Source organism: Manis javanica, chromosome 9, assembly GCF_040802235.1.
Source record: "Manis javanica isolate MJ-LG chromosome 9, MJ_LKY, whole genome shotgun sequence".
Taxonomy (NCBI): domain Eukaryota; kingdom Metazoa; phylum Chordata; class Mammalia; order Pholidota; family Manidae; genus Manis; species Manis javanica.
The window spans coordinates 1236603-1380095 of NC_133164.1; the positions used below are offsets into that span (position 1 = coordinate 1236603).

A 143493-nucleotide genomic window follows, 5' to 3' on the forward strand; every position below is an offset into this window, starting at 1 on the left:
CACACCAAACGGGAAAACACCGAGCGGGGGACACAGTGGCATTTTCTCTCCAGCGTTGCCTCTGACGCGTGCTGGTGATTTGGGCAAGTGTCTTAGCTTCTTTGTGTCTCGATTTCCTCACCTATAAAACGGGTATTTTATATTTAAAAACCCTATCTTGTAGCATTTTCAAGAGAATTAAATGAGCTCATGTATGTAAAGTGCTCTGAGTAGGATCTTGTAACAATGGTGCGATATTGCCATTGTACCTTACCATGTGACCCGTATAAGCCACAAGGGCCAAGGACCCTGACCGCTGGGAGCCGACCCTTGTCAGGGCGGACAGGACGCGTAAGCTCACCAGTTCGTCGGCGCACTGGTTTCCAGATCTGAAGCGGACTTTCAAGGAGGCCAGGTGGAGAATCCCGGCCCAGCGATCACGAGAGTCACCAGCAGGCTTCCTATTTCCCGACACTGCCTCTCCCCACCCGACTTGAAGTTTGCACACAGTGGGCCTCCAGCCCGGCGCCCGATGCCAGGGAGCAGGAGCCCAGGACCACGTGCGTGCCGCGCCCCAAGTCCCGGTCCCCACCCGCGGATCGATACTCCACCTTCGGTCGCCGTCCTGCTTAGGTTTCTCATTTCCCTGTCTTGCTTTTTACAAAAACTCTCCATCTTGTGGTGAAGGCAGGAAGAGTGTAAGCGGATCAAAAGCAGGAAATGAGACGGAACATGGGAACGGCCCCTGTATGAACACGTGTTCAGACACCTCTCCCCTCTGCAGGCCAGGCCCGCGGCCCCGTCTACTGGGCTGTGCACATCTGGAAGGGAAACCGGTGTGTCCGAGCAGAAGGTCCCGGCCAGGGGGTCGCCAGGTGCATGGTCCAGCTTTCTCTCTCAGAGCTGTTTTCCTTTGGCTTTTGGCCCAGGAAGTTATTTTTAATCCAATAAAAATCAGGACTTATGGGAAGTGGATTGGCTTACAGAGTGGATTAGCTCTGGCATTCAATTCATTGCTAATGTTAATTCCTGTTCATTCTAAAAATTCTCGGTATACCCTTTCTCTCTCCAGAGAATTTAGCAAGTAAACAGCTGAGATGAAGACCTTATTTTTATTCAGCCCTGGAAGCTCAGGTCCAGCACAGTGTCTGGGACACGGCAGGTGCCAGCAAACACTTATTTGGTGCTAATGACATAAAAGATATGAAGGAAGCTAGATGGGTGCCCCTGTCATGGTCCCACAGGGTCATGTTCTTTGACATAAACAGAAGGCTCTGGACTCACAGGGTTTGAACAGGAGAAAAACTCTACTGATTATTGGAATTTCTCGAGAGGACCGACTGTCCTGGATCCACGAGGGCCGCCTATGCCAGATATTCTACCCTCTCAGTTCATCCTACTCCTTTCATCAAAAGGGACTTTGAATGACCCATGAAACACACAAAAGCGAGACTAGGAAGTGTATACATGTGCACATGAAGTCAGCATGTGCCTCCAAGAGGCCAGTGCACACTGTCCCCAAGATAAAACCTGAGCCGTCGCTTCTGCAGAGCTGCCTGCCTTGTACACACCATGGCACCTGGGAAGGGTGGCTCCTTGTGCACACGGCACGCTGAGGTTAGTGGGTGAGGTCCTTCGGAGGGTCTGCAGCCGTCCCCAGCCTCCCAGCCCCAGAGCTGAGGGGGTCCGTAGGCTCTGAACACGAGTGACCCATGCCCAGCAGCCTGAAGCTGGCTGGAGCAGATGGGTCTCTCTGGGCCACCAGCATCTACCGAATCCTGTGCCCTGAGGGTTGTGGAGGACCCTGTCCTCCCACATCTCCATGATGCACAAAAGTGGGCTTGCGCGCTCCATTTCCCAGAGCATCCCTTGGTGCAGACCACGTCACCTTCTCAGGCCGCGGGGACAGCCAGGAGGTGCCTCCCCAGATGGGGGCAGCGTCTGGGGCAAGCCTTCCCACCTCTGCCAGCTCCTCCTGGGCCCCTGGCCACAGCTCCCAGGCCTCTGCCCGGCCTGCCCGTGACGGGTCCCTTCTGCATCCCCACCCCTCGCAAGGACAGCTGTACTGCGTCGGGGCCCACCCAGCACCTCACCCTCCCCTGCTCGCGCCTGCTGGGCTCCCTCCCAAGGACATCACAGTCACAAGTCCTGGGGGAGGGGCTTGCATGTACCTTTTTAGGGGCACACAGTTCCACCCGGACACAATGAAAATCGAGTCTGTGGAGGCTCAAGGCCGCGTCACCCAGGTTCAGAGGCCCCCAGTGCCTGGCTTGTCCTCATGCAACAGCAGCAGCCGAGAGCCCCACTCCGAGGGCCGCCGGTCTCCCCCGTGAGTGCCGAATGTCAGTGGTCGGCTCCGGGGCTGCCCCGGCTCGCGGGCGATCGGGCACCTGGGCCCCTCCATCCTCCGAGCTGCCGCCAAGCCGAGCCCAGAACTGCTGGGAATCCCAGCTCTGCTTCCGAGCTGCAGCTCAGGGACCACTCGGGGCTCCGGCAGGGGCAGTGGCACGGTTCGGCCTGGAACCCTAAGAGGAGCCTCTCGGGCCGCCAGTGGCCTCGCCTCCTCCCTGTGCGCCGCCCCGGGAGTCTGGGACCCGGGTCGCGGGGCGCCTGGCACAGCCGCCATGCCACACCCCACACGCCTCCGCTACTCGGCAGCAGTCCCTCCTTGGGATCTCGGGTCCTGGGTGGCAGGGTGTTCACGGAGGCACAGGTGGGATCGGTGAGGGGCCAAAGGAGGGCAATCGAGGCAAGGTCAGGGACGGCTGGATCTGAACCCGGGCGGCACGGAGACCTGGGCAGGCGGCTACCCCATGGGCGCAGATGTCCATGTGTCAGGGATTCCCTGAAGTTTCTTCTGCTCTAGAGATTCAGTTAATATTCTCTGCCATGCTTCTCGCTTTTCCCAGGGCAGAAGCAGGGTTTTTAGGTGTTTGTCAGTGGTCACACCTCCATGGGATTCATACAAAATTTGCCACATCACTCAGCTAACCTCTCAGGTCTACAAGCAAATGGCAGAGTGTGTCCTGCAGCAGTGGGGAGACACACCCACCGACTGCTTGTCCAGAACCTTCCCCTCACCTGCTCACATTTCTTTGCCTCCACTGTTACCATCTCCTCCCATTCAGCTGTTGAGGGTGCTTATTCGGGCACCAGTTTGCCATCCGACTAGCCTGGATGATCCTTAAGAGCAGGGTAGTCACATATTTGCAGAGGCTATGTTGCAGTGGTGCCCAAAGGCCAGGGGTTGTGGGGGTGCCTGGGGGAGAAAACCCAAAAGCAAACCAGAGCAGAACAGAGAAGAATGGTTCTTCTGCCCATATACCACCCTGGCCCCAGCAGCTACATGGCAAGGCCACCTGCCCTCCATGCACAGGAGCCTGGGGGTGACACTGAGCACCACAGACACCCACTCTCCGTGCACAGGAGAAGCCTGGCGACAGCGCTGAGCCCCACGGATGCCCGCCCTTCATGCACAGAAGCCTGGGAATGGCGCTGAGCCCCACAGATGCCTGCCCTCCATGCACAGGAGCATGGGGATGACACTGAGCCCCACGGATGCCCGCCCTCCGTGCACAGAAGCCTGGGGTTGGCGCTGAGCCCCATGGATGCCCACTCTGTGCACAGGAGCCTGGGGGCAACACTCTCCTGCTTTGCCCCAGGCCTGCAGCACCAGGCTCCTTGCACCTCATCTTTAGGAAGGAAACTCAACACTCTTGTAAAATCCCAACCTATTAGATGTACCTCCCCCAGAGCCTGAAATATATTTCCATCTTAAAGAAAATGTATTCCTCGAAGCACCCGACTGCTGCGGCGGGAGGGTGGGATCCAGCTGCTCCCTCCCTTCTCAGCCCCTCTTTCCCTCCGAGGTGGCGGATGCATTTTGTGTAATTACCCTGCTTGTTCTCTGCGTTTTCACGATTTTCCCGGTAGCTCCTTGGATATTTTTTCTTGGCTAATTGCTCGCTTTGCATCTCGCTTCACCATGATTTCAGGGGGTGGTGCGCTCCGGAAAGGCGCTGCTGGAGCCACCCCGCACTGGAAGTCCAGTCCGATGGGACAGGGACCCCGCGGGGGCGGTGGGGGGCTCGCGGGCGAGGCGTTGGCTGGTCGCTGCCTCCCTCCGGACCTTGGCCAGTTGAGCTCTGGACTGCCGTCTTCCCCAGCACCCAACCTCGTGGTTGGCCTTGCACATCTACACAGGGGCACATCTCCACCACCCACTCAGGCTAAAATATCTCAGCAGCCAGTGACCTTGAGGACCCCCACGGAGAGGCAACGAAAATAAAGCGGGAAGATGTCAGGCAGCTGCCTGCGCTCTTATGTAACCGAGTCGCCTCTATCTGGAGCTTCCCGTGAGTCCAAATTACAGTCTGCAGGGTGCTTCTTGGGCTCTGTGCCACCCTTCGCCCCATTCCCCCAGCCCTGCGCTGCGTTGCTGGGTGAACAGGGTCCCTGGCAGTCAGGCAAGGAGGCTGAGTGTGGGCTTTCTGTGTGGTCCCCCCATTGTCCATCAGTCCGGGAAGCCATCCAGCCTGCAACTTTAACCCCAGATGCCCAGCAAAGTCTAAAACACTGGCTGATTCAGGCTGGCCGAGGAAGTAAACATTTTTTCAGAGGGCCTTTCAGTGGGTCCGAGCAGGGGAGCTGCATGCTTGATGGCCTTCCCTGGTTTCTGGAGCTGGGTTTGCAAAGTATATCCACTCTGAGGTCATGGTTAAGGGGAGCTAGAAACCTGTCTTACTTTTAAATGATACAAACTTTTAGTCCCTAGGAAACAGTGGTATGGGTTGAACTGTTTTCCTCCTAAAGATATGTTGAAGCCCTAACTCCAGGGCACCCTTCGTGACCTTATTTGGAAATGAGATCATTGCAGAGATAATTGGCTTCCATTAGGCTGTTCTGGAACAGGGTGGATCCCCGGCCCAGTGTCACTGTGTCCTTGCACAAAGGGGAAGCTACCCACTGAAATGCACACGGAGAATGCCAGTGGTGGTGAAGCAGCGATCAGGCCGCGGACGCCCCCCCAGCGCAAGTCTGCGGGCAGCACCGGCACAGGGAGGGCCCGGGACTGCGGGGACCCGCCTGTCACCCCCCACTCGGCCTCCAGCCTCCAGACAGAGGCACAGTGAGTTTCTGTTGTTTAAGCCGCCCCATTAGAGCTTAGTTACAGCAGCCCTAGGAAACTAATTCAAGCACCATCTGTAAGCAAATAGTGTGACTGTAGATGTTTTCATTGTATTCTGGGGTAAAACAGAATTATTATTCGTTCATTTTTTTCTACAAAAATATCCTCCCTCCATTGGCCCTGATTTCTTCACTGAATCCTCTCCCAGCACCCCAGTGGGAAGCCTGCTTCCCCATCCCCATCTTCCTCCCTGGCCCAGGCCCCACCAGGTCTGCACACTGGGTCCTGTGCCTCTTCCGGGGCCTCCCTGCCTCCTCTCTGCAGTTGAGGCTTCACAGCCTCAAAGCTGCTGCTGGAAGCGCCAGCCAGACGGCCTCCCATGCCGCCTGGCCAAGGAACTGCCATGGCCCCTGTCTGCCCACTGCACGGGAGCCTCTTTGGGGATGACGCTGGAGCCTCACAGAGCCCTCAGCCTCGTCCTGCACCCTGGCACCCACCTGCCCCGCCTGTCAGCTCCTCTGAAGGCTGCACACTGCTCACCGGCCCCTCAGCTGGCAGGGACGCTGTCCCTGCCCTCTGCCTGTCCGTCCCTGGCATCCACCAGGCTCAGCTCAGATGCTGCTTCTCCAAAAGAGTTCTTGGACTCCTGGGCCTTTGTGAGTCTGCTTTGGATCCGAGCTTCCCCAGAGGAAAGAAGCACGTTGGACAGAGCTCTGCCCTCCGGAGGGGACAGCGCCTCCCCCCGGGGGGCTCTGAGATCCGCCCCCGGAGCGGGCAGCTGCTCGGGAAAGCAGGAAGAGCAGGGCGTCTATTAACACCGAGAAAGCCCAAGACGTGGGACACTCAGTGGACGTTCTCCCGGTCAGTGGGGCTTCTTAGAGGACTGACTTCAAATGATCACACAAACAGTGCCTGCTTCGCCTGGAACTGAAAGAGATTTCTCTCCTCAGTGAACTTTAAATGAACTTGCCGCATATTAATTACAGAACAGGATGCACATTTTCTAAACTCACAGGGTTTCAAAGAGGACACTTGGCTTAAGGTGGATTTTTAAAATATCTTCCTTCGTGCGTGATTCTAAAGAACAGTCGCAAATGGAATGGTTAAAGGCAGCTTTTTGCTGTCTGGCTGGACATGAGGTCTCCTCCCTGAGAATCGGGGACCAGCAGTGCCAGGCTCAGGGCAGGTGGGCAGAGGGGGCACGCAGCAGGCCCACGTGAGGTCGACCACCACAATTCATTACCACCAGTAGGGCTGACCACCAAAGCGGGGGCTTTACAGAAAGAAAATCCGTGCCTATGAAGGAAAACTGAGTTAGACTGCAGCCAAGAAAGACCAGAAACGAGAGAAGAGGGCTGCAGGCGGGGGCCCCACCTGGACAGGCCAGAGGCTCTGCTCGGACACCCCAGCCCTCAAGGGTGACTGCGGTTCAGCAGACAGTCCGCCCGTGTTCACAGCTCTGCTCACAATCTTGCAGGACCCTTTCCCTAGCGGACACGGGACACGGAAATCTAATTAAAGGGCGATGTGTACACTTGCAGCTTTTCACATTGTATGCCAGAAGTGTTCAGTCCACAGGCCGGATGGCTGGCCACCGTTTGCATTAAGTGTTCCCATTCTGGTGGAATGTGACTAATTATCACAATGTCTTCTGCTAATGTGCATGCCTGGCCCTCTCTGTCATGTAAATGTGTTACCAAGCTGGCTGGAAGGAGTAACGGGAAATTACTGACAAGAGGAAAGACAGCCAGTCTTGGGCAGGTTTTATCTGGAGCATAAAAGACCCTCAGCCTCTGACTCCATTCCGGCTTCGCCCTGAAATCCGCTCTGTGGGCGCCTCCCCAGGGAAGGCGAGGCGCCGGCGCTTCAGGGGAGGGAGAACGCAGCGGCCGTGGGCAGACCTTTCTCCTCCGGAAAGCCATTCTAAGAAAATATATGTTCATTTTCATTTTCTCTATAGGGAGTCTTTTTCTTGTCTTGAGATATTTTAGTGTTTTTTTCCTATATGGACATTTTTCATGTAATAATTAACATTCATTATACTGTTAAGTGCTAGATGGGCTTTATCCAAGATATTCCCTATCTGGGACAAGAACACCATGGTTATCCCCATTTTACTGATAACAAAACTGGGGCTTAGTAAAAAAAGAAAAGCCTGGAAAAGGGAGGTTGAGGTTTTAATGCCAATTCCATTGGCCGTCATCACCACTTCTTACTTTTTTTCTCGTGACCCTTCCCAGAGTCCGGAGGAGATGGGGTCTACAGAGACCCTGGGGCCTCCTGCTTGGTATCCGAAGGCCGCGGGGGGCCAGGCCCTGCACACAGGGACAAGAGACCCCCCCAGAGGCGGGGGCGTCACACTGGAGTGGGAGGGGCACCCCTACGTACTGATGCGAGGCCGCCCAGCTCCGCGCCTCCTGCCAGCTTTAGGGGACCTTCCACAACGTGGGGCGAGAGCTCTTGCTGTACTTCAGTTGAAGCGGTGTCCGGTCTGGAGCTGGCCTGCCACGCTGCGCTTACCAATGGGCTCTGACAGGCCAGCCCGGAACAAATTTAGAAAGGCAAGAATTTGTAAAATGATGTTGCCTGAAAAGATAAATGCATCTTCCCAGGCTGCAGTTATTCTTCCAGGTGTGTATTCAGCGTCCACAACCACTCACCAGTCAGGTATAATTTTTGAAGTAAATCCTTAATAAAATATTTGGCATCTCATTTTCCTTGGTGAGTCAAAAGCACACACTTTTCATCTATTCTGAAATCTCCAAATGGCAGGCGGCTTCCTTCCCGGTAGCCTGTGAGCCCGTCAAGCCTGCGCGATCCTGGGTGGGTAGGAGGGCCCCCCGCTCAGGGATTTCCCTGTGGTCCGAGGACCCGCTGAGAGTTCATCTGATAAAACCTCCTTCACTCTGCTAACTGGGGGACCCTGTTAATGTGCAAAGGAAAAGTCCCAGTGGCCCTGTGACTGAAGTGCTTGCATCTGGATTTGGTTTGAAACCTCTGAACCCTGGCTCTGTCCTGCCTCCCGGACCAACCAGAACTTTGGGTCACCCACTCTATCTGCTGGGGGTGACCTGTACCACTCCGCTGCCTCTGTGCCCTGGGAAGGTCAGACCTCAGCAGCCAAACCTATGGGAGCCCACCGCCATTCAGCAGGTGACCCAGGGGACCCTTGCCATCGAGGGTGGCATAGCCAGGAGCCCCTTGTGCCCGAGATGGAGAGACTGACTGGGCTAATCTTTGTCACCTGTGTCCTTTTTCATTCTTGTATTAACAAGACTCTGCAATTCAAGGGCCATGTGGTTCACATTTGTCTTAATCGTGTGACAGTCAGAAGCAGTGAGGGGCAGGGGTTCAGGAGTAGGCGCCTAAGATCCTGCTGTGTCCCGTGGCTGGGCGGGTTTCTGGCTGTGCCGCTGCAGCCGGGCCCCAGGGCTCCCTCAGGACCCATCACGGCAGCCTCTGCAGGTCCCTTGCCCTGCTTTGCAGCGAGATCCTTTCTCACGGGCATTATCCTGCTGAAGTGCTCAGGAGGGAAGGGCGTGTGCCAGGAGATGTTGCCACGACAGTGGGGCCGTGGCAGGGCTCAGTGGTGGCCGTGTGGGAAGGGTCCCTGGTCCAGCTCAGCCTTGAATCAGCTGCACAGCAGTAGGGGGAGGGGAGGAGAGAACCTCTCAGGGCTTTAGGGAAAGGAGGCAGGAATTGGGCTTCTTTTACCTCCAGACCTGGGGAGTCACCTGAGACTCTGTTTCTTTACCTGTGAGAGACAGAGGGTTTGGCCTAGGTGCGCCTGGTGTTCTTAGCTCTAAAATTCCAGAATTAGGACTTCTAAATAGTACCAATGGGTTAAAAAAAAATGTCAATGTAATTCTAAAGTGCTTCCCTCTATAATGTCAGAAAAATATTTTTCTCATACCCGATGAAAATTTTTGTGAACTCATATTGCCCCACACGACTTTTTTCCTTTCTTAAACGGTTTGGAGTTAATAAAAGGTCTGGGTGCTGTAGACACAACCCGAATTTTCTGAAATAAATCCTGCTCTAGTTAACTGCAGAGTTTTAATAACTTTGTGAACTTAGAGAAAACAATCTTGTCTAAAATTTGATGGTGGAAATGAAATCATTGATTCAAAGCGACTCACCAGCCGGCCAGGGACCAGCTGTCTGCTGGCGAGGGTGACTGTCATCGTCTCCATTTTTGAGGAGAGAATAAAAAGTTCACCCATCAGCCCGGAGCAGAAGGAAGGGGAGACCGACTTCCAGTCGCGCCAGGTCCCAGGGCGCACCTGCGTCAGCACGGCCCACCTCCTGGGTCGGCGCCCGGTGCAGACGCCCGGTTCCCAGGGCCAAGGAGACCCAGCACGCTGACTTCCAAACACCCGGACGGACAAGCCCCATTCACCCCGGAAAATCTTGAAAATCAGTTAAATCAGGTTTCTGTTGCCCTGGAGGGCAAATTCGGGAGCAAGGACCCTGGGGGCTCACCCCCAGGCCTGCCTTGGGATTCAGAAGCAACGGGCCCCATGACCTGCAGAATGTGGTGTTTCCTCGTCTGCCTCCCTTCACTGAGCTTTTGTTGAGAATAATTCAACATCTCATTTGCTCTGATTTTCTTTCTTTATATCTTTGTATCTGAGCTTTTCCCCCCATTCATGTTCTTGCTAATTGGATGGTCTTGTAAAGAAAGTTCTCTTTGGCATTTGGTTTCTCAGTTATTTTTGTCCCTCCCCACCACCACACTTTATTTAAAAAAAAAAAGTTTTAAATTCAAATAAGAGTTAAATTAAACTTTCTCAAAGGGAACAAAGAAGCCCAAATGTATTGATGTTGAAAGCTGAATTTTTAAAAATAATATTTTTGTTATGCAAAGAATGGTTTTCCAAACAAGAAACACGGCTATTAGTATTAAGCGGAAGCACCGTATAGTATAAGTGCAAAACTCTTCCAAATCCTTTTTGCGGAAAAAAATCATGAAAGTCTTAAATTAGCAAATGAAAACATTGCGTCCAGTGATATTGTTTCCTAAATATGCCTGAAATCTGTCATAATCTGTTTTCCTGGAACAATAAAGAAGTGGTTCCAGGCCCCACATCACTATCATTTTGCAGACAAAGGTTATCTGTGCATTATATTCAATATGGAATTTTCAAATTTTGAAACATTTTATTATTACAGTAATGGCTATTGCTGTTTCTAACAGACACCCTGTCAGAAGGTTTAAAAAATGTATGCCTCGGTTCATGCAAAAAAAAAAAACAAAGGTCAAAACTTTTAAAATGTCACTTCTTCTGCAGTTTTGCATAGAAAATACATTGGATCCGTGGGAGGGCTCCTTGCCCATGGAAACAGGCCTTAAGGAAAGAATGTCACCCCGCTGCTGAGCTTCCACTTTCGCTGCAGCTGCGGGCTGAGCAGAAAGGCGCTGTGGGAGCCTATTGTTACCCCAGCTGGGTAATAGTTTTCTTATTTTACAGTCAGCAACCAGGGGGGCTGGGGTGTCTCCGTAAAGTGCTTGGAAAAAATGTATGACTCCTGCAAATAGATCGCTTTCTCCCTCCTCAGAGAAGAACAGGGCTCCGTAAATCGTGTCCTTCATCCGGCTCCACTGGCGTGATTAAGTCGCCCAAACAAAAACAACCTGCAGAAGGGTGGGAGTTTCACATTCACCGTGTTTCCCTGACCCACCTGGGCTCTAGGGACATGCGGGGTTTTCAGGATGCAGGTCGGGGCCGCACCCGTTTCCTCCATCTGCCATCAGCCAATTATTCTTGCCTTCTTACTTCACGTGAAAGTCACCTGCCATATTGTGGATGGACGAAGGCGTGGAATTGAAAATTTGGTGTCACGTGTTTGCAGCAAGGTGGCATTGAAGGCCGGGGTCCGCCGAGCGACCTGACAGCTCCTGTTCGGTGCACAGAGGGCTAAGCTTGCAGAAAAGCTAGCGCAGCTGTGGAGCAAAACCTTGGTGGCCAAAGTTTGAGCAGAGCCTGGACTTCAGGTTTGTTTTCAACTGTGAATTGTCCATCATGTTTTTGTTACCATGGAAACTTGTTTTTTAAAGGTGAAAAGTCACTGACCTCCTAGCACTGGGGCCGCAGGAATGAATATTCTAGCAGCCTGGCAGGAAGGAGGTGCCCTGCATACCGGTGGGGCAGGTCTATGCTGGCCCCACAGTGAATCACTGAACGTCCAGCCTCGAAGTCCAGGGGGCCGCACTCGCACGTCCCAGGAAGCCAAACCACCCTCAGATGAGATGTTTCAGGAATAATGAGACTGTTTTGCGCAAAGACTGAAAAGGAGTTATGATGCAGAGAAACCACTTTGATTTTTCAGAGCAACAGAAAGTCAGTGTTCTCACCTCTTAGGAAGTCGTTATCACCTGGCCTTGACATGTTCACTTTGATCACCTGGGTCTCTGTGAATCCAGGAAATGAAGTTTTTAAACAGGACCTATTGGTGAACAGTCCTAGGGTGTTCTGGAGGCCTGTAACCAGCCTGGTGACTGCCTGGAGATTTGGGAAGCTGGAAAGACACTGGGTGGGTTCTTCTTTCCGAAGTACTAAGTCACTGAGATCTGATGTTTATTCTTCCGACTGGTCTGAGGGAAATCCACGTTCCACACACCACACGGCTCTTCCTGAGGAAGGACAAGCCACTGCTCGGTGTCTCTGAGCGCAGCCCCAGCTCCCAGTCGAGGAAGGGCCCACACATTTTGCTGGGACGCCTTGGCGGTTGCTTGGGGAAGTTCCAGGGCTGCTCAGCTTGGCAAGAACGACAGGGAGCCAGCAACTGTGTGTAGGTGAGGATGCCCCTCGTGCCCAAGAGTGGGTGCAGCCAGTCTAAGGAAAGGATTCTCCACTGGGCAGGAGCCGCTGCAGGCAAACAGCAGTGGGCCTCGTCCCTGGACTTTGCTGCATGTGTGGTTCAGCACGCTGGGGTCCTGGGCGGGCTCTGGGTGCCCAAAGGACGGGGCACGATGAAGCCGACCGATTCCTTTAGTGAGTGCACCTGGGGTGAGCCGCCTTCCCCAGGCCCGACGTAAGGAGGCGTCTGCGTGAATGGCACGACATTGCCCCTCATTCCCTGGAGGCCGGCCTGCATCAGCCCACATTCCTCTGCTCCACTGATCTCTGGCCTACGTCTGCATACTCTGTTCAAGACGTTTATTTAAGGGTGGCATGCAGACAAGCCTGGACAAAGATAGAGGTGCGAGGGCTGTTTTCAGGTGTGCACTGGCGTGCATGGTGTCAGGGAGGCCTGGTCATCCGGGAGGGCTGGAGGGACCTGGGCCCGCCGCAGATGACCGGTCTGCAAGCAGTGCCTTGGGAAACGACACACACTGTGGCTTTCCATGATGTTTGCTTTCCTCTTTGTCCCCTATCACGTGTGACCGTCTCTGGGGTGGGGATGAGCTCATGCATCCCTGAATTCCAGCTCCGAGCCCAGTTCAGAGAAGTCTATGGAGCGGATGCAATCACAGCACATGGCTGCCTTCTGGGGACAATGGGAGACCCAGGAAAAGGACCCAGAGACCTCTTTGCTGTCCTGCCACACCCGCCCCTTCTCCCCTCTTCTCTCTTCCCACCCGGCCTCGTCCCCCATCCTTGCCCAGTACTTCTCACCCATCCCTCCTCCCTCACCACCCCTCCTGACCTCCCCTCCTCACCACCTTCCCACCCACCACACCCCCTCCCCAGCCCTCTCCACTCTCCAGCAGTTACCACTGCAAAGATACAAAGTCCAGATAAAATGGGCATAAATGATTTTGAAGAAAATTAATATTTTATTTTGTCTCTTATTTACATAAGTTTCACTAAAATGAACTTCATTTCAATTTTCCTCTTGGGGCAGTGGCCTCTTTGATTTAACACTGCTTGTGTTGAGATCCTAGCAGTTGTCTTTTCTGGGTGAACACCCTCAGAGATCATCTTTGGCAAACAGAGAAATTCCCTTTGGTACTTTAGGCAGACAAAGCGTGTGAAGGGTGGGTGGGGGCAAATGGCATCTAGACGTGCTGCGCTTCAATTTCCTCATCAGTAAAGTGGGGATAATAATATCTACCAGCCCTAATGCACGAGGCATTGAGGATAATAAATGGATAATGTGAGCAAGTGCTTCGGGAAGATTCAAGTGAAGAGCAGAGCGGATTCTCAAAACGAATTGGAGTGTCAGCCTTCCTGTCACCGACTTCAAGGGGAAGGTCACTAAGAGAAGCAGCACTGAATTCACAGCCTGTGGAGCCAATTCCGAATTAATAACGATCTAAGATCTGTGATGAAGAGGGGATGATCGTTTTAGAGAAAACGGGTATGTTCAAGGGAAGACCTGACAACACCGTCGCACCGAAAAAGCTAGACTGACAGTGAAAACAAGTCACAGGGAGGGACCGGATGAGGAGGCGACAACTGTTGTTTTATTTGCCTTGCATGAAAGGAAGAAGGAGGGAATGGGGCATTTTGGTTTCTGGTTTTCATCAAACAGATGGAAAATGCGTATGAATTATGACAGTGAGGAATATGTGGGAAGTCACTAGCTGAATTAACAAGTGAAGAAATGCCTAATTCACAGAAGGAAAAATTGGAATGAATGTCAACTAGATCAAACCACCCAAAGAGAGGAAAAGGAAAAAAAAGACAATGAAATACAACGAGTAGTGATCATGAAGATAGAGGAAGAAACGAGCATACCCATTATTACACTAAATATGAATGAGATAAATTGCTCTATTAAGTCAGAGGTTGTCAGACTAGGTTTAAAAAAAAAAACATCTATTGTTTTGAAAAAGTCCTAAACAAAATGGTAAGGAAAGGTTGAAAATACAAAAGCAAGCAAATATTAACCCCTGCAAACAGAAAGAAAGAAGTGGGATATTAATTCAGACATTGAAGAGTACAGGATGGATGGCTCTGAATTATACAAAAGCAGCTATGTAATAGTAAAAATCACAGTTGTTAAGATAAGCCATTAACCTGAATGTGCCAAACAATATAGTAACTAAATAGAAACAACAATAAAAATAAATAAATTAGTAAGGTAACTTGATAGCAGTTTCCATTATAACAGAGCCAACACATCCCCAGACGGATAGACACCGGCCTACGTGATTTGTAAATGTTAGTGAGAGCCTTCATATGCATTCAATGGCCAATATGTAACTAAAACTCTGAAATTCAAATTCCATCTGCATTCCTGATTTGGACCATAACAGTTCACACAAGAACCAATCTCAAGAACTCTCTTGGGCTTCTCAGTCACCCCAGACAGTTGCTAATGTTAAAAAGCAGCCTGCGGTGGAAGTGCTCGGTTTCTTGGCTGGATCTGCTCAAGGTCGGGACCTGACCGGCCTGTGCGGGAAGCCCTCCAGCCCACTTGCCTTGGGGACACCCAGCACTTGAAGGGTGATTTTGCTTCCTTGGGGGAATGAGGACCGCCAGCACCCACATCCCTGAACAAGTGCAGCTTTTCTTCCACAGATGTCTTGCTTCCTGCACAGACATGCTTGTGAGAAGTCTGTGTAAATCAAACTCCATTTTCCAATTGACTAGCTACCATTTCAAATTTGTTTTATTTCTTGATTGATTCTCAATTAACAGTGGCTCGTACATTTCAGCTCTAAGGTTCTCTTCTCCCAGCTTTGCCACTGAAGCATTAATGATCACTAAACAAGCCATCAGCTGCATCTGGGACAACGCTTTAAGGAAGCCTTGGGTGAATCCTTCTGTAAAGCATCCTTTGTTAAGTGAAGGTTCCTCTGTGGTGTTCGTGGTAAGCCCACAATTTATCTGTTTTGAGGGTGCAGTGGGAAGCTCCTTTTCTTCTGAGCTTTTGCAGCCCTCCTCTGATAACTGTACCTTTGGTGGTGAAAGCTCTGCACTGTCACCCATCCTCAGACCCTGTGGCCCCAGTGTGGACCCCATTCCCAGCACCGGGGATGGAGGATACAGCCCAGGACCGACCAGAGCAGTGCATTGTCCACCCCAGGGCTCCTTCCACGATGGGCACCGTGCTCAGTCACAGCCCCGGAGATGCCATGAGAGTTCTGACTGTGACTTTGGGGAGAAAGAATCTTCTTTTCTGTTGGAGCGCAAACCCACCAGGATGTGGAGATGGAATCACTGACTCCACCTGGTTAGCACATGACTATGAAGACTGAAGCCACGTTAGCAGAAGTCGGAGCGAAAATGACCCAGCAACTCGTGATGCCATTTGGCTCCTGAAGTGTTCATGCCCCGAGCCAGCCCTGCCCCTGAGCCCTTCAGGTGGGGAGCCAGTTAGCGTGGCTTTGTAGGCAGGTGGGCTTGAAACGCGGTTTCTCCCTTGCAACTTCTAGCTTGCTTTTAGACATTGGAAGTTTGAATTTTTGTGGACTTAATTTCTTTATAAAGAAGCACCCACTTATCCCCCAAAAGTAACTACTGACATTTCTATAGTTGACATAGTTCTAATATTTGTGTACAGAATAGCAGCTCCTAAGAGCAAGGTTTTAGGGTTTTTTCACAGTCTTTCCCAGAACCCGTGATCCACAAAAGTCATATGTCTATGCTGGCTGTCTCTCTGCCAAAGAAGAGTTTTCTAATGGCACAGTTGAGATTTCTAAGAAGTCAGCACCCAAGCTTTCATAAGTACCAAATCATGTATCGAAGGCATTGGAAGCATTTGCAGAAACCCACGTCTCCATGGAAATTTAACAGCCAGGGAGTTCTGTGAATGTCTGGACACCAAGAGCCCTCATTTAGGTGGGGGGGGGGCGCACCTCAGTCAGTGACTTCATTTTATTTTCCATGGCAGTAGCAGATGCTGGTCTCAAGCCGTGGTCTCAAACAGACTATGGCTATAGACCAGAATCAAAGAAATGGGTTGACAGTGTTTGTCCAGGGTTCAAACTCTTCTCAAGTTTCCTGACTCTCAGACCAACAGTGTTTCTGAATCCTGCTGGTTAAATCATGAATGGCTTAAGACCAGAAAGGAAAATGCCTCAGGTATTGAATTCTGTCAAGCCAGCAATGCATTTACCATTGGCTGGTTCTCCCTTACCTGGTTCTTAATGAAAAATAAAGACCTGGGTCCTATAGGAGGCCCTAGGTCCTTTTATGACAGTGGCCCTTGGTGGTGTGCACGCAATCTGAAAGGTGTCCAGAAGATTCCTTCATCTCCAAGCACTGCCAGGTGGGTGAGCCGGAGGCCCGGGCCCCTGCTGAGGGCGCTCTTCCTGGCTCAGAGCTCCTTGCTGTGTTGGCACTGGGCCTGGCCTCGGAGCCTGAGTGTGTGGGCGGGGCTTTGGTGGGGGAGCTCTCTGGTGTCTTCCTCTTTCTTCAGGGTTCTGAGACCCTCGTGGGCCCCACCCTCAAGATCTTATCTAAACCTGACAGCTTTCCACAGGCCAGGCCCCCTAGTACCATCCTCCTGGGGGCTGGGGCTCCTCCTCTGCATCTGGGGAGCACGTTGAGGTCACGACAGCCCGCTGGGCCTTCGGCTCTGTCTCCACGCTTCTGCTTGGTGTCCCTCTTTTCTGCCTCACCTCTAGGATTCAGGCGGGCAGGAGCTCTGTCTGTCTCGGTGGCACACAGAATCTGCACATGCTAACTCCTCAATAAACGTTTTTAAGATCAGTACAAGTTTCACTGGATTTAGCTCAGGAGAGCAGCCTGTACATTGTCAAATGTCTACAGTTTCCCTAGAAGAGATTGGAAGGAGGGGCCCTGGGGCAGAAAGGGCACATGGGGCGGTTTGCCTACTGGAGGCCGTCTAGACCATGGCTTCGGAAGGAGTTCTGGAGCCTGGGCACTGGGGCCTCCCGGCGCCTGTGTGCCCGAGGAGCTGGGGGCCGAGCCAAGGTGGCAGGGCCTGCGCAGAGTTAGAGGGGTGTCCGGGAAAAGGCTGATGGCCTGTGCTCTCCCTTCTCGGTCCTGACCTAGCTCATCAGAGACAGAAACGCGGGGTGAGTGCCTGGCCCACGACTGTGCGTGCAGCTGACACACCCCCAGGATCCTCCTCCAGAAATGTCAGCACTGTGGTCAGGGCACAACGGCGGGAGGAGCTTTAACATCGCAGAGCCCAAGACCTCCTGGTCCTTCAGATCCCATTGTTCCCCTTTCCTGGTTTTATCACTGAACATGCAACTGCAAATAAATTAGCATTTACCTGGGCATTTCATTCATGTAATGCCCAGCTCTTAGGTGGGGTTATCTTTGGGAGAAGAAATTGGGAAACTTCTAAATTCTGCCATTCTGTAATTGGGAGATGCTCAGATATTTTTGGTAAGTGTGGGTATGTGGGAAACTAGGTATGCATAATCAGAAAATAATCAACAAGATACTTAAAGTTCAGAAGTGTTGGGAGGAGGCAGCAGGTGTTGGGAAGCACCGCGTGACCCACCCCGCAGCGGGGCCAGCTCATGGATGCCGATTTCCCATCGAGCTGGGGCCCTGCTCCTTCTGGCTCGGCCGTGCTATGCGTCAGACTTTGGGGGTGTTGGGCCATGGAGGGTCAGAGAGAGCCTCCCGGGTTCAGGCGTCTGCCCGCCCTGGCTCCGGTTCTGGGGGAGGAATTGGCCTGTGCTGGGTGCTGGCCAAGCTGTCAAGCTCAGAGCGCAGCCCCGGAGCCCGTGGCCCCGGCAGCCGCAGGACGGAAGGGACTGCGGGGGGTGGACAGAAGGCCACCTGGGCTTCCACTCTTGCCTCTGAGACTTCACGCCGTACTCTCTGCAATGAGACCAGGTCAGCTGGCAGAACTGCCTGCTTGTGAACATCAGGCCTCTCATTTGTACGAGGGCAAACTGGACATTAATTTCAGGAGTTAATGATCCGAACAACTGATGCTAGCTTCCTCAGGCTGCTGTAACAGAGGTCCCAGCTGGGTGGCTTGAAACACAGAGACCCAGGTGTGGGCGTGGCTCTGCCCTGAAAGCTCCAGAAGAGACGGCTGCCTGCCCCTCCCAGCTGTGGGTGCCAGCGTCCACAAGGTCCCCTGGCTCGCGCTTTCTCCCTGTGCACGTCTCTCTCTTTTTCTTAGAAAGACACCAGTACATTGGATTTAGGGCCACCCTACTCCAATACGGCATCATCTTAATCAGTGATGTCTGCCACGAACCTGTGTCCAGTGAGGCTGCCTGCTGACCTACTGCTGTTCAGGACTTCAACTTTTGGAAGACACAGTGGAACTCAAGAAGGTTGAGATGTTGCTGTCAGTGACATGACTAGACTTACCGGCTCTCACCTTGACTGAAAAGATAATTATGAGCGTGAAATATCAGGCAGATTGTCCCAACGGCCCCACACCGGGCAGGCATTCTCTGCAGATGGAGCTGCAAGTGAGCTGAGAGGTCACGATGCCTGGCACCAAGGGCTCTCCGCCCCTGCCCTCTCCTCCCCGTTGCTAGGAGGATGGGTGTGACCATGGCCCATGGGGAGAAAAACAACACTTGGAAACTTTTCCACGGACTTTCAGAACCAGCAGCACCTGCTGCTCCCAGGAGATGCGGGGCCAGGGCAGCACCGCGGGAGGGACACCTGAGTTTTATTTCTAGCTCTTCCATTACCTTGGTGGGTGACCTTGCAAAACGAGCTTTAAAAAAAAATGTCTTTGCAGCTGATTTCTCCTGCATCCTGAAGCGCAGGTGGTCGTCATGAACATTTGTGTCCTGCAGTTGGGTTTGTGAGTCTGTCCTCGGGTGAAAGGGGCCACGTGGCCGGGAGGTCCTGCTCTTCCTAGAGACTTGCGTCAGCACGACCTCCCCCACTTCTCGTGCCCCACATCCCCATCCCACTGCAGAGAAGACGCCCCAGCAGCAACTTGTGTGATCTTCTGTCCTCTCGTGATCTACATACAAAATAGTTAAGTCGTCCTAAAACAGAAAACCTTTTTCTCTTTCCGTGTCTATGTCTAAACGTGGCTACATCTTCTGTACAAAAACGTGATGCGTCCCCTCTTGGCCCAGCTATCGGTTGCCAGTTGTCCTACTCAGCTTGGACTGCACACAGAGCCCCATGGACTGGGCAGCTGGGGCCACCGGAACCCATTCCTTACAACTGCAGAGGCTGGGAAGACCAGGATCAAGGTGCTGTGGGTCTGGGGTCTGGTGAGAGCCTGCCTCATGTGCAGATGGCTGTGTCCTCACATGGTGGAGGGGTGGGGTGAAGGGGAGGGAGGGGAGCACAGAGCCGCCTGGTGTCCCTTGTGAGGACGCTGACCCCATCAGGACACCCCCCCTCATGAGCTCACCTAACTCTATGACTGCCCAATGGGCCCTCTTCAAACACAGTCCCATTGCGAGTCAGGACCTCAACATAAGGATTTGGGGGCATGATTCCGTCCAGAGCAGCAGAGATGGACTGTCCTGCCCAGATCATTCTGTGTCCACCTGCCCAGGAACGCTTATCACTGGTGTTGGGGGTCATTGACGCTGATCTGGAGATGCCAAGAGACTTGCTCACCACGCTGTTGTGCCTATTCTCCCACCGCCCCACCCCCACCTGGGGGGCCATGGGCAGAGCTGCCCCCAGGACACCCTGCATGGGCAGCACGGAGCTCCTGGATCCTCCGAGAGGCCCAGAGTGAGCACCTGGCCCTGCGTGAGGTGAGAATCAGAAGGCCTCGGCCTCGTCTAGCTGCGTGAGTGGCAGGGTTCCGAACTCACTGGGTGGGACCCGCATCCTCACCAGGTGTGAGGGGCTCCCCTGAGTCAGGGGGCATCTCACACCTCTTGGCTGCTAAGACCCCACGTGGTGTGAGCGTTTGGGAGACCAGGGGGCAGTACAGTCGTGCATGCGCCCCCCAGCGCCGTCTCGCTCTCATGACCCCACACAGCCACCTTTCCACTGTGGGGCAAATTGACAGTGGTCTGAAATCAAGCCCAAGATCACTCCCAGGTCCGTGAGCGTGGCAGAGCCCCCTGCGCTGTCAGGGGCACAGAGACCTGGTGCCCACGCGCTTCCTTTCAGCGGCCACGGTGCACCTGCTGGAGGCATCTTGAGGGCTCTGCAGGGACACCGTCCTCGCTTCAGACATGGTGAATGAAGGCCAACGTTGCCCAGACGCTTGTTGTTGCCAGTGAGACTTTTCAAGCCACACACTGCCCACCTGTTCAGTAAGTTTACGGCACCGAGAGACCCAGGGCCCCACCCCGACCCACACGCTGTGATTCCTCTGCAATACAGAGCATCAAGGTCCCTAGATGTTCCCTGTTTGTGGGTGCCCCGTTTTCTAGGCCTGCACTCACGCCGTGTCCCCAGGGGTTTGCCCACACCCCCGACCCGGGAGAGGGGGTGACCGCTCCGCAAACCCTTGCTTCTCCCTCTGCCAGGCCTCGCAGCCCTCGGCTTTCAGGTGGGCCTTTCTGGGCAAGATGCAGGGTGACGGAGCCAGCGGACCAGGAAGCCGTGTGTCTCAGGAAGCCTTTCCCCGGATGACTCACAGTCCCAACAGGTGCGTTTTTCCATAAAGTGCAATTAATAATTCATCCAGCCTTTGTCAAACTTCACTATGTTGCCTTTGAACAGAATGTTTCAGACCACAAGGGTTTGATGCCTCGGCTTCCAGACGATGAAACGACCCCAACACGAACTCTCCTAAGAAGCTGGCTCTCAAGGCTGGCCTGTGTCTTAGCACACAGAACAATCCTAAAAGGGCTGGACACTGAGGGAGGAGCCAGGGAGCCTGCTGACAAGCTCCTCCTCTATCCCCAGGGGGATGGTGATTGAAAAGTCAATTGCTTTTTAACAAGTGTGGTATTCTCAGGGGGACCGGCTAAAGGGTTAATTTAATGCTTGACCCATTACAACCGCTGACTGCAGCGAGAAGCTGGTGGGCCGATCCGGAGATTGTTTCTGCAGGAGAAGCGGGTGAACGCCGGGCCTGGCTCGCTGGGCCCCGTAATCGGGGGAAATCGGCATCAAGGATGCGCAGCCACTGAGAGCAGATGGCTACCTGAGATGCGATCACTTACGGTCTTTCAAGCATAGTCATGAGATCATAGTAACCCTAAACTGGCTGAAAACAGAAATCTGGCTGTCTGTCAAGGTCCCTCCCTGTGTTGAGGTTTGTAACAATCCAGATCTGGTTCCCCTGAACCTGCAACAAACGATTACACGGGAGGAAGGCCTCAAGCAGTCCTGGTCACCCTCAGGCGTTTGGGTTTTGGCTTCTGATCAACCCACCATTGTTCAGTGCGTGAAACACTTGCTAATGTTTTTTTTTTCAGCGTATGATAGAAAAACTAATAATAATACAATAATGCCATGGGCCTTTCCTTCCCCACGTCAGTCATGGGTTCCCTGTGGGTGCTGGACCCCTGCATCCCCAGCTCCAGTTCAGCCCGCCCCACCACGTGCCCTGGAACGACCCTGGGTCCACGCTAACCCCACCTTCACGGACAGGAAGCGAGGGGACATCAGTGCCCGAGGGAAAGAGGCAGGGACGGGGAAGTTGTCTGAGTCTCACTCAGCCAGGTTCCCCCCGGGATGCGGGTCGTGCGTGGCTGCAGTGCTGCGTGCCTCCCCTCCATCCCGTCACGCTGACAGACATTCCCCGAGCCCCCAGTCACTGCATCGCCCAGGTCTCCCCGGCTTCCACAGTGGCTGGTGTGCGATAGACTGAGCGTGTCTTCTCTGTGATTTCCCCGGGCTCCCACAGCCTGCAGAGGCCCTGGGGTCTGATGCCCAGCCTCTGCTCCCGGCGCCAGGGGTCCCCGCCCCCTCGCAGTACTCTAGCTGCATCTCCAAGGCTGGTTCTTAAGGGACTGATTGTGAAATGCGTGATTTTTAAGCAACAGGATAATGTAGAACAGTGAGTGGGAATGACTCACATGTGTGGCCAGAGCTGCAGCCACCCTGCGGGACACGAGCAATGCCCTGGGACTCCTGTCTCTGTTTCTGGGGGCAGCTGCCGTAGCGACGTACTCAGTAACTGCAATTTTATCCTTCCAGAGGCGATCATTAATTAATGTTCGTGACGAACGTCAGCTGGCTCTAAACGGATGAGAGGAAAGGCAATTCTCCTCCATAAACAGGACTGCAGCCTGAATCCCCAGGAGGAAGATGTGTGCCCAGCTAGTGGTCTCCTAGGTGGGGAGGAGGGCCAGCACCTGAGGTGCTGGGAGCGGTGGGCTGGGCGGCCTTGGACCCCATGTCACGTCCACATGGCCGCAGACCCCCCTGGGGTCTCATGTGCCCCCAGTTGGTGGAAGGGCCTCTGGAAGCCCGGGTCTGCCCTCAGGCCTGGTGACTCCTGGGCTTCTGGGCCCAGCAGGCCACACAGGATGGGCAGACCACAGGAAGCGGCTCCTGCCATGGCTGCTAGAGCACCGGGGAGGCCTCAGTCGGCGGCGAGCGTCTTCAAGGAGCCTGCACTTCACCTGAAGGATGGTGGGTGGCCAGGTCAGCGGTCAGTGGGGGGCAGACACGTGGGGTGGCCAGACGGGGCTCTAGCAGCCCTGCTCTGTTCTAACCCAGACTTCCCCACTGAGTCTGGGTTCACTCAGCCCCTCCAGCCCCTCCGGGTGGGGCTCCAGGAGGCACCTCAGGACACCCCCAGGGTCCCCATGGGCAGGCTGCCCCCCTCCAGGTGACCTCGGCTGCCCTGAGTACTTCTGGTCCTGCTGCACCGGCCGGGCCTCCTGTCTGGCGTGTGGGCACAGATGCAGGAGGCCAGCCTCCATGCCAGCCCAGAGGCGTGTCATCGTGTGGAGTGCTGTTGCAGCAGCGTCCCCTCTGTGCCGTTAGGAGGGGAGAGTGAGGTAGCTCCCTGGGGCAGGCCTGCGCCTTCCCCTCACTGAGTCCAGGGCTGGTCCAAGGCAGCTGGCCTGGCCTCTCTCCTCCCACTTGGCCCACCTGTACCTGCCCAAGGCGGGTGCCTCTGTGAGCCGGCCACACTTCTGACCTCCCAGGGCTGTCTCCCTGAGGACTATCCCCCGCAGTGCTGTCACCCCCTGGTCTGTACCCCCACTGCTGTCCCCCCAGGGCTGTCCCCCCACCACTGTGCCCCCAGCACTGTCCCCCCACTGCTGTCCCCCTCAGGGCTATGCCCCCTAGGGCTGTCCCTCCCTAGCACTGATTCACTCCCAGTGCTGTCCCCCTAGCACTGTCCCCCCAGGGCTGTCCTCCCAGCACTGTCCCCCCAGGGCTGTCCCCACCCCCAGGGCTCCCTCCAGAGCCTCAACCAGAGGAACTTGGGCAGCCCTGCCTGCATCCGCCCAGGGCCACGCCCTTTGGTGGATAAATCCATGTCCCTGAACTGGGTTACAAGCCAGCAGCATAAACGAGATGCCAGCTGATAACCACTAAGGCAAGGATGTAACCCAAGAAGCGGGCCCTGGGCCAGGGAGGCAAAGTCAACCTTCGGAGTCAGGCAGAGCCATTGCAGGTGAACAGAAGGTGAGCTGGGCGGGGTGGGCAGGGAGCACCTCCTGGTGTGGGCGGGCAGCCCGGCTCAGGTATGGAGGGCCGGCCGGCCAGGACCCTGCAGGGCAAGGAGGGAGAGCTCGGCCGCGGGAGCGCGGAGAGCCTGGGGCACCGGGGGCACCGACGTGGGGCTAGCAGGCCCCGCGCTTGCCGCCTGCAGAGAGCGCTCTGGTCGGCCTGGGCCCAAGCGGCAGCTGGCGGCTCTGCAGCCCCAGGGGCCCATCGGCCTCTCTCCTCGCCCAGTGCAGCCCAGTGCATGCCGCTGACCACACCTTGCAGTCGCCGTCCAGGAAGTAGCCAAGGCCGAAGCCCGAAGCCCGCCAGGCGGGGGTGGAAGGAGCCAGTGCCCCTCCTTCTGGTGGAGGGCATGGCTGTCCCCCTGGCTTTTCTCTGGGGGGACTCTGCTCAGGCTGGTGTGGAAACCTTTGTCCCCATTGGGTGTTAGAGGTGTCAAGGTCCCGTGTGCCTTGTAAGAAAGGAGAGCGGGGCTCCTGACATCCTCCATGACGAATCTTTGGGGAGGCCGTGGGACCTCAAGTCCTGGCTCAGCCCCTGCACGAGGCATCTTGATTATGGCCCTGTTAGCATGAGCGCCATGAAACCTCGGATTAGAGTTTCAACGACTTAATAACACAATCCAACTGGTCACAGTCTCAGGGATTGTGAGGAAGCTGACTATTCAGACACTGAAGCCTTAGTGACAATATTGAGTACAGCTTTGCGACTGTCTTTCTTTAATGATTTACATGATGAACATCGCAAGGCGTGCAGACACAGCAAGGTGGCTGTGTTCAGTCCCGTGCATGTATGCACATAAATCCAAGTGCCAGCGCTGCAGTGTTGAAATTGTGCTTCTCACTACAGAGAACCCAGCCTCCCAGGAGAAGCGGCCAATCTGTGCCTGGAAGTACAAGACGAGTCAGGACCTCCTGTCACATCCCACAGTGATGGAGTCGATTAAAAAATGGGACAGAAAAGGGGACAATTTAAGCACAACATATAATAACTGCAATAGATTGAAACAAACATACATAGAAGTCCATGAGTTTAATGACACTAAAAAAATTAACTGGTACCATCGGAGGATACTAATGAACAATTCATTAACTTGAAATCTAGGAAGCAAAGAAAGGGAACTAAATATCTATCCCCCCTTCACAGCTGAGCATCCTGACATGACAAAGAGAGTTTTCCTTTATAGAGGTGCTCCCGCTTAGGGAGTGGAGAAGAGGTGGCAGGGTCGGGATGGCACCATGTTCCAGCCCTGGATGTGTGAATGTCTCTCCACACTAAGCAGTGACAGCCTCTAGCCTTACAAAGGGGGCCCAGCCAGGCATTAGCTCCTCTCGGTGCACAGAAGCACCCGGCCAGCGGTCTGCTTGCCCTCCGAGACGAGAATCTGGTCAACCCCAGGTGCAGTGACAGTGCATAGGACATACCGGGGGGAGTCGTGGGACTAACCCACTTCAGTGCAACTGGGAGCAGCCCCAGACTGGAAACCCCGAAGACCGACAGCTGTGTCTTTCAGCAGGTGGACTGTGAGGAGGAGGAGAAAGCAGCAGCTGCTGCCGCTGAGACCCCCACAAAGAGCAAGAAGCAGGCCAGCCTGTGGCCACGTAGGAGGCTTCCTTCGGTTCTGGCTCAAGCACATTTTTTTTTTAACTGAAAATATTTATTTATTTATCACACATGCAAGTCACATATACGACATTATATGATATATTATATTATATTAGGATATTAAGGTCTCATTGCAAATTTTTAAGGTGTGACTGTGTATGTAATCATGATTAAAAAATAATAATTCCTTAATTTTTGAAGATCCACACCTAAATATCTATACGTGAAAGTATGTGACATTCAGGATTTGCTGGGAAGGTAAAGTTGGGGGAGGGGGTGGATAGAAAAAGATTACCGTGAATTGCAAATTGCTGAGATTGGGTGACCCGGCCTCTCCGCCTTTACATGTTTGCACAATTTAAAAATAAAATATGTATATGTATGTGTATAGTCTCAGATTCTTAGAACATGCAAGAATCACTGCTATTGCTGAAAAAACTAGAGATTTTCTGTTCCTCCTTTCAGTGTTGTGTGTGTACCTGAAGTGTATCTATTCACAGATAACTCTGTATAGATTCTAATTGCTTTCCCTGGTGAACAAGATAATGTGTTCTGGAGCCATTGATTAAAAACATGAACTGTAAAATTATGCTTCAAAGTTTAGAAAACTTTCAGAGGTTACATTTTGACATACTGGGATCTTGCCTTTAACAATGACAGAAAGCCCCACAAAAATACTGTGTTTCATCTGGTGTGGGCCTTTATCTTATCTTGACAGATTATTGCTGGTTAAATTGTAGTGCTGACTTAAAGGCAGGACTCTTCAAGGGAGTCAGAAATTAAGGCTTCACCAAATGGTAATAAAGCTATTAAAAATGCAAACAGCAAACAGCTACACTGTACAGGTTAGACAGCTGATCCAAACTAGCAGTTTAAAAAGCAGAGCAATTACACTTTTATTTAAATGCAAGGAATATGAGCAAGAATAGAATGAGGAGCCTTGTTTAAATGCATTCTTTTGAATATTTATTAGAAATAATACATGTAGTTAAGCCACTTATCTGATTTCAGTGAATAAGTAAAATGCAAAAGATCAATTTTCATAATTATACCAAAGAAGTCTGTCTTTCATAAAAATCTCATTAATAACACCATTATTACTGAAAAAATATCTCGGTATTATTATTGTTATTCTAATTATCAGCAAAATGCTACTGATAATGTTGTCATAAAATTCCCTTTTAGTATCCTATTAAGAGAGATAGACTAAGTAGTGGTTTAAGTTAAATCTAGACCCTAAGTGGCGTTGTAAAAATCTTCTTTGTGTATTTGGTTAAAATACATTATGTGTATAATTACATAAATTGCTACGAGTTTGGCAAACAGGGCTTCATGTGCACGTACGTGTGTCTGTTGTACACTGGGGCTAAGCGCTCCCGGACGTGCACATCTGCACACAGGTCACCAGACTGAGCGAGAGCAGCATGTCATCAATCATTCTAAGTGAAATACTCTTGCTTGTTAACCAAGACTGGGTATTGCTTTTAAGAGTTCGTACACATTTATTTCCATGTTCGCTGCCTAATAGTAATTCACCCGTGCTAAGGAGCAGCCACCTTCAGAACAAGTCACGGCTTTCCCGGGTTTGATGATCCGTCCCGACTTCTGCCTGCAGGTCAGGAAAATGACTTCTTTCTCTGGGTCTCAGTTTCTTTCCCATAAAAACTACCCAGATAAGAAAGGCCTCAATGACCGTCTGATTCCTGGTTGCTTAGCTCAGAGTAGGACAAGGGGTTACCCGAATCTCACAAATGCTGCCGCACCAGAACAGAAGGCATTTTGAGACTTTGCTCTGTGTAATGAGCTCTATTAAGAAGAAAAGGATTTGAAGCAAAATTAACTATGCAATTGTTATTGGGACTTTGTTCCTAGCCCTATTTTTTTTAAAAAGGCTGGGCCAACTCAAGTGTGTTTGAGCAGCACTTTGCTCCTGGCCACCGAACCCAACACTAACATGCAGGCCCCCGGCCGGCCAGCAGGCCCCCAGGCCTGCCTGCTGGGGAGCCAGCAGCTCTGCACAGGAGACCCACAGAGACGTGAGCGGGGACTGGACCTGCCCCTGGAGCGATGCAGGGGACTGGAGAAACAAACACAACAGACCCTCTCTCTCTCATAGCTGCTCGTGCATATACCTGGACTCACTGTGCTGGGTGAATAAAGACCTACGAACACCTAAGCAATGAGATGGCGAGTCTTGTTTGGTGAATTAATGATAAAATAGCTCTTGGAATAGGAATAAATAATGATTCTTTGACAATTTCATCGAGTGGAGAAAGCCACAGTAAAGGGCTTAATTTTACGTTCAGCTCAAAGCTGAACAGAGGACATTTTGGAGTGTGAAGGCACGAGGCAGGTCCAGGCTTCCCCCCTGCCTTAACATCTCGGGCAGCAAGCTGGGCGAGTGGGTCCTAGTGCGGAGACACCCCCAGGAAGGGGCTGCGCTCTGCTCTGCAGCTGCCCAAGCCCCTCGCTGGGGAGTAAGTCCAGCTCCCCTGAGCATCCCAGGGCCGGCCTCGGGGCGCAGGGAGTTGTGGATCTGGGCCAGGGACCCTTCTTCCCACGGGACACGAGGGTTTCCGACGGAGCTCCAGACCGATGTGCTCAGCCCTCCGCCTGACAGCGCCTGCCTGCGGCCCCTGCAAGTGGGCTCACTGCCCCCACCCGCGATGGGCCCCTGGGGCAGAGAGCCCACCCCACCACGGGGACTGCATCCCGCTCGTGCCTGGGGGTCCTGGCTAGGCCCATCTGAGCCATAGACAGTCAACATTTGTTCCTATGTGGGGGACCTCGAAACCTCTGAAGATGGTGACATGATGCTCCAAGTGACCTGCTTCCCACCCAAGCTCATCTCCCATTGTAGGTATGACATGGGTCGATGTCCCCCCCATACTCACCATCCCGCTCTGGACAAGTTAGGGTCCTTTTACTTGATTGCATTTAACTGAGCATTTGCTGTATGCTCAGTTATGTGCGGACTGAGACGGGGTGGGGGACAGAGAGACAGAGGGAGACAGACAGAGAGACAGAGGGAGGGAGAGAGAGGAGGGGAGAGCGAAAGGCCAGGAGGGAGGGAAACTGCAGCCCCTGTGAGGTGCGCCCCCAGGACAAGCTCTATGACAAGGGACGCTCAGGGTGCAGAAGGCTGTCACCCAGGCTAGGGGCCAGGGGTCAAGAAAACGCACCAGAGGAAAACTCCAAGCCAGGACCTGGTGCCTTGTGACCCGACAGGCAAGCCTGCTGAGGTGGCCGGGCCGGGGACGGGCCCTCTGCTCTGGCCCATGTTGGGGGCCAGGCCAGGCTCAGTGTGTGGCTCCTGGGGCCTGAGGCTGGGGGCTGTGGAGCTGCGTGGGGCCTCTGTGACCTCCATGAGAAGGTTCTGCGGGCAGAGAGCGGGCAGGGGTGGAGGCAGGGGGCTGGGGAGATGCTCAGGAGATGCTTGGAGTGTTTTTCTTAAAACTGCTTCCTAGACTTTAGCTACATTAAGGATTAAATGGGCTTTGATAGGCTTCTCTGGGAACCTGACTTTATTTTTAACACTTCCCTGGAAAAGTATTCTAAGGGCCTAACAGCTTGTGGGTAAACTGAGCGGTGCCTGTCCGCCAATGCGATGCGGCCGCGCTCGGATCTGGGGGCCCAGTCCTGGCAGCTCTGGCACCAGCTGGGTCTCTCCCAGACCTGCTCAAGGGCGGATTTGTCCTCACCTGGCCGGGAGCAGTGGGTCAGAGCTCAGTGAGGCTGCACAGGGACCGTCTGTGGGAGGCCGAGCTGGGCCCAGCGCTCCCTGACTTCACAAACAAAAGGTCAGAAAAGCTGGCACCTGGGGACAGTACCTAAAGTTAGAAAAGCCGTAAGACAACCCCCGAGGGGGCGGTCATGGCTCAACTCTGTCTTCAGGAGCCTGTGGACACATCTGTGGGCAGCCCCCAAGCCCTGCCGAGGGGCTAGTACTTCCCTATTTCCCAAGCTCATGGAAGGACATGTTTATAAACTAGTGAAGCAAATTACTAAAAGAGTGACATTAAAACAACTGACACAATACAAGCTGGTGTTTTTATTGTGAGTCAACAGACACGGCGTCATGTTGTGACATCGTTAGGGTGTCCGGCCTCCTCGCTGCAGGGCCACCTGGATGGGCGCACCCAGGCTGGCCACCACGTGCATCCTGGTGGCCAGTCACCGGTCCCAGCCTGAGGTCCGCCCTGTGCCGTCCGCTAGCAAGGCTCATGCTGCTTCCCCTTGGGCTCAGCACCCCAGAAACAATGTGGGCTGGGGTCACTTAGACCCCAAACCAAGGCTCTGGTGTCCCTTTGAGGGAGTGTTGTTATTCTTGCAAGACAGAAAGGTCCTGGGACGTTGAGGGGAAGGGAGAAGATGATGGCTTCCAGAAGAGGAGCCGCCTAGAGGTGACAAGGTCCGAGAGAGACAGTCCCTGCGGGAGGGCTCCGGTCGCCCCCCTCTCGGCCCCGTCAGCACGAAGCCCTGGAGGTCATACCATGATTTCCATAATCACGGAGACGTCATGATTGTTTTCAATCACGGAAGTACATTTCAGTCATACTTTTTAAGGTTTTGATGAAAGAGGCGGTGGGGGGGTCTTCCATCCCAGCTTCACCGGGCTTTGTCCAGAGACCCCACCAAGCCTCCCACACACTGGATGGAGAACAGACTGGCTGGCGAAATCATTAGCAAACAGCAGGTTTCTGGAACCAAGAGGTACTCTGGGCTTCCTCGTGACGTGGCCTTGTGGACAGCAGGGCAGAGCCACCCCCTCCGCGTGGGAGCTTGGCTGGTGTCACGTCCATATCGTCAGTCCTGACGTATGGCCACCCCCACATCTCTGCTCTGTTTTCATCTGGGAAGGCATGAGCACAGGCCATTGGATTTTATTTTCAAAAAGAATCCACCACCGCCCTCCTGACTGTGGTCAAGTGGGCAGTGCTGGCTCAGCCCCTGGGCTGGGAAAGCCCCCAGCTGTAAACAGTCTATGTGTCCATGGTAACGGGCAGTTCAACAGTTAACTTTCCAGAGCATAAAGGAGGTGATGCCTTTCCTCTTTACATTTGTATAGTTTATAACAGCAATAAGCTGCTCCCGCCCCCAGGTCGACACCCCCAGTGATTAATGACCAACAGGAATTCCATTTACTTTTTTTCTTAAGGGCCTTTGATCCCTCCAGGTCTTTAGATGCCCTTGGTCACTTGCTGCTAGAAAATGTCCTTCTGGTGGGTCACGACTGCCACCCCAGCCTGGCTTTAGGACAAAGGCCTGCCGCGCTGTGTGGCCCCGGCCAGTCTGTCACTGGCACTTCCTCCTCCAGCTCTGCATGCGCTGATGTGACCGGCGTGTGGGGGTTTGTGGTGCAGCAGGACACATGTCAGGCCACGGGTGTGCTTGAAAGGACCTATTCTGCTTAATGCCACACAACTAAGGCATTACAACGAGGGGACTTGTCTGGGCTTTACAGATGGAAAGTTATACCTCCCTGAGGCTTCTCCTTCCAGCCACATGTACACACAGGAATTCGAGCTTTATTTTTGACACAAGAAGCATCTACCAGCCACCACCAGGTGTGTGCGTGCCAGCAGAGGCGGGATTACGGAGAAGCATTTTGTCCTCAATCAGAGATGTGCTGTGCCTTCGCTGCGTGCAGACATCTTCGTTAGACTAGGGCTGTGCCATGATGGGCTTGTGATCTGTTGGAAAAGATGGGTGTGGATGGTTAAGTCAGACGACGCAGCACACAGACTAAGCACCAAGGCGCAGCCCTGCTGAGGGTACGAGGTTCGATGGTGTCATTGTCATCTGCACGGACACATCCCGGAAGCTCTTCAGACGTTTGAATGGCCAGGGCAGTCCGCCACTCCCAGGGCAAACCTCTCGGCCGTTAAACAGACCACCTTGGCACATAAAGCAGGAAGGCCCTGCAGCTCCCCATGGCACAGGCGCTGGGTCTGTGGTGCAGAGAAATGTCCCATGCTGGAAGGACATCCGTGGCTTCTGCGACACTCGGCAGTGCAGGCTGGGGGCCCCACCAGCGGCCACGTACAAGGAGAAGGCTCGGCCCCAGGGTGCGGGCATGGGCATGTTCCAGCTCGTGAAGAACAGGCTGCCCTGTACTTGCCAATGAAAGTGACTTAATTTTGGATTGTTAAGAGGGCTCCTTATGATTTTGCTGTGCTCAAGCTCATTTTGAACACCAGCCGTCACTCCAACAGGTACCAGCAATGTTAAAACTCAGTTTGTTAGAGTGACGCCTTAACTGCTGATACAGACTTGGAAATTGCACGTTTATGAAACGATCAGATCGGCAGCTGATATGACTTGAGCAGAGAGTGTCACCCCCAGCCCTGCCGAGCCCTCCATCTCTGCACTGGGGACCCATGTGCCTCTGAGAGGACCAGCCTTCACACACCAGTGCCCGGGGCCACATTCAAAGGTGTCCTTGTAAATTCCAAGGGGCTGAGTTCCAGGAACTGGACGAACGTGGGTCCCTCTGATGGAGAGTGAAACGTGTGACAGGAGTGGCCTTCAAGGAGCTTTTATGTGTCCCCCAGGTGCAGCTTAGCTTCTTAATTAATTAATTGCACGATTTACCCCAAGCAAATTATTCTGGTTAACACCATCCTGGCATTTCTGGGGCGTTGTCCTGGGTTACCAGAACCAGGCTGGTGTTTTGTATTCGGTTTCTAAGCGTCACTCTCCCTTCTGAATCGTATTCCGTGTCACCCACCACAGGTTCTCAGCATGACGTCCTGCCACCAGCACTTGCCTGCGTGCAAGTTTCTGTTGACTAATAGCTGCCACTGACACAGCCCTGCTCCAAGAGCTCACCTGGAGCCACCCCCACAGCCTCCCCTGGGAAAAGAGGGTTGCGGGAACCGGATTATCTAGTTCCGGCATTATTTGTTACCATTCCAAAGTACGTCTTTAGGGCTTGCATAGCATGCTCTCTCATGTAAAAGAAAAAGTCAGAGAGTAAGTGTGTTGGGCAGCTGTGTAGCAAAGCCATGGGGAGAGGCGCAGGTTGGGAGAAGAGGACGGGAGGCGGGGAGAGCAGCTTGGGGGCGGGTGGGCGGCGAGGGCCCCAGCCCTGCACCCCGGAACGGATCCAGGAACCGACGGGATGGCCCACTTCGGGGGGGAGTAGCCAGTGCCTTACAGACTTGCCCCCAGCAGTGGGGAGAAAGGTGAGAAAGGACGGCCAGGCTCCAGCTGCCCCAGAGCCTGGTGCCTGCGCTGACCCCGGGGCAGCCTGTGGCCTCGGAGGTCTCCCCATCCAGGACCCGCCCGGGGTCAGACGGGGTTCAGCTCAGGCACAAGGAGCCCCTCATCCCATTGGCCCTCTGGCAGCACACATCACCCATGCTCAGAGCACCAACCTCTCTGTGCGCGAGGACGGCGTCCCACCCCAGGTGCTGTATGGGGCCTTCCCAGGGGTGCAAAGGTGAATGTGGTACAAGACTTGGTTCATGTCTTCAGGGAAAAATGAGTGAGGGAATTAATAAGACACAGACAGAGGGGTCAGTGGCTGCCCTGGGTTTTTGGAGAGGAGAGAAAAGAGGCCGGAAGCCCTTGCTGGGAGAAGGCGCTGCCGGTTGTTGGGTTTCATGCCCGGCGCACCAGGATGGCACTTCTGCGAGGCTGGGCCTGCTCTGGCCTGGCACGAGAACCTGCTGAGGCTGCCGGGTCTGTGGGCACCTGCTCCCCGGAGCAGCAGCGGGGCCTCTCAGCACCTCCTGTGCCACATCCCGAATGACCCCCATCCTCCCAGAGCTAGCATGAGTCATTTTAGCGCATGCTACTAATGGGAAAAGCAAAGGGCAAGAGGGTGTACATGCTATGTGACCTTTTCTATGTGAAAGAAATGGAAACAAGAACATACCTCTTCCCCCTCATATGCACACACATGAGAAACCTGGGATGGGTAAACCAAAAACAAGCAAAAGTATCTATGTCTGGGGTGGGTGGGAATTGGGTGGCAGGGGTGAGAATAGAATGAGATTTCTCTGAGTAGCTCAGTGTGTATTTTTTATTTTTAAACCATGGAAAACAAAAGAAACAGAAAGAAATCCCAAGCTCTGCTTAGTGGGCTTGTACTGATGTTCTGACTTTGAATCTAGTTTGTGTATATTGGATATTAAAACAAATATTTTGAAATTCTTGGGAACCGGGGGTACGAGTGTAGGACAAGGAGAGACAGGTGCGGAGCTGGGCAGGAGGGAAGGGCCCTGCAATGGGGCTTACAATGGGGGCATCAGGGTGAACCCACAACTTTAACCCCTTGTTCCGTCCCCAGGAGCCCCCAGCGTCGCCTGCTGCTGGCAGTGAGCACTGGACACCTGACACCTGCAATGACAGGTCCTCCCATCAAAGGAAGCAAGACTCCCTGGAGAAAAGCTGAATATAGGCCTTGAGACATGAACCTGGAATATCTTGTTGTTTCAGAAAACAAGAAAAATAGAAAAGTGACTGGGGCTTCTGGGGCTGGCCAAGGGGCTGTGGGCACCACCAGCTGGGGCACCCACTGATTGAGCTAAAAACTGGACAAAAATACCAACTGCAACTGCCTGAGCCACGGGCAGCACACAGAGAAGGCAGGTTGGGAAAACGCCCACACTTGAAGAAGATCTCAAGGTGGCGAGATCCTCTCTGTATCTACCAGCTTTGACCCAAGAATGCTCATCTGGGACCAACTGGCCCGCCAGGCACGCATGCCAACACTCCAGGAGGAACCCCAGTATTTCCAGAGGACTGCAGGATTCACCCTTACAAGCCAGAGCATCCGGGGGGAATCCCCCTCTTCTAGTCTCTCTCTTTTTCTCCTCTGGCCCTGAGGCAGCTCTGCCCGTGGCCTGTGGACAGGCACCGGGTGGGGGCTGGGGGGTCATGCTGCCACCTAAGGCCCTGGGGGAAAGCCTATCCCTGGGTGGAGGAACCGGGGAAAGGAGCCTGCTCTGAAGAAGGGAGAGCCTTATTTTTCCCTCTCTTTCCCTCTCATTCTTTGGCTCTGAAACGGCACGTAAGTGTTGGTAGAAATTCTGAGAGTCCTGTTTATCTGGCTGGGGACACACTCTCAATACAGCGTGTGGGAGAAACTGCAGAAGGGACAAAGGGATTTCCCAAATCTGATGTGCTCAAGCGAGCAGGGTGCTGGAGTGTAGTACAAGCTGTGGAGATGGCTCTGTGCAAAAACCACCACTGTGGTGCACGTGAGGCCCACGCCAAACACACAACAAAGGCTTTGGAAACGACTTGCATGGAATCCATAGAAGTCAAGAGGCATTTGCATTCTGAACGCAACCAGATCATTGGCCTGCCAAAACAGCAAACCATCTCACCAGAATCTACATCCTCAGGAAGCTTTAAACAAGACCCAAAGTCTTACAATGTATCATTCCAAGTGTCCCGGATACAATCCAAAGGTACTTGATATGCAAAGAACAACATCTGGCTAATTTTAGAAGAGAAAAGCAATCGAAGGATGCCAACCCTTAGATGACCCAGTAATGGATAGACCAAGTAGACAGGAAATCACCAACAGCAGAGACGGCTGGACGTCATGACCAGCGTGGCCTGGTGGGTGTTTGTGGAGCTCCCCACACAGTGACAGTCCTCGGGTCACTCACGGAGACGGAGCATATGCGCGCCATGAAACAAACCATACAAAATTTGAAAGAGCTGAAGTCATATAAATTATATTATTTAAACACAGTGGAATTAAAAAGGAACTCAGTAACAAAAAGATACCCAGAAAATCCCCAATTATTTGGATATTAAGCGACACACTTCTAAATAACCCAGGGGCTAAAGAAGAATGTATCAAGGAAACTTAGAAAATATTTTTATATGAGTAAAAATTAAAAAACAACACATCAAACTTAACACGGTTGCAGCTAGAGCAGTGTTTAGATACAAAAAATATATAGATTTAAAGGTTTGCATTTGAAAATAAATGTCTCAAGTCAAGCATCTAGCCTTCTTCCTTAAGAAGCTAGAAAAATAAGCTAGAAAAAATAATAAACCAAAGCAATAGGAGTGAAGAAAATAATAAAGAAGATATCCACAGAACTGGAAACAGAAAACCATGGGGAAAACTAATGAAACCAGAGCTGGTTCTTTCAACAGATCTCTAAAGCTGGTAAACCTCTAGCTGGACCGACCAAGTTAAAAAAGAGACAAGTTACAGGGGATCAAGTTCAGGAGGGGGAGAGGCTCTGCCACCGGTGCAGAGACATTAAAACGCAGTAGAGAAATGCTGTGAATGACTCTTTAACCATATCAAGAGCTTAGATAAAATGACCAATTTCTTCAATGACAACCAAAACTCACTCAAAAAGAAGCTGATAATCGGAATTGCCTGCAGTGCTTAGAGAAATTGAAGTCACACTTTAAAACTTTAAAAAAAAAACCTAAGTCCAGATAGTGTCAATGGAAAATTCTATCAAACATCTAAGCAAGATACGATATTAATTGACACAATCTCTTCCAGAAAATAGGAGAGAACACTTCCAACACGTTTTATGAGGTCAACATGACCCTGATACAAAACACAGACAAAGACAATATAAGAAAGTTGCAGACCAATATTCACAGGATGCTCGGCTAAAAAAAAAAAAGAAGAAGAAGAAGAAAAAGAAGCAAATAGAATTTGGCAATTTATAAGGACGATATATCACAACCAAGTGGGGTTTATCCCAGGGATGCAAGGCAGATTCAACATTTGAAAATCAATAGATATGTCACTGTATTAACAAACAAGAAAACTACACGATCATCATTAGGTGCAGACAGAGCACCTAACACAGTGTAGCATCTGTGCCTGACATAAACTCTCAGCAACCTAGGAATAGAAGGGAGCTTATTTAAACTGATATAAATAATTTACCAAAAAAACTAGCTAAAATTGTCCTTAATGGTAGAGACTGAATGCTTCCCCCATAAACAGTGGAGAAAAGATAACGTTTTCAACAAATGACAATAAGACCACCCAATCTTACCAGTTCTGCTTTCTATTTCACATCATACTGGAAGTTCTTGTCAATGAAACTAAGCAAGGGAAAGAAAACATACAGGTTGTAAAGGAAGAAATTAAACTTTCCCTCATCACAGATGACACGGTTGTCCACATAGCAAATCCTGTGGGATCTACGCAAAAGGTCCTTGAACTAAGAATGGGTATAGCAAGGTCACAGGATCCACAGCAAATAGAAAAAAAAAATCAATTGTATACCTATGTCTAGAAATAAACAGCTAGAAATAAAAATTTTTTAAACTACTATTTTAATTGTAGCATAAAAAATGACATATTTAGGTATTTGTATTACTAAACATGTGCAAGATCTGTGTACTGAAAATTACAAAACCCTGGTGAGAGAAGTCCAAGACCCAAGTAAACGCAGGGCTGTACTCTGTGTGGACTGAAGACGCATGGTCAGCACGGCGGGCTCTTTCACAGCTGCTCTGCAGACCTGTGGCAGTCCCCCCGGCAGGGCTCTTTCAGGACACACAAGCTGACTCTAGAATTTACATGGGAAGGCAAAGTTGCTACAATTGCCAAAACAATTCTGAAAGAGAACCAAATTAAAACTACCTGATTTCACTATTGACTTGAGAGCTACCAGGACCAGGACAGCACCGAGAGAACAGACACGTGGATCGGTAGAAGAGAACGGAGTCCAGACACAGAGGTGCACAAATATGGTCGATATATTTTTGACAAGCGTACAAAGAGTTCAGCAGAGAAAAGATAACGTTTTCAACAAATGGCACTGGAACCATTGGACTCGATATGAAAAAAGAAAAAGGACCTTTATCTACCTATTCACTCAAAATTGATCATAACTCTAATGTAAAACATAAAACTATAAAAATTTAGAAGAAAATACAGGAGAGAGTCATTGTGGCCTTGGGGTCCAGCAAAAGGTTCTCAGATACAACATGGAAACTGATACACAGGAAAGGTAATACATTGGTCTGCAGGAAAATTAAAGACTTTCATTCCGCCCAAGTCACTCTTAAGAAAATAAAAATATAAGATGTAGATTAGGAAACATATTTGTAAATCATGTGCCTGGCAAAGGACTCATATAAAGAGTATATAAAGAACTCCCAAAACTCAGCAGTAAGAAACCAAAAAACCCAATAATAAAACTGGCAAAATATTTTGCAAAAGAAGATACATGAATGGCAAATACGCACATGAAAAAATGTTCAGTAACAGTAGTCATCAGGGAAATGAAAATTAAAACCACAATAAGATAACACTATTCAATATAGTTAGTGTACCTATTAAATGGCTGTAAAAACTTAACTACAATACTAAGTGTCATTGAGAATATGGAGCAAAACTGGAATTCTCATATGATGTCAAATGAAACAGTCTTACTGGAAGACCAGTTGCAAGTTTCTTATGATTTATTATAAGAACTAGCAAATATTCCTATGTTTTTGTATTTACTTAAATGAGATGAAAAACAGTATTCATAAAAAATCACCTTCACAAATGCTTTTAGTAGGTTCTTTTTTTGTCATCATCAAAACCTAGAGAGAGCCAAATGTCCCTCAAACTTGGGAAAAAAAATTGTGTTTCTGGCACCCACACCTAGTGGGCAGCCACAAGCAGAAGCTGCTCACACACCGCCTGGTGGGTTGCAAAGCGGGTGGGCTCAGGGTGCTGACGGGGCCTGCTTACAAAGGCTACTACGTTCTGTGTGATTCCACGTGTAAGACGTTCTGGAAAAGGCAAAGCTGGAGGGTTAGAGAACACATCGGTGGTGGGCTGGGCTCAATTCTGGGGGAGGGTTTGACCACAGAGGGGTAACATGAGAGAATTAGGTGGGATGATGAAGTGTTTGCCTTTTAATTATGGTAGTGCCTACACACTTCTCTGCACTTGTCCAACTCAAGAACTGTGTGTTACAAGTGAATTTTAATGCATGTGCATCTTTGAAATGTTTCAGTAGAAACAATGTACATTAAAAATTGACTCATTCTTTCTATAAAAAAAATGAAACTTACCATAAAATCTGTGGGATGCAGCAAAGGCTGTGCTAAGATGAAGTATATTGTAATACAGGCCTACCTCAGGAAGAACAATCCCATATGAACAGTCTAAACTCACAACTAATGAAACTAGAAAAAGAAGAACAAATGAGGCCCAAAGTCAGTAGAAGGAGGGACGTAATAAAGATTAGAGCAGAAATGAATAAAATTGAGAAGAATAAAACAACAGAAAGAATCAATGAAAGCAGGAGCTGTTTCTTCGAGAAAATAAACAAAATAGATAAACCCCTAGCCAGATTTATTAAGAAAAAAAAGAGAGTCTACACACATAAACAGAATCAGAAATGAGAAAGGAAAAATCACTATGGACACCACAGAGATACAAAGAATTATGAGAGAATACTATGAAAAATTATATGCTAACAAACTGGATAACAGAAGAAATGGACAACTTTCTAGAAAAATACAACCTTCCAAGGCTGAGCCAGGAAGAAACAGAAAATCAAAACAGACCAATTACCAGCAAGGAAATTGAACTGGTAATCAAAAAATTACCTAAGAACAAAACCCCTGGACCAGACGGCTTCACTGCTGAATTTCATCAAACATTTAGTGAAGACCTAAAACCCGTCCTCCTGAAAGTTTTCCAAAAGATGGAAGAGGAGGGAAAACTCCCAAACTCATTCTATGAGGCCAGCATCACTGTAATACCCAAACCAGGCAAAGACACCACAAAAAAAGAAAATTACAGACCAATATCCCTGATGAACATAGATGCAAAAATGCTCAACAAAATATTAGCAAACCAAATTCAAAAATACATCATAAAGATCAACCATCATGATCAAGTGGGATTCATCCCAGGGATGCAAGGATGGTACAACATTCAAAAATCCATCAACATCATCCACCACATCAACAAAAAGAAGGACAAAAACCACATGATCGTTTCCATAGATGCTGAAAAAGCATTTGACAAAATTCAACATCCATTCATGATAAAAACTCTCAACAAAATGGGTATAGAGGGCAAATATCTCAGCATAATAAAGGCCATATTTGACAAACCCACAGCCAACATCATACTTAACAGCGAGAAGCTGAAAGCCTTTCTTTAAGATCAGGAACAAGACAGGGATGCCCACTCTCCCCACTGTTATTCAACATAGTCCTGGAGGTCCTCGCCACGGCAATCAGACAACACAAAGAAATAAAAGGCATCCAGATCGGCAAGGAAGAAGTTAAACCGTCCCTGTCTGCAGATGACGTGATATTGCACATAAAAAACCCTAAAGACTCCACTCCAAAACTACTAGATTTACTATCTGAATTCAGCAAAGTTGTGGATACAAAATTAATACACAGAAATCTGTGACATTCCTATACACTAACAATGAACTAGCAGAGAGAGAAATCAGGAAAACAATTCCATTCACAATTGCATCAAAAAGAATAAAATACCTAGGAATAAACCTAACCAAGGAAGTGAAAGACCTATACTCTGAAAACTACAAGACAGTTATTAGAGAAATTAAAGAAGATACCAATAAACTAGAATGAATAGTTCTAAAATTCATATGGAACCACAAAAGACCCCCGAATCAGCCTCTCTCAGCAGCCTGAAGCCAAGGATCCACCACAGCTTGAACTGCTTTTTCCACAGCAGAGCATCGCGTGTCCTTCCCTCCTCAATACAGCCACACAAATCAGCATGAAAATCAGTCTTTCGGAAGGCCTGGAGCGCCAGGACTGCCATTTCAGAATATTTCCAAGGATTTCTGGTTCTAATGCCTCTGTGAACATCTGTGGCAACCAAACTTTATATCACACAGCTTCCCGTGGGGTAGTGTCTACACGGGTGGCAGGAGTTTGGAACCGAGCACTAACTATCGCCCTCCTACAGCGCGACTTGCCCCTTTGCCAACAGAGCCCAGGGAGCCTTCGGTCAGTGACAGCCCCATGGGCACTGTGGGGATGACCCCACAAGGCTCCTGAGCAGAGCCCCAAACCTCTCCCGCATTCGGGCTCACAGACTGTGAGGTGATGCGTGCTCACTGTGAAGCTGTGGGTAAGTTTTTACACTGCGGTAGATAACTAATAACAAAACAGAAAGATGCCCAGGGACTGCAGTGAGCCCCCCGCTGGTTATACGGGCCGCAACACTCTGGGGCGATGGTAGGCACGCAAGTAGTAAGCCTAGCGGGGAAGATTCGTCTGACATGCTCAGCACCGAAATATATGGGAAAACTAAGATAGTTAAAAGAAAATTGGACCTGGGGAAAAAAGCCAAAGAAATCGATTATTTGTCCTTGAAAATACGACAGGTGGTAACTAAACTGGGTAACCCCCCTCATTCCTGTGAGAACGGACATCTTCGGTCTCAATGCGAAGCCTTAGGGAACAGATGACCTGCTCACTTATAAAAGTCAAATGCTCTTATTCTAAGGAACTTCTAAGAATTATTGGTAAAGCTTCTGTGGTTTCAAAAGCCATGTTCACAATTATTTATTAGGATAAATAATCAGCGAATACTAACATAAGGGTGGTAAAAGGTGATTTTTCAAGTCCCTAACCAGATTGAAAGAAATAAATTATTTACATTATGAACCTGAGTATGAAATTCTTAAATAACAGCGTTCTGAATTAAATGATTAAATAAAGATAGTAAATTGACAGTCCTAGGTTGTGGGGGCACATTACCCCATAGGGCGGGGAGGAAAGGTGTCCGCGGCCAGTACTGAGAAGGCAACGTCCAAGGGAAAGGACCTCTAGCCTCTGCACGCTGTCTTCAACAAAGTTCTATTTCCTTTCTTCAAGCGCAGTACACGTGGATAGGGCATTTCTGGGCCATCCAGGCTGTCCCGTGGGCAGAGCCCCACTCCTGTCCCCAGAGACCTTGTTTGTAGGTGCCTAAAGGTGCTGCTCAAGGAACATATGGTCTCAGTCCTTCTCTGCTGTAAGGCCTCCTGAGATAACCCATTTTACAAAGAGAAAAAGGCTCTTGATTTCACCCCCCCCCCCACGCTCACACCTCTATAGTAGAGCTTGTATTTTGAAATCTGCACACAAAAAAAGTCATTCACCGCATTAGTCATTTCTTCCTGCTATTTCTCAAAATAGCTGCCAAAGGAGTTTTGTATTTCTTAATTCAAAAAACAAAAATATTCAGTAATTATACTGTATTTCCATGTACCTTGATAAATTGAGCATGATCACAAAGCAGTTTTATGGCCATTTCTCTTAAACTGTTTTCATGAAATCTAAAAATGGCTATAATTAATCTTTGTATTTGAGGATTTCTGGAGCATCCCATGGTGACTGTCTCCAACACCACTTCTCCGAGAACAGAATGACAGCTTAGTGTCTAAGCACGAACAGATGTTGGAGAAGAAGCTAATGCTGCTTGACTCTCAGAAAAGCAACGAGTTAAACGGAAGTTCCCCCAAGATCACCGGCCTGTTCACAAGCTGGTACTCACCTCCCTAATGCACCCCTCACTCCCACCTCGAAGACTCGAGTTAGAACCACCCACAGCTGTGTCTTTTATCTGCAGTAAAACATCACATTCCCCTGCTTAGAAACGCTCTCTGCACCCAAGGTCCCAGCTGAAGCTCCAGGCATTCAACTGGAGACGTTACAGCACTTGGCACCAGACTGTTCCACTAGAGACTAGATGCTGACAAGTTTATACAGAGAAAAAGGCTAAGATCTGTGTTTTGTGTTAAGGCCAAAGGAAATGATTTTACCTTTCTAAAGGCATTGACAAGTCCTAGAACAATTTGCACCTTTTCCAGGTTTCCCTAGAAGTGCTTCTCAGCTGGTCTCATGCAACCCATGTCTGTCTGTGTCCTAGAGCAATTTTTATGTTTCAAATACCACTGGAGCCTCCTAATGGGCCCGGCCATCCTGTAGGACCCAGAGAACTACTGTTTATAGTCACTCATTCATTGACCCTCTTCAATCAATCCTGAGAATGAAATTAAGGGGTGGTAAAAAATTAAAAAAAAGAAAGAAAACTTTTCCTGAGTCATGCCAGCCAGTCCCTGGGGCAGCCTTGATCATGACGGGGAAAGCTGGCCCTGTCGGAGCCCAGGCCAACAGCCGTGAGTGGCGAGGGAGGTGGACCCGTGGGCGTCCCCCACCCCAGGGCTCCCCGCACAGCCCCTTACTGCTCTGTCCCAGAAACAGCCGGCGCTCTCGCCCTGCCTGCGAACCGGGGGCCAGGACGAGCCACACTCCTGCGGATGTTGGCTTGTACTCCCTCCTTCCCTCCCTCCGTCCGTCCGTCCTCCCCTCTTCCCTCCTTCTCTCCTGTCCTCCATCCGCCCTTCATCCCTTCATCCCTCTTTCCCTCCCACAGCCCCTTGCAGCACAGGCCAGGCCCTGACCTCAGGCAGAGGCAGGTTCCTGTCCCGAAGAAGTGAGAAAACAGAAAAATGATCCCATGATTTCCATGTATGGTTACAAGTTCCAGCTGAGAAGAAACCCCAGGGTGCGTTAAGGGAGCACCTTGGGGCTAGACGCCCAGGGCAAGGGCGGGCGGGAGCTCTGTCTGCAGAGGGCAAGGTGCCCCCTGACTGTGCACCGCGGGGGAGCACAAGCTGGCTGCAGGATCAGGGGCCGGGGGTGCCAAGCGGCCTGTTCCCAGTGGGCTGAGCATGCTGGCACTGCTCCCCAAAGCCCTGGGGTGACTTTTAATATCCAAATCGTGCGTTTTGAAATGTGTCTACATGAATCTATTTAAAGTTCTGTCTCCCGCTCAGTGCTGCATTTCATTTTTCATTTATTATTCTCCATATTCAAATTTCATCCCAAGAATTCTGAGGACTGCAGTGAAAAGGGGGGTCTTCACCGCCTGCAGCTGGCGTGGCCGGCCTCCCTTCCGAGCCCGCTCCGGCGCCAGACCGCGGGGTCCAGCCGCGGCGGTCCCGCGGCTGGCGACTGCACACTGGGGCGAGCATCCCGCCGTCAGCTGCGGGCCTGCGCGCCCCGGGGTCTGCGGGGAGGCCGCCGGCTCCGAGCTCGCGGAGGGCCCCGGTCGTCCTGGCCTCGCGAGCCACCCGGGAAAGGGGCGTCCGTCTGATCGGCCCCTGCGGCCCCCTGACTGGGGCTTGCTGGCGCAGCGGGGCTCCGCGGCCTGGGTGGAAACACGCCCGAGTCCGTGTGCAGCCCCAGGGGGCGTGCAGGCTCCAGGACCCGAGTGGCAGGCGCCAGGGCCGCCTCCACTGAGAATAATCCCAAGGTGGGGCCCGCCGCGTGAGTGCAGCTTGGAATCTCATCTCCTCCTGGGCTGATTGGCAATGACGCTGCCACGTGGGCGCAATCAGAGGGGAAATCATCCCCACCCGGACTGCCGCGGGCACCCAGGCCTCCCTCCGCCCGGCCGAGGCTGCACGCGCCGCGCCGGAGGAGCCACACACTCGGTCCCTCGTTGCAGAAGGCCGCTGGGCGGGCGCAGAAAGACGCCAGGACGCCAGCAAATGGAAAATGAAAAGTAACTGAAAAAAGCCAAGTTGAAAGGTCAAATAAAACGGAAGTTGGGCACTTCGGGTGCCAATCACCCCCCCGCGCACGCGGGCGTGGTGGCTGTGCGGCGCTCCTCCCGGGCCGGCTCCCGCCGCGCCGCCTGCCGATGGGGCGCCTCCTTCCTGGAGGCGGGGCTCCCCGGGGCCGGATGCCTCCGCGCGGCCTGCCTCCCACCCGGCCGACCGAACGCGCGCCTTGCCTGGGAGACCTGTCCCCGCCCGGCCGCCAGTGGGCGGGAGCGCAGGGCAGGTGGAGGGGCCTCTGCCCCCAGCCTCCTTCCCCCGCCCCTGCTCAGCCCCTTGGGCCTAGGGATGCTCCCGGGGGCACCCGCCCCTGCCCCTGCGCAGGGCCCCTCCCCCAGCCTGCCCCAGGTGCCTGTCCCAGGTGGGCCGCCCAGAGTCCGCAGGCCCAGACTGTCAGCAGCGCTGCGGGCGGGCTCCCTTGGCTCAGGCTCAGCACACACTGATGTCACCCTGGGGGCAAGCGCCTGGCCACGCTCCGGTCCTGCACGGGGGTGGGGGGGGCAGGTGTGGAGGGACCGTGCCCCCTGGCATGGCTTGTAGGGTCCCAAAGCCGCACGCACAGACGCTTCAACAGACTCGTTTTCTCACGGCTCTGCAGGCCGCGAGCCTGGACGCAGGGTGGGCAGGGCCGAGCCCTCTGAAATCCGGGAGGCGACTTCTTCCTGGCCTCTGGCCAGGTTCTGGTTTTCACTGGCCATCTTTGGCATCCCTGGCCTACAGGCGCGTGGCTCCAGTCTCCGCCTGGACTCTGTATGGCCTTCCTCCCCTCGGTCTCTGCTTACAAGGACCCATGTTAAACAGGGCCACCCTGCTCCAGGCTGACCTCATCTCAACTAATTCTACCTGAAACGACCCGATTTCCAAATAAGGTCACGTTCTGAGGTTGGGCACTAGGAGCTTGGCATGTCCTTTGTGGCAACACCGTTTGTCCACAGCAGGCCTGGCCTCCCCAGCACCCATGCTGTTCCTCTCCCTCTGCCCACGTCAGGCCTTGGCCACCCAATACCTGCCCTGTTGTGGCCAGAGCCCAGGGACCCAGTTCCCACGGATGGTCACAACCACCGTCATCCCGCCTTCAGTTTCTTTCCCTCCGATCAGGTTCTTTCCCTCAGATTGGGCTGTTGTGAAGGGTGCACACAGAGACCCTGCCTGCTTGGGCACTGCCTGTGCTCAGGGGGTCTCCTTGTTCACCCTCGATGCCCACATCGTGGCCGGCATGTGTGTGGGCACTGGGCACGTGGCCGGCGTTTTTCCCACCAGCCTGCCCTGCTTTGCATTCTGTCCTCCCACCAATTAAATCTGCAGGGAAGAAAATATCATCTTGAATAGAGACGCCATTTCTGTTTGCACACATTAAAGATGGAACATAATTTTCCTCAAGTGCGTATTAACAGTCAAGTCATGGCTATTTCAAATGTGACTTTACCAAAGCCTGGAAACATTTTTCCAGACCAGAATAAGTATGGCATTGAGGGATCTCTTTGAAGTTCTGTCATTTCACTAAGTTTTCATTTCTTTAATTCTTTGAAAAGTCAACAACAGCGACATCTGTACATAGATAAGTATGTGGCATGTGTACCTTATTACCAGCTTTTAACAAAAGGCCCATCATTGTGGGAGAAGCATATATTTTACAAAGTATGGTAATCCAATGCTTTCTTATCAAAGAAACCTGGACCACGGTCCTTCTCCATGAAGCTGAGAGGCCCCTGCAGTGCGCCGTTGAGCCTTGGTCTGTCGGCAGCCTTCCCGCCCATGGCCGAAACCTCCTCACACACCTTCCGTGGGCACCTGGCCGGAGTGCCTGCCAGCCAGCACACTGCATGCCCCTCCCTCAGCACTTGACTACCTCCCACCTCCCTCCCCGGAACGGCTCGAGGAACACGTCCGACTAGCCTCCTTGTGTCACCTTGAGACCTTGACACCTGCCGGCAGCTATGTGACACAGCCCCAGCGCTCGCACCTAGGCCACCCCTGCATCTGCCCCGGGGCAGCACGCACGTCTCCTTCCCCAGCACACCTTCGCCACCTTCTCACTCTCTGGCACCTGCACCTGCTGTTTCCTCTTTCGTTTAACAAACACATACTGAGCTCCTCCTGCATACCTGGCGATGTTGTAGGCTCGGAGGACATTGCACCAACCATGTGAGCAGACTCACTCCCAGGTGAAGCTTATGGTCCAGATGGGGAGGCAGTAACCCCAACAAGCCAGGAACACATTAGGTGTGTCCCGTGGTTGGAAGCACCTTGGGGGTGACAGGGAATCAGGGTGGGGAGAGGGTGTCCAGGGAAGGCTGTGCCAACCACATGGCCTTTGAGCAAAGGCCTGCTTCCCACCTGAGGGAGAGGAAAGAGCTGTGCTAAGGCTGGAGGCCAGGCAGGGGGGCCACTGTGGCCGACCGGCCAGAGGGGAGTGATCACAGATGTGGCCAGGGTGTGGGCCTTCACACACCGGGAAAGGGGCAGCCTGTGTGCTGCAGGAGTCCCGGGATCGGCCACTCACTGCCTGCTATCACCATCACTTCTTCCTGTCTCTCTCGCTCCCTGTCTGTCTCTCTCTCTGGGGTCGGCTGCTCTCAAATTCTTGTCAAGGACAACCCCATTGACTGAGGAGCAAGCAAGCCATTTACAACAGCATTAGCAATAAGATGTTCTGCGCACACTGCACACCCAGATGTAGCAAGCCTAGCATGTCTCCTCTGGCTCAAAGTCACTCGCCAGGTCTTTGTGCCCAAAGAATCGGTCACATTCATTAGGGCCCCTCTGCCTGTCCGGATCCCTTCCCCAGCATCATCACGTGCTCTTCACATGCCGACTCACCTTCTCCGAGCTCAAGGCCCAGCCCAAGGACACTGCAAGTGCCCCCCTCGTCTGGTTCCCCTGCCCAGAGAGGCTACTTTCCACTCAAGCTCTCCAGGTGTTCTGTTTTCAGGCCTTCCATCCCTGCTCGCACAAAGGCACGTTCTTGGTGCAGCTGGAGAGAGGGTGGATTTATTTCTCTTTTGGAGCAAAAAAGGGCTTTTCTGGCAGAGCTGACTGGCATGGAGGGAAGCTCAGAGCATCGCTTCTGCTTCCAGACCCAGAACCTTGGTGCCGGTGCACATGGAGCCCAGATGGAAAACAGCTGGAAGCTCAGCAAGGGCAGCCCAAACCAAGTGCCAAAGGGACAGCCAGCCCTTCAGCTAGGGGTGCACCTGTGGTGTGACCGTCAGGCGTATTGGGAGCCAACCCTCAGAACTTTGAGGTCCAGTCATTGTGGTGGGATGGAAGTTTCTGGAACACACGCAAGGAGGAGTGAGAGGTTAAGGACCTTGTCCTGTCCTTGCTGACGTCCACCTTCCCGCAGATGCGAGTGGTCCCAGCACACCTGCCCTTAGCAGACGGGCGCCGCAGGCTGGTGACCGCACAAGCACTGGGTTTGCAGGAAGACGGAAGAGGACAGCAGTATGGGGGGGGGGGGCGGAGGGCGACAGTCTGCCCCACCCACGGCGGACCCTTAAGCAGAGCTGGGCAGTTTTCAGCTCTCATTTTCATGTGAAATTTAGTATTTTTGAATTTAAAAACCTCTTTTTTTGCAGACCTCAAGTGCTGATCTGTTTCGCTTTTCTATTTTTGTTTCGGCGGCTATGTTTCCTGAGCCCTGACCGCACACAGCTGTTGCTCACCGCAACACCTGAACTACTGCGACCGTCTTCTGCCAACAGCTCGCTTTCCCGTTAGAATACAAGGGGAATTCTCAGTTTCAGGCTGTGGGAGCTTCTCTTCATTTTATTTCGTCACAGTTTATTGCATGCCCACGCCAGTGTGCTTACATTAGAGATGCAGTTCAAACCCAGAGATAAAGGCTTTCGTAGTCATTGCCACGCAGGAATGTCTCTGAATATAGTCACTTTTAAATGAGATGGCATCCTCTAGTTGTTAGATTAGTCTGTGTCTATTTCTGAAATATATTTACTAACGGCTATTTTGTTAAGTATGTCAAATTAGCGACTTATTAACTATGTTTTGTGATAATTAATAGATTGTAATGGTAACAGGAAGAAGGATTCTGTGAACTCTGACTGATGAGAGGACGGCGAGCGCAAGGCTCAGGCAGAGCACGCGCTCACCCCTCCGTGGCTGCAGAGGCCACCGGCCAGGGCCCAGCCGAGTTGTGCCGCGGACTCCAGAGGTGTAGAGTCTGGAGGGAAGCCTCACAAGCCTTCTTCTGCAGGCTCTTGTTTGATGTTTGGTCCTGTTACAAGAAATTCCATCAGTGTTAAGGGCAGCTTTCAGAAAGACAGAAGCAGTGCATGAAGTTAGACATAAACAGATAAGCAGGAAGGAGCCTCACGCAGTGACCTTGGTCTCCGACCGTCCTAGAATGAGTCTAACAGTCCAGACAACGGGCCCTGCACCAGCCAAGGGCGGGCAGGCACACGGTGGTGGCTGGTGCGGGGTCACAGAAACTTCAGAAATGTCTACTTGCCCATACAAGTTGTCAACCTTGCAGAAACATTTACAATTTGCTTACTGCCATATTAAAATCTAGATAAGGGCCCTCATTTACAAGAGGGCTTCCGTTGCTTTCTTATCTGCTTTTCAGACATCTTGTAATAAGACTTTTTTTTTAGTCTGTAGTGCTTTTTCAATCAATGTAGCTGACACCATATAATTTCAACACAAGGAACGTATCACACAGGCTCTGTATGAGCATTGACCTAATTTACTCAGTCTTAGATTATTTAGCCAGAGTATCTTATCTGTGAATATTTGAAAGTGTATAACCAGGACAGTCCTTAGGGGATAAAAGAAAAACGAGAAAGCCAATGAGAGCTTCTCTAATTTTATAGCACCATTCAGCAAGTGAGGCCATGCAGTATATATAGGAAGTCAGCATAAGAACAAGTTCACCAGGAACTTGGCCAGCAGGTAGACTTTCTATACTGCCAGTGTGCAGGTCACATGCCCAAGCGTCTCCTCTCTATGCTTCTTTATCACTTTTGGTTCTTTTATACCAAGACGGTTACCAAAAAGTAGAAGAGCAGTGGTGACAGGAAATGGCTAAATTCTTGCAGTTTGCTGTCTATGGTTATTGAGAGCGATTGTGAGTCACGGAGGAATAAAGCATCTGTCCGGCCAATGCGCCATCCCACTTCCCCAAAGGCCGAGGACTCCCGTTCCTAACGGGCGGGCGGCGCTGGTGGCCCTTCCCTGAGATACATGCTACACTTAAAACTCTTAAAAAATAGGCAGCCTCATATGCTTCTATCATTTTCTCATTAATTGAACACATGCCTTAAGTAACAAGAGTGAAATTTTCCAAGGAGTTAACTATTTCAATTACTTCACTTACAAAACCTTGCTCATTTTGATACTCTACATTTTCTTTTTCCCTTAGTTAAATTTAACCAAAAATAGAAAAATAAATGGCCATACTAATAATGAACAACAGGAGAACTCCTTTTATGGCAAAAAGTTTTTGAAATTTTACCCACAATTATGTATGAGATATCTCCAATTTATTAGCAAAGAAGACTCACCTCACATTTTTGCTGAATTATTTTTTATTAATTATAGAACTTTCAAGGTAAGTACATTAAAAACACAATGTGTGTATACCAAGTGTACATGCATGCAGAATTTTTGTGTTGCCGTTACACTGAGTTTATTAAAAACAACATTCTTGGAGCAATCCTCTTGCTATCATCAAATGATGAAATATAATTTCTGAGTTTTAAAATTTTATTTCTAGAAATCTTGTCTCTAAAGTGTTAATGGAGACATTTTAAAATACCTTATTTAAAATAAAAAACTTGTAAATACGTTTTATTATAATCTCCTTGATGGAGGTGTGACTCCACAGACTTTTTAAGCTATGATCAGTCATAGAAATAAGAAATCTGGAATTTCAGTCTTGCTTAGTAGAAAGCATTTCCACTGGGTGTGAATTCATTTGTTTTGCCTCAGCTTGCCCTGGTGGTGGCACCTTGCCTGGGGAACAATAAAGCAGGAAAGCACCAAAATGCTGACCTCAGATTTGAAAATAACAGGAAAGGGGTTGCTTTAGCGGAGTGTAGACATCATGCAATGACCTATGCAATCTGCATCTCAGCACTATCCCACATTTGTAGCAAGATTCTTCAAAAGTTACTTGAGGTTCATTGAAGATTGCTGAGATCACAGTACAGTAATTAGACAGAATTAAAGTTAAAATGAAAAGAAAATGAATCAAGCAGTAAAATACATACAATGTAATGCCCCTCTGCCCCCACCAGCATTCTCACAGAAGAAAAGAGGCTTTGATAATACATTATGTGAGAAAAGCAACTGTAACACAGGGCGGGCCTGCCAGCCTCCCCCCGAACCAGGTGCTCAGCATCTTCGTCTGCTTTTCCTTCTTCTGTCTCCTGAAGGATCAGAGCAGAGACCTGAGGTCACCCTACAGAAATGTAATGCGAGCCACAAATACGAGCCGTGTGGGTCATTTTAAATTTCCTAATCGCTACATTTTTAAAAAGTAAGAAGCAAGTGAAATTAATATCAATAATGTATTTTATTTACCCAATATATCATTTTACCCAATATACCCAATGAACCCAATAAATAGAATCATTTCAACATGACATCAGTATTTTAGAAATGATAGCGAGGTATTTTACGCACCTTCTTTCAGAACACATCTGTAAAAACCCGGTGCATGTAGTCACGCACAGCACACCTCCACCCCGACTGGCAGCACGTGGCTGGCAGCTACCATACTGGATAGCACACGACTGCGGGTCAGCCAAAGGCAACACTGAGAGAAAGCATAAACCCAGAGGCACTGGGAACAAAGTGGTGATCCCACCCCCTGCAGCAAGCTCTGAGAGGAACCTGGCTCTGACAGCTTGGCAGAAAAGGGGTCAGAAATGCCCTACCCTTGTCCCTCACTGGCATCAATCACTCCTTTCTAGGAGGATCAGCTCACTCACCCTGGGGTGTGCACCTAATGGTGTTTTTCCCAGGATATAATGGCACCTCCCGTGAGAGGTCGGGTGCTCGGCCACACACCACCCCAGTATTCAGCCAAATACTGCAAAATCCTGGGGAACAGAGCATGCATATGAGCACGTGTGTGTGTGTGGGGGGGGGGAGAGATTCTGGTTATTTGAGTGTGTGGGTGCATGAGTGTGTAAGAATGTGTGCAGCTCGTGTGAGAAGGGGAGGGAGGCAAGGGCAGGACCATGCTCACCAACTCCCAGGGCACGAGCCGACCCAGGGGCCGCCTGGAGCCCGACGCTGAAGCTCTCCCTGTGGCAAGGGCCTCTCAAGTACTTTGGCGAACACATTTGGACGCCCACAGTGAGCCAGACACCGTCTATACCCTGGGGAGACACTGGAGCTCTGATCCAGCAGAAACCCCACCTCCGTGCCATAGCCAGGTCTCTGGACGGCTCACCCTGGGCTTCAGCCCCAGCCCCAGCCCCAGCCTGGCTGGCCTTGCTGGCACAGGGCGCCGGGCCCAGCCGGGGCACCGGGAAGGTGCTGGAGAGCCTCAGGCATGCAGACTTGGAAGCAACTGCAGGGTCCAGGCCCATATCATACACTTCCAGGAAGATACAGGTGTGTTCGGATTCAAGTCCCCTAAAGGTGTCCCTATTTGCAAAGAACCTATCTATGGCTCTTCCCTGAGCTGCCCCTGGGGCCTCCACTTCACACCCACTACCAGCCAACAAGTCACACCCATGGGGCCTCTTCTCCATTTATTTCCTTGTCCTCCTTGTCCTCCTTACAAGGCACCTCAGGGGCTGCGGGGAGCACCAGAGGTCTGAGGGTGCACCAGAGAGGCCTGGGGTGGACGGTGGAGCCTCAGCGCCCTGAGCAGATCTTCTCGGCTCCAGGCTAGTCACTGGTCTGGTGACTTTCTCCGAGTCGACTGCCTTTTTCTGGGAAAAATTCCAGCCCGTGAGTAAAGTAGGGAGAGGACAGTACACAGAGCCCTGTGAAGAAACAGAAGGTCACATGAACACAGACTGCAGGCTGGAGAGCAGGCTCATTAGGAGAGGGAAGCTGCCTCGCTGGCACCCCGAGGCTTCTGCTTGCCTTGGGCCCGACAGTGCCCTGTGGGCCATGAGGTTCCAGTGCCGGCAGGTGCTGGTTGGAGGACCCAGCACAGCCTGCCCCTGCGCCCTGGCACTCAGCACCCATCCCTGGGGACTAGCGCATCCCTCTGGCTGACGTGGTTGTAGGAAAAAAGAAAGACAGGTCTGGGAGGTGGGGGTGAGAGGGAGATCTCAGCAAGGGCAGTGGAACAATTACATAAATTGCCTAGACGCGTGTCCTGTGGGTTTGCTGCAGTGCCGCCAGGAGGGTTATCGTGTGTAACCGGCTTGTTTTAGGAAGCATATTGCTTTACACACACTCATGTTTTAGGAATCATATTGTTTTAATATGTATTGAGTTCAATCTAAAGGAAAAGCTTCAAAAACTCTTGAGACGTTGGTTATCATGAAAGCAGAAGATTGTGTTTTTTGCCAAACTCACTCCACTTGTCCCTGAATTTAAGCTTGGAAGCTACACAAGACAAAACATGGAAACCTCAAAATCCCAGGCCCTTGAGGTAGACATTTAAACTCAGAACCCCAAGGAAGGGCTTTAAAGTGTGTGAATTCACTAGAAAGAGGAAGCCATGGGTCATCAGCGGCTGTCACTTGCAACCCCCCGCCCTCAACAGGGGGGTCTGGGGTTTGAAACATGTCACGGAAAAGAGAAACCTCTACCGAGAAGGCAGCTAATGAATCTGGATTGTATAGTTCTCAAAATCTGATGTTTTGCAATGATGACATTAGTGTGGCAACCGAGGGTCCGAGGCGACAAGTCTGTGCAGCTGCTGGGCGCTTTGAAATGCCCAAGACAATGGGGCCTGTGTTCCCCCGCTCGGCCTCCCCGGGCATTTGCATAGTCTGTTCTGCCTGATTGACCAGCGGGTCTGGCACAGGGACCAGCATTGTTCCCAGATCACTTCAAGATGGCCAAGATGACAAGATCCAGGTGAGAGGGGAGGCCGGCGACCGAGGGCCACAACAAAGAGCGGCCTGGGAAACGCGGCCAGGGCCGGGCTCCCGGACGGTTGGTCGCATTCACTTGTCCATTCTGAGAGTCCTCATCAAGAGGCCGGGGGGACAGGGAAGGCTGGAGGATCTTAACAGGAATGTACAAGTGCCCTAATTTGGGGCCCTCTTTTATCTAAAAATCCCATAGTTTTATGACATTTTATTACACTGTATTCTTTCACTCCTATAAGTTAAAAGAATTTTGCTGCCAAAAGGGAAAAGAAAGCTTCATTCTACAAGGGCAAAAACTGTCACAAACTGAGACTGAATTTGCACTTTCCAGAAACACCATTTTGAAAAGTGGCACTGGGGTCCCCAGGCTGGCAAGCCTCCTGAGCTGCAGGAGCAGAGAGTCAGGGTGCTTCCGTGCCGCCCGGTCGCCCAGCAGCGCTCAGCCCCAGAGGCCAGCGTCCGCACCTTACTGCGCGCACACAGGGGCTCCGAGCGCCTCCGCCGCCGCCGCACGGGTTCCATTTGACACGGGTTCGACGCTTGGACTGCAGCGCAGCACGACGCCGTCCCTCTCACACGAGTGCCTTTACCCCAGAGGCCTCCATGCCAGCGGCCTTCGCGTCTCAGCCCTGACACAGGGGCGCCGTGGGCACTACGGGGCGGGGGCGCCTTTCCACGCCCAAGGCTCCTTCTGCCTCTGGGGGATTTCAGTCTCTCAGAGCGTAAATATTGCCAATAATTTGCAGAGATGGGGACCCTGGAGGGTGGAGCCTTGGGGGAGGGATCCAAGCCTGGGGCGGGGATGAAGCCAGTGGAACCCAACCGAAAGGAGGACGGACCTTTCCTGCAGAAAAGATGCGCGTGGAGGGGACCCTTTCTCCCAGGTCAAAAGACTTGATTCTGGCCCTGACAGCTCCTCGGGGGCCGCGCCCCCCCGCGCCGCCCCTCCGCCCTCCCCTGCTGCCCCCGCACCACCCACCCGCTCAGAGCCGGTCCTGGAAAGGGCGCCCCGCACCCGGGCCGCGGCAGGAGCTGGCGGCGCGTCCAGGTCCCCACCCGGACCCCAGCGACGCTCATCTCGGGAACATAACGATTAATCCAGCCGCAGGTTTCCAGATAAGTGATTGTGATGGAGATTGTTGGCGAGAAAATAGACAATTATCCGCTGTTAGCTTTACATAAAGATCGCATTAACTCAAATTAGTTATCAGACAAAAGAGCGCCGGCGCGCGCGCCCTGCCGGCCCGCCCGCTCCCTGCCCGCGGGGTCCCGGGGCGCAAAGGGCCCCCGCCGGCGGGGCCGGGGCGGGAGGGCGCGGGGAGGGCCCGGCCCCACGCAGGGACACCGCGCGCCAGCCCCTCCGGCGCCCCCCGCGTGCGCCGCGCCGGGTTCCCGGTCCCGCAGCGGCCGGGCCGCCTCCCAGCGCGGGAATCGGAGTCGCGGAGAAGGTCCTGGGCACGCGGAGCGCGCCTCGACGGGGCAGCCTCGTGACCCGCCGCCCCCAACTCCCCGCGGGGTCACGGTCACTCCCACGGCCCAGCGTCGGGGGCGCGCGATCCCGTCACCACGAGGACAGATGGGCAAGGTGGGCAGTGGGCAGAGAGGGCGCAAAGGGACCCTCGGAGCCAGGTGTCTGCGGCCTGAGGGACACGGGGGACCCGCAGCGCGGCCGGAGCAGGGGCCGGGCAGTGCGGTCTGGACCCTGGACACACAAAGGCGCACTGTCCGCGCCCCTGGGTGCCTCCCGCGCGCGCTCCCCTGTCCTCAACTGGTGTTGACAAGAGCCGCGTGAGCACGGATTTCACTGACGCTGTTGGTGCAAACGCGCAATCGTGCAGTCGGCCGTCCAGCGCCCCAGCCCTGCCGCAGGGCCCGGCGGGGTCCCCACCGCCACAGCGCGCTGGCCTCCAGGGCCCCCAGGGTCCCTGGGCCCCGCTGAATAGGGCAGATAATGACCCCTGGTTCCCAAGGCAGGCTTTCTGCTGCCTGGTGAGCTTGGATTTGTGTGGTCCGGGCCTTTCCCAGCTTGTCCCATTCTGTCACCGGGATAAGGGGCTCCCTCGGCTCGTTTGCACCTGCGTCGCTTTTGGCTCCTTCAGGAATGCGCTGAAGCTTGTAATCAGCTTTGTGAAGCCATTGAGTGCACGGCTGAGTGAAACTTCCAAAGCTCGAGGAGAACCGGCCTGCTGAATAGGAGCCAGCATGGGGCTGCTCTCCAAGCGTCCGCGCTGCCAAATTCCAGCAGAGTCCCTCACAATCACCCCGCGCGGCTCCGCGGCTTCCCCGCACTGAGAAAAGTGAGAGAAGAAAAGCGAAAATACCAGTCACCGAGGTTGGCCGTTTGTTCCCAGATTAATGCAAACGGCTCCCCCTCGCTGCCCCCCCCCCAACTTTGCTCAGAGATTCAGGAAATATGACGCAGGGGAGGGGAGGGCGGTTATTAATAACTCCTCACCTGACTTCACACTTTGTGGAAGCTCCTCAGCTCGGGTTGAGCTCAGGTCCCCAGTCCTCTGTGAGCCCGCGGCCTGGGCAACTGTTTTGGTCTCAACCACACCTTGCTTGAGTAGAGGACTTGCATGAGGCCAAACCTGTCAGTCCCCATATTAACACCATGAAGTGTCCAAAACATCTCTTCTCAGAAAGGAAAATGGCCCACCAGGCCTATGCCTTCTCTGAGTTCCCTGGCCACATTCCAGGACCTGTGTCCCCCAACACAGGGGACAGTGGGTTTCAGTGGCCTTGGAGGGGAGGAGCAGACCTTCAGTGACACCTAAGTTGTGTCCTTTTCCCAGACCCTTGACCCCAGGACTCCGGTGCAGGCCGTGGTGGAGCTGTGGCCGCCACTCATGGCACGGTCCACGGGGCCAGCTCTGGGATGGCAGGCACTGTCTGTACCACTACTTCCTACCAAGAGCCTGGGCCCCTCAGACAGGTGCCTCTGGGCTTCCCCCTGGGCCCTTGTTCCCTCCCTCCCTATCAAGGTAGCACAAGGGAAGGAAATTCTTGGTGGCCAGTGATCAGCCCACTTGCAAAAGGCATCCCTGTTCTCATCAGCATCAAGGCACACCGGACCCCAACTGTCAGCTCAGCCGGGCTGGCTTTCTGCACGGCCACACCAACTGTCTAGAACCGTGCCTGGCACACAGCAGACACGCAGTGCAGATTCACTGAATGAGTATTGTCCGGTGTGCCTCCCAGCTCAGGGCCTGGAAGCAGGCCTTCTGAAATATGGAGCCTTTTCTCCAGGTTGTCCATCGGGCCCTCTCCAGCGATCCTAACAGATGTCACTTAGAGAAAAGTGAAGGCGCCATCATGAGCTATACGTGAAAGCTCTCTTTACAAGTACTGTGGCTTTCTTTAGCTAAGTGATTTTCACCAGGAGCTGGAAGCACAGGTACGGAGTCCTTACAGTGCTGCCTGGATCCCCTCCTTCCAGCGCCTGCTCTGTAGGAGCAGCGGTGCCCGACTGCTGCTCTGCGCCATAAATAGTACCCTGGTGAATGCAGAGGCTTCACGGGCCTCTTTAAATGCCTAATAAAGCCCTGGGAAGTTAACACTGACAGCAGAGGAGAGGGGAGCTCTCCCCCTGGGGTGCCCCATCACAGCGGTCCGGTTGCAGTCCTGTGAGCCCAGAGTGGTCAAGAACTCTCTCCTTGGAGCCCAAGTGCACGTGCAAGAAGCTCAAATGCATGGAACAGCTCACCCAGAGGTCAGGTGAGGCGTCGGCAGTGCTCAAGGGCACCATGACGGCAGTCAGTAAGGAGAAATCAAGTGGTGCCTGGCCCACCCCCAGCACAGCAGGGAGTTCTTCTAAAGTGTGAGGTGACCCTCCCCTTCGTCCAGGCTGAGCCCCCAAGAGCAGCACGAGGAGAGAAGTTGGTGCTCAAAGAGAAGTTAGGCATCTCCCTATCCCAAGGCTTTGTCATTCATTCATAGATGCGAAAATGCTTTAAGCACCCCCAAACCATACTGCCCATTTTGACATTTAAAGTCTCTTTTTTTTTTTGGTATAAAGTTTCATGTGTTGTTTTCAGCAGTGTCTCTCCTTCTAACCATTCTCAGTAACAAGTCAGGAGGATATGCAGTAATTCAGAAATTAGCGAACTCGTGGTGGGGGTGTTGGATTAAGAGGCTGGGAGAGTGTGGAACAAGTCAACGTGTAATTGTATGATAAGGCTCTCACGAGGAATTTATTGGCCAAGTTGCTATTTCTATTCCTTCCTAATCTCGTTTAGCACATTCATTCTCTGCAATCTGTCTCCATAATCTTCTGTAGCAGCCTGGCAGCCAATGGAAGCAAGCATGTTTGGAGAGGAGAGGAAATATGCAGAAGCATGATAAACTGATGCTAATTATCCATATTTAGGACACCGAGTGCAGAAGATCAAGGTTTACAAATAACAAACCAGAGCCAGTGATGATGGCTTCCTCGTTGGAATATGTTGGAGGCGACCAGATAAGGGTTTCACGGGCAGGAGAGATTTATTGGTCAAAGGGTTCACCTTCCACTTTTCCACTTTTATACTGCAGTAAATTATTTAGGCTAAATTCACCAGAACATCACTCTTTTATTTGGCCATGTGCCATGGCTTGCTCTTTCTTTGTGTCCTTTGCATGCAGATCCTTGTAGTGTAACATCAGTCGATAAGGGACAAATAACTGAAGTCACAGGGAATTCCCTTTAAATTGTACATACCGGATGGTGAGGTAATGCTCCTGGGAAGGAGGAGATGAGGTAAAGAGCAGAGGGCTGAAAGCGAAGCAACGTCCACCTTGGCCATTAAGTGACATCTCTGCCAGAAAAACAGTGAATCTAGATACTCCCTCCATGTATGTGTGCACGTGTCGGGGTGCCCCCCACAGGCCAGCAAGCTTGTGGTGAGAAGCTTGTGTTTGAGCATAGAGCCCATATGTCTATTTATCTTTTTCCAGTCTGGAATCCTTACATTTCAAATTGTAAAAATCTGAACGCTTTCCTTCCCTTCTCTCTACTATACTTGCACCACCACAAACTGACTTAGAACTTAAAATTGCTCCCCAGCCTCTCCACCACTTCTGGCTCCAAGGGACGACATAGGAAGGATTCAGACTGGAAATACCGTGTGGCATGGTTGAGGGCTCAGTGGTAGGGACTTTTCTGCATTACAGTAACTTTCCTGTACAGTTTACAGAAAATGGGCACAAGTGTAGCTCAGTGCCCGGCTGCACACGTATGTGCTCATCTTGAAATTGAAATTGTGAATTAAATCCCATTCAGTTGTGTCGATTTCTGACTCATCATCAGCTTGGGTACCAACTGGGGAACCGATCTCCTTGCTTCATCCTTTGAGAGTCTCCTAGAGTTTTCATTGTAACTTTTTCAGTTAGTGATGGACAAGGCGATGGGAACCCTCTGTCACATACACGTTGCAGTCCGTGTGAACTGCTCACTATAAATACAAGGCTTTTTAGAATAAAAAGAGCCATGTTGAAGTCTGTGGACATAATTTACAATCCCACTTAAAGAAGTATTAGGGATGATCAACACAATTGATGTTCAACACAATTTTTCTTCACCCTAGACCATATGGACAAGAAATCCTCTATAGGTAACTGCCCCACACATGCATTTCTTCCTTCCAACAAAACTAAGATGCCATTTATTATACAATGCATCTTTATTCTATATATCAGGATGAATGAAAAAAATCCTGCCAGCTGTAATTGTAAATTGTTATTGACTATAATGGTGCATTTAGATTCCAGAGATGATAAAACTAAAAATGTGTGTCTCAGAATCAAGGGAATACAGTATGCACAGTTGTGTTAGTTGAATAATGAGTTTGTAACATTTTGCCCAAAACATTTTCAGAATTACCCATTATTCTGTAGAAATAAACTTTGCTACAAAATTAACAGATGTGTTAAATTAATATGCAGTCCCACATGCTACACATACTCTATAGTTGCACCTAACTTTTAAATCTACACAGAAGTTTAAAAATGTAGATTTGAGACAATTATTCATTCAATTCACAAAAAAAAAAAAAGCAAAGCACATGGTCTTTGATCAGTAATAATGTAGCAATTAGGGCTAACGATGTAGGTTGCTGGCATTTCTAGAAAAAACCAAGGCTAGAGAAAGAGCCCCAATTCTTCAGCTGATTTCATGCAAGCAGATTCCAAAAAGTTAGCATGTTGTGTCACGCGCACACATGTCAGTGCCCAGGGGGAGAAAATAACTGGAGCTTGCTTTTGCTGGGTTTGGTCTTGGGACTCCAGACCGGAGCTGGCCGGCTTGGCTGACCTGGCTGCAGAATCCGCTTTCTCCCCGTGTTAGATCCCCCTACGTGCTCTGAATAGCGCCTCTACTCCTCCCATACACACGTCTTCTCAGCCAAGCCGTCTCCTTCCCTCACAGACGAGCGCTAATCAATCTATGGACGCTATTCATTACTATGAAAACGGGATTAAGTTCAGAGAGATCAACAGTTGTTTTTAAAGCAACCAGCTAAATGCAAGGGACTAGTTAAACTGCTTACCAATTGAAGCTAACTTCTAAATCCTAACTTTTTAGGATTAAATCAGTGTTTTTTAATTACAATTAGCTTGTGTTCATACTTGTGGACAGAGGCAAGTTTTCACCTGACCAGAAGCATATGTTGGCAGAATATGGAAAAACAGAAAAGAGGAAAAGCAACCCAGACAGTAGACCCAGGGATTCTACACACGGCTGCTATTATGGCCATGCCATCCAGGCTATGCAACATGTGTGCCTGTGCACGCATGAACATGTGTATGAATGTGTGCCTGTGCACACACGCACGCCTACACACGCATGAGAGGTGTCCTAATTGCAGCAAGTCGCAGCAGCAGGGCACTTCCTGTTCTAGGAAGGGTTGAACCCTGATGGAGCCCCTGGCAGGGTAGAAAGCATGGAGCCGTGGAGACACCAGGGAGAAGATTGAAGGCAGCTGGACGCACAGCAACTCTGAGTCAGTGTTTTTCTGGAGACCAACTTTGTCCTTCCTTATAGCTCGTAAAGCCAGCATCTGTGTAAATGTGAGCTATAGGTTCAACTCCCACCCTTGAGGCTTTTTCTCACTATAAGGTGAGTGGTCAGTTTGGTATGTGGCTGTGTTCTTCACTCTTACTCCTTCTCTCTAGAACCTGTGCCCCACCCTGTATCAACTAACCTCAAATATTTATTCAGTGCATGCAAACTTCATTCGGCATCTCTGTCATACCTAGTTTCCGTCGAACCTTCAAATAATGCAGAAGATGGCTGTGTGTGTCCATCTTCCTGAGCTGCATGCCAGGACCACTTCAGTGACTGTGTTTCAGCCCCTTTCAACAGCTCTTTGAGCTGAATTTCTTATCTGTGGGCAGTATACACTGAAGCATCTGAAATAAACATAGAACTCCAATTATTGTTTCCTGTGAACCATTTAGCAAGATGATCACAAGATACAGTAAATACGCTTGGTGCGTTGAAACATACTCGCAGCTCCAATGACTTCAAATAGCTTCTAAGTAAAACAAACAAATGGAATAATGGTGGGATTTATTTGGAATTATTCATTAGGAGAATACCCAAGGCATGACATTTCCAATCATGTCTTAATTTTCTTTTTAGGAGCAGAAAGGGTTTCGTACCTTGACACATTCATCACCCTGGGCCCAAGGCAGTTTTCTCTGGCTCATTCCATGGCTCCAAGAGTGGGCAGGACACTGTGAGGGTTTGTGCACGGATCATACACGGTTTGCTCCGGCTCCTACACATTCAAAGTGAAATAAACACCAGGCTGACTGTCCTAGATTATGATCTATGAGTTGATGTGTTAAATGAGCCCATTGCTTTAAACGTTATAAATGACAAGATTTTTACTATTACGAGTAATTTATAGCTATTTCCTGTTTGACGTGACAGATCCTCGTGGGGAAGTCCAAATTTGTCTGCTTGACATACATTTATTTTAACACTTTCCCCTTCTCCAAATTCTAGCATGTGTTAACTACTGTTTTCCTAGGTGTCAATTTGCACCTGTGGCGTCTACCTCTTGAGGCTTCAGTGAGGCCCCCTGGCCCCTACTCCAGATGGCTGCCTGCATTTCAGCCGCTAATGTGGGTGATTACTGGCATATTTACTGTAATTTATAAAAATCACAGGAAATGACATTTTTATTAGTCACTGACTCCACCACCACCAACTGCAATGGATGTTATGCATACAAATCCATTTTTAAAAACTGTTCTTCCAAAATCAGAACTAAATCACTCTCTAATTCTGTGAAATGATCATGTTCTGCTTGGGCTTACCACTAACAGGATCACAGAAGAGCCCAGATCTCAGTTTAGTTCAGAAGGCCTGGTACTTTGCATGTGGGGACCAGGGGACGAGGACATGCTCTCCAAGACTGACGGAGATCCCGCAGGGTCCAGACCTCAGTCCGGGAGGCAATGCCTAGGGTGGTCAGGACATGAACCCTGGAGGCTGGCGGTAGCTCCAGAATCACTTCCAGCCCACAGCGAGGGTCCTGCCTGCTGTCATTGTCACAGTGGCATATGCCAGTATTCATGCACCCTTTCCAGGGACAGACGTGAGAGTGGTTGGCCAGGGCTGCCAGTGCAGAGATGAAACATGGCATCTGAGAAACCTCACACAATCTGGCTTCTCTGACCACCCTCCTCCTTGCCTCCAGGAGACCCTGCTTACCTGAGAAGGGGGGGCGTGGGTGGGGTGCCAGAGGCTGCGTCGGCCTTTCCCATGTGGATTAGGGAGACCTTGCTGCCCGCCATGCAGCTACTTAGGAGAAAAGGTTCAGGGTCAGAAAGCTGCAAGGGTCTTGGTGTTGGCGTGGACGGTGCCTGGGTGACAGGCAGGCCTGCGCGAGCAGCCCAGAAGGGACGTGGGCACGGGGACCCCAGGACCAGGTCACGGGTGCGCTCTGGGCCTCCCAAATGGCCGCGTGGAGTCAGAAGGAGTGGCTGATGAGGTTGAGGGCTCACAGCTGATGAGGTCGCCACAGGAAAGGATGTCACAGGGAAAGGGTGGAGGGGTGGGGACGGGATCAGGGTGACACGGTCTCCTCCAGGCCGGGAAGGAGAAGGAGGGCTGTGAGCAGAGCGCATCCCAGGCACCTGAAGACGGCGGAAAACCCAGTTGGGGCCCGTCCCGGAAGGCTCTGTGTTTGGGGAAGTTCGGGGGGCTACAGTCGCCGGAGGGGAGCGCCCGAGGCAGGGTGGTGGTGCAGGGGCCTGGTGGGCAATGAGGGGACAGGAGAGCAGGGCGGATGGGGCCAGGGCAGCCCTGCAGGCTGCTGGCTCTGGTGGCGGGGACTGGAGGGCACATGGCCCCAGCTGGAAGTGGGGGACACCAGCGAGGGGCGCGGGGCCTCAGGGGGTCGGACCGCGTTGTGACCACCAACGTCCGTGCAAGCACAGGCTGCACCAGGCCTCTGCTCCTTGCACCTTCCACAGCTTGTGAAGTCTCCAAAACTGCCCTCCCCGTCCCATACGGAGTGTGACAGGCAGTCACCCCGGATGGGACGGCTGTGTGACTCTGAGGTCTGGCTGTGACTGCCTGTGCTGCAGTGCTGAGACAGCGGCCCTGAGGTGCAGGGCGGGGAGCCCCACCTCGGCCGGGAGGCAGAGGGGACACAGGGGCCCCCCACGTCAACAGCACCCGCAGGCACCCCGCTAACCCCAGTCATCACTCAGCCTCGTCACCAAGCACAGGCAGATGCTTCCTGCCCTGTTAAGAAGGAACCGAGGCTCCGGGGAGCAGGGTCAACACGCAGGGAAGCTGAGGTCACCTGAGGCCTGCATGACTTTGCCGCGCTGCTGACAGTCGCCCAGCCCCACGAGTGCCCAGAGGGCTGTGGTGCGCAGGGCTGGGGGGTTGAGGGGGCACCGCTGAGACTCGAGTGGGCACACACAGGCCTGTGCCCAGGGGCCACCCGCCGGCTGCCACCTGAGCGAGAAGAAGGTGGGGAGCAACGTGCTCGGGGAGCGGCTGGATGTGGAGGTGACGGCTCTCAGAGACGGAAGGGGGATCCGGCCAGCACCAAGCACAGGGGGAGTCCGGAGGGACTGAGGCCGGCGCTGGAGATGGGGAGCAGGTGCTCCCCCAGACCAGGGCTTAGGCGGGGTGAGGCCCTTTCCAGCCCAGGGAAGGGCCAGGAAGGCAGGTGTGCAGGAACAGCCCAGCGCGAAGGGCATTCCAGGATCAGAGCACTCTGACCCCCCAGGGCCACCCCCACCCTCCGCGGGAGGGACACTGAATGAGAAGCATCGCTGAGAGAGTGAGAGACAGAGGCAGGGAGAGACAGACAGAGAGGGACAGAGGGACACACAGAGAAAGGTAAGAAGGGAGCAGGAGGAGGAGGAGGAAAGGAGGGGGAGGGCCTGCGCCCCAGCCCGGGGTGCCAGGGGTTCCTGACAGCAGAGAGCGCTTCCCACTCCCATGACCAGCGCTGCAGATCTAGTTCAGAAGTCCCCTGCTTTGGGGTGAAGAGTCAGATTTAATAAGTATTTGTGGCGGGCCTGTAACACCTCACACTTTCAGGAATGTTTCACTCTTTGGTTCTCAAAACAATTCTTTAAGTCAATTATCGCGTTTGCCGTATTCCGTATGAAGAACCTGAGGCTGAATGAAGTGGAGATCTGGGTGACGGGCCCGGCAGGGAGCAGCTGGGGTTCAGACCCGGCCACCTGGCCTCACTGCGGTACCCCTGCCCCACAGCTGGGGGGACTCACCCACAAGCCGTCACAGCACGTGCGAGGGGCACCCCACCGAGCACCAGGACGCGTGCTGTGGGAGCGAGCCATCGGCGATGCGAGGGCAGCGCTGGGGGAGGCCAGCTGAACCTGGGGGACCCGGGACCGTGCAAAGTAGGAGCTCGTCACTGACTGTACGTCAGCCCATCTGACAGTCTACAAGCCCAAGAACCCCTTCTCAGGATAATCTTTTAAATGTAAAAAATAAAATGCATGAAAGGAACCAAATCAATTTTTGGAAAATTGGGAAGGGGAAAGGTCAGGCGTGCGCCTTCTGACCGTCTGTACTAACCCTGTCACTGCGTAACCGAATAGCTGATGAGGCATATTTTTTCCTTGTAGAAATGTTACAGATGGCAAGTTATAAGGACTGGCAGAATTAAAATGAGCCACTTTGTAGCCCCTAATTACTAATGGATCTAAACACTGAAAATAAATGGCTGCTAGAGACGGCCAGAGGCTGTCCCCCTGTCCTGCACCCCAAGGCCTGATGACATCGAGCCTCTAGATCCAACTTATGGTTTACAGAAAGCCCAGAGAAAACAAGCACGTGATAATATGTATCACAGGAACACCATCCGCAGACTGGACGGTGGGAAAGTCTATGGGATGAACCACCTATAAAAGGTTGAGGGTTTTGAAAAAGATTTGGGGGTAGAGTGGGTGATGGATATGTGGGATTCTGTATATCCTTCAGTCTACTTTATGTATGTTTCAGGTTATCTGTAACAATATTCAAACTAATATCTAAGATTACAAACTCATAATTGAAATGCAAATATCAAAATACGTTTTGAAAATATTTTGGGATATAGTAATAATTTCCCTCCGTAATGCACTAAGTAACAAGATCTGTGGTGCTTTAAAAGCTACTGCAATTTCAAAGTGGCTGTGTGCATAAAAGATATTTTGAAATATTTGCAACAACTGTACCATGAAGTGAAAATACCAATTATTTCACCTAGTGACAAATCACAGGAGATGCTAATGCTCCTGTGGTTAATGGACTAAGTTCATAATCTAAGTAAATGTTAAACTTCAGCTAGAAGTTAATAAACATAAAGGTGTCCAAGCTCAATGGACACTGAATTCTATCTATGGCGTCCTTTGATTCTGTTATCTCAGTGGACTCTGTAACATCCCCTGTTCTAAAGCTATAGAAGAGTTCTGGGATGAATACACTGTTTTTATTCTACAGAAGCCATCCCATGTCTGATTTGGGGATTTGAAGTGATTTAAAAATCATGGATCTCATCTGCTTGAGGCATTCTTGGACCTATCGCTGCTCTTCTCCTTTCCCTTTGGGAGACCCTTACTTCAGAGACAAGTTTAGAGTACTAGCATTTCTTCTTTGCTCTCCCTCATGGAAGTGACCCAATTAGCATATCACATTCATAATACCACTTAGGAACCGCTTGCAGAGATACAGAACCACAGAATCCTAGAGCATTAGAATAAAAGGTACCTTCAAGACAATTTAATGCCGACTCCTGGTTTTGCACATGGCAACAGTGATGCTCAGAAAGATCAACTCTGTGGTCCAGAATTTCCCAAATTCTCTGAGTTCATGGTGCCCTTAGTGCCTCAGGGATTTCTTCAAGCCGCTTAGTCCACACAGTTTGACTATTAAGTAGTTAGGTTCAGCTTAAAATGTTGTTTATGTATTAACAACTCTAGCCATTTATAAAAGTAATACATGCAAATTGAAGAAAAAAGGTGATTAAAAAAAAAACTACATTCTTACATAATAAAAATGTCTTACTAATGGAATGTGTGCCTGCCATTGGGATCAGATTTGGCTGCCATCCTCATTTCATGCTCTACATTGTCTTTGTGTGATGGTCACTTTTTATCACAGCAGCTGCCCAAAACACAGCTTTGCCAAGATAAGGGTGCTGTTGTAAGGGTATCAGACTGTGAGCTGTGACAGGGTGGCAGTTCGCGTCGTGTCCAGCAGATGACGAATATCAGTGTGTCTCCCTCAAAAGTCAAAAATATGCTGGCACCTCTGTGAATGTGCCCTGATGTCCCAGGTCACCCACCTTGGCACACAGTTAGGGAACCGAAGTTACCGACCAAGGTCATACAAGCAGGTGCACTGGATCCAGAAGGACCAACGGTTCCTGCTCCCGAGTTCATGGGCTGCATTCGTGCAAGAACTATGGCCTTCTTTTGATTTCGTTTTATAAATGGGTATGTGTCTAAAACAGAATGTGATGAAATTATTTGTCAAATTGCTGTCTGTTAAACCCTGAAACCCTGAAAATTTTCTCTATCCAAGTAACTTTAACTTATCTGGACTTTGTCTTCTAGGCAAATTTATCTAATTAGTAAAAAGTCTACTGTTCAGATTTTGGAAAAAAGTTCTAGCAGTTCCTTTAGCTGTATTGGCAGTTAATTTCTGTCTGCACTTCTACCTCTGGACATGATGGAAAAACTGATATCAAACCAGACCTTCTGCTGTTAAGAAACCATAACGATGGACAAAATATATGAAACAACTGTCTTCAGATGTTGGACAACAAGTTGTGCAGGACTGTGACCCCTGAGCACATGGAAATGAAGTGAGTCCCATGATCACCCTGTTTTCTGACATGACACAAGGAAGGGGAGCTCTTGCAGAGCATAGCATTCCTGCTGAGTTGAGGAAACAGAGATTGGAGAGTGGGACCAAAGAGACAGCTGGAAGACAGGATATAAGGAACGCACAGGGAAGATTCCAGAAATCTGCACAGAAATCCCCTTGAGTCCATGACTGACTAGCCAGCAATCCATGCTAAAGGCAAGACCTTGAAGACCTTGACACAGCATGCAAAGATCTACTACCAAGGAGAAGTGAGCTAACTGGAAATTCCAGGGCTTACATGGGGCCAGGAAACAGTAAGTGCTATCAACCAGTATGGAGAAACCTCAGTGAATGTACCAGGCACACAATGATATCCCAGATGGGACACGCCTTACAATTAGGGCTTCTCTAATCCTAGTATAAAGATACTCTAGATGTGTCCTAACAAAGCTCAAGAACAAGCCTTAATGCTGTATCGATAATACCTTAAAAAAATAGTATATATAAAAAAAAGAACAAGCCTTAATGGATCAACCTGATCTAGAAGTAAATTAACTGCCTCAAAATTAAACTTAATACCTTTTAAATGAAGAAAATAAAATTTGGACATTCAACAACATGGCAACCTGTATGCCAATACAGTAAAAAACTACCAGACATGTGAAGAAGAAAATGTTAGAAAAATAGAAGTAGAAGGAAAGTCAGTTAAAAGAAACAGACCTGAGATTATAAAAATGATGCACTTTAATGCAATCATTATAAACAGGCTGAAAGATTTAAATGAAAATATGAACATATCATGGGAACAGATTCAGGAATACCCATAGGAAAGTAAAATGATTAAAAAAGAACACATGGAAATTCTAGAACTAAAAAATACAATCTAAAATGAAATGTTTGCATTAATCTATAAACTTTCCAATCACAATTTCTGTCCTGTCCATAAATATAATGCAATATACAAAATATATTGTCTCCATAAATAAAATACATTATAATACTATGTTTTACTTTAGCAGCTTTATTGCAAGGAATAGTCAAGGAACTTCAATGAACTAATCCAGTTACTCTCAAAATCTACTGGGCACTGCTGGGCACTACATTTACTAAGACATTGCTGTTTAAACGAACTTTCTGTGATGATGGAATTGGTTGGTATCTGCACTATCCAGTATGGCAGCCACTAGCCACATGTAGTTATTTAAATTTGTCTTAATTAAAAACTCAGGTTGGTGAGGTTGTGGAGAAAGGGGAACCCTCCTACACTGCTGGTGGGAATGTAAATTAGTTCAACCATTGTGGAAAGCAGTATGGAGGCTCCTCAAAATGCTCAAAATAGAAATACCATTTGACCCAGGAATTCCACTTCTAGGAATTTACCCTAAGAATGCAGCAGCCCAGTTTGAAAAAGACAGATGCACCCCTATGTTTATCGCAGCACTATTCACAATAGCCAAGAAATGGAAGCAACCTAAGTGTCCATCAGTAGATGAATGGATAAAGAAGATGTGGTACATGTACACAATGGAATATTATTCAGCCATAAGAGGAAAACAAATCCTACCATTTGCAACAGCATGGATGGAGCTAGAGGGTATTATGCTCAGTGAAATAAGCCAGGTGGAGAAAGACAAGTACCAAATGATTTCACTCATATGTGGAGTATAAGAACAAAGAAAAAACTGAAGGAACAAAACAGCAGCAGAATCACAGAACCCAAGAATGGACTAACAGTTACCAAAGGGAAAGGGACTGGGGAGGATGGGTGGGAAGGGAGGGATAAGGGGGAAAAAGAAAGGGGACATTATGATTAGCATGTATGATGTGGGGGGAGGCACGGGGAGGGCTGTGCAACACAGTGAAGACAAGTGGTGACTCTACAGCATCTTACTACGCTGATGGATGGCGACTGTAATGGGATTTGTGTGTGTGGGGGACTTGGTGAAGTGGAGAGCCTAGTAAACATAATGTTCCTCATGTAATTGTAGATTAATGATACCAAAAAAAAACCCAACTCAGTTCCTCACTCACAGTCATATTTATAGTGATCATAGTACAGCTCTAAGGTGTTAAGGAGGTATTTATGGTCTTAAAGTCAATTTTGGTAAAGTTTAATTTTTTGCATGTTTAAATAATTCAACTTCCACAGGTTGGAATAACAATGACTCCATGAAGAGTAATTTATGCCCTGGGAAAATTCAGGTGGGAAATTTTTTTTGTCATTTTATTAGTCAGTATGTTAATAAAGAAATGAAAGACTTGTCTAAATGTCCAAACATAGTTCTTCTCAAGTTTGAGGGCAAAGTAGTTATCTGGAGAGTTTGTGATAAATGAAGATGTCTGAAATACACCTGTGGATGGGATTTAGGAATCTATATTTCTAGGAAACATCCCAGATAATTATGGTATATAATTACCCCTTAATAAATGCTAGATAAAAATATAAACATCCAAACCAAATATGATTTTACATGCAAGATGTGAACAATTATTTAATATTTTATTTAAATTTTTATTAGTTGTGTTGGTACTCAGGTATGCTTCAAGTGTAGAAAAATATTCTTTTCCCATTTTTACTTTATTCTATTCAGAGCAAATTGCATTTTCCAGATGACTCAGAATATCATGTTCCTGTATGTTAAAAACTTACATAAATTAGGTGCTATTTATTTGTTGAATGAGCAAATCTAGGTGATGGGTGTCTTACGGATGGATCTCTGGACATACATGTCCACATATACCAATAAACTAAAGACGTGAGAGCCCAGATATTCGATCTCGGCTGAATACGTTCCCCTTTTACATTGGCAGAATGGATTTCACACAGAAACCTGTCATTAGAGTATTCTGGATCATTAGTCATGTTTTTCCTTTTAAATAAATTACAATAAGAATTTTATTCACCAAAACATGTGTTCTCCTTTGGAGGTCATTGAAAATTCCCTCATGTGATAATATGGGATGAGTATAGATCTGGCTTACAGAGCTCACTTAATGAAAATAGAGTTTGAGGGCATTCAAGAAGAAATCCAAAGAGGGGCATTTAATTTCAAAACCTTGTTAGATCTACTTATTCAACACTGAATTAGTGAACTAACTCTTAATTCTGAGAGAGCTAATGTTCTCAGCTAGACAATTTGTCATTGCACTACTGAGTTTCTTGAACTTCGAACTAAGAATGTCTTTGCAGGAGATTATGCCTATAGAATATGATTTTAGAAATATTTTGTGATCTTATATTTAATAGAAATTTTTGTTTGCCGAGATAAAATATTTTGTTTTAGAAGCTAAACCAAATTATTTTGTGTTGTAGCATTTAGTATTTTTGATGCATTGGTAGAAAATATTTCAGGAAGTGATATATCTGTGCCCTGTATTTGCTATATCATATACATGTTCAGATTATCCAAGTATTCCCAATATCAGCCATAATTCAATTTTGTCTTTTTGTGTATGTCATGAGTGTGTATATATATATATCTGCAGAGAGAGAGAAGGACATTAGAGAAGGACCACACTTTTAAATGTTAGCTCTATATGTTATTTTTGAGAAAAAATATTTTCCTTAATTATTCTTTATCCCAACTCTGAACCTTATAAAATAGCCTCCATAAAATGCTTTTTTGAGTGTTTGATTTGTAGGTCCCTGAGCCTACTTCCTTTTTATGTTCAAGGAATGTATTTCATTTTTCTTGGCCACAATAGTTCCACCAGACTTGATTTTGGGGGACTTTTGTTCTAGGCACAGTGTACATACTCTATGATAGGAAAGAGATTTATGAATTAAAACTTTTATAAAACCTGTGTGTATTATCTATTTCTCAGCACTTCTGAATAGAGCCCATGAATTGCTTAATACTTTAGTGAAATATCTTTTCCAAGGCAACTCTTTGGAATGTTAAACAAGCTACTAGATCAAAATACACATTTGTGGAAAAAATGAAATAATTACCCTAAATATCTTACATAACAGGTCTCAGATCATGCTGTTCTCTTTGGGGGATCACAGTTTGGGGGCATGCTCTCCCTGTTTACCTTGGCCTCACCTGGTGACTGACCTTGTTATTATTGTCATTGGTGGTGGTGGGGGTTGAGACTGTCGTTCCAATAGTTCCAACTTTCTAAGAACTCAAAGAATACTCTGCAGAACCACTTTTATTTCAACTCTCCGATTTCAGGGCAGTTCTCTCCTTCTCAGTCAGCTCAGATGTGTGATGGCCTCCCTCTCTATGGGAGGTATATTCTCTTTCCCTCCCTATGTCAAGTGGATAAAGTCCTTTCAAATTGAAAAGGAAATTGGTGGGGTCATAGGTAACGTAAACAACACTAGCAAATTAAAAATAATAACAACTGGCAATGGGAAATTTCATTTTTTGGAATAAGACAAACTCCCAGGGGAAAATTACTTTTTACCCAGAATTGTATACCTAGCTAAACTACCACTCCAGTGTTGTATAGTCTACTAGAAGATACAATACACTGACACAAGGGAGTAGATCAAGGAAGAGGGGTAACAGGGGACCCAGAAAATGGTGGATATTCTGGAAAATAAGGTAGATACACATGGAAGAAAGGGTAGCTGGAGAGTGATGATGATAAGGCGGCAGCAAAACAGAGCAGGTGGCAGAGGGCTCTGGCAGGAATATGGCTCCAAGAAGAAATGAGCTCATAAATTCCTGATGTATTTAATCTTGTAGAAAATACTATCAAAGGTATTTACAATACTGATGTAGAGCACGGCAAGAATTTGTGATAAGCATAGAGAAAATTAAATGAAGAACTCGCACACAACAAGACCATTAATAATTTCAGGGAAATCAAACTTTCACAGGAAAGGAAATATAACCACATTTTACCACTGGGCTCAGCCATGAACATCATACCCATGTTCAGATCAAGGTATATACTGGATATCTTTTAACAAAAAGCAATGATATACCTACTTTGGGAAAGAGGGGACTGGGGAAAAATATAGGACATGGAATCTTCATAGTCTCGAATGAATAGGGTCCAAATAGATATTGTCTAACATTGATAAAGAATAAGCAATATAAACATGTAACTCAGAAATGTGGAGATAAACGGTGGGAAAATAACCAAAGAGCTTACAAGCAAGCTGCTGATGGAGAATGGGACTGAGAGGTCAGTGTGGTTGAAGCAAGGGGTGGCTATTTTCCTTGTAAGTTGCCTTAAAAAAAAATAATCAGCAAAAGCACGGAGACAGGAAGATGAGTGGTTTCCGGCAGTTGGGAGGGAAGAGGGGCAGGCAGAGCAGGCGACCTCTGGGGCAGTGCAGCTGCTCCGTAGGCCTGCAGGGGTGGGTACACACCACTACACACGTGTCCAAGCCCTTGGAATGCACACCACCAGCATGTCCCTAATGCACACGGAAGACTCTTGGGGATGATGACACGTCAGTGAGGGCTTGTCAGTTGTGACAAATGTCCCAATTGGTGGGGATGTTAATAGTGGGAGAGGCTGTGGGTACGTGGGGGTGAAGCATCTATGGGAAATCTCCATCTTCCCTTGATTTCGCTGTGAACCTAAAACTGCTCTAAAAATTAAGCTTATTTAAAAAATTCGTACGTACACATTAATTACAAATATTAGAACCTGTCAGTTCTAGATTTTAATCCTGAATTTTCTGCTCATTAATGATATGTCCTTTGGTAGATTACTCAATCCCTCAGTTTCTTCATCTATAAAAAGGGAGAAATAATTTTACTTATAATTTGGAGGCATAGTGAAGATTAAATGAGATCATATATGTGAACTGTAATAATTGATCTCTTTATGTTACACATTCTTCCCAAAGAGATGAAGATAGTTTACAAAGACACATTGAATATAGCAAGTTAGACTGAATTAAAAATAAAGAAGAAAAATAGGGCCTTGTCTGGAACCCAGGAGTTATTCTATTTTCTTCTGTTGGAGGCAACACCTTTGGGGTAAATGTAGTGAGTTCATACGCCCACTCTGTGCTGCCCTAATGTGCTTACGAATCCCTCAGCTCCTACTGTGCTGTCGTGCAGATGATTAACTAAGGTAGAATCCAAGCCAGTTTGGGGGTTCTGATCGTATTAAAAGATCCTGTTTACCAATAGGTTTAGGGGATAATTGCACATAGAATATTTGAAAGCCTGCAAAAGGCTAAACTATTCAATTTCCTAGTTGAGCCAGGCCCCCAGAACATGTCATATTTACTAAGCAAGAATGTTCATTAGTGCCATAATCAAAAGCGTGACTAATACTGCTTGAATGGTATCCCCACGAAGTGTGGAAGGCCTAATCCCCTTATGTTAGTTCATTTAGGAATAGGGTCTTTGCAGATGACCAAGTACTGGGGCATGCACTGGGGCGTGCCTCTAACACAGTATGACTGTGTCCACATAGGGGGAGATTTGGATGCAGATACCCAGGGAGAAGACCACGTGGAGGTGGAGGCAGAGACCAGGTGGTGCTTCTCCATCCACGGAGTGCCACGGACCACAGACCCACAGGAGCTGGAGTCTGGGACGTAGTCTCCCTCACGCCTCAGGAGGAGCCGGCCCTGCCCACACACACCAGGATCCTGGACCCCCAGCCTCCAGACTGTGCAATTTCTGTTGTTTGAAGCCCCCCAGTGTGTGGCAGCCCCAGGGCACTACCTAAGGGTCCATTCAGTATACACAGGCAGGTTAAACAGTCCCCTGGCGTAAAGGAATCTTCCACATGCACCAGGAGAGGACGTGAACGTCAGCACGTATCCCCGTCTTTGCAGCAGTGCAGAATAAACGCCACGTCTCTGAGGCGGGGCAGCCTCCTTGCCAAACTCTTCCCCTCCTGCGGATATTTTGGCCTTTCCACTGTGACCGTCTCTGACGCCCTCTGCTCTGAACCTGCTTCTAGGCTCTGGGGACTCTCCTTCCGAATCCCTTTCTTAATGTTCCGTGTCTGTCTTGGTCTGAACTGCGGTCTCTCGTTGTTCTCATTCTCTAGTCATTGTAATGACTATAACCAACTGACCTATTTCACTCACATCACAATTATATGTTTACAACAGAGCCCTGGCTTCGATGGGCAAGAGGTCATTTAAGAGGATTTTTGTAGTGAGAATCAAACCATCTCACATATTTCCCCGGAGCCGGGCGCACAAGGCCACGAAGCCTCATAGCAGATGGGTTCACCTGCTGGTCGAAGCCCCCTTCGCCCTGGGCACGTCCTCGCCCACTGCTGTCACAAACCCATCCTGACAGGTCCTCCTTAGCTTTACTCAACAAAACCCAGAAAACCACATTTTTAAATAAAGAAAAGTTTGTGAATACTTTAATACACATACTGGAGAATTACCGTGTTCAAAGGGAGCATTTTTTTCCTGTTTGTATATATTTGATAAGCCTATAGGATAAAAATAATTATCTGAAAAAATTAAGATGTTAATCAAACTTTTGGTTTCTGAGTGACAGCAGTCACTCACACGGACCCCCCTCCTACTTTCTGAACCGCCACCTTCATGCAGCACATTGGCCACTTTGCTTGTTATCACACATCACCCAGCATGACTGCTGTTACACGCATGTGCCCGGCATGCTGCCCGCACATCCAGGACTCCGGACATCCTGTCACCACGTGGGCCACAGAGAGAGAAGGAAATCCCGCGCTCAGCAAGAAAGGATAGGACTGTCCAGAGGGCTTGACAGAGCGAGTGACGTGACGGGGAGTGAGCTCTAGGCTGGCTCGCAAGCCCTCTTACTCGGGGTCGGAACTAGTTAGACTACGTTGGTAGGAACCTTGGCGCTGGGAGCCTTGCAACCCAAACAGACAAAAAGCTGGTGGACAAATTTTAGCAATTCCTTGGCATTTGAGTTTACATGTTAGTGTTTTGCCATCTCCAGTTCTGAGTTAGTTGCATGGATTTAAATTTGATTATGTTGATCTGAGTAAGATATTAATGTTAACAACTCCCTTGCTCACTTAAACATTAAATAACTTATTTTAGTCTTTCAAGCTGAGAATACTACTAGAAGTGTGTTGTTTTAAAAAATGTGAACTTTGGATAACAAGCACTTACTAAAGGAAATTACATAAAAGTCTTAAAATAATTAAACCATACCTTATAGTCCAAAATGAATATATCACCTGCAGTAACTATTTGAAGAAAAATAAGATTGTATTTAAAGTCATGGTTCAAATCAAATGAACCCACAGTATTGACATAATATAAGCAAAAATAATTTTAAATCAATCTACAACCTACAAATTCAGTATCAGTTTGAATAGTATACATTTTAACCATACTCTAGTGTCCCAGGAATTTTTTATAGTGCCCCAGGCCAAAAGAAATATCTAAGTGTTCTGTTTGTTAAGCAGCTAAGTCTACTTGAGAAATACTTATGTCCTAATAACTTAGCAGCCATTTTTTAAAATTACATAAACTGAATTAAAAAAACAAACTTTGCTTCATTCCCTGACTAGCCACAACTGCCATTCATGGCTTGTGTGGGGCTGAGCACGGCCTCCCCACCTTGGAATCGGGAGAACCCCGGACCCCCTTCCCTGGTCCTTGACGCTTTTCACACAGGACTTGCTTTTCACACTGCAACTACTGAAAACCCAGTTTCGTGAAGATACGGTGTCATCAAAACGGATCTGGTCACAAGCTTATGTTCAGACTGAGAACCACCTTAAGGACAGCTCACACTGCACCTGATCAAAGGTCCAACATTGCTGGGTCTCCCTTGAAATTTAAAAACACTGAGCTGTCCTTCTGGATTCCGTGGGAGCCCCGGGCGGTCTCCCTCACAGTTGGAGACACTGAGGAGTAGGAGACAGTGTCGGGACAGGGCATCTGGCACCCGATCACCCAGGGCCGGGCCATTTGTTTTCCTTTGCACAGCATGGACACCCACCACTCTAACTGTAAGGAATCATCATCCAGTTGTGCATCTCAAACAACCAGGCAAGTGACACAGATTCATCCTGCAATGAGGAATATTACGGAGAACAATAAGGTAGGCTCTGCACGCATGGCTGGCTGGGCCTGGCTGTCAACCTGTACCTGCACAATTAAGCCAGGAAGGTACATTCCCCTCCAACTCCTCCTGGATCCCCCGCAGTTCCGGTTTTCGGTGTAAGAGGGTGGCTGCCTCGCCCTGCCTTGCATATTCTCTTCCAGGTGCCTGAACCATCTCTGTGCCCTGGATGTGGCTTTATGCTTATGGTCCTGGCAGGACAACCATTCCTAATATAACAGGAAACAGCACACCTGATCCAGTATGACACAACGTGCCATCCCGCAGAACGGCACACACTACGCCACGCTGTGACAGCCACTTCACTTGACAGGCAGCCACTCTTGTAGCCCACTACCTGCCAGATTACGTACTAGGTCTTGGGGAGTCCAGAGTTGGAAAACAAGCTCCCTGACCTCGACAGCACCTCTGCCTACACTTCTGAATGTAAGTGTGCGCGCCTTCCCTCCGCCAGCCTCTGGTGTCCGGGTGTCGTGCCGCAGGAGCAACCGGTCCTGTGTCCCATTCTCAGGACTGGGTTTGCACTCTGTGTTTCCTTAAAAACTACAGGGACAACTACTGCCCCTGGTGTCCTGGGAAGCACCAGGCGCCTTGCTGAGACCCCGTGGTGCCTTCTCTCCCCCGCAGGACTTGGAGAAGATGGCGACCTCGCCCATCGTTGGGGTGCTCTCTGTGCAGGTTCCTTCGTCAGCAGCACTTCCCAGCACGCTGACGTCCCTGTGTCCGCCCTGCTGTACTGGTTTGGTTCTGTCAGTGGTTGTTGTCCCTCTACCAAACGTCTGGAACTGTGCTGATGCTTGAATCAAAATTAAAAAAAAAAAAATGAAGCCAGACATAGTTCCTGTTCCCCAGGGCTCAGTGATGTTGGGTGTATCTGTTTACCTGAGGTCCTTTCCTGGGGGTCCATATGCTCCTTCAGAATATATTCTAGCAAGGAAAAGCCTCAGCCACTGAAGCTGCGGGGCCGTGCCATGTCAGGACGGCAAGAGGAAGCGCCGGGGGGCTGACTCTTTTTTGGTTAAGTTCTTCAAAAATCCTCAGGTGAAGACTTCACTTTAAAATGTTATTGTTAATGTTCTATTTTCCTCAAACGTGATTTAATATAATCAAAACTGTTTCAAAGCCAGTTAAAACTTAAGCTGCCCAAATTTATATTGAACTGATATCTTATAGATTAATTTAAAATGATCTGTTTTTAATGCAAGCACATGATTAAATGTAATCTTTGACTAATTACAACTTTAGCTTTCTGCAAATAGTTACTGCAGGCAATGTATTCATTTTGGATCATAAAGTATGGTTTAATTATTTTAAGACTTTTATATAATTTCCCTTAGTAAGTGAATACTATAGCTTGTTATCCAAAGTTCACATTTTTTTAAAACTGAACACACTTTTAGTAGTATTCTCAGCTTGAAAAATTAAATTATTTAATTTTTAAATGAGCAAGGGAGTTTTTAACATCAGTATCCTACTCAGTGCAACATAATCAAATTTAAATCCATGCAACTCAGAAGTGGAGAGAGTAAAACACTAACATGCAAACTCTAATGCCAAGGAATTGCTAAAATATATCCATTAGCTTTTTGTCTATTTGGGTTGCAAGGCTCCCAGGGCCAAGGTTCCTACCAACGTAGTCTAACTAGTTCTGACCCCGAGTAAGAGGGCTTGCGAGCCAGCCTAGAGCTCACTCTCCGTCACGTCACTCGCTCTGTCAAGTCCTCTGGACAGTCCTATCCTTTCTTGCTGAGCGTGAGATTTCCTTCTCTCTCTGTGGCCCACGTGGTGACAGGATGTCCGGAGTCCTGGATGTGCGGGCAGCATGCAGGGCACATGTGTGTAACAGCAGCCATGCTACATAATGTGTGATGATGATTAATACGACAGAGTTTGAGACGTCTCCCCCACCTCGCATGGGGGCCTGATTATTTGGACTGACAATCTTAGCCATTAAAATTTGGAATGACTTACTCAACAAGGATGTCATTTTCTCCAAAAAGCTATGGTTAAAATGAACAGATTATGAGATTTCCTGAATGATGCATTGCATCCTGAAATTAGCTAAAAGCCATATTGGAATTCTTACTTTATCAACATAGTTTTAATTCTCTATATAGAACATTTTTTCTCACTATACCCTATTTAGAATGTATTGTCTTGCATGCTACGCCAGTAGATACTAATTTCTTTTGTAATTGCACCTTTAATCTAGATCTGCATCTATAATGAATGATTTGTCATGATCAGCAGTGACAGCAACATCCATAACGTGGGACTGCATGCTTTCTAGATGAAATACTGCTGATAGGGAAGAGTTTATTCTGCTTATAATGGCTCCCCACTCTATTAGCAATACCTCTTCTTCTCAAAGACATTTGAAGTACTTAATATAGAGGCTTTTTTATAGCACGATATTCCCATTTTACAGATGACAATATTGAGAACCTGATGGCTAAATAATATGGCATTATTATAATTATGACCCATTCAACTAAGCCAGTTTATTCCACCTTGTTCACTATTAAATGCTCTTCTACCTCTCAAATGCCATTAACATAATTGTCAACTAATTGATGTGAATATTTGGCCCATATTCCCCAGGGCCATCCAGACCTCCGTTGGCTATGTAAATAGAGTCCATTGGGTAAAATTAGAAATTAATAGGGCACAGCGTATGACTTCACCTAGTTCTTTTAATTGCCCATAGGTGTGTGTGTGTGGTGCACACTTGTGTTTCTCCTGGACTAACGACACTTCAGGAGAGGGCAAATGCACTTGCGGGCAGCCCGACAACTGCTTGGAAAATGGAAAATAAAACCAGTAAATTAATCAGTCCTTCCTATTTAGAAGATTCTAATAATTAAGTTTAAAGTTTTTTATTTTCCCACTAATTTTTTTCCAAAATTGTCCAAACTGAATGTTTTGAGAACATTTTATAAATAATAAATTGCCATTCAAGTTTAAATGATCTAGACAGAGTCTTAGCAGTTATTTACCATAACATCCAGGCCCGCCTCTTGACTTGTTTTCCATGTCTTGCAGGCCTGCTCCTGACCTTGTGGAGTTCACCCAAGCAGGTGCAGGCTCTCAAGTCCGCTGGAACCCTGGACTCAGGCTGTCAGGGGCGCTGGGTTTGAGAACAAGCTCCTGGTGTCCTGTGCACTCTCAAGGTGAGGGGCCACTGCCCTAGGGAATCTCTTAAATCTAAATCCTTGGCAACCCAAAGGCAATCTGGAGTAGGCATTCATTGAAAAACAAAGCAGTTATCATATATACTCCGCTCAAATTTATATTGCAGTTTTCATCGATGCATAAAGAAATACAGTGCGTAAGCCTCATGGAAAGCCCCACCCTGGGAGTGTTGGAGCATCGCCACCGGGATGCCTCATCTCCCAGGCTGGCTTTCACTTCCTCCGAGAAGCCTTCCCTGACTCCCCCACACTGGGCAGATGGTCAGGTAGCCCCTGGCATACACGTCTGCCCCACCACCACAGGGCTCCATCTCACACTTGCGTGTGTGACAGTCTCATCCTTCGGCAGTGAGCCTCAACATCCGGCCACACACATAACACGTGCTCGTATCATAACCCGGACATGCAATATACTCGTAATCAGTATTTGTCGAACCGATGAATGAAAGAATGCGATGACTGTCAGGTAACACTAAGGAGAAACTGTTATCAATATGGATGAATGGGAAATTGGTTTGTATAATTACCAGTGTTTCCCACTTAGGCCAAATTTGGCACTTAGTATTGCAGCAATGCCCCACTTTACCTCTGCCCAAGCAGGCACAGGCTTAGACGTCAAATGACCATTTACTGAGAACCTATGATTTGCTAGACACAGCACACACCCTAGATCATAATTCTCACTATATTCTTCCGAAGTTGGCTTTATGTTTTCTGTTTTGCATATGAGAAAAATGACTCAAAGGCTGGACATTTGACCAAGGACATGGACCTAGTGCACGACAAGCCAGGATTGGCTGCAGTCCTGTCTCACTGGGAGCCTTACATTCCTTCTCAAGTCGCTGGACTGCAGTACAACAGATTAGAAAAACTCTAAATACCATTATCGACTCACCCTACGTCTTGGCTCTTCCTTTTCTTTGAGCAAAGGATGGCATTTCTCTGGGGGCGAAAATGCAAATGGCCAATTTTCACAGACCTTCCTCCCGAGTTCAATTTCTCACACAAAGAACAAAGCTCCTGCCTCTCCATCAATGTGCACATTTCTATTAAATTTATTGCTGAAGTTTTGTCCTACAGTTTGGATGACTTAAAAGTGTGAGGTTTGTAAGCCCTTTTTCAGGTTAAAACGTGCTCACCTGATTTCCTCCGGTTCTGCTGCTTAGAAATAAAAAAGCTAAGTTGGCCTCTGAATTTCTTCAGGTCAATCTTTAACTGCTGCCACACTGTTATTTGGTTTGATATACCTATAAGGTACTTTGCCCTATAAATTCTTGCATGCATCCTGTGAGATGCTGGGTCAGTCCTTTAGATGTCTAGGACTCTCGTTTCACATCTTTTCGTAAGAGTGTAGGACGCACGGAGTGTACTATGGCTGCCACTAGATATCATCTCTAGTTAGCATTTCCGGGGTGCTCAGAGAGAAAACAATGTCTGGGTGATAACTCTTGTCAGGTTCCCCATTGTCAAACCCAATCTTACATTCCTTCACACTCACAATATTTCCCCATTGGGAACATGCCTGACATTGCAATTTCTCAAAACTGCAGCTCTGCAGTGAATGCCTAATTCCTGAAACTGCAAAATCTAACAAAAGCTGATTTTTTCCACTGATTTGACTGGCTGACTATTTCGAGGCTTTGCATGTGATGACCTGCTGTTCTTCACAAACAACATCTTTAATGTACCCACATGGTTGTTCTGAAGTGGCTGCCGGCAATTAAATCCTTGCGAGCTGCCTGCCGGGCATTCAGAATCACTAACAATGTCCAGAGTTTCTGCTATGAACAAATTTTCCCCATAGGTTACATTTAGTAACTTACCAAGTAGCAATCTGTTCCTGCTTTTGAACCTGGAAGCCATTCATGGCCACAGTGAGAGCCGGTGTTACGGGGCAGGCTCTGCATGTCTGTCCGTTCCCTTGTAGTTACTTGTTTTGTGGTGTTTTAAAAGCTGCTTTCTCTCTCTCTCTGTTTGTTGTTGGTGTTTCCACACTTAAAGATGAAAAGCCAACTTAGAGGAAAACGTGGCAATTTTTTTAAACTATCAAAATAGATTATCTTTTTCTATCTTTGGGTATATCATTTGGGTTCCTTATCTATTTTCGATATTTGTTAAAACTCTTCATGGTGTTAAGCACAAATTCCCAACCTGACTGCTAAGAAAAATTCATGAACTTTTTTCCCTTCCCCCCAGACCCTCCCTCTCTCACCCTTCACCCCAAACTCCAGTTTTCGTGACTTCGCATGAGCCCAAGGTTTCACTCCCTGGGGAACAACAGGGCTATAGTTTACAAACCTAATCAGTGCCTTAGTCCTCCACGCTGATGGAGAATGGGACCTGGTAATAAATAACCTGGACAGACAACCGCCTCACCCCCGCGCCCCCTGCGTGCCTACACACCCACCCTCACACTGGGGCTTCAGGAACCCACGGGTCTCGGGGCAGGCGCCCAGCAGTCAGGCTGGCCAGGAGCGGCCGAGGAGGCGGCCCGGGACCAGGGAGAGCAAGCGGCGTGGTTTAGGAGGGGTTCTGAGCACCACCGGTGCCCCCAGCCCCACGGCGGTATTTGCACCACTGGCCTCAGTGCTGGGCAGCCCGGGGTGCGGGTCTCCCCAAATATCCCGGACCCCCAGCCCCGGAGGCGGGTGTCCCCTCTCCCCAGCCCGCAGCCCCGGGTGCTGATGCCCGCCCCCGCCCGCCTCGCACTTGTTGCGGCCGGGCCCGGAGGCCGCCCGTTCTGGGGGCTGATTGTAAGAGGGCTTGACTCGCGGCTGACCCCGGCCGGGACTTTCTCTCCACTAATCCCGCTCTCTTTAAATACAAAGACGCGCTGCCCGCTCCCCTCCGTCAGTCATCTGAATCCCCCGCCTGCCCGCGCTGCAGCCGAGCCGGGCCGCCCCGAGCAGCGGCACCCGCGGACCCCACGCCCTCGCGGCAAGCCGACCCGACCCTCCGGGGGCGGCCGGGGCAGAGCGGGGCCGGCCGCGGGGCCTTGCGGGCGCGCGAGCGCAGACAAAGGGAAGGCGGGAGCGCAGGCGGGAGGGAAGGTGCCGGGGCCCGGGAGTGGGGGCGGGGGGGCGAGGCGCGCGGCCCGGGCCGAGGGAGGGCGTGCGGGCGTCCAGAAGCCGCCCCCGCTCGGGGGCCCCGCCGCCACGCGGGCGGGAGGGGCAGACGGGAGCCGCCGGGCCGGCAGGGCCCTCGGCCCCGCTCCCGGGCGCACGGCCTCGCTGCCCACGCTGCTGGCCGGGAGCGGGGGTGGGGGTGCACGCGCGCGGCCGGGAGAGCTGAGCCCCCGCCGGGCCCTACCGACGGGGACGAGGCGGCGGGGCTGGCGGGAGGGCGAGGGGGCCCCGCGTGCCTGACCCCCCGCTCGGCCCCCGCGCCGCCGGGACCCCGAGGCGCTGCGGGCGAGGACGGGCCCAGCGCCCTCGGCTTCGCGCCCCGGGGGCCCCCGCCCCTCCCGCGCGCCCTTCAATCCCGCCCGAGAGTCGTGCTGCAGAAGGAGCCGCGCCAAGGCCGAGGCCTGCTTTTCACTTGAAGTTTCCAAGGAATCAAACCCATTATTACATTCTGCCGCCGACGCTCCTGGAGCCTCTGCCCCGCGGCCCGGCTGCGGAAGCGGGGGCGGGCGCGCGGGCGGTGGGTGCGGGAGGCGGGGCCGCCCGGAGCGCGCCTTCCGGGGCCGCGGCCCGCGTGGGTTTCTCTAAGTGCCCGGAATTTTCCGGAGACAGAGCGGCGTGGCCCGGCCTTTGTCGGGGAAATGAGATGCGTGAGTGCGCGCTGCTCGTCTCCCCCATGCACGGTGCTAATAGACCTGTCAGTCACGCCGCCCGGCCCGTCCTCAGATCCTGCCGGACCGCAGCTGCGTGTGCAAGGAATTCATTTCATCCAGACGCTGGTGGGTTTCTTTGGCTGGGGGCGGGGGGAGGTGTCAAAGTCCAACAACACAAAGGGCCTGTGAGTTTAAGAAAGCGGGGGTCGGTGAGGGGGGGGGGCGCGAGGGAAAGCCCGTCCAGCAAACCGGGCAACCCGGGCAGCCGGGCGCGCCAGGGCCGGTTTATGACGATTCGCAGGCGCCCGGCATGAAGTTCTACCAACTTTGTACCAGGCCCCCAACGAGTCCTGTCCGCGTCCTCCACACGGTTTTCGAAAAAGAAAAGAAAGAAGAAAATCTGTATCAACGATAGAAGCAGTGCCCTGTGATGTGGGAGGTGAATGAAGCCATCACGAACATCATCGGAGCCTAGTTCACCTCGTGAGTGTGACGGGGACCTTGACAAGAACCGAAGTCACAGCTGAATGAGACATCTGCCCGGCCTGGTGGAATATTTTCTCCATGAATTTACACGGAAGAAACTTTTTGGATGGCAGGGTCTCAATCCTGAGAGATGAGTTCTAGCTTCTCTCTGACCCCCCCCCCCCCCCCCCCCCCGCCAACTCCAGATCGTTTTTAAATGGAGTCATTAAAGAACTTTTATTTGCTTTTCTCCATATTGTTCAAATCCACAAAACAAATTCACTGAATTTCAGGAATTCCTATTTTAAGATCTTCCTGGTTTTTTAACAAAGTGTTTCGGGACACCTGACATTGAGTATTTAAGCCCTGTGTAAGGCACATCCTGGAGTTCCAGAATACCGCTAAACTTTTTATATAGTCTGAAACATTTCGGGTGTGACTCACACTTCTAATGTGTGTGATGAGCTAAGGCTTAGATGCCTATAGCTGAGCACAGATAGGAAGGAACTCGGGCACATATACAGGTGAGCATGGCCGCACACCTGTCTGTGCTTTAGTAAGTGCAGGGAGATGTTGAGACTGGCTGGCAGTTAGCCAAAGAACCAGGGTCTACTTAATTCTGTACATTTCTTAGTAAATGTGGCCTGGCCCTTAAGCTGGGTGGTGAGTTAACAAAGCATTACAGAAATTCCCAAAGCGTCTCCCAGAGGGGACTGTGTGACATTTATTTCCTGTTCTGCTCAGCAATCCATATATATCCAAATACTTATAAGAATCACTGTTTCACAAAATATCAAAGTGCTAAAGCCAAGAAAAAAAAAAGAAAAAAAGAAAAATGAGGGGTACTTTATTATCTTGTTAAAAAGAAGCACTGGACATAATTATTGAAAATTTTGCACTTTCAGGAATGCATGGTTTAAGCAAAACTATCGAAATGTTCCAAAAAAATTACATACGTCAATTGTTACCTTTAGCCTTTTTTCTTTTCTTTCTTTCTTTCTTTTTTTTTTTACTTAAAGCTATTCTGGTATGCAGGCTGAAAGCGGTTCTCCTTAACACCCTAGTGCAGGCCCGGCTCTGGACCGGTAGTTTATACACATCCCAGGAAAAGAAAAGATGTTGAGAAAATGTGGGAAGAAAGGGACAAGGCTGATCAAACCCCACATATTCTGATTTGGCCTGAAGGTTTTTTAAAAAATATTATTTCATCTTTATATTGTGACTAATTTCAAAACGTATTTGCGACAGTGTAACTTTTAAATGCAGTATTTACTGCGGTCAGATTACTTGAAGACAAAGTTTCACAGAAAACTTTAAATTCCATGAAAAAACCTGTAACGTACCAATAAACACGTAGAAAAAATATAATTAAAAAATCTAAAGCATCAACGACCTCAGGTCCTGTCAGAAATAATTAAACACCGCATGTTGCTCTCACATCGGTTAGCAACTTGCATCTCAGTTTACGCTGGGGTGGGGGTGGGGGGTGGATTTGGGGTGTATGTGACAACCTAAGAAAATAATTTTGCCTTTTCCTAAAAGGAAGTTAAGTCAGAGAGAGGAGCTGAGGACGGATGGAGGGGGGCTCGGCCGCAGTACATTTTGGTTCAGTGTGTTTTCCTTGAGCCAAATTCAAATAAATTCGACTTGCAAGCTTGTTAATTGCAGGGGAGTTGAGGGCCCCTCGCGCCGGTCTTTGTCATCCATCCCTGGCCGGGTCCGCCATCGGGGTCTTCTCGCCTACTTTCTCTGGACCACACCGCGGAGCAGACCCGGGCCAGCTGGAGGCCACCGAGTGTGCTGGCGGGGCCGGCGGTTAGAGGCAGCACGCCACCGGGCCAGACTGGAAAACGGTTTGGAGGGGGGTGGCATGATTATTTCTCATTCCTATTAGCACGGTAAACTCTACAAAATAATACCGATTTTAACCTTCCTCCCTTGCGCTGAAGGAAGCTCCTGCGAAAATCGCGCCCGCTCCCCTGGGGCCCCTCACTTTCAGTTCGTGCTCATATTCCTCTTCCTCCTTTTTCAGATCCACTGATTGTATTTTGAGCTCATAAAACACGCGTTTAAAATCAGCACGTTTCAAATTATTGGTGGGGAGAACTGGACTTTTTTTCTCTTTAATTTATTGACTTAAAACTCTTACGCATTTTTTTAAGGGCGTCTTTTTTCGTTTTTTTTTTTTAGAAGAAAGGCTTTTTAGGAAACTATGTACATAATCTGAATCACCCTCCCCACACCGCAAACGCAAAATTCACAATGCGTTTACAAGAAATAACACAAAACAAAACCAAAAAAGGAAAAGCTCATGTACAGAAAGTTTTACAAAACCCAGGACGTAACGCTGTCTTCTGAAAGGGGTAGGGGAACCTCTTCGTATAAATTAACAAACCAACCCCCCAAAATAGCGTTAACTACAAACAAATCGTGTTCGGATCTGCCTTACTATATCAGTAACAAATGAGAACAGCTCCCGGCACAGGGTCTGCAACCAAACGCGTTCAGGAAGCGGTGCGGGATAGAAACGTTGGAGTCGCCTCTCGTGTGGTGTGTGGTCTTTGTGTCCCCTCGAGAAAAGAAAACGCTTTCTGCCTCGTCCGTGGATGATAAATACTGTACAAAAAGTCTCAAGAAAACACCGAAGCTCAGTCTAAAATGCACGGCTGTGTCCGCGCCCAGTTCCCCGGGCGCTCCGGGTAAGGTGTGGCGGGGGCGCGGGACACCCTTTCATTGTCACTGTGTTTCTTTTCACAGGACATGGAAACGTCCGTGCAGAAGCGAGGCCGCGCCGGGCGCCCGGGGCGGGCCGCACGCTCCTCGTCGTGCGTCGCCGGCGCGGGCCGCAGTGTCCCCGCGCCCCTAGATGTGCGTCAGAGGCACCGTGCCGTTCACGCCCGCGCCCGCGCCCTGGTAGTGCTGCGGCAGCGAGTGCAGCCGGCTCTGCGCCGCGGCGGCTGCCGCCGCTGCTGCCGGGTCTCCGCCTTCGCCGGCCGGCAAGTACATGCTGATCATCTCGCGCAGGTCCCCGGGACACGGCGCCCGCGAGTGCGCGGGGGCCGGAGGGCTGCCGCTCGGCTCCGACTTGACGAGCGAGCCCAGCGCGCCCAGGGCGCCCGACGACGCGGCAGCCGCCGCCGCCGCCGCCGCCACGGCCGAGTTCTGGTGCGCGCTGCCCGCGGCGGCGGCGGCGTAGGGCAGGCCGCCGTAGCCCGAGGGCGACGCGCTCATGTAGCCCTGCGAGTTGGAGATGGGGCTGTACTGCAGCGCGCCCATGTCGTAGCGGTGCATGGGCTGCGGGTTGTGCGGGTGCGCGTGCGGGTGGTGCGCGTGTGGGTGCGCCGGGTGCGCGTGCGGGTGCGCGCCGCCCGCGCCCGGGTGCTGCCCGTAGGCCAGCTGCGCCTCCTGCATCATGGCCGCGGCCGCAGCCGCGGCCGCCACCGAGCCGGGGTAGGCGCCGTTGGCCCAGCCGTTGACGTGCGCGTAGCCGCCGCCCGCCGCGCCGCCCGGGCTCTCCAGGCGCTGGCCCACGGCCGCCGCGCCCACGCCCACACCCACGCCCATGGCCACGGCCGCGCCGCCGCCGCCCGCGCCGGCCGCCAGCAGCCCGCCGGCCAGCGAGTACTTGTCCTTCTTGAGCAGCGTCTTGGTCTTGCGGCGCGGCCGGTACTTGTAATCCGGGTGCTCCTTCATGTGCAGCGCGCGCAGCCGCTTGGCCTCGTCGATGAACGGCCGCTTCTCGGCCTCGGACATGACCTTCCACTCGGCGCCCAGGCGCTTGCTGATCTCTGAGTTGTGCATCTTGGGGTTCTCCTGGGCCATCTTGCGCCGCTGCCCGCGGGACCACACCATGAAGGCGTTCATGGGCCGCTTGACCCTGTCCTGGTTCGCCTTGGCGACCCCGCCGCCGCCCCCGCCCCCGCCTGCCCCGGCCGGGCCCGACAGGTTCGTGGGAGCCTGGGCGCCGCCAGGCGAATGCAGGTCGGTCTCCATCATCATGCTGTACATCGGGGCGGCTCGCGGGTTCACCGGCACCGCGCGGAGAGGGCCTGGAGCATAGACGGCCAGGAGGCGGGGACGGACAGGGGCTTAAACGCGGAGGCGAGACGGGGGAAGAGGTCCTAGCAGAGAGAAGAATGGGGGAGGTGCAAGCAACAAGAATAAAATACAAAAAACACGCACTCAGCGCAGGTCCGGCTCACAGGTGGAAAGTTTCTCCTCGTGCACAAACCACTTGCCAAAGACGGCCGATGGCGGTGGTCGCCCTGGGTGGAGCGGTGCAAACAGGTGCAGTCGTGGCCAAGTTGCAGCTCCACTTTTCGGGCCGCGAGCGATGCGCGGCGCCTTCTCGCGGGCCGCCGCCGCGTGCTGTCTTCTTTCTCCTGCTCTCGGTCCTCAGCGGCCTCCAACTCCGAGCGGCAACTTCTAGCAGGGCGGCACGCCGCGTGCGCTGGGCATGTGCCGGTCCCAGGTGCCCGGGGGAGGGGGAGCTAGGCGCCGAGGGGGGAGCGGGGGGGGGCCGGGAGGGGGGCGATTAAGGGACAGCTGAGGGGGGGGGGGCCGGGGGCAGTGGAGGCAGCGCAGGCGCGCGGAACGGGCCAGCAAGCCAGACCGCCGAGCCCGGGACGGGCTGCCCGCTGCCTGCCGGGTCCGTGCGCTCGGAACGGAGGCGCACGCGGGGCCGGCGGCGCGCGGGGCCCAGCAGCCATACGCCGGGCCCGGGCTGCCATTAAATGAGCGCGCCGCGGCCAATGGGAGCCGACGGCGGCGGTGATTTGCATGGCGCGCTGGCGAGTGACGTGGGGAGGGAGTGGAGGCCCTGGGCGCGGGCGGCGGGGCGGGGAGCAGGGGAGGGAGGAGGGGGAAGGAGGCCCGCGAGGGGGCCTCAGCCGAGCCGCTTCCAGAGCGCGCGCGCCGGCGGCGAACCGCGAGCTCACCCTGCTCGCCTCTCCCCGCCCGCGAGCTCCGAGCGATTAACGACGGGGTTTAAAAGCAGAGACGGCGAAAGAATGGTTCGGGTGGGGGCAGGGTGGGATACAGCCCCGAGCCGCGCTGGAAAGAGCGCGAGGAAGCCCCGGCTCCTCCCCTGCCCGCTTCCAGCCAACTCTGAGCCCGGAGAGAAGGGCAGAGTTGGGACCCGAGGGCTGGAAAGGAGGGGCGCACCCTGGGGAGCTGGGGACACCTTCGGAGTACACAACCCGAGAGCCCCCGCGGCGTGTGCGGAGCGGCCTGGGCAGCTCCGCCCCTGGCCCTCCGGTGGATGCTGGCCTCGCCGGCGCGCGCGCCGAAGCTCTCCACTGCCCCCTCCTAGCTAGGCCTTGGCAGCCCAGGCCCTGGGAACCTCCGCAACGCGGGAGCATTTTTGTCCGGCCTGGCTCCATAGTTTCTTTCAGCACCAACCCTAAACTTTTTCTTGCGGGGGGTGGGGTGGGGGGATCTTTAATGAGTCTGGGGGTTAAAATCATGTGCTCTTCTCAATTTGGCTTCTAAGTTCTATAAAGGAATTTCTAGGAAGGTTGAAAACAACACGATCTATCTGGAATCTCGTTAATAACAGTTGAAAAAGTTTGAACTAGCAAAAGAATGATCTAGCCCACGCTCTTCCGGAGCGAATTTTACACCAGCTGTTCGCCTGAAAACTGCGAAAACTGCGTGAATGGAGCGGGGCTACCTGACACCTAATCGGTAAAGTGAGGGCCTCGGGATTAAGCGACAGATGCCGTTTTCCCGTTATGTAAACGGAAGGCCTGGTTCCTGGAAGGATTCGGGCATGCTCCTGCCGTTGCAATTCTTAAACCTCAAAGTGTCTTCGAAGCAGGGGCGTACAAGAGATTTCCAGACCCAATCTCAAACGCCATTGCGCTCTTGCTACCGGTTCCATCGGAATGATAGGCAAGTGGCCCAAACACTTCGCGCAGAAAACCCACAGAGCCCCAGCGTCCCTCCTGCGTCCTTTAGAGTAATGGGGGTGGGGGTGGGGGGGGCGTCTCCGTGCGCTCCAGAGTGGGAGGAGCAGAGATTGACTGCTTGGGGTGAAGTGCAGCCTGACCAAAGCAGCGTGACGGACCATCTCGTATGGAAATAAACATGGTGATGATCAGAAGAGTAGTAATAAGGATGTTTTAGTATGTTGGGCAGTGACCGCATGACGCCTTTTCTTTCTTTTCCCCGTCTCTACTAAAAATTCTGAGGTGGTGAATTTCCTGACCCTATTGCTTGTCCAAGGTACAGGAATAAGGCTTTATTTCCTCTCAATTACTATGATTATTACTGTAGATTTTTTTTTATTGCAGGGCCACTATAGTATGCAATGCAATAGCAAATTGGTCTCTGCAGATTAAATGGCTTTCATTTCAGGCCATTCAGCATTTAATAGTGAACTCATCAAATAATATATAATTATATTAGAAAAGAAATGTCACTTCATATTTATTTTTCACTAAATATCTAGTTTATAAACTTGGTTTTCAACTACCTTCTTATTTCACCAATCGAGTTTGTTAAATCTTTTGATTTGTTTCGTGCACTACCTCCAAATATCAGTTACATTGTGAATGAACAACAAAAAAAAAGAGCACGAATGTTGTTTAGGGAATGCTATAGACCCGTTTTTCCTTTGATAATTTAGGAGGCGATGGGTGTGCAGTGAGATCCTGTGTGTTACGGAAAGTCAGCAAGACTGAAATAAAGGAAATGTTTTACAAATTATAAACTATATTATCCACTTAGCAATTGAAAGATTTCTTTCCTCTGCTTTTCAATTTAGATTTTAAGCTAAATAGCCTAAGACCCCCTGAAAATGCTTTGTGTGAATCAGGCTTGGCACATTATTTTCCATATCAATGGAGCAATTTATTTTATAAACACCCTGCGCTCCAGTTAGCATTGCAGGAATGCTTTATGCTTTTGGGAACTTGGATAGCTGACTTTGAAATGGTCTAGTTTCTTTCTACCATAGTCCTGAAAATTGTTTCCAAATACGATGGTACCCTTGTTTTCCAGAGCAACTAAATAGAGGTAAATGGTTTATTTCACTTTGTATGAGATCATGCTAGTGCTTATCAGGGTGCTCTCCAAAAGCCCTTTTTAGTGAAGAGATATTCTCTGGGCCCAAGCAAGTACACAGAATGGGTGCCCATGTGCTTAAGTATTAAACCAGAGCTGCAGGTGTAACTTGTTGCCAAGCGATAGATGATTGGCAGCCACTGTCCATGCCAATTAGGCAGTGGCAGGGCATTGCATGCCAGACCGCTCAGTGCCTTCCATCCTGGCATAAAGATCGAGGAGCACATATCAACTCCTGCTGGTAATGGCTTCTTGGAGCCTCAATTTCTTGCTCCTTCTGACCCCTCTCCCCAGAGACTCTTTAAAAAGAGAAAAAACAGCCCAAAGCCCGTTTGAAGAACCATTTCCTCTCCCTGATTCTGTTCCTCCTTCCAGGTTGGCAGCGACTGTCTTCAAGCTGAGGACTTTCTCAAAGACTGGGGACCATAGGATGGGAAGACAGATGACACTGTTTGCAAGTGACATTAGAGCTTAGATGCTGAGTAAGCAAAGGATCAGCTCACTGTTGATTAACCAGAATTTCTCTCTCGGCAATGTAGAGACTTCATTGTGCCTCTGCTCAAAATGCCAAAGAGGAGATCAACCTAGAAATGTGGATAAAGATATTTCTGCCCCTTATTTAACTTGCAGCATGATCATCCAAGAAAAATCAGATCCACAACCATCACTGGAGGGAATTATATACACACATATACATATGTGTACACATGTGTATGCACAGAATGTATGCATTGCAGACACATGTATATACATGTGCATATATACATGTGCACACAGCATATAGAGCACACAGAATGTAAGCATGTATATGTCTATGTGATACATGCAGGCAATTACCCAAGAGCCCTTGACTTTCAAATAAGTGCTGGACTTCAACAGCAATGGTGTAAACTGCCTATATGGAGTCAATAAAACCTTTGGCTTTTTGTCTCCCTCCCTGTGGTTGTACTCAGGAGAAATCTGAAGCAGAAAGGGTTGCCCATGGACAGAATCCCCTGTCCCTAACAATCTTGAAGGAAAGCTAGCTTAAACCTACCTAGAGGCAACTTCCTGTGCCAGCACCAGTCTTAAGCTCCACAAGCAGACAGAAGGACAGGCTGGGAATTCTGGGGGACAGTCACCGATCCACTAGGGAAGCAAAGAAGACAAAAACCTCCTGGATTTCCCAGCCTTGGCCCGAAGGCCGGTCCTGGTGACCCCTTCCCAGGGATGTGCCCTCCAACAGTTCAGCTCCCGCGGCCCCTGAGGCCCTTAGAAAACCGAGGCCACGTGTAGGCGCCTCCCGGGCTTGCCTTCCAGGCCCTGGTGTCGCCTCGGGGGGCTGGGACCATAGTTCTAGGGAGGAACTCAGGAGGAAGCCGCCAATTCCCAGGCCGGACTTTTTGGGAAAAAACAGATTCGAGAAGAATAAGGAGGAAGAGAAGAAGGCGGCAGGGAAAGCGCGCGCGAGAGGAAGAAGGGGAGACAGTTGAGTGAAGAGGCCTTCGAGGTCACCTCGGCCAACAGGAGGCGCAGACTGAGCTGCGGCGGGAGCGCTCGCGGCGCCGGGCAGGGAGCGCGCACACCAGGAATTCGCAGGGAGGTCGTGGGGGCGCGGGGGCGCCGACCCGGTGGCGCGACGCCCGGACCCAGCAGCCGCGCGGGCCGCGATCGCCGTCTGCTGGCCGCCGCCGCCCTCGCCGCCCTCGCTCAGCTCGGGCCTCCGGCCGTGGCTCCAGCCGCCGCGCCTGTCCTGCCGCCTCGCGCCCGTCCCTGGGCTCGGCGAGCACTGGGGGCGCGCGCGGGGGGCCGGGGAGTCGCGGGGGACGCCCGTCTCCCCCGGGTCCCCCCTGCGCCCTCAACCCCGCTAACTCGGCCCGTTGTTCCCAAAGCCAAAGAAGCCAACATAGCACAAAAGTTTTTTCGTTGGTTTGTTTGTTTTAAAGGGGAAAAAATGGTCCTGGAAAGGGGGAAGAGAGAAGGACAGGAAATCGCTGGCCAGTGCGGAGCTTCGAGCGACACCTGTGCCCTTGAAGGACAGGAACGGAGCCGGGGGTGTCTGTCTCTGCCCCGAGCGCGCGGGTCCGCCGTGCGGTCCCCCCGCGGCGTGGGCCCGGGCCCGACGGGCTGCTCCGGCAGCGTGTCCAGGAGAAGGGACGCACCGCCTGCCCCCTCGGAAGCAAGCAAGGCTGTCTTCCCGGCGACCAGCCTGGAGATCCGTGAATTCACATCGAAGCGCAAAGAGCCCTGAGCGCGCGTGCCGCCTGTGCCCCGAGCTCTCTGGGTGAGAGCATTTGGAGCATCTCTGGGCGCTTTCGAGTAGGGGCTCACCCTGTGAGCAGTGCTCACACATATAATTCAAATTTCACAGCTGACCTGCTCTGAAAACCTCAATCAGCTTCTAATTGAAGGGAAAACAAAATATTGCTTCCCTACAGCAGAGCTAACGATTTAATCATTATATCAGACATTATAGCTTTTAATTAGGCTAATGCTGATACTGTATGGAAAGAGATAATTCAACACAGTTCTTGATGAATTCTGTAATTGGGTTAACGGCAGAGCAGTCGGGGGAGAGACGTCAATATTCAAGCTGCGTCTGTAGCCACCAGGTTTATGAATGGAGGAGAGGAGAGAAAAGGGAAACACTGGGACCCGAGGGGAGCCTCGCGCCCTCCGCCGGCGGAGCTCGGGGGGAGGCGGCCGGACAGGAGCGGAGTGGGGCGGCCGCGGGGTGCCAGGCTGCCCAGGCCTGGATGCCAGAGGGGGCTCCGTCTGCCGCGCGGCCTGCCCAGCGCTTTTGCGGGAAACTTTCGGAGAAGAATCTCAGCCACGCTACCTGCCCCGCACGCCCGGCGCTGGAGTGTCCGCAGGGTGCCCATCCAGCCCAAACCAATCGGGGCGGAGGCCTGGGCCGAGCTCAGCGTCGGCGCGCAGTTCTATTCGGTAGCTTTTAAAGACGCGATGTCTGCTTGGGCCCCCACCCCGCGCAGCGTCGGTGCCTGCGGGGAGGTCACAGCGCCCCGGCCCAGGGCGGCCCTCGCTTGTCTCTGGCTCTGGACGCGTAGAGCCCACAGACCACCTGCACTCTCATGTCCACGCCAGTCATTCAGGGCCCGGTGAGAAGTCGCTTGAGGGGGGACCCCGGTTAGTGCCCAATGGCCTGGCTGGGTTGGGCCTGGCTAAGCCGCTCCCCGAACCAGGGATGGCGGACTGAGATTGGCAAGTACAGCACTTGGGCCGGGGCCGCTTTCCAAGTCCTGCGAAGGAGCAGAGAAGGGAAAAGCTGTCAGACCCACCTGCAGGGAGAGCAAACTGGGCCAGGGGCGTCACTCACCCCCCAGCCCGCCGGCCACACGCCCTGCCAGCTGTGGCCTGGGACCCAGGCGTTTGCAAGGGGCCTGGGAGTGCGGGGTGGCCCACTGAGGTCAAGCCTCTCCTCCCCCGCGGGGCCGCATGTGGCCAAAAGCGGAGGCAGGAGTGAGTGGAACAGCTCCCGCCTCTCCTGCCGCCCCCCACCCCCCAGATTTCTAGAACCCGCAAAGTTGTCCTCAAGTAGGCGAATCCGCAGAGACTTGGCCAAGCCGGAGGAAAGGGTTCGGGAGCCTTGGATTCGGAGGAGAAAATGCTGGCGCCTCTAAAATGCGGATGGCGTTTTAGATAGCCACCTGGGCCAGGCCTTCGGAGGCTTTAACTTAAATGGCTTCAGGGTGTGATTTTTGTGTACTTTTTGTGTTTCTGCAAACCTCCCTCCTCTAAATTTTTTCTTACTCCTTGGCTTAACTACCTCAGCTCAATATTCTCCTTCAAGATAAATATACTGTATTGTGATTCATCCTTGTCTTATTTTGTCAGTAATTACCACAAAATTAAATGGGTCACTGGTAAAGTTTCATTTACACAAATCCCAGTAATTAACAGTTTGAATACACCTTTTACGTTGTACAAAAGTTGTAATTTTCTAACGCGTGTAGTTTTTTACTGGTACATAATGCTTGTGTTGGATTCGATAATAAGAATACAAAGCACCTCGTCTGAGCAGTAGGTGTGTTTGTTTTTTCCTAAACCAGTGTAAAGACTCAGCAAAGATCAAACTTCCCAGAATGTGGGGTGGGGGGTGGGGTCCTAACTATTCAAATTAAAATGTGCGGAATGTAAAGGTCTGAGAATATAGAACATCTGATGAAGCTCACTTGTAAAGCCAAAATCTCTGGGAGAAGCTGAACGGGCTTCTGCAGTTCAATAGCCAGGCTGGGCAAGCCCCGCCCTGGGCTCAGGGAGAAGGTGGGGCCTGCACTGGAGTTCATTCTTCAAAGGTCAAAGGTAGTGTTTCAGGCCCAGGAGGCGTCTCAGCCCAGCCCAGCCCAGGTGAGCTCGGCTGGAGTGTGCTAGGAGGGGGTGCGTGCGGCGTGAGCACCCATGGCCCTTTCTCGCACTCCCACGCTAGCCCCATAGAGAAAAGGCAACACGAGAGGAGAAATTCACAAGGAATTGCTGTATGAGAAGAAATGAAGTGAAAGCAGAGATGCTTTTTCTTAGGGACCATCCCTGTTATTGCAAATTAGATTAGCTACACAGGCTTCAGCGTAAACATGACAGGGGTTCACCACAGGGAGAGCCCTGTCCACCCCAATCTCTTTTCTCATCGAAGCATCTCACATAAATTATGTCGTGTCCTGTAATACACTTTCAATGAGATTAAAACATCACTTTGACATGATTTTAAGTCCTCTGACTTTCGTTTGAAAGCTGCCCGAGGAGCGGGGTGGGGGGTGGGGGGAAGGAAGGGGGGGGACCGGCCTCTAAAGCCAGCACCACTACCTGCTCCATTTTAACACTGCTTGCATTACCTCCTGGAGGCAGAGGCCAACTGTCCTGCAGGGGAAATCCTATTTCCCTGGCTAATGGGCCTTTTGGAGAGAACACTTGTATTATTATTTGTCAGTATGGGGCTGGGGGCAGCCTTTGAACAGGAAGGATGGGGAAGGACCTGCAGCCCTCCCAGAAGTTACGCAGGGAGCCCACCCCCACTGGCCACTGTCTGGAGGAGGAGGAAGGTTTGGCAGATCAGAGAGAGAAGAGCCCTGCTTAGATGGCCTTGGGACCCAAATGTGCCTCGTGGGCAGTGAGGAAACACGGGTGAACACAGAGCTGCCTACAAACCTGTCTAAAGGGGGATCCCCACCTCTCCATCTGGTTCCCCCTCCCTCTGCTCCCCTTTATGGACTGGCTGGCTCTGGAGAGTGGCCCCCAAAGGACAAAGGACCCCCACCAGGCAGCAGGGGAGGGGTGCTAGAATTTCCGGGTAGGAGCTCTGGGCCTTTTCTCTATGTTTCAGCTACCTAAGCTTGTGTTCAAGCCTCTTAACACACAGGCCACTTGCTCCTCGAGGAGGTGCTGGTCACTGCCCTCCTGTCCAGGTGGCTCTGTCCTTTGCCCTGGAGCGGGTAGGCCACCACCCAGAGCCCAGCCCCATCCTCCCCCTGGTCGGGGAGCCTGGAAACACCAAGTCTACCTGACGCGGTTGAGCGGGTTCCTCGGAGGGACGGCCCCTCCTGTGGGTCCCGGTCCTGTACCCCGCTCCCCCAGCCTCGCCTCCTTGGCCGTTTGCCTCATTCTCTCCAGATGACGAGGGGGCCCCAACGCGAGGCCACGCGGAGGTTTTGACCTCCGCGAGCACGACCTCCGTTCTCTGTGCGCGCCAGTGCGCAGGCCAAGCCATCCGGCTCGCCTCGCCCCATCAGGATACAGCTGCTGGGTGTGTGGGGGGACCTGAAGCACCGAGGGGAGGGGAGGCGGCGGTGGAATTCCTTTCCACCTGGATCCAGGCCCCAACTGTTGGTCCGCAACCACAGTCGAGCGCGTTGAGGGACAAGGGCCAGCCCGGGGCGTTCGCCACTTTGCCGCGGTAGTCACGGACCCTCCAGGTCCGAGCTGGGAAAGGGCTTCGGTGACAAGATCGTGGTCCTGAGAGATTCCAGAGCACTACTCCGTTCTTTCTGGCTTGGAGGGGACCCCTCTCCCACCCACGTGGTCGCCTGGGCAGCCCTGCTGTGGCCAAGGCCTCCGCGGGGTCCTCTGCGCATACTGGGGTGCTATCAGCGAGCCCCGTGCTTCTCCCCTTCACAAAGGGGCTTCCAGGACGCTGGTCCAACTGCATCTGGGGAAATCGATGCAGTAAAGCGGGCTTTTAATGAGTTAATTGACTGACGGCCGCTATCGTGTGCGAACACCTGTTTCTGGCACGGCGAGGCAGCCCTTCTGCTCCGATCGGAGCCTGCCATGCCCGTCCCGCCCAGCCCGTCGACCCCCGCACCAGCCCCCGCTGGAAGTCCATTTCACCCCTGAAACTTCGCGCCCCTCCCTCTCGGCGGGCGGCTCGCACGCGCGGGTGGGGAGACTCCCGGCCGGGCGCACAGAGGCCGCAGGCGCTGGAGGTACGGCGATGCCCCGCGGGTGCCATTTCGCAGGAGGAGGGAGGACGCGCCTCGGGGCACTGGGCGCCCGCGCCGGGCTGCCCCCATCTAGGCGGCCCGCCGAGCAGGCGGAGCTCACCCAGGGCGCCCACCGCGCGCCGAACGCTCGCTGCTCAGCATTTTTTTTTTTTTTTTTGTGGCAGGATTAACAGCCAAGACCGTCGGTCAGTCAAAGCTAAATTGATTCTTTGCGCGAAACACCTCTCACTCAGTGGCACACGCTCAACATGTTCATTTTAAAAACGTAATTTCGCCCGGCGGATTCGGCTCTGCGCGCGGCCGGGTGCACAGCGTGGAGAGCGGGGGCCGGGGGCGCACCGGGGGCGAGGCCGGGCCGGGGGAGAAGCGAGCCGCCGCGGACGCGAACCCCTGTCCCGAATTCACGGTCCCGACCTCCCTCCCCTCCCAAGAAGGGCGACCCGGAGGGTCTCGGTCCGCCGGGCGGCGGCCAATCCCAGCAGCCGAGGGGAGGGAGGCGTGAACGCGGAGACGAGAAAATGGCAAATGGACCCGGCCAGCCGGCCCGCGCAGCCACCCACCCACCCCGGGGACCCCGCGCGCTGCTGACCGAGAGGCGCCCTGGCCACGCCGCGCCCACCCTCCGCGCCCGGACGCCGGGCACACTCACTGCGGCTTCCTGCTGCGGCTCCGGCCCGCGGGCACCTCCCGGGCCCGGCTCCCGGCGGCGCCTGTCGGCAGCGGGCCCCGCGCACGCCCCTCACCCGCGCAGCCTCCGCGCCGCCCGCCGCACACTCGCTGCACACGCACACGCACACGCGCCCCTCGCCTCGCGCACACCCTCCCAGACACACGCGCCGCGGGCGAGAGAGACAAGGAGTGAAATTTATTATTGATAGGAGAGACTTTAGAGACAATTTCAACTTATTGTTTCTCTCTGGAAAAAGGGGGATCCCTCCACATAATGAAACGCCTTTTGTGTGGCGCCGAACAATACCAAACAAGTATTCTAATAAATAGCCACTTTTTTGTTCCTCCTCGACAGTGAATAGAATTGAGCGGTTGGTTCGCGAGCAGCTGCGTCGCCGTTTTGAGCTGGAGGTGGAGCCGCGTCCCTCGCGCGCGGCCGGGCCCCCGCCCCCCGCCCCGCGCCCCCCGCCCCGCGCCCGGCCCGCAGCCCGCGTCCCGGCCGGGCCGCAGGTTCGGGCCCAATAAGACAGCAGGGACCTGAGCACCCGCCCCCACCCCAAGCGGCGCGGGAGCCTCTCCCCCTCGCCCCTAAGATAGTTGTCACTCCTGTCACTACCCGGGCTGCACATCTGCGCCTCGAACCGCGTTCCCGGGCCTGCCCCAAGCTCCGGGTGGCGGGGCGCCCGCGCCCTCCCCCGCCGAGTCCCCTCGGTCCCGTCCGGCGCCGCCCCTCCTCCCGCCCGCCGAGTCCTCGCTCCGGGCCCCTCCTCCCGGGACCGAGCTGCAGCTTTGTTCTCCTGCCCAGGGGGCACCTTGGCCTCGCTCTGGCTTTTTCCCTCTGACACCGGCTTTTAAGCACTTCTCCCGGCACCCCCCGCATCTCCCGCCTCCACCACTAACGGCAGATGCTGAACCAAAGTCGGTGTCGAAGGATTTGTGTTGGGGACACAAAACTCTCCAGGTAGAAAGTCGCCACGGCCTCGCGTTTCGCTGGTGGGGAGCCCGCAGGGCTGCGCGGCCACCCGGCCGCGGGGCGCGGACCCTCCCGCCGCCCTGACTCCCTCTGCAGGCGGAGTTCCCCGCCCGCGTGGAGGACCGAGACGCCCACCCTCCGCCCACCCGGGCAGAGGAGGGGGAATCTGCCGAGAAGGCGTCTGGGCCGGAGCCGCATCCCTCTCCGTCTCTCCGTCTGCAATTGTGTGAAGATGTCAGTACTCGGGGGCTTAAATCTAGCGCCCTCTGATCCCCTCTGGAAATGTATCGAAAGCAAACTGCCTTTCTGAAAATGATGACCCCACGTTTTGCCCAAAGGATTTATGACCCCCTCCCACCAGAAGGAAAGATATTTACCATTTAAAAAAGGAAGACGTACACGTACAGCGTTTGAACATCTTAAGTGCTTGTCAGCCCCTCAGTGTTCCAGGGTAGGGTGTGTCTGCTATCCGTCTTGGACAATGTATGATCTATATTTTTTTCATTGCTCACAGCTGCAGTTTTCAGGAGATCCTTGTCTAATTGTGGAGACAAAAGACCCACATGACTTTTACTCAATGGACCTTAATCTAGAGAAACACTATGTCATTTGCAAATTATTTCTTAATCGGACTAAGCTATTTAGAAGTGCCGGGAGAGGAGGTGGTGCTTTGGAAATCACCAGAGAGCTCAGATGTTAAGTAGGGTCCTCTTCCTAGCAGTTCGCCTTCCCGAAGGCACGTTGGTGTAACTGTCAAACTCAAAATAAGGCAGGAACGATGCTTTATTTGGAGACTTTTGTTTTTGAAATTTACTTTTGAGAAACGATATTCCCTTGGAGTTCAAGGTAATTTAGCTCTGTCATCCGAGACGGTAGCAACAGAAAGAAGAGTTTGGTCCTTGGCATTTTTTGAAAACAGGGTTTGTGCAGGAATCTCGTGGTGGGAAACGAGGCACTCTGGAATTGGCCCGATTCCAGCAGACACCCTGAAAGCTTTCTCCTTTTGTATGGAAAATGGAAACATTTTGGAATCCAGATTTAAAACTTTGACTTATATTTTACATGTTAAATCAGTGAAAGATTGGGTACAACACTGCATAAAGCTTCAAAACCTGCAAATATTTGAATGGTTTTTGTAAGCGGAGCAGCTGCCAGTCAGCTGGCTTTGACGGCTGCCACAATTTTGTCACTTAATGGTGGGTGTTAGGCTAAGTGCAAAACACTCTGGCAAACAGATGTCAAACCCGTATCTCACATCAATGGGGGTTGTGAAGTGGAGTTTTAACCCGCATCTAGGTCTGGCTCACGGGAGCCCCTTTGTACGCGGTGCACACAGCCGGGAACGCGCGCGCTCCGAAATGAGAATCGTAGCGGGGCCTGGGCGCTGCAGTTTGGAATCCCGCAGCCCGAGGTGCGCCTCCCTCCCGCCGAGGCGCGGGGGGCCGTGGGGCAGGCCTGACGCCCGCGTCCCCACCCCACCCCTGCGCCCCTCCAGCCGCTCCCCGGAGGCGGCGGCTCTCAACAGCGGGTGCGCCGAGGCGGGCAGGGAGCGCTCTGGGCGTTCACTCCCCCGGCGCCCAGGCCTCTGCCCGGCCACCTCGGCCCCGACATCTTTCCAGTGGCCTCGGTGTGGGGCTGGGGGTGGCGCCCGATGAAAAGACCCGCCAGCGCAGCGAGGCGGCGGGCACAGCCAAGGTCAGCACGCCTTCCGGCCAGGCCCGGGCGAGGCCCGCAGCCCCAAGCCGAGCGCGGCAGGCGCCGGCCTTCCTTGACTCCCACCGTCCGCGTCGGGGCCTCGGGACCGCATTGCGGGTGCGGAGGGCTGGGCGCCAACAGACGCCGGGAGGCCCCCGCGCAGCCAAGAGGGAGCGCGGAGGCGCGCAAGGCAACATCGTCTTTGTTCGGGCGCCCCGAGGACCTGAGCCCCCTCTTCAGCTGGCCCCTACCGTGACGCTGAACTGTCCCCTTCAGTCCGAGGGCCCGGCTCCCGCGGACAGGCGCCCTTTGTGTTCCCGCCCCGCGTGTGCACCCCCGCGCGTGGCGCCCTGTGCGGACACTGCCCTCCCTGCAAACCCAGGGCGCGGAGGACTTTTCTGCAGCAAAGATATTTACGTTACGCGGTAGCAGCGTAATGAAATGTCGAGATTTTTCCCCGAATGTTCGCCTCTTGGTGGTGCCCAACTTGGACACGAAATGCAAACCTTTACCAGATTGCATCCGTTACCTAGATTTACAAGGTAGCGCCGTGTCACAGCGGATTAACTGCTGCAAGATTCTCATGATGTGGACGGCGTGTGACTCACTGCTGCACCCACACTTCTTTCCTTTCTATAACCATCCTGCCAACTTTTCATTTTTAGAACTTATTCTTGAAGCTGGAAGGTCAAAATAAAAAATTTTGATTAAACTACAAAAGGCAAATATGTCAGTATGAAGATTAAAAAAAAATTGAGGGCTTTTCCCTTGTTCCTTTGAAGAAGGGAAGCTGCTTCCCTCAGATCTGCATATCCCTTCACGAAAGCCGTTTAGAATGACTAAGAATCTTTACGCTGCTACCTACTTTATATAAGCAGAAACACTAATTTTAATTTGTTTTCCTATAAGATTAGCTTGAGACTCATTCTTATTTGCCATCAATGCATAAACAGTTAATAAGTGCTTGAAATAAGACCCTTGCTTATTTTTCATATTGCCATTGACGGAATGGCATCAAATCATAATCTAATTGCTGCCCCCACCCCCTAGGAAAAGAAAACCCTCTTGAAATATACATATGTTTTACTGAGGTGGAACTTTAAAGATAATTAAAGCTTCTCTATGTTCATTGATTTAAATTGTATTTTAATGGAAACCAGATGTGTTAATTTTAAAAGTAGTTTTTATAGATCTATAGGATAAATTCCAAATGTTCAAAAATGAAAATGTGAACATTTTAACTTTCTGACTAGAGTTCACTATTTTCACATGTAAAGGTATCTAACCTACCTGGGAAAGTAGTTGTAGGTATGAATACTTGACATTAGAATTACCTGAATCCTTTTAGAAAATTCCAGTGGCCAGGCCTTGTCTCAGACCAGCTGACTCTGTCTCTTGAAAAACTCACCAGCATTTTCAAAAAGGGCCCATAGTGACTCTGATCCGAATCCAGAGTTGGGAACCCCTGGCTTAAACCAGCATTTATAAGAAATTGCTTGAAGGTCGGCCAAGAAACCACATTGCCACAATGATAGCAGATTGTTTTCCAACTTTATGGAGTGATTATAATGTAAAAACATTTACTGCAGCCCATGTGGGCGTGGCTTGTAGATTTCCACATGCTGACATGGAGCATGTATGCACACTCCCATTTTTATCTGAGGTGCCACGATGGAGCACCTCACAATTACTCCTGGTGGTCTTCTGCAGAGTGCATGCTTTCTGTAAAGGTCATGGTGGGGCTGAAGCAGGACAGGTGTCACCTTCAGCAGGCAGCATTGCCTAGCTTGGGGACGTCTGACTTTGACCTGAAGGTAGGACTAGGCAGGAAGCAGGTCATTAAGGAGACTTATTAAGATTTACGTGGCTTACATCTTTTAAGGGAAGGGCAAGTAATGGATGTGTGGAGTGTGTCGTGTCAGAGCCCCAGTTTCTGTGTGAGATCGGGTAGTGCAGCCTGACACCGCCCCCCTCTCAAGTTGGAGGAGTTCACCGAGGGCTAGAGCACCAGGGAGGGGCTTGAAGGATGGAGGTGGTTCCGGAGAAGGAGGGAGAGCTGAGGGCTTCGCTCAGGATCCAGGTGGGCTTCTGGCCAGGACAGCTTTCCAAGGTCATAGTTAACAGTGGTTTTGACATTGTTAGAACTGTCCCCTAAAAAAAATTATTAACGTTCTACCTACCCATACTTACTTGATTGAATACATAATTTCACTCTATGTCCTTTATCCAAGGGCCAAATGGTGAGCCATAAAATAATGAATTTTGCTGACTTGTCGAATTTCTGTATTCCTGTTTAATTGGATGTAAGCCTCCCCCATCCCTCTCTCCCAGCAGTGAACCCTCACAGCAAACCGATGCAGTGAGAACTTAGTCCACAAGTTGCTGACTAGGAAGACCACTGGGGCATCCAAACATTCTCTGAATCGAGCCTAAAGCTATTCCAGGCCTTTACTACAGAGGCACAGCTGGTCTCCATGAGAGACCTTATCAAAGAGTTAGGCATTGTTAGTGGGCACGAAATTGAATGACTTATGCACACACACACGAATAAAGAGCTCTTTCTCTATGAACAAACGTGTATATATATTATACACATGTAGGTCTATAGCAATAGAGGACCTTCTTAGTCATTAAACATAATTAAAACACATGTCCTTTGCAAAGCGAAAATAGCTTGTTAAAATCTCTAACATTTACAGTCATGCTTGCTCCCCAGGTGATGCGCAGGAGCAGCCTGGACAAAGCTTTCCTGGCTCCTTGTGGCGGCGCTGGACACCAGGCCTGGCTCCGTGGGCGGCAGCCGCCGGGAGGGTGCTGGGCACACAGCAGGTGTGGACACCGCCTGCCCTGGAGTCTAGCTTTGTTCTGCTGTTTTATGCTGTGTGACCTTGAGCAAGCCACTTAACTTTTCCAGTCCTGTTTCCTAGTCTGTAGAGTGGTAATATTAACTCCTACATTGTAGGATTATTTTGCTGACTAAGTGAAACAGTCAATACCAGTGCATCCAGGGCTGGAGCTCACAAAACCACCATGTGATTTGAAGCCCTCTCACTGGGATTTCCTGGCTGACGTGCTTGTGCTGCTTTCCCTGGAAAGGAGAGTGGTGGGTGAGTGCGTCCAGGCCAAGCCACGGCTCCTGTCTCCAGCGAAACCCCGCCTGTCCGACCCTGGGTGGGCCTGTCTGCCAGCCAGAGGCGCTTGTCTCTGGGATCCAGGACTGTGCACCTCAGCAGGGCAGTGCTGTGAGCTCTCCTTTCTCGGAGCATCTTTAACACCCGCAGTCTGTAATGACAATTTGTGTCACATGCTGTCTTTAATCAGATTGGCTCTTTTGGGAAACAGTGACCAAATCTTAAACTCCTTTTTACCTCCGTGGCTTGAGGCTTATTTACTGATGTGACTTAACTCTTTATCGGAACACTCGGTGGCCCCACGTCATAACTGCAGGCTTTCATGATCTTATTCCTTCAGGAGCTCTTCACTTCAGAAGTTCATCTACTTCCCAAATACACACTGTGGGCCAGGCACCACGTGAGCTGGGCAGAGTGGGGTGAACGATCACAGGCCCGTCCCTGGCCTCGCCTCAGGTGTGTGATAGCTCCTTGCAAGAGCAGGCGCACAGGTGGGAACCGGGGAGCCTCCGTTCTCCTCCAGAGCCACTTCTGTGGGTCTGTATCTGAGGCTCCTCCCCGCCCAATGTGCACTTCCTGCAGCTCTTTTGCTTTGGCCTTAGCTTTTGTTTCTGGTGATGTATTTCTTTCCTCCTTTCTTCTTAGGTTTCTGATCACATGAGAGAGGATTCCTTGGAAGAAAAAGTTGGCAGGACTTTGCTCTGGTTTTGAGTCTACATGGTGCTGAAGCCTCTGCACAATTTCACCTAAATTTCAGTTAAATAAATCTTTGCTTGGAGCTTGAAGCAGGTGAACGGCAGACTATGATGTGGGATGATGACTTCACCTCTCTGGGGCCTCAGTTTTCCAAGTTCAAAAAGTAAGGCAACAGCAGGATTCAATAGCGTCTGAATCACCTTTCTAGAGCTAATGCTTCAAGATTCTAGAATTGATAATTAAATAGTTGGTCATGGTTTAAACATCTAGGGTTTCATTTCTTGATCTGGGAAGTGGGTACACAAATGTACCAGCCTCCCAGGACCATTAGTGTTCAAAGGGGAACTGAAAACGTCTGCAAATGCTAACTGCTCATTATTACAGAAAATTCCCACTGTTACCCGTGTCTGTGGGCAGCACGGTGTGCAACAGGGAGGGAGCCCGCTGACTGCCCTCTTGAGTTGAGGGCTTCCTGCTATTTGAATTTTGCAGCTCTGGCAGAGTACGGAGTATTAGTTGCTCAAAGAGTGATTTCATAAAGAAAAAAAAGTGTAGTTTATACCAAAATGGAATAAACCCCCTTTTGAGTAACAACAATCTGCATAAATGCTTTAAGAAAGCCTATAATTATGATAAAAATGTTGCTCAAAGTTAAAATTATGAAGCAATCAAGATTTATAAACAGTCTCTCATCGACTTTTAATCATTCTTTCTTTTTTATATACAAACTGTACACAATATATGGTTGCAATATATCATACTATACATTTTATTTTCAGTAATTTGGCTGAGTGAAATATATGTGAGGTGACACTAAGGGACTAGGTTACATATGCCCATGATTAGGGGCATATAGCTGCCTCCAGCATGCATGTGTGCACGTGCACGCACGCACACACACACACACATACACACACTCACACTGAGACAGTTTTACATCATTTTGGCTAGTATCTTACCAAGAAAAGACACATGCTTTTACTATATCAGAATACCTTTAAAATTCTAATTAACGTTGCTCTTTTTGCAATAGTTTCAAAAGTATGACAAACATAAGAACATTCTTTCCTTTCTGCCAAATAGGAAAGGTTTTAATTACTGGATGGTTGAGGATAAAATTGACCCGACTGACCAATATTTTCCTATATTGGGCAAAAATTGTCTAATTTGTGTGGATGGAAATAAGTGATTTGGTGACAATGTGAGAGTTGACCTAATATATGAGTTTGTAGATACTATGTTTGAAGTTTTTTCTTTAATGATTTAAAAGTGTTTAAACTTAAATTGAAGAGAGAAACCTAAGGATGACCTTGATAGCGGTAGACATTATGAATTGGCATCTTTATGTCAGGGATCCAAAGAAGGTTCCGGAAATATTTCTAATAATCGTCTAATACTGACTTTCCTGTGGGCCATCATTATCCCCTTTGACTATTCTTTACCCCTAACATCCACTTCATCCCTGTCTTGACACCCCTAGAGTGCAGCCTGGTCCACATAGCTCAGTTTCTCCACAAAGCTGGTTCTTGCTGCATCGATCTAAACTTGCTAGAGGGCAGAGAACTAACTTGTGAAGTTTAAAAGCATTTTTGGGGGCAGGATTTCACCATCTGGATGTTTGTAAGGGAAAGATTAACTATTGAAAGTTTATCTCTCAGTGAATGCCGACTACAGCTTGCTGGTCCTTCTAAGGTGAGTCTTCAGCTGGTCTTCACGTTCTCTGAATGACCCTTCAGTTCTTACTGTCTTGGAAGACTCAGACACGGCGATGCATCATCACTTACTGGTGAGGATCCAGCTGTAGCATTTTCTTACTTACACTTAGCACATTTCTGAACCTGATCTTGTTCAGGACTTTCAGTGGTACCCCATTTCTGTGCAGATACAGTCTCACATTGTTAATGAGGCCCCTCCCTACCTTTTCAGCACTGTCTTGGGTTGCTGTCCCTGAAAATCCACACCCAGTCCCAGGAACCTGCCCTGGGGCTTTCTATAATCCTTCCTTGGTTCCCATGTATCCTTTTATCTCTTATACAACCTCCCTCAAATGTCTGTCTCACCTACTCACCCCTGAAAGTCATTTTCTCACAGAGGCTTTCTCCCTCAGTCTAAATTAGGGTACTCTTATATTTTAAACACCTAACCTCCATCACAATTTTTTACCACGTTCAAAGAAATGAAGGAAAATAAAGTCTTAATTAGTGAACAAATAGGGAATCTCAGCTAAGGATTGGAAACTACAAAGAAGATTCTAATGGAAATTCTGAAACTTAAAACTATAGTAACTGCAATGGAAAATTCATTAGATAGATAAGCAGATAGGGAATGTCAGAAGTAAGAGTAATTAATTTGAATACATGAACAGAAATTATCCAATCTGAAGAACAGAGAGAAAAAATTGAAGAAAAATGAATAGAGCTTCAGGGACCTATGAACATTATCAAATGGTCTAACAGACATGTAATTGGAGGCCTCAAGGAGAAGCAGATGATATTGAGTCATAAACACTTTTTGAGGAAATAATGGCCAGATACCTAACCAACTTTATGAAACAGATGACTTACAGATCCAGAAATCTCATCAAACTCCAGGCAAGTTAAATATAAAGACAGCTATGCATAGGCACACTGTAGCTGGACTGCTGAAAACAGAGATAATGGAAACATCTTGAACTTAGCTGGAGAAAGAAGATGTAGGTACAGGGTCATAAGGTGACTCCTCATGAAATACAGTGGGCACCAGCACACAAAGGAAAGATACCTTTAAAATGATGAAAGTCAAAAAGGTCCACTGAGCTATCAATCCACAGCAGCTCCATATGAAGCAAAAATATCCTTCAAAAGAAAGCTGAAGTAGACATTTTCCATCAGTGAAGGCTGAGCATTATTCAAGCCAGTAGGTCCTTACTATCAAAAATGCTAAAGGATAGCCCTCCGGGACGCACAGGCATGTCGCTGGGTGGGAACCGCCATCGACAGGAAGGAAGGAAGAGCGGCAGTCATGTGAACTAAGACTATGTTTTCTTCATTCCCATAATTTACTTAGAAGATAACTGTTTAAAATAAGTCTGCAACTTTAGAATTACTATAAACAGGTCCATATGGAGACTTCATTCCTAGGCTTGGCTTCAGCAATTCCAAGTTGAATGTTAACTGACAGATTAAGCAAAATGAAGAGGAGAAAGCAAAACAATATATTATTGTGAAAGATAATGTTTGACCTGTCAATAATGAGAACTGAGGCATTAGGAGTTGGTGAATTTTCAGAATATTTTGTCAATAGGGAGGTTTTAATCCAACCTGATTGAATTTCTTGAAGATAAAATGCCTATTGCCTTCCAGTAAGAAAATAGGCTATGTTGAGGAATTACTGTGTTCTTTTAAAATACTGTAAATAATTGATATACACTGTGTTAATAGTTTTCTCTGCCTGTTTCTCGATCTCCTCAAGAGACCTGCTTTCAGCAAAGACAAGGGCTAGAATGTTGGGTGAAGAACCTGGCTCATTTCTACAAACTGAGATTTATTTTCAGCTTAAATTGAGTATTATCTTTCATATTGCTGCTCTAGGGTATTGGGAACCATTTCTCCCATGGTAGGCTTATGGGAGACTTTGGAACTGATCAGTTACTTGACTCCGATCCCTACGTGTAATGATGAAATACCCCACGACCAGCAGTGTGAGAATTGCCCAGGAGCTTGTCAGAAATGCAGAATCTCAGGTCCCATCTCAGACCTACTGAATCAGGATCTGAATTTTTAAGGGATCCCAGAAAAGTGGTGCTCTATCTACAACGTGGCTTTCAGATTTCCCTGTTAGACTGACGTTGACTAGAATAGTTGTAGATAGAAACAATGTTGTATGTCTCTTTGAGGCAAACTTATGGAGTCAATCCCAAAACAGAAGTTAATAAGAATTTTAAATTATTTTTTGATACTTTTCTAGAATTTGTATTATACTCTGTGTTTTGCATAAAAAGATTGTTTTGTATTTTAAAGTAACGATAAAAAGTGCATTTCAAGTTCCTCTAAGACAACTCATGAGTTATTTTGGGGTCAGATTACTTTAAATCTCAGTTTAGCATCTAAATAATTATTTAATATCTAGTTACTTACTATCATCCCATGTTGCTTTTTACTTGCTGAAATAGAAACTAGTTTCAGTAATTTAAAAAATTTAAACTCATTTACCATCCTATATGCTTTCTAAAATAAATGCACATTTGCATTACAGCTCCTCCATCATTTAGACACTGAGAGAGAGTGAAGAATTGAAATGAAGTGAATATCTGTGAAATGCTGCTGTGGGGTGGGAAACAGAGAACTGGGGGTTCCAGCTAAGGACTGGGGACAATCAGCCTCTAAATTAATTTTGCCTCTCTTCTCTCTGGATTTCTTAGGCCATTATTTACAAGCTGTCAAATTTTATGGTTGAAGTAATTTGTATAAAATATGCAGTGAAAGCATATTTTATCCATTGATTTCTTGGCTGTTCATGGTTGCCACTCATTTCCCAAAGAACTCTCTTCTGCTTGCACAAAACACAGATTAAAATATCAGTTTTCAATCCTGTTGCTAAAGCAGAGATAAAGAACATGGTCTTTGAAGTTAGGCAGGCCTGGGTTTAAATCATAGCTCTGCCCCTCACTAATTGGGTATTCTAGGTCAAGTGATTCACTGTCTCTGGGCCACGATTTCTTCATTAAAAAATGTAAATAATATCATAACATCTGAGAAGGTTGCAGTGACACTACATGAATGAATACATGTGAAACTCTATCATTGGAACATTTTTAAAGGACTGTGAGAGGATTTTATTTTTGATGAAAATTTTTATAAGTACAGCCTTATTTATACTTGAGTTTCTTACTGAGTGAACTACCAGTAATGGCAAACTAGATAATTTGCTATAACTATAAATATATATATATATGCATGCACACATACACATAAATATATATTATACATACACTTGTATAAAAATAATTTGCAAACTATAAAATCAAATACAACAATATATAATATATAATATATCATAATAATAATTAGTTTGCTATATCTCACAGAGGATAATCCAAAAAACTGGGCAAAATGTAAAATAAGCAAAATCAATTTTTAAAGCATCAAAGAATTAACAAGATAGTGAGAAATTTTGGGATCCAAATATGGGAAGGGACTGGAACCCAGAGACAGAGCCTGGCACACAGGGTGTCTCTGGATCTTTCTGGCATTCACTGAACAGAAAGGGATGACTGGACCCTGACCTTTGCTCTTGGTGGCCTCATAGGGCCAAGGGAAGAAGGTTGGCATCTGGGGCCAGCCCATCAGAGTCTTTGAGAGCCCCTCCACTCCGGGCTGGCATCTCCAGTGGACTTCACCACAGAGGTGAGAGTGGCGCAAACAGCCTCCCTGCAGCTCCGCAGCAGCTGTGTTTCTGTCAACCAGGTGGTCAAGAAAACCACAAAACTTGAACTTGGTAAAAGGTGGTCTCAGACTGCTAACCTTCACAGTGAGCAATGAAGCAATAAAAATCTTCCCTAACGGAGGATAACGTCATTCTAGGCCTCAAGCAATTTCTTCAGATATTTTAAAAAAGTGCTGTGTCCAGTGCACAGAGATGATAGACAGAAGGAGACAGCACACCATGAGTGAGAAAGAGCAGAAACAAGACACCAGAGGCAGGACTAGAGACGCCAGATACTCAAGTTATTAGATGGGGCCTGTATGTTGGATGACTGTGTTATAAGACACAGAGCCGAGCTTAAAAACGTGGGCAGGGAATTAGGAACTACGAAAAGGGAAATGGAAACTTTTTTAATTCAGGAGGAAAAAATCATTAAAACTCAAATAAAAACTTCACCAGATGTATTTAAGACCCTATTAGACAAAGCTAAAGAAGGAATTAGTAAACTGGAGATAGTTGAGAAGTATATTCTGAAGTCACCATGGACAAAAAATAAAAAACATATCATAAGTAAAGGTAAGAGACGGAGCACACAGTGTAAACGTTTAATGTGTTCATTGGAGCCCTAAGAAGAGGGGAGCGAGAGATGAGATCAAAATAGGTAAGAAGATACAGCAGTTAATTTCCCACAGCTGGTAAACGATACCCAGCCACAGATTCAAGCAACCCAATGTATCTCAAGCAGGGTAAACAAGAGGAAATCTGCAGAGGCGATCGTAGTAAAACTGCAGCAAACCAAAGGGGCAAAGCTGAGATGTGAGAAGCAAAGGAGGACAGATGCCCTTCAGAGGAGCATCTCCTGTGCTGACTGACCTCCGGACAGGCACAGTGGACCCCAGAAGCTGGCCCTCACATTCAGTGAGCTGGTCTGGGGTGAGGACGACGAGGCACCTTCGCCTGGCACAGAATTCAGGGGCTGCCAGAGCCCTCCCAGGCAGATGGGAAATAGTTCTTGCCTGGGCAGAGAGCCTCCAGATCTGACCCTCGCCAGCAACACCCGTGCAAGCAGGCATTTCCAGGGTGATCAGGCAATAGTATGGGTAGTCAAACCTGAAAACCCACTTACCCTATGAATTAAAAAAAAATTAACTTTAAGCATTTTTCAGTAATATAACAAAAACATTGTGTAAAGTTGGAGGATTAGAGAGAAGAACATAAATTATTTTGCTTAAGACCACCATTCTAAATAACAATCAGTTCCCTATGTTTTCTTCTAATTTTTGTTCATATGTATCGTTTTTGCATGGTTGTTAGAATAGGACTTGAAATCATCATCCCTGTGCTCATAGCCGTCTGGGAGGTGGGAATAGCTTCCTTTTCTGCTCTGCCAGGAGGGTTCAGGGAGGGCTGCACATCAGAGGCCTGGGGTCACCCTGAAAAGTCCTGAAAAGTGCCGCAGACTGCGTGGCTTAGAACAAGACAAGTTTATGCTCTTGTGGTTCTGGAGGCCAGAAGTCTAAGACCATGAGGTCAGCAGGGCCCTGCCTTTCTGAGACCTAGGGGGGAGAACCCCTTGCCTCCTCCTGGTGGTGGCTGGGATCCTCGGGGCCCTCGGCCTGCAGAGGGGTCCCTCTGACCTCTGCCTCCACTGTCACATGGGTGTTCTTCCCTCTGCGTCTTTAGCTCTGTCCCCTCCTTGTAAGGGCCCCAGTCACATGGGGTCAGGGTTCCTCCAATCCAGTGTGACCTCATTTTAACCAATCACATCTGCTGGGACCCCTGTTCCAAATCAGGCTGCATTCTGAGGTCCTGGGGGCCAGGCTATCCCAGGTCTCCTTTGTGGGGCACAATTCAACCGTAAGAACTGAACCAGAGAGGGCAGCAGTGACAGGGGCAGGGGCGACGGCCCCGGGGATGGGTGGGGACAGGGCGAGGATGGGGGCCCTCAGTCTTCTCAGGCCTTCTTTTACAAGCTTCAAGTGTGAATGATCATTTAGCAAGTCCACCTCTGCTCTCCTAATGAAACTTCTTGTCGGGCTGGAGAATTTCTCACTGTTAAGCCAGGCTCTAGTGGACGAACTACTCAGGAAATAAAAACGTGTCCTGATTTCACATATTTTTGTCCAGTCTCCTAGTTTTTCCAACAGGAAGTAAATTCTCCCCCTGGCATCAGGTTAAATTAGTCACATCACGTTGTGTTAACAGCTCCACGGATGCAGTGGGACTTTGGTGGGGGCTCAATGCACGTCCAGTACAGTCCCACACATCTCTGAGAATGCGACTGGGAAAATCAATAGTTTCACTGGTCTTAAAAAGACAATGATTTGGTCTTTCTTAAAAGGTCAGAGGTATTAACATAGCAAAAGTTCAATCTCTTTCCAGCAAATGGTTATGCATTCTAGCCACAGGGAGTACGGCACGTGTCTGCACTCATATTCTGTAGTTTGTTTGAGATTCACACTTTCTTTCGCTGCAAGACGAGCACTTGTCAGTCACTCCCGAGGGGTGCTGTGATGGGGCGGTTCTCAATAATCTCCTGAATAAAAACCACTTATGCAAAGTGCTGTTTCCAGTGCACGTGTACAAACAGGTAGTGTGCTTGGCAAGGGGCAGCGGGCGGCATCTCCCATCCTGTCACTTTCTGTGGGATTTGGTTTGCACAAGAGTAATTTCGGTTGTATATCAAAGTCATTTAGGTGCAATAGATGAAGTTTCTTTCCAAGGAGCATAAAGCCTTCAGCATGAATGAACCCACACCGGCTTTCTGGGAGCCAAGCTGGGGATGAGGCCTCCAGACCTAAACGGCGCCCTCTTCCAGGGGCTAAAGACAGAGACCCACAACCTGTGTGGTTTTCAAGTCTTGGAATCCCATCAGAGAGTCCTGTACATTTTCAGATAAAAGAGCTATGAAAGGGAAACGACACATGCCCAGAACCTCGTTTCGCAGCCGGGCCGCACACAGAGCCTGTGCCATCATTGGGCACCAGAGCAGAATCACGGCCAGTCTCGCACGGGAAGAGAGGCTTCTGTGCGTTAACTGCTGATTTGGTTTTGTGCCACCGTCCACCATGGAAAACAGAAACTTGGCTTTTGCAGTGTTGCTGCTCTCACGGCAGAAACAAGTTAAACAAGATGGAGCTGAGATTGGCTAAGGATCTAGGAAAGTGAATAGATTCATCTTCTCAGCTGATGGCTATAGGAGCCAGGTGACTCTGTTTTTCATTGATTCAACACATTTACTGCAAGCCACCACCAGTCAGGGATGCAGGAGCTGTGAACCACCCGGGTTCCGCGCTCCTGTGAGTGAGATGGTTGGGAAACACAGCAGAATCACAGGTACGAGCATCGTATGCCGACGCTAAAGGGCAACGCACACTTTGGGGACCGGGAAGCAAGGTTCAGGGAAGCTGGGACACAGGCTGGTCAGGGCAGGTCTCCACGATCACATGGCATTGGGGAGGAGCTTTCTAGACAGAGCGAGCACCGTGGACAGAAGCTGTGGCGGGAGAGAGCCTGGGTTTCCCCGGAACTGAAGAGGCCAGCTCTCTGGAGCAGGGTGAGAGGGGGGAAGCGGCTGGGCCGGCCAGGTGAGTGGGGCCCTCTGGGGACTCCGTGAAGGCCACGGCTTCCTTCAAGCGAGTGGTGAGGTGGCGGGGGATTTGGCAGGAGGGCCCAGCCATGGAGTGTTCTCAAAGCCCATGTGGGCCACTGTGGGGTTCTGGGGCCGGTGAGGGGGCCCCTCCAGTCAGGGGCAGTGTGTGTGGCAGCTGTCCAGGCTTGGGGAGTCTCTGCTGATGGCCTGTCATGGGCGGCATGGGGAGAGGGGACATGCTGAGGGGTCAGAAAGCCCTGGGAACTGGGAAGACCTGGAAGTCAACAGGCTGAGTGGTCTGCTCTGGGGACAGGGTGAGAGGCTGCCCGTGGTCCATGCCTGTGACCTCCTGGCTCCCGCAGGGAGGGGAGGCTCTTTCCTTGATAAGGCAGAAGGGCCCCAGCGGCGTGCAGGACTGGCACTCAGCAAGGGCCCTTGGCCTTTGCATGCTGGCCGGCAGGTCTCTGCCATGTGCTGACTGGCTGTCTGGGGGCAGCTCTTGTAACTTCAGTTTTCTCATCTGAATAAATGAATGCTCCTCTAATCGTGGGGTCAGCACAGGCTCCCACACCCACTTTGCCATTGTTTAACAGACGCAAACCAGTCCTGTGATAAATGCACAGAGTAAAGTGCCATTTGCGCTGGGTGGTGAGCCTGGCATTTGGATCTGACACTAACTAGATTTGGGCCTTGGGAAACTCTCTCTGGCCCCCAGGGTTTTATGAGAGCCATAGGCATGAGGACAGGGCCAGTGAGGGGTGAGGTCTGCTTGAGATGCTCTGTGCCCTAGAGTGGGTTGTGCGGGGCATGAGTCGGACAGCTCTGGCACACCCTGGCTGAGTCCTGGAGACACTGGGGACCATCTGGATGTGAAGGTGGGGGAGATGGGGCAGAGAAGGAGGGTCTGAATGAGAAGCCCATGGAACCAGGGACCCTGACGTGGGCCAGGAAGGTACAGACATGCCTGCAAAGACGACAGGACGAGCCTCCAGTTCTGGCGGTGGTGCTGTCAGCAGGGCCTCCCCCTTATGAGCAGGGCTTCCACAGAGACCCTGATGTCCACATGTGGGCAAATGCAGGGGTGCTGTACTGCCTATCCCCGGGCCCAGTGGGGAAGTGCTGGACCCCTGATCCAAATGGGGCAGGAAGTATCTGCTTCCTGCCCCTCCAGATGGTTTTCCAGTAGGCAGAGCCCCCCTGAGCCTCTGGTTCCCAGGAAATGGGTCTCCTCCAGGGGGGGACACTTCCATTAGTGGGCACAGGGCCACAGGGACCTTTCCAGTGGCCCTAGGCTGTCCTGGACAGATGGCCACATGAGGTTCTGCTGTATCACCAGTGACCAGAATGTCAGACAAGGTTGCCAAGGTGCAAATGACTCCCCAGTCCCTAGACATTCACACTGAAAGGCAGTGGCTGCTTAGATTTCAGAGACCAGGTAAGGTCCGCCTGGCCAGAAGCAGCTCCACCCAGCAGTGCACAGATTGCTACCTAAGGCCAGCAGACTTCTTCAGGTGGCAGGTAATGACAGAAGGAAGGCAAAAAATTATTTGCTTACAGAGCCCCAGGGACCGTAGGAAGCTGCTCAGGGAAACACTGTGAAGCCACCTGGGGAAATCGTCACTTGGGTGTGGTTATTTGGGGACAGAGAAGCAACCCCCTGTGGCGGGGATCAGAGTAGGGCCACGGCTTGGGTCCAAGCAGAACACCAGTGACGCCAAGTCCCGTTCTTGGGAGAGTGTGGGGTGCCCGTGGACGTCAGAGAGCGGGCAGGCGGTGGTGGGGGTGAGAGCAGGGTCCCGGGTCATGCTGATTTCCTCTGGTGGGCATCAGGAACACGCACGAGCTGGCGTAGCTCCACCGGAGCCTGAACAGCAGAAGCACGCACGGTTCTGCTCTCTTGCTTTAGTGGGTCGTGAGGAGGATTCCAGAGAAGAGAACAGGTGGCGGTGTTAGAAGGCAGGGGGAGGGGCCTGCTCTGCCGGATCCTGGCTGTTGCACTGATGAATCGCGGGACAAGCCGAGGCCTCGGAGTGGCCTGGAGCTGCGGGGTGCCGGTCAGCTGCTGATATTGCTGCCGCAGCCTGGGCTAAAATCCCAAGTACCCACAGGAATTGGCACCTTATTGAGCTGCTCGGATCGGTGAAGAATTCAGAGGGAGTGCCAGGATGCCCCCAGTCTCCTCACTGTTTGGGACATTCCAGACCAGTGATACCAGGGCCCTGCCCACAAGGCCGTGTCCCACGCTGACTTGCACAGGTGCCAGCTGTGTCCAGTCCTGTGCATGCAGAAGGTGTTACTTCCTCCCCCTGGGTTGTGTCTTCTCTGCAGCAGCCCTTCCTGCCCTTCCTGCCTCCCTTGCAGCTAGGATTCTGGGTGCTGATTCCATGCCCACATAGGTCTCCTACCCAGGGAGAGCTCCGGGCACAAGGGAGCGCCACCTCCATGCTGTGAGTGATGCCCTGCTGCTCTCTGGAAGGCTCACGGGTGGGGACGGGCACAGCACGCACCTGTGTCCACAGCTCTGTGGAGTGACACTCGTGACACACAGCGTGGCAAGAACCACAGCACAGCCTGACAAGGAGTCGCCATGCCAGCTTTTCCTGAGAGGCGTTCTCGGGGTGGTGGGGCAGCGTGGCCTTGAACCCCATGCTCTCAGTGGCACCTGGTCCCCCATTTTCCATGGTGACAAAGGTTGCCTGTGGGTCACTTCCCTGGGGCCCAAGGGTCCTTCCTGGAGGTGCAGCTCTGAGCCCCCCTCCAGCCCTCCCGTGGGCCTGGGAGCAGCTCTGCTTGTCCTGCTGAACCGTTGCTGACATGCTCCAGGGGAGGTGAGCGGCACGCTCACTCGTGCGCTGGTCTGAGCCTTATATAACAGACGCTCACACTGAACACTGTGACACACAGTCTCCTTCCTGGTCTCTGGGGACATCAATGCGTAAGACCTGCTTCTTAAAGAGATGATAACCTAGTGACACACGGGCAGGCCGAGCTCATCCCGGCAAGACAGAAGCCCCTGGGTGGACACCCACCCCTGCCGAGAGGGCAGGTGGATGGCGGGTGCCAGGGCGGGCTGCTGGGGGACCCCAGGGAGGGGCAGAGAAATGCAGCCCCTGGCCTCCTGGCTGATGCACTGGACAGTACCAAAGCGACCTGTGTTTACGAGGAGGCCCAGTGGCTGGTGGTGAGCACACGGAGCTGTGCGGGGGGAGGCTGCCCACAGCCGCCGCGAAGGGGTCCCTTCTGCAGGGAGCTGACAGAGAGGGCGTGCGGGCCGGGCAGGTGGGGGCCATCGCTGCACACAGGGCACCCCTGGGTCAGGGACTGGCGTGCAGCAGGCGCTCAGCAAGGCACTGCCAAGGCCCCGACCCCCCGCACGGCTGCCTGGCACCTCCCTGACAGCATGGACGGAGGCGGCCCGCGGGCTCTCTCCTTGGGCCTCGGGACCTGGCGCCTGTGCTGGGAGCTGGAAGGGAGGTCGGGGGCTGCGCAGGCATGTCTGCTCTCCTGTCCTCGCGGCCATCCCCTGAGAAGGTGCACAGCATCCCTGGCGGGCGCCCAGGAAGCCCTGCTGGCCGGGCAAACCTGCTGCAGGGCCTGCTGGCTGGGCGCCCCCAGGGGTGAGCCACTCTCACGGGGCCTTCTCTAAGTGGTCACACTGTGTGTCACCACTGACGATCAGAATTGGCAGGCAGCCCCAGGCCATTTAATGATACAGGAAAATAAGAACAGAACTTACCAGCCACGGTCCTCGTCCCCCACGGGCCCACCCATCCCTGGGAACCTTTCCAGGACTCAAAGCGATGAGGGTCTCCTACAAACCTTCACCGAATGTGAGCCCGTAGGAACGTCTGGCACATGCTAGGCAGGGGCTTTATGGACACCGAAGAGAGAAAATGGTCCCACCTCTCAGGGACACCCACCGCTGTGCCCACGTTCTTCTGGAGGGCTCACCATGCGTCTGCTGTCCCCTCAGCCACGGTGGGCATTCTGCTTCTCTGGTATTGACTCCACGTACCATCCAGCTGGTCTGCGGGGCCAGGAGGGGCGGCACCCTCAGGGAGATGCCCACAGCATCTGCCTCTGAGAGCTGATGACCCGGTGGGGCTGCCAGGGATGCCTAACGCTTCCCCTCCCGGGGTGCTGGAGAGACAAAGCCCGGAGGTGTGCAGGCCCTGGCTCTGCCTGCAGAGAGGCACTGGAGTTCTCACTGATTTTAGCTCATGCTGTTCGGCAACCATGGTATTTTGCTTGGACTTTGACTTCATTTGAAACTCCATGGGTGTGAAAATATGTCAGTCAGATTGTGAGGCCTTTGCTGACAGACGTGGAAATCTAACCTGCATGATAAAACAGAACACTTTGTACGAGTCAGGCCAGAAGGGCCTGCACACCCAGGAACTCTGGGACAACAGCAGCAGCGTGGAGCTATGAGAATCTGGTTCCGCATCCAGCAGACGGGAATCAGGTGAAAATTCCCCTCTGTCCTCTCTGTCACCTGCTGCTTTTTGGGGGAAGAGGCAGTGGCTCTGTGTGTGGCAGACAGGGGAAGGTTGTCCCTTTCTGCTGTCTGGCCTGTCACTCTCCCCTGCGTGAGGGTGGCGCCTGGTCACCGAGGCCCCTTCTCAAGGCGTGCCCTCTCAGGTGTGAGTCAGTGAGAGGCAGATTCTCAGGAGCACCTGCTCTTTCTAGCAAATATGCAATGAACAAAAAGTCTGAGCAGCACGCTGGTCATCGTGAATGGCCTGGGCAGGCCTCCAGCCTGACCTCAGCACCGCCAGGGCTCTCTGCAGGTTCACGTCAGGACGGCATCTTTAGGTCCTGTTCCAAGTTATTGTCCAGGGCTGCAGGGACACGGCCTGGCAGATGGAGACGCTGGGCCCCACGACAGGGCTGCGGGGAAGCAGAGTAAAGACACGGTTTGCCGGGAGACATGGCATCTCAGACCCAGGGGCCGAGGTTCCCGTCCAGCCTTCCCTCTGACTATGCCAGCATTTTGGTTTGGCTGCAGAAGCCATCTTTATCTCAAGTGGCATATGCAATTTGCATCTCATGTTTTTCTCCTGTTTTAGCTCTTCAAAAAAGAAATGAGGCTCTTCTTGTGTGTCTGACAAAACACATCTAAAAAGCATCTGTTTCTTTGCGCGGTTTGGAGAGTGCTAAGATGCCAGCAGACTGAGTCGAGCAGGAGAGACTGTGCCAACAGAGCCGGGCGTGCTTGCCGCACACCCACACAGGGTGCAGTTACTGGGGCAGCGGAGACTTTGGTCAAGATTCTTCCGGGATGTCTGGCCATTCTGCTCCAACCGGGGCGGCCTTTGCGGGCACCTGCGGGTCATGGTGCCCAGGCCTCCGTCTGCCCTCCGGGTTGGGCCCGCGTGTCCTCTCTGCACAGACCGCACTGGCCCGACTCCCTCTTGGTGCCACTGCCCCTCTCTCTACCTGTAGACCTGACCTCCAGGCCTCCCCGGCCTGCTCTGCCCAGCCTCCCCTCGTGCAGGGCGGCCCTGGAGACTCGACTGCGGGGTCTGCGGGGCAGAGCAGAGCTGAGCTTACGTGAGACCCGCACCTCCAGCCGTTAATCAGCTAGTAAGAATAATGTTGGTGCTGCCCTGGAGACAGGAAAGAATAAGGCCACACACGGGAGTTCATTTGATCACACAAGCAATGCTGTCTACTTTAGGGGATAATGAATCTTACGTTCAGAATGATTTTCAAGGTCTGTCTTTCTTCATGTCATTTCCTCTCCTGAGATGCCACCCCCTCATTTTCCAGAACCTACCAACCCTCCCAGGCCCACATGAACCCCTCAGACCTGGTGGGGGCAGAGGGGCCGGCACCCCAGAGGATGAGGGTCGTGGCGGCTCATGCACCACTGGGCCCTCCGTGGAGCCAAGTCTCCATGCTGCAGGGACACCAGGGCAGCCGTTGCGGGTGTGGGGCTGGCAGCAGGCTCAGCCCCTCTGATTTCTGCCCGGAGCTGTCCACGGGCACGTCAGGGCCTGTCGGGCCACAACAAACTCTCCCCTCCCTGCCGCACGGGCCGCGCTGGCTTGCTGGGTTTCTGCTCCCTCAGTTCCCACACTGTCATCATGGCACCGAAACCAGCTTCCCCCGGCTCTGCCCAGTGCGGCTTCCCAACCAAACCACACACAGCACAGCGCGCTCCCAGGCGAGCCCAACACCTTCGGCTCTGCCCCGACGGCGGTCACTCAGCCCGCACAGAACTTCCCCAGGTGTCCCCAGAGGGTTCTGTGTAGGTTTAAAAGGTTCAGATACCAACAAGAATCACACACTGAATGAACCTGTTGCCCTGTCTCCCCTAGATCCGAACAGGCCTGTTTGTTCCGGTTTCGCTCTTTGCTGCTTTCACAATACTGCCATCTTTGAACAGTTCAGGCCAGTTGTCTTGTATATATAAAAATCAACATCCATCACAGATACAAACAGCAAATTGAGTGTGACGTGGGAGACAGACCCCCATTTATCACAGCAAAGGAATAGCAGAAGGACCTTCACCCACTTGAACCAGGGAGAAACTCACAGGAGTGCGACACACGCACACACGTGCACACAGCTGAAGCGCACGCTCCAGCAGAGTGGAAGGCAGTTTTCTGGAATAAGTCTGAACACCAGGAAGATACAAACTCTCTAAGTCACATAGATTTAATATGACCCCAGGGAAATTACTAACAATTTTTTTATAAAACTAAACAAGCTGATTTGAAAGTTCATAAGACAAGAAACAGCCAAGAAAGTCTAAAAAGAGCAGCCGAAGGAGCCCAAGTTCAGCTGGATGGGAAGTGCAGGGACGCGGGGTCTCCGGGTGTGGTGTGGACGCACAGGCAGGCAGAAAGGCGGCAGAGAAGGGCCTCCAGGCGGAGCCGTCGGGGTGGGGGTGCTGGTTTGACGAAGGTGACGCCTCACGTCAGGGAAGGCTGTGCTTTCCAACAAATCACGTCGCAGGGACTGCGGAGCCAACTGGGAAAAATGAGTCTGGGCTCACGCATCATACAGCACAGGAGACTTCACGCAGGCCACGAGTACCGTGTAAGCAGAAGGAGCCATGCAGGCGCTAGAACCAAGTGTGGGCAAATTCCTTTATAACCTGGGTTGGGGGAAACTGACTAATGAAGACTCATAAATTCAACTCCAGTTAAAAGAGATGCAACTTGTATCACAAAGGACTAATTTCCCTGATATACAAGGTGCCTTACAAACCCATAAGAGAGACTGAGGACCAAGAAGAAAAACGGGTAGGAAATAAGCAAGCTGGTCCCCACAGAAGGGGGGACACACGATCCTCAGCGGGAGACGCCCGGCCTTCCGACAGACAGACCGCTCTGGCTCACGAGCCTGACAGAACCCCCGCCCGGACGACACGCGCTGCGGCTGTGCCTGCGCCGCACATGAAGGTGGAGGTGCTCTCTGGCAGAATCAGCTAAGATCGCAGATGCTGGCCTAGCCTGGAATTCATCCTGAAGTCACGCCGTCACATGTGTGAAATGCGTGCAAACGGCTATTCACTACGGCGGTGCACAGACTAGTGAGTGACTGGATACGGCTCGAGCGTTCGTGGGAAAATAGTGCACAGTCTTGTCATCTAGGGGCTTATAGCACTCTTTAAGGCAAAGTGCTTAAAGGACGAGGGGGAGAGGGGAAGAAAAGATAAAGTGAAAAAAATACGGAAGAGAGAGAAAAGCATTTGTGTGGTGTAGGATTTGCGGGGCGGTGGGCCAGGAGAGCCTCCATCCCAGGGCTGACCTGGCCATGGGGTTCACACCTCAAGGCCCAGTGCCTGCCCACGCTGGGGGTGTTTGCCAGCTGAGGCCCCCCCTGCTGTGTCTCTGGGTGGTCCATCCCCTTGGTGGAGGGCTCTGCCTGCAGCTGGGCCTTGGGACAGGACCCTGTGCCCAGGCTGTGGGGCCCCCCGAGGTGGGGCGGTTTCCAGGGCGCTGGCCCAGCGCCAGCAGAGACCTGCAGACAAGGTAGGCTCTGTGTGGCCCTGGACCTGTGGGCTGCAGCATGGCTGGTCCCGGGGCCCCTGGCGCTCCCTGTGTGGCAGAAAGCCCAGTCCCAGCCCTGGCCTGTGCAGGGTGGAGAGGGGTACAGGGCTGAGCTGGCAGGTTCTGGGCCCCCGCGACTCTGCATGCTCAGGCCTGGTGACGGCAGTGCGTGACAGCCGGGTGGGAGGTGCAGGGCAGGAGCCACACCCTTGGCTTGCATCAGATCCTTCACGTTTCTGCGTACCCTGACCTTCCAGGGCAGGCGACCCCAGCCTGTGTTCTGAGCCAGACGGCCTCTGTGATGCAACCACTGAGTGTCCCAGGGTACTGGCTGACCCCATGGGGACATGCGTGCTCACTGTCCAGTGGCCACAGGCGTGGGCAGGCTAGGTGCCCTCTGAGGCCACTCTCCCTGGCCCACAGACCGCGTCTTCAAATGCACACGGCCTTCTCCCTGGGGGCCTGTGTCCCAGTGTCCCTTCCCACAGGTGGATCAGGGCACACCCTAATGGGTCGCCTTCACGTTATCACCTCTGTAGAGACCCTGTTTCCAAATACGGTCATGTTCTCAGGTATGGGGGGTGGGGACTCCAACATGTGAACTTGGGGATGCGGTTTGGCCCACAGCACAGTGGCCTCCTGCTCCTACCCGGGGGAGGTGGCTGCTGGCTGTCTGGGCACAGGTGCTCCATGCCGACCCACATCCCCGCATGGAGGTGGACGCTCCAGCACTCTGAGTGGGGCCCTGCTGTGCCATTGGCCCCGCCTGGTCCTACCTGGTGGGACGCACTTTCCCTCGACGGGGCCGGCGGGGGGTCACCTCCAACACCACCTGGCACTTCAGTAACATCCCTTCCACAGGGCCGTCCAGTCTCTCATCCCCACAGGATGCTGTCCTCTGGGGTGGCCCATTCCCCCACTTCACACACGGGAAAACCCAGGGTCAGGAGGCAGAATGGCCTGCCCAGGTCACGCACTGGACACCACTGGGCTAGGACAGAGCGTGCTTGTCTGGCCACGGGGTGCACGGCAAGCGGAGCCTCTGCTTGGCTGTCGGAGCCACACAGGGAGAGACAAAAGTAGTGCCAAGCCATTTGCTCTCTGCTCCTTGGTCAAGTGGCAGAGGAGAAGAGGTCGCCAGCCCTTGCGTGTGACCCCCCTGCTGTCAGCTGTCGGCTCCCATGAGCACCCAGCCCACACCCAGCAGCAGCGCCAGCTGATTTTTTCCCTTATTGTAAGTTCACTCATTTAAAACAAAGGAAAATGACTAGAAAAGGAAATCAATCCATCCATTTATCCATTTATGCCTTAAAAAAGCCTTGCGGAGTTGATTTTCTTTTTAACAGAACAGATGGCTGGTAACAATGGAGTCACTATTAACATTCCAGGATTTCAGTCCAAAACCAGGCGGGAGAAATGGGTAGATGCACCAAGGAACACAGAAGGGTTATTTTGAAGAAATGCACATATTCCTGAGTTTAAGGTCCATAAGGAGCCTAGGATGAGGAGGAGAAAAGGGGATAATGGTTCTGCCCACATACCACGGAGGATGAACATTTTGGGCAGAAAGCAGGTCAAACCACGCAGGACGGCAGTGGGTTCAGGTAAGGTGCCTGGCGCAGGGCTGTCTCTAGGGCTCGCTGGCTGCGGGGCCCAGTGACGGAGTGACTGACCCTCGTATCTCTGCCTCTCAGCCTGGGAAATGGGGGTGATCCCGACAGAGGCCCCGCACGCAGGCCTGGGGCCGGCTGCTGGCGACAGAGCCGCGTTCAGCTGGGAAAGAGCACATCACAGCACTTCCTGGACAAAGAAGAGAAAAGGCTTGAATCTGATCGAGTCCCCAGACTGCGCAGTCCTAGACTCAGCTTCTAAAACATATTTAAAATTAAGTTGTTTAGAATTAAATTAAATCAGCTACTGAGTTCTTCAGTTGCAGAGCCACAACTCAGGTGCCCAAGTGCCACCTGGTGCCAGGGCCGGGGGACCAGGTAGGCCAGCACAGGGCATTCCCTTCACCACAGCGTTTCTGTTGGGCAGCACCGTTGTGGAAAAAGTGGTCAATTTACAGAAATTCAGGGCACAGAGAACCATGGACACAATCAGCAGAATAGGGGAACTTTTACAGGACAAATGATTCATTTCTTAGTAAATAAGTAGCAAAGTGTAGAGGAGCTGACAAGGACAGGGACCAAAAAGACGTCAGGTGCATGTCACTGTGTGGACCCAGGACCGCGCGGGCCGGCCGTCTGCTGACGGACGTTTGGGGCTTCTGCCTTTGGGCTGCTGTGAACAGTGTTGCTGCGAACATGGGTGTGCAAATATTTCTTCGTGATCCTGCTTTCAGTTCTTTCGGGTTTATACCCAGAAGTGGAATTCCTGAACCATATGGTAATTCTATTTTCAATTTTTCTGAAGAATGACCATACTGTTTTCTACAGCATTCCCTCCCAAAGTGCACCAGGGTTCCAAACATTTCTCCATACCCTCACCAACCCGTGTCATCATTATTTTTTTAAGTAACAGCTGTCCTCACGGGTCTGAGGTGGCGTCTCCTTGGGGGTCTGGTCTGCGTTTCCCTGGTGAGGGGCGATGTGGAGCCGCTCTTTGTGTGCTTGTTGTATCTTCTTTGGAGAAATGCCTCAAAGCACGTTGCCAGCTTCTGCTATTGGGTTTTTTGTTTTGTTTTTGTAGAGCTGTAGTTACGGATGTGAACCCTTATCAGATATGTGGTTTGCAAATATTTTCTTCCATTCCAGGGTTGCCTCTCACTGTTGTTAGTGTTTTTTGATGCACAAAAGTTTTTCAATTTTAATGTAGTCCAATGTATCTATTTTTTGTTTCTGTGCTTTTGGTGTCCTAGCAAAGAACTCATGACAATTTCTGTTAATTTTTAGGTGCGATAATGATATTGTTTATGTTTTCTAAAAGTCTTTGCCTTTTAGAGACAAATATTGAAAATCATTACTGATGAAGTGACATTATGTCCTGGATGAGATTTATAATGACCAACCAGGGGCAAAAAGTGGGGGAGGTGCCAATGATTGGCTGATTATCCTGGGCTTGGGGCTCAGAGGGGGGATTGATATGCTAGTCTCTCTGCTTTAGGGTATGTCTGAAAATTTTTCACAATGAAAAAGCTTGAAAAGATGTATCGGGAGAACATGTTCTCTCCACAGTGGAATGTCTCTGCCTGCTGGTCACACGGTACTCGCGATCACAGAGCCAGGGTGCCCTAGGACACGGGCTGCAGGGGAGAGGGAAGGATCGTGCCGCTCTGTGGCAGCCAGTGTGAGTGGCCTTCTGAATCAAATATGTTATTTATCAGCTCTTTCAAAGACCCAAGGGAGAGAGCAAATATAGAACTTTCAGAAGTGATATGCTGGCTCCTATTTCCTTTCTTCTGCTCTGGACCCACCATCACCATGAAAGAATCCCGGAACCCCATCGTCTGACGGCTTGTCCCCCGGTCACCGAGGCAGCGATGGCCTGGTGGGGTCCCTGAGTTCACGGGCTAGCGCTCCTCCCTCCTCATGGTGGGACCCGAGATGTGAGCTCAGCACAGTGATTACAAAAGGAAAAATTAGGATTCACGCATGGTGTGTTCCAAAGGCAGCCGCAAGAACAATTACTACCATCTACTGAGCACTTATATTTACCAGGCTAAGCTCCCTTCATGGAGCTTTAAAGTCACTTCGCCTTCGCAAGAACCCTACGAGAGGCATGTGCGATCCTCATGCTCATTACAGAAGAGGAGGCGAAAGCTCAGCGATCAGCCACCTTCCCTAAGACACACAAATAGCTGGGAGAGCCGAGGTTCAAATCCAGCTTGTGCTGTCTCTGCCTAACTGCACAAATCTATGTAATGAATCATCATCTTGCATTTATTTAGTTGTGAGGGGGAGGTTTGGACCCTTATATCTTTAGATATAAAAAGATATGCTCTGTATAAGCTTTTGGGGGGGGGGTTTCTTAGCTTTTCCTGCCTTTAATTTTCATTTTTACTTGCATTTCTTACATTACATTTTGTGGATTCACGTCCTACACATTATGAAATAAATACCTTCATGTTACAAAGGCCAGTCTTTCTAGATGTATGACGCTAGAGAAGATCATTTCAGAAGCCCACTGAGACCCCTGCGGGCTGCAAATATCGGGACCTGGTTGGTTTGTCAAACCACACGTGCATGGCCGGTGCGCAGGAGCAGACAGACATGATGAAGTCCCAGCTCCTGTGTTAGCAGATATGTGCATTTTCCTATCAACAGTAACTTCCCAGGAAGAAAAAATCCTTTCTTATTCTGAACCTGCCACCCAGTCCTGCTAACTGAACATAGTTCAGTGTCTATTCTGGAACCACGAGAATGAAATCAGGTAACAAAAGGCCAGGTGGGTGGGGCTTTGTGCTGGAGGAGGGTCTTCTTAGCTATGTGTATTCCAATTAGACTTGGTACATTCATAAAATAATCGCCCTTATGGGTAGAATGTGAACCCACCATACATACAATTTCCCATGCATCAGTGACATTAAGAAACACATGGTAAATACATTATAATTATTGGTTAAGATAAACTGGAGACAGTCCTCTCCTTCTAAGTGCTCATTTCACTGTAAAAGGTTTAATAAATAATTATATTGCAGTTATGCAATCTCTGTACTGGCTTATTAAACAGTAATAAAGTGATCAACAACTGGTCCAAACAAGACTTAAAAACACCTTGCAAATATTCTGTGATGTATTTTCTGTATAAACTAGTTAAGAAGTATCAATATTCTTAAGATATCAATACACATTAGCAATGCATTTGCTTTCCATTTTTAGACCTACCCCATTCGGTGCCAAAAAAAGCTTACTAAAGGCACTTATAATCAGATGCACAACCTTTAAAACAAATGAGCTGAGAGTCACTGCCGTTGGCATCAATCTCAGAGTCTCACAATACTGTACATTTTCAGCCTTGTTTTGCTTTGGCCTGAATTGAAGCCAAAAAGCTTTCAAAAACCTGCATTTGCCAAAAACAGAGTAAACTGCCAAGGCATAGATTGAATTCTAAAGACTGACTGCAGCTCTAGTCATTGGGAGCTTTTATTGTCTTTGGTGCTTAAAAACGTACTTATGGTCTGAAATGTGGATTGCCTGCGTACTAACATTTTACAAATTTTACCCATTTTACCAATATGACGTTTTTCTTGCACTCTAAGATTTTTTTTTTTTTTTATTAAACTATTCTGTTTTCTGTAGGATGCAAGTCACATTCCTATTTTTAAAAAAATGAGTATTGGCTTTTATTGACATGAACTACAATTCCAAATACACAGAGATTCGTGTCTTCCTCCCCACCAGAACCACAGAGGCCACGGGCGAGGCGTGGGGGACGTGTGCTCGGCGGCTCCTGGGAGGGCAGGGCAAGCACACTGCTGCCCCACATCGCAGCATGCCGTGCCACCTCAGACCCTGAGTTACTGTTCATTCTGGCCCTGCAACTTCGCAGATACAGGCTCTCAAACTGCAGATGCTCTTTAGCCCTTTATAAGTTAATGGGCCAGTTCTTTCAGGCAAAGCCCTCCAAGCACCTCACAGATCTGCCCACTTGGACAGCCAGAGACCCCCCCCGCCCCCCCCAGTGTGAAGGCCTGCCCTTGGGTTACTTCTGTTTGCCCCTGGAGTCCTCACAGATTTCTAGTAAAACAACTGCTCCTTTCTTAAAGGCTTTTCTGGTGAGATCAGTGGTGATATTAATGAACGTGATTTTTGGATATAGAACAATGAAATGTGCTGACTGCATGATATGGTAAATCAATATTTTTTGGATATGATAAACCAATATTTTCCGGATGACCAAACCATGATGCCAGAAGTTCATGAACGGGTGAAAGATTCATTTGAGGTACAAGATAAACCAATGGATTTAAATGTAAGATAGTACAAAATCTTTGCTGACGTGTCTTTAGATTATGCTGCACAATTAGCCTGTAGGATACTAACACGTCATATTTCGGCATAGTAACAAGAATATCCACAATTATTTAAAAGGGCTATAAAGGATTACTCTTTTTTCCACTTATCTGGATAAGACCCTATTTTTCCCCCCGAATACTCAAAACCACATAAAGCAACAGATTGAATATTGAAGCAAGTAGGAGAACTTCTATTCAGCCAATTTAAAATAAAGCCACTCATCTCACCTATTGCTTCTCTTTTCTTGAAAATAGTTATTTTTCATAGAAAAAGTTAAAAAATAATGTGCACTTATTTATCATTGTTATTTTAAAATAAATTAGAAAATACCCCAAATTTATTAGTGTTTTAATATGACAAGTACTTAAAAATATAATGCATGTAGACAGAAGCTCTTTACGGCTTCTCTATTTCCTGAGAACATGCCGCAGCCCAGCGACCAGAATCTTCAAGAACTGCCATGGGCTCTGGCCCCCCCAAACACAGTGTGGCTGCCAGGGCACTTTTCTTGATAGAGTGGCTGGTAAAGACTTGAGTTGGTTGGGAATCAACTACAACGTCCTTATTTCCATCTCAGAAAAGTATGTTTAAGATACACGTATTTTGCTATGTCGTCAAATACTCATCAGAGTGAAGGCAACTTAAGTGCCTTTGTTTGTCTGCCAGAAACAATGGCTGCCAGGCATTCACTGGATAAAATTCAGACTAGTTTTAGTCAAAGGTCACATTAATATTTCACTGAAGTCAGTCGCGACAGGACAGCGGGGGCGGTCGACATTAAAAAGTCCTGCTCAGAAGCCGACTGCTGGCGACGCGGAGCACCCCACCCTGGGGGGGTCTGTCTCCCCGATCCGTGAGTGAGAAAGGCATGAGCGCACGGGAAGGGAGTCTGTCCCCCACCCTCCCTTTGCACAGGTGTCAGGGTTCTAGAACAGGCCCATGGTCCCTGGACCATTTTCTGATGCCAGCTAGCGGACTGACCATGAGCTTGAGACGTCCACGCCTTTGTCTTGACTTCATCTACAGAAAAGGCTGCAAGTCGCTCCTGGGGGCACTGGCCACTGAAGCGGTGAGATCCATGAGACTCCCAGATCTTAAGAAAATGTAACAAAACACAACAATGATCTGCAACAGCCAAAGACCACTTGTTGGGGCTGACGGTACAACTCCTTGAATAAGGTTATTATATTACTCCATCGCGCAACCGGAGCACGCGTACGCGCCACGCATGCCCAGAGCACAGAGCACACACACCTGCTGCCACACAATTTCCGAATGTTACAGAAGTGCACAGTCCTGCAAGCCTTAAATTTTGAAATCAATACTTTTTAGCAAGAAAGGAAAAAAGAAAACAATCAAAAAAGGGAGAGAAAAATCTTGAGAGGGCATAAATGCCTTCATTCAATTGGAATTCTATTCCCTGTACAGGCCCGAGCTCTGAACGTGTTTTCAGGTGTTTCTCTGAGAGAATGCTCTTAAAGATGAAAATGTTTTAGCATTCCTGCCATGTTCATAATTCTCAAATGTTAATAATCTTGCTAATTTTAACTCAAAAATTCTTTACACTTCCTAGGATTTCCTTTTTCACTGAGGTCTTCCCACATGTTCCAGGTGAATTCTCTGATGTTTTATGGTAACTAAAACGTGACTCAATTTTATATGGAGACATCTAAAGCAAACAGAGGTGAAAGTTTATCGACAGCATATTAGCAATGGCCTTGATTATGTGAAAAATATTGAGAAAACTGTCCTCTTTCTCCAAACACAGTCATGCAGGCTGCAAAGGGTGCAAACATGTAGCATTAATGGACAAGTTCATGGGCCGGTCAGGGGCTGATGTGTGGGGCAGGGATCTGCTTTGTCACTTGGATGACTGTCACTCTTGAATATTTGAGAGTGGACACACAGAGTCCATGTCCCACGTAGAGTAAGAATTGAAGATATTTTAGTTTTGATTCATTCAGTTCTGTGTATATTTGGTGACAGCCAATTTCAAAATCCACAAATTAGTTAGGATTCATGTTTTACAAGATTTCCATCTGTGCTTTAAAAAGGAAACCCTATGGATGCGGAATGGAGGTGACATCTAAAAGTGAGTTAATCCTTAGACCTCTTGTCATGTACTTCCGTGGGCCGTGGCAAAGGCATTGGTAGAGTGGAAAGCCGTGGCTGGGAAACCAGGTGGTGTGTGTTGTGCAACGCAAGGAAAATGACTTAGGGTCTCTGCCTCGGTTTAGGCATCCGTAAGTGGGGATGACAGTGCCTACCTTGAAGGCTGATGAGAGGATAATGGAACAGTGCAGGAAAGGGGCTGCATGGTGGGGGGCTTGTTCACTCACGCCCCCCCACCCCCCCACACCTGGGAGCCGCGGCTGTGCTGGGGCTACGATCTCACAGGTGCAGCTGGGGGCCCCTCCTGGTCACCCCCACCTGGGGCTGCCGCTGCGACCGACGGTTCACCTGAAGCCGCTGCCACATCCCTGTGTCATGGGTGTCATTTTGTAAGCCCCTTTCTCTAAAGGAATGTGGAAGAAGAGACGTGAGTCGTGGAAGCAGCTGTGACATTAGGCCGCCCCCCTGGTGGCCGGTAGGTAATTATCTTAAGTCAGAGAACTTTGAGCCCAGAAAAGCTCCTCCCAGGCAGGCTGTGCTGCGGGAAGAGGCCCCAAACTACGGCGGCGTCTCTGAGTCCCTGCACTCGGTGAGCTTCTGGTGCCTGGAGCCCGGCACCCCACAGGCTCTGGATGCAGTCGGGGTGCCCACTTGCTCTTCAGCAGGGTGACCAGCCCCATGCCCCTTGGTGTCCTGGACACATGGCCTGGGTCAGCCTTTTTACTCTGAGTCGGCCACATCATCACAGGCAGTGGGATGTTCGGGGGCTGGAAGAGAGAACCCGACCGGACTGTCTCCAGCAATAAGGAGACATCTGTGTTTTCCTCTCAGACAGGAGCAGCCCCCCAGAAGTCTGGTCCCTGGTGCTCGCCGGGTGTGCTGGGGCCCAGCCCACCTTCCTTCCGCCAGCCCTCGGGCTGGCTCTGTGCACAGCTGCTTCTGCTGCAAGGGTCACCTTGAAACATGACCAGGTTCTCCTGCGACCATGTCCAAGGGAAGGAGAGGACGTACCTCCCAGCGTGTCCCAGTTTATGAGCACAGACATCACGATGAGCAGCCACCCCCCATGCGTCGGGGCCCCTCCTGGGGCTGCAAGTCGTCCCAGGTTCCTCCTCGTCGCCTGTCAGGGAACAGGACCCCATGACAGCTTGACTGCCCATTGGACTGGGACTGGACCTGTTCCCTTCGTACACGGTCACGGGGAGGAGGGTGGAGGCTTGAGGGGAATCAAGACTTCATTAAAAAGGAAAAAACCAGCGCAGGTGAATGGCTGTTCGGTGGGTAACTAACGGTGTCAGGGGGGACCATGGGCAGGACCCGTGTGGCTTCCATGTCATCAGATTTTGGAAGGAAGCAAAGGCCTTGGGGGCATGCCCCATGAGGAGTACTGGGCACGTGTAGCTGTCTTGTTTATCACTAGGCCTTCGACCCCACAAGCTTCATTCTGTCTCGCTCTCCACCTCCTGTCCCAGGGCCTCCACTGGTGCTCTGGACCTCAGGTAGCAGGAAGGGCCTTTAGCGAGAACAGGGGCCCCAGCCTGAACTACAGTCAGACCCCTATAGGGCCGCGCCCTTTCACCTCGGCAGGTCGCTACAGAGCTGACACCGCCAAGCTGAAACACACAGCCAGCAGCAGCCGCCCTGTGTGAACAGAGAACTGGTTGGTGCACAAGTGGGCACGAGGAGAGGCCCCCAGAGACGGGGCGGGGTCCCGAGGCAGCTTCTCGTCAAGGTGGGACAGGCTGGTCAGACGGTGAAGGGAGTGAGGGCCTATTGATTCCAAGAAGAAATGGAAACTGTAACATTAACTTTAATCCAGGGTGAGTGACATAGGGCGATGACAACGTCATTTTCAATATTCGTACAATATATGCGCGTAATGGATTGGTGTAATGAATTTGATGATTTTCAAATGGAAGATGACTCATAAAATAAAAAGCAAAGTTCTCAGTAAGGGGAGGATAGAAATATTGTCTTTTCCAGAAGTCTTTTAAAAATCACCTCATTTTGATCAAATGTGGCTTATAATAAATAAACAAATCTTACTGGAACTTAACTAAAATGCAGTTTGGATTCCACAATAAACTGTTGTAGAAACCAAGATACAATGATATGTGCAATATATAATTTTATTACTTGGGCCACAAAAGGAAAACAAACTCAGTGGCATATGAATTATTTGAGGATTTTCTTACCTAATGTCACCAGAACAAATCGGTCCTGTGGCAGATAGAAAGCCATGATGTTTAAATGTTCATATTAAATGTTCATACCAAAACGAAAGGTTCCTCAGTTTATCTTAACCAGGTTTAGGTAAATATACCATAAATAGAAAGAGATACATTAAACAGGGCAAAGAACAAAAATATTTGTGCATAAAATGCACATAAATCCATCAAGGTCAGGATTTTCTCAGCTACATACTGTATACAGTTGAGTGGAAGAAAATTAAATGACATGGCTGCAGCCCGCTTCTGTGAAAATAGTACTTGCAAGTGTTACCAGCAGTCAGTATACATTAATCCCCCGCCCGTCAGTTAATTACATCACCCTTTAAGCTAGACGTGTAATGTAATTAGAGATTTGAACAGTTCACAGCCAGATCACTTAAAGTAACATTGTTAATGGGCTCTAGAAGTTCTCCCTTTAATATTGCCAGTGTTATAACTTCTAATTACCTTAATAATTAGGGCTCTGTCACTCATGATTGAGGCAGCAGCTCCTGACACTAATGGGCGTTGGGGGGCTGGCGCAAGGCATGTTTTGAGGCTCCCATCTGGTTGCTCAGGGTGGGAAGGAGCTATTTGCCCTTGGAGACCTGCGGTTGCTATGAGGTGTCCTGGGCATCCTTACCAGCCGCCTTCGAGCTGCCTGTACCACCGCTGTTTCCATTCACGAGCGAGTGTATAAACTCCATTCACTACAGACCACTCATGAAATGCAAATGTGGCTCCTATGGATGAAATTTCCTGAGCTTCAATCGCCCCCGTCGCTGGTACCACAAAATAACAGTGTGAACTTGGGTGTCAGATCAACTGGGATTGAAGTCAAAAGGCACCAAAATTTCTCTCATGGGCAGCTCGGATCTGCTGTTAATTGACAAAGGTGAGAGCTTTGGGCATAAATGGGGAATGAGAACGATCTTGCTGCTCTGTTGAGAGTCGTAGGGGAACATGGGGTGGGGGCGGAGTGTGCCCAGTAATTGTGTATAAATCTATTTGAACAGAACAGAGAAAAACAGAGAGAGAGAGAACATTTTGGGGATAAAAATTGCACTTGTAATACTGACTTAGAAAGTCTGGTATTCAAAGAAGATAGGCCATTGGCACTGTGCCCGTAAACTGGCCCTGCCAGACACCAGCTCAGCCAGGGTCCTCCCCGACCCCCCGCCAAGGCTGGGCCTCCCGCCCCGGAGCCATTTCTTCACCTCCCATGAAGGCACCTGCACTCTCTAATCTTGTACTACGGCTGCCCGCATTTCTACGTCTTCTCTTCTGCCTCCATGTCTTGGACGACCAGTTGCGGAGAAGAGTCTGTGCATCTCTAGTGTGCAACTGGGGCCTTTCACAGAAGCAGACACAGCACAGTGGATGCTAGGCCAGTACGCGAGCCAAGAGTTGGACAGGTCACCCCGAGGAGACATGCGTGACAGACTTGATGAGGCTGCGACTCCAATTTGTTCGCTGAGCGGTGGGGTCAGGCTTTCTTCACTCACTTTATCAGGGCATTTTCAGCATTTAAAATATGATGAGCAGAAGTTAATTCTTCCTAGAATAAAGAATTTGTTGTATAACAGCACTTCTGAACATACCTCAAAGGTCTGCAGCTCAACTCTAAAGACACACGCAATAGAAATGGTTTCCTTTCGCAGTTGTCGCATGTAAGGACCACGGCTTCCAGTCCAGGTGTTCCCAAACTGTTCAAAAGATGGTGCCTTGAGAAGGCAGGCTGCTCCTTCCAGCACAGAATGCATTGAATTCCATCCTGTCACCCTAGAAAGCCTAGAAAATGCCTACAATATATCGGACTTACTGTCATCTGATTTAACCTTCCCAATACTCCCACAAGACTGTCACTACCATCCTCATTTTCCAACTGCATACAGTAAGCAATGACACAAGTCTGGATCTAACTCACTCCAAATGCTGTAACATGACACATGTGTTCCTAAAATCCATGGTGCTATGTAAAATTGTGCAGTGAAAACCATAGAGCTTTATGGAAAAATGGGGTTAGAGACAGAACACAACCCTCACTGGTGATGCATCAAAAAAGTGATGGGACCCTAATACAATGTTCACACAGTTTTCCACATGTTAAGTGGTTAAGAAATGTGTAACTACTGCAGTTAACACAGAACCTTGACTTTGGAAGGCCTGTTGCGGGAAGCCCCGGGTGCTGGAGGGTGTGAGTTACTATGAAGTGGCAGAGGGACAGGTATCTAAGACAGGGAGGTGGGACTCCAGATGTGGGCGGTGGTCTCATTACACACATGGTGGGAAAGGGAGTGGGCGGGTCAACGTAGGTATGTGTGTACGATTTGTGTGCTCCCATGAGGCTCCTTGAGATGGATTTTTGTCATCCTCTGAAGTTTGCTGCAAGGAAATCATAAATAAGCAAACACCTAATTTACATTATGTTCAGTATAACCATTCCACAAGACCCAATTCTTGATTTTAAACTGGCCTTACAGGAAAACAGACCGCACATGCTCAAAACTCCCCTGCATGCCTGTTGCATCTGAGCAGGGCGCTACTGTATGTGTATGCATCCTCACACGCATCGCCCTGGACGCACACGGTTACTCCGGGAGGCAGAGGGCACGCTCCGTGTGGACAGTGAACGTTTGGGTCAGAGATGTTCACAGACTTGCCTCAGCTTTCTGAGCCAGCAAGTGGCAGAATCAGATCTGGAACCCTTATCTCTGACTTCAAGGGTACAGAATCTTCCTGTTAGCCATTAATGTTAGAGAAGAACAATCTTAGTAGCAGAAAACATGGTTTGATTATTTATAGGCAATGGAAGATCGAAACTTCGAGAGCGTGGGTCCGCGGGGTGAAGGAGAGCAGCTGGTGCCCGGAGCCTGTTGAACAGAACGCTGAGCTTTACAAGGAGTGTGTGCATTGCGCCCAGTCACCGAGCGAGTGTGTCCGGTCACTTGATCACTGGGTGAGCGTGCCCACTTGATGTTCTGCTTTTGCTTGTACAGATGAGAGGCTTGAGGAAATGCACCGAGAAGCCCTTTCCTTCCCTGCCAGCTAGCTTGCGAGTGACCCCTATGGCCATGCTGTGGGGACACCTAGTTCCATCTCTGAGCCCCCAGGTGCACGGGGACAGAGCAGGGGAAGACTTTGGTGTGCAGGTGGTGTCATGGCTGAATTGTGTCCCCCAAATGCATATGGCCAAGTCCTAAGACATGGTTAGCCTCCACCCCAGACCTGAGATGTGAGGTGGACTGAGACATGCACATTTGGGTGATGGTGAAATATTAGTGTGGAAATACCCTACTGCCTGTCAGGAATGTGGGTTTCTGAGCCTGAGACTAAGTTCAGAAGCAGCCCACGACAGATGTCAGGAGGCCTCATCTGACCCTGGGGACAAGGGTGGTCAGTGAGGGCACCGCGATGGCCATCGCTGCCTCCAGGGGGCGTGGCAGCTCAGACCTCTGTGCTCACCACACTCCACACTGCGCCCACTGTCCCCTCACCGTCACCAGGTGCACTGACTGAACACGCACACCGGACACGGCCGCCCCTTGGGGAGAGGGGAGCAGCTGCTCGCCAGGTGATAGGACCCTCTCAACGGGTGCAGGCTCACCCTGCACAGGGTGTCCAGGGCGGAAGTGCTGCCCTGGAGCAGACCCTGTGGGCTTCTGGGAAGGTCGATGCCAAAAGGCAGAGATGGAAAGATGGAACTTCCATCAGGGAAGGGAAGGAGGTGGATTTGGAAGATGAGGACAAGGCTGCCCAGGAGACCTTGCTGGGCTTTTGAGCGGGAGAGAGCTGGGGTTCAGGCAGGGCGGGGAGGAGGAGGGCGTGAGGTGCCGGGGGGCTGAGCCTCACCTTCAAGGTTCCAACCAGGAGACAGGAGAGTGTGCGCCGTTGTCAGCATGTGGAGTGGCTGGGGTGGCCTTAGAGGGGCACTGTTGGTCGAGTCACATTTACACGAGGGGAAACATTCATGGGGAAGTGGCCTGCACAACCCTGGGGATGTAGCTCCTGACTTTGGTGTGTAGGTGGTGTCATGGCTGAACTGTGTCCCCCAAATGCATACGGCCGAGTCCAACCCCCCAGTGCCTCACTATAGATGCTACTAGGTAAGATGAGATAGTGCGGGCGGCCCTGACCCAGTGTGACTGGTGTCCTCACAGAAAGGGTCCAGAGGCACACTGAGGGCGGACAGGGTGAAGACGCTGGGAGGAGACGGCGTCTGCACCTCAAGGACAGAAGCCTGGCCCAGGCCTCCCACGTGGCGTCAGGAGGGGCCAGCCCTGCCCACACCTGCGTGCTGGACGGGCAGCCTCCAGACGGGGAACAAGCAGTCTCTGTTGCTGAAGCCGCCGTCTGTGGTCCTTTGCCAGGACAGCTTCGGTGACTGCTGGTGGGGAGGGACCCAGCCTAGTGTTAGGGACACTCCCCCCACATCCTCAGTTGGAGGGCCACAATGAGAGGTTCTCCAGGCACCAGTAAAGCTGGAGGGTCTGCTGGAACATGCCTGCAGTCCCAGGGGTTTGTGGGGCTCGGGCGCACACGGCCGAGAAACCAGCCCAGCTTGTGCAGGGATGCAAAGAAATTTGGACTTTACAGAAATCTGCTCCATAAGCAACATCGAGCCCGTGAGGTCTGGGGCAGCAGGAGCTGGCACAGCGACGGCAGGAAGCAGGCAGGACCAGGAGGACAGAGCTGGGCCTGGGGAGGTCCTGGCAGGGGCCTCAGCAGCCTGGGCCTGGACTTGGGGTAAGGACCTGGGTCTGTGGCTCAGCAATGAGTCTGAAGTGGAGCTGGATTAGGATGTGATGAGATACATTATATTATAAATGGATTTTTCACTTCAAACCCTTCCATGGGATCTTAAATGCTAGTGTTAGGTGACAGCTGGGCTGCTGGAGAGACAGACCCAGACCCTCCCGGGGCTCAGTGGGCAGCAGCTCCAGGTCACAGGGCAGAGCCTGTGCCCCACATCCTGGCTTCACAGGATGGGGCCAGCCCTCTGCCTGGGCCTGGCCCCTGTGCCAGCTGTGCCCTGCCCTATGCACGCCCTGCCTCCCAGTTTGAGAAGGGCACCTGGGCAGGGCTTTACCTCCACTGTCACTGTCACAGATCTTACTGAGGTTTGAACAGCTGACGAGTTTGGTTATTTGCATTTTTAAAGTGTGCTTTTTAGTCAGGAAGGTCCTGAACTTGATAGGACATGTCGGGGAGGGGTTGCCTGAGGCCCTTTGGCAGCTGCAGAAGGGCCAGTGTAAGCTGCTGAAGCGGGGTCTGCAAGATAGCCCTCTTCTGGGCGCAGGGGGCTTCACTGCCACTGTCACACGCAGCAGCTACAGGGCCAGGACCTGGATCAGCGCCCACCACGTCTTGCTTGCCTAAGGTGGCCCCAGGTCCCCAGCTTAGTGCAACGTGCCATGGCCCTGCCTTACCCAGGGTTTTAAGCTCCAGAAAGACACCCGGCTTGAAGTGGCCGCCAGCTTGCACGTGTTTTGGCTGCACCGGATGGCAAAGGGCGTCAGACTTATTGACCAGGAATCTAGTTCCACAGCTCCCCACGCGCTTCCCAAATTCATGGGTCACAGCTCGTGCTCAGGCCACGAAATGACCTAAATGGAAATTGTCAGGCGGCTGTTTGGAAGAATCGCGAAGAATGTCTTTGGCAGCCACGGAAGGTCCCACGCCACGTGGCTGTGGGTGTTTACAAAAGAACTCATTCCCTCCGCAGACTCGGCAGCCCCCGGGGCTGGAGTGCGGGAGGAAGGACAAACGAGGGCTCTCTCCTGACCGGGGGGCTGGGGTGGCTGGTCCATAGCCGTGTGGCTGTGTGCCTCACTCACCGGGGCCAGGAGTCTGCCGGCCCAGCCCCCTGCCCACGCGGTTTCCCTCGGGCGGTCGCATCGCCATGCTTCCTGCCTAGTGCCTGTTTCAGGTGTGTGATGGGCCTCTGCCGGCCAGGTGTCCTGTGTCTGGAGGACACGTCTGTAGCCATCCGGACGCAGCCCTCCCAGCAGGGCCCATGCGGCCCTGGGACCCTGCCTGCAGCCCTGTGAGCACAGCCCGGCTTTGGGGCGGTCCTGCCACGCGGCCCTGGGGCCCCGCTAGTCCCTCCTTCTGGTCACTCTGCTCTCGCCGCCCGGATCCCCCTATGCCCACGTGCTGATGGCACCGCGGAGCTCAGCGCCGACCCCACGGGAGCACCTGGCCTTCCCCAGCACGCCCCCCGGCCCCTCACATGCTGGTGAAGGGGCTGCTGTAATGTGACTTCAGGGCGGCATTGCTTTCTGGGTGTGGCTCTTCCCTTTGTCATTTATCATCCAGGGGTTTTTAGGGTGAGGAAGAGGGGGTGTCCCTTGGGGCCACAGTGCTCCCCGCAGCCGTCTCGGCCGCACAGCAGCTCCTCTGGGCGCCTGCGGCTGCTGGGGCCTGAGAGAGGCCAGGGCACCTGGGAACCATGAACTCAAACGCAGCAGCGGCCCGGTCCCGAGAGCATCCCCTGGGGCAGCCCCCTCTGCGCCTGGAGCCTGCCGGAGTCCAGGCCTGTCGGCGACTCCACAGGCTGCCATAGGCGCAGTGAATCAGGACGTCGGGTAGAGATACACATGCAACTTCCGTGTGGGCTGGAGGGTTGGGTGACAGGACAGGACACGCCTGCTGTGCTGACAGCTGCTCCGTGAACCTCATCGTCGAGCCTGCCTGCCCAGGAGAAGGGCCAGTGCTCACTAAGTCGTACGATCTGAGTGTCCCTTATATTTGAAAGACTCACATTGAGAATATCCAGAACGAGTGTATAAACTGTCATCATTCTTGAACACTTGAATGGAGAAGAGCCAGAAAACCTGGGTCATGTTCCTTGAAACTTGCTTGGATGACAATTACCAGTTACTTTAAAACTCTTACAGGTCTCAGCAACCATCAGGCGCTGACCTCTTTCTGGGACTGAAAGATGGTCGGTCACGAGAACCAGCACAGGGAAGCCTGGGGTGTCGGGTGGCACACAGGGCTTCTCTCCAGGTGCCGGGCCCACTGGGGAGCCCACTGTGGAAGCTGGGTCTGGGCAGCTGGACATTTCTAGCCAGGCTCCTGGTCTGGGAGGACTGGGCTGGACTGGACTGTCACTGCGGGTAGCAGTGACACTGCAAACCACAGTTGGAAAAATGATCCAATTCTTTCAAACCTTTTTCTTAGTTCAATCCCTGGAGGATCTCCTTTTTTTAAGAGACATGGAGCATGACTCCTGACAATCAGTGTGTTGACTTCTCTCTGGAGCAGAAGCTAGTTGGCCACTGACACCAGGAACTTCAGGAAGAGCCTGACTCAGCAGTGCTGAGCACCCACTACGGGCCGCCGGGCTGGCGCCACCACGTGCATTAGCTCCTCTGCTCCTCACGGCAGCCTTGGGACAGGGGCACCACTCTCACCCCCATTTAGAGTAAAAAAATGTGAGACAGAGATGCTGAATAACCTGCCTAAGGTCACAGGCCAGGACGCACGGAACCGGAGCCCCAGGCTGCGTGGCAGAAGCTGGCTTTGAGTCTCTTGTGCGGCACAGACTTTCTGCTTTGGTGAACATATACTTACATCTTTCCTCTTCTATTATACTGGAAGGCCCACGCATGTAGTCTTGCACATGCATGTCATAACAGAGGCGGTGCAATTAACGAATGAACTGGTTGAACCCCCAAGTGACCCAATTTGATCAGTTACCGATTTTTTCTTTCCTATGTAAATAAGCATATAATTAAAGATTATAAACCTAGTTTCATCACAGAGGATGAGCATGAGAATGAGGCGGAATACGAGAACCTGTAATTCAGAAGGTACGCTTTAGGACGAACAGACCAGTAAGGGCAACTCATCGTCCTCTCTGATATAGGATGAAGAATACAGTTACCCTCTTTATTGAAATCTGTAGGTTTATATAAAATGATTAAAATTCGACAAGCTAAGAGTAAAATGAAGCCCCCTGTATCATTCAGCATTTTACTTCATCAGTTATTTTCAAGATGATGTCACCCAAAAGTGAGCTTAGGGTCTAGAAGATGATCATAAAATTGCATCACAGTGACTTTGAATTACTCCATCATGAAGGACATTTGGCTTCACTGGATCCGAATGAAGAAACAGTCTTGTCCCTTTCCCTGAGATCGCTTTGCCTGTAGCCTTCTTGGTTGTGACCAATTCTGGAAGACACACAGTTACCATGGATGCCGAGGAAGCAGATTCTGGAAGGGCTAACGCTTCCCCTGATTCTAACTTCCTTGGATGGTGTCCTCAAGCAGCCTGCAGAGGCCGTCACGGTGGCCATGACCTGTCGTGGGGATGTCATCCCGAGCGGGGGCTCACCGAAGAGCACGTGGGCAGGAGATTCCAGAGACACGCATGCTTTCAACAGGAAGCACATCAGGCTCAGATGACTGAACATGGAATGTTCCCTGGGGCTTCCGGATTACACGCAGACTTTAATAATTACTCTAGTAATTATCGAGACAGAAACATATAGGGATCATTACAGATCCATGTAATCCAGTAGTTCTAGAAAAACTATCACTATTTCCTTACACACTTTCTCTGTAAAACAGGCCAGAGAAAAAGATATGCATAAGTTTCGGGTGTGCACATTTTGATTGGACGTCTGTATGCACTACAGAGTGATGGAGGGCCTGTCACAGTCAGCGTACCTGGAAACCCATGCCACCCACCCCTACCCCATCCCCTCTGGTAACCACTTATCTGGGCTCTATGCCTATTAGTTTCTATTTTATGTTGTTTGTTCCAGTCTACATACAAATGAAATCATGCGGTCTTTGTCTTTCTCCACCTCGCTTACATCACCGGGCATAATGCCCTCAAGGTCGATCCATGTTGTGGCAAATGGGAGGATTTCTTTCTTTTCTTATGCCTGAATAATATTCCACTGTGTGCATGCACCCCCTCTTCTTTATCCATCCATCAGTGAGCGCTTGGGTTGTTCCCCTGTCATGTTACCGTAAATAACGCTGCAGTGAGCATGGGGGTGCAGATATCTTTTCACATTAGTGCCCTTATATTCTTATGTAAGTACCTCGAAGTGGAGTTGCTGGGTCATACGGTCGTTCTAATTTTTTGAGGACCCTCCATACCGTTTTCCACAGTGGTTGCAGTTTACGAGTCTTATTTAGTGATAAATGTGTATTTAGTACCTAACACAATTTTGACAAGGTTTTGGTGCACTGGCTGACCGGAAAGCCAGTACGGCCCAGGGAGCCTGCGGGTGACGGGGCTGGGATGTCCCCGCCGCCGGGTCATGACCCCGGCACACCCTTGTGGCCTGGTGAGCCGGCAGCACTTTCTCCTGGAAATCAGCTTATTGTGGTCACAACTTTCTACCAGGCTGAAACCAGGGCTGCTTGTGCGCGTGCGTGCGGGGATCCGAAGGCGCCCAGAGACCCTGCATTCGCTCCAACCGCCGAACCTCTTCCATTCACTGGCGGCCGCAGGATCGGAGGCGGTGAGCAGGCAGCCCCCGTGCAGGGCAGCGGGCCCGGTTCCCAGGGGGGCTCAACCCGGGCCTTTGCCAACCGGCTTTGGGCGCAGGGCCGGTGCTCAGGCTCCAGCGTCTCTGCCCCAGGCGGGCCCCCCGGAGGCCGGCGAGGTCATCCCCTTTCTCAGCGAGGCCAGCCGGCGTGGCGGCTCGGGTGGGCGCTCAGCTGGCCTCGGGGGCGGCCCCGCCCGGCGCTCTGCAGGCGTCTTCCCGGGGTTCGCGGGGTCCTGGCGTCCCTCCAGCATCCCTGGGGTGATACCCTAACCCGCCCCCAGGGTGACCCTACTTGGAGAGATTACCTTCGCAGGTGCGCTTGGTTCAGGAGGTCGCGCCGTGGGGTCGCGCCGTGGGGCAGGGTGGGGCTGGGGCAGGGTGGGTGGGCCCACCCCCACCTCACCCACCCCCACCTCACCCACCCCCACCTCCATCCAGTATGGCTGGTGTCCTAGGGGGCGCAGAGACCCACTGAGTCGGCGGCCACGGGAGCGGCGGGGATGGGGTGGCGCTGCCACAGACCCAGGACTCCACGGCTGCGGATGAGCAGCCCCGGGGGAACAGCCCTGCCCGCGGGGTGTCACGTGTGTGAGCCCCGTGCTCCCTCACCCACTGCCCATCTTCATCTCTTCTATTTCAAATCTTTCTTCTTTGGTCAAAACTAACAAGACAGGCAGTGTCTGTACAACAGATCAGCTGGCTGGTGAAGCTCCAGGTAAAATGGCTCAGGAACGTGAGTTCTTGGCTGTGTATTTGAATGTAGTTTGAGGCCCTGTTTTCTTTCCAGTGAGCCCCTGAGTGACCGGGGAGTAGCTGTAGTGGGGCACTGCTGTGGCCATTTACTGCAGACGGGGTGTGTGCGTGTGTGCACATGTGCACATGTGTGCAGGTATGAATCTGTGCACACATGACCCCATCTGACATACCACATACATCATGTAAATCTGTATGCATCATATGTACCACTCGGCGCCTGTTAGCGTGGAACAGATACCTATTTTCATGTTGGGTTGAGGCTGCAGAGGGGCTCGGACATCCTCTTTCTGGCACAGACATCTACCCAAAAAGCATTGTCTCCATTTCTTCAAAGTGAAACAATGAATCAAGACCACTTGTGAAGCAATCTGCACGTAGGATCTTAGGTGTCAATTATTTCCATAATAATTAAGTCTGGCTCACCTGTAGGTAATTCTGTACTTTTTAAAAACAACTTGCTTTTACCTAGTCTTCCCAAAATGCTCAATTTAATTTTCATAGAAGAAATTTTTTTTGCACTCGTATTTCAGTAGCTCACATAATATTTAGTTAAATAACAAAACTGCAGCAGCAATTCCAACTGGCATAAAAAGGTGTCAGAGCAGACACAGTACGCCTTCTGGGAGCGTGCCATGTTATTTACTGCAAGGGAGCAGAGGGCGCCCTGGGTGGTCTGGGCGGGCTCGCTGGGGCTGCTGACGTCCTGGGCCCCTCCCCACCCTCCTCCCCCACCTAAGTCCTGCCTCCCCAGGTCCATCCCACTCAGAGATGGCAGTGGGGGCACCAGAGAGGGGCAGACGTTCAGTATAAGGTAAAGTAGGTCTGAGGATTTGATGGAAAACATGGTGACTAGTTGATAACATCGTGTATAGTTGAAATTGGCTAAGAGCACAGAACTTAAAGGTCCTCACCAAAAAAAAAAAAGATAAATACGTATATGTGAGGTGATGGGTGTGATTGTTAACTCTAGTGGGGAGGATCTTTTTACAATGTATATCAAGTCACCACAATGTACACCTTGAATATCTGACAGTTTACTGTTGATTGTACCAGTAAAGATCAGGCCAGATGGCAGTGGACACACGACTGCTGCTCCCCTCTCCTCGGTGCCACTGAGAAAAGGAAACGTCTCCGACACCTTTTGGGTGTTTCTTCATCCTTATTCATACAGCCCTCACTGAGTATCAATCCTTGAACACGGCCAGATGATTTTAATTCTGAATGTGAAGTATGCCACCAAGAATTCTTGCTCAGGGCAGACAAGATCTTTGCCATGGACATTTTTGGGAAAAGAAGAGATGTGTTCCCTCCAATTTCTTACATCTTATGTGGCAGGAAACAATACAATTGAACTTGCAGGAGTGAGTGTAAAGCCACTGAATGAAAAGGAGAATCCCCCATCACTGGTGAACCCACTGTCTGTGGCAGGTGTCACTGATCATCCCGTGGCCTGCAGCTCACATCAAAGTGCTCACCCACCCTGGCTCTTTTTTTCTTCTTCTTTTTTCATGGGAAAATATATGTAATATAAAAGATGCCATTTTACCAATGATGGGGGTTATTCCCAAGGTTGTGAGACTAGTGCCATCATCTGTTCCCAAACTTCTCCAGCACACCAGAGGCCCCGGGCCCTAAGCAGCAACCCCATTCGCCTCCGTGAGCCAGGATGGGTTCCATCCTTGCACATCTTAATGTGGCCACTCAGTCAACTAAGAAATCAATGCTCCTTGCTCCATGGCAGTTGCCACCAGACCACATTCACCGTGTATGTAGGTCTCATGCATAAGTGAATTCATGAAAATTGTCTGTCTAGATTTATAACATATAAATAATGTTATATAAATTACCAGGTAAAAATGGAGTGGGGTGGGAAAGGGGAGTGACACAGGGGGTGATTCACAGTTTAAAGATGTTGCATCTATTTTGCAGATTTAGACTTACACCATAGATTTACTTAAAGCAAAATTCATATTTGTAAACTTAGACATAGGAAAAATCATCATTTTCCTTGGGTATAAAGGGAATTTTATAACCAATAAGCATGTTTGACAAATTTCAACTCAGTAAAATATATTGCCATTTTAACTTCTTTCTGTTTCAGTAGATTTCCTCAAACCACGACAGCCCCTTCTGTATAGTTCCACACTATTCAGAACTGATTTATTCTGGGAAGGAGACAGTTCTTGCATGAACCCTCCACAAATATTAGAAATTTGAGATTACCAAATAAATGTCAATGAAAAGATATATGTTACTGGAATTGTTGCAAACGAAATAACAGTGGTAAATATTTTAGCGACTGAGCACTGGGTATTTTAAAACATTCATCGTATGCCAATCCCTGAAAGCGGCATCTAATAAATGCAAACATCTTTAAAGGCAAATAAATATGTTTAAAAGTATCATTTCTTTTAGTCTGTGCATGGATTTTTCAAAACCTTTCTCATGAAATAAAATCCATTTCAAGATGTATGTATTCCATCCGACTTTGAGAAGGCATCACGAGGCGATACCAAGGTGGCCGTAATCCTGAAACGTACAGGGTGACAACAGGGAGGTCCTGGGGCGCTGGGAGCATGCTGTTTCCAGACTATCATCTGACTGATGCAGTGTTCTCTGCAGAAGGCTGGGAGGTCTTGGCCTCATAAGCATAATCTCATTACACTGCAAATAAAAGTTTCCTATTTATCTCCAGATTTCAAATGAATCTAATAAGGCTTATGATACAGTCACCCAATACCCTAATCATATTTCTGCCTATCTAAAAGCAATCAGTAATTGTGCCTCCGCAGAGCGTGCTGACAATACCTCTGACACA

The 143493-nt window shown here is 50.9% G+C and overlaps 1 protein-coding gene and 2 long non-coding RNA genes across 4 annotated transcripts; 1 reads left to right on the forward strand and 2 right to left on the reverse strand.

Annotated features, from left to right (window-relative positions):
* The first annotated feature begins 19934 nt into the window (after positions 1-19934).
* LOC108406924 (uncharacterized) lies at positions 19935-23466 on the forward strand. Its single transcript, XR_001855586.3, has 4 exons — positions 19935-20189; positions 20406-20527; positions 22027-22164; positions 22349-23466. It is a non-coding gene; the product is annotated as an uncharacterized lncRNA (long non-coding RNA).
* A 30214-nt stretch (positions 23467-53680) lies between these two features.
* Positions 53681-96762, reverse strand: LOC108396884 (uncharacterized). 2 transcript variants are annotated; one of them, XR_005063130.2, is made up of 5 exons: positions 96614-96762; positions 80049-80219; positions 60335-60453; positions 59926-60082; positions 53681-54984 (listed from the first exon to the last, which is right to left on the reverse strand). It is a non-coding gene; the product is annotated as an uncharacterized lncRNA (long non-coding RNA). The 2 variants fall into 2 exon arrangements; XR_005063131.2 differs by lacking the exon at positions 96614-96762 and adding an exon at positions 80524-80584.
* On the reverse strand, positions 82723-87395 carry SOX1 (SRY-box transcription factor 1). Its single transcript, XM_073212348.1, has 2 exons — positions 84915-87395; positions 82723-84308 (listed from the first exon to the last, which is right to left on the reverse strand). The coding sequence occupies exon 1, from the start codon at positions 86471-86473 to the stop codon at positions 85328-85330; it is 1146 nt and encodes a 381-aa protein (XP_073068449.1). The 5' UTR covers positions 86474-87395; the 3' UTR covers positions 82723-84308; positions 84915-85327.
* Positions 96763-143493: the final 46731 nt, after the last annotated feature.

Coding starts and splice junctions, on each gene's coding strand:
- SOX1 (XM_073212348.1), bottom strand. CDS start 86,473: ATGTACAGCATGATGATGGAGACCGACCTGCATTCGCCTGGCGGCGCC.